Source organism: Callospermophilus lateralis, unplaced genomic scaffold (assembly GCF_048772815.1).
Source record: "Callospermophilus lateralis isolate mCalLat2 unplaced genomic scaffold, mCalLat2.hap1 Scaffold_103, whole genome shotgun sequence".
Classification (NCBI taxonomy): domain Eukaryota; kingdom Metazoa; phylum Chordata; class Mammalia; order Rodentia; family Sciuridae; genus Callospermophilus; species Callospermophilus lateralis.
Window position 1 is genome coordinate 1,802,547 of NW_027510486.1, and position 144,179 is coordinate 1,946,725.

At 33.3% G+C, this 144,179-nt stretch overlaps 1 protein-coding gene and 1 non-coding gene across 2 annotated transcripts; one reads left to right on the forward strand and one right to left on the reverse strand.

Annotated features, from left to right (window-relative positions):
• Positions 1-3,778: 3,778 nt before the first annotated feature.
• On the reverse strand, positions 3,779-106,360 carry LOC143639973 (DENN domain-containing protein 1B-like). Its single transcript, XM_077107978.1, has 15 exons — positions 106,310-106,360; positions 104,998-105,047; positions 102,854-102,973; positions 91,099-91,168; positions 90,325-90,405; positions 87,262-87,321; positions 85,747-85,800; positions 82,946-83,056; positions 65,250-65,350; positions 59,484-59,529; positions 54,052-54,153; positions 42,936-43,061; positions 31,146-31,247; positions 4,943-5,030; positions 3,779-4,017 (listed from the first exon to the last, which is right to left on the reverse strand). Exons 1-15 carry the CDS (start codon positions 106,358-106,360, stop codon positions 3,779-3,781), a joined length of 1,401 nt encoding a protein of 466 aa, XP_076964093.1.
• A 3,194-nt stretch (positions 106,361-109,554) lies between these two features.
• Positions 109,555-109,628, forward strand: Trnav-uac (transfer RNA valine (anticodon UAC)). The gene has a single exon. It is a non-coding gene; the product is annotated as a tRNA-Val (tRNA).
• The last annotated feature ends 34,551 nt before the right edge of the window (positions 109,629-144,179 follow it).

The window sequence follows — 144,179 nt, forward strand, 5'->3', positions numbered from 1 at the left end:
CCTTTTCTAAACTTGGAATCCATAAAATATTTTATCCTGATATGTCTTTGGAAGAAAAACTCAAAATACAATTGGAAGCACAGAAAATATCTTTTCCAGTCTTTTTCCATGGAAGATAGTGGACACTTGCTATTGTGACATTTTTTCCTGCATGGAGTAGGTGATCTCAAATTAGGGAAGTATATATAGTCTAGTGGGTCTATACTACTGAGTCCAATTTTAGAGAAAATGAACTCCAAAGATATTTGAACCTTTGTGGGTTTTTTTCCCAGTTTACTGGTTCATTTCAGAACCAGTAGTGAAATCTTGAATTTGTTATTCCATCTGGAAAATGAGAAAGTACAAATTCTGCCTCTTATGATGTTATTAAAAGAGTAAAATGCAATCATTTATGAAAAGACATTATGCTATTTGTAAAATAAGGTTCATGTGCACAGGATCAATTTAATTATAGTTATTTCCAAGACAACTCTTTAGGAAAATGTTACCATGGGAAAGAAGGATGGGTTTTGTATGGAAGAGACTTTACTTAAATGACAAAGAAACAGAAAGATGGAGACAAAAAAAAATGTAGGAATCAGATTCTTTGAGACTTACACCATGCAGTCACTGTTTTGACCTGGTTTCCCCAAATGTGTGCAAGGAAATTGCTATCTCTAGAGCAGAGGGAATTTAAAAGGAGAGCAAAGACCTCTCAGTGGGAATAAGGCAGCAAACTCCTGATTTTAATTACTACCCCAGCTAACAAAAGACATCTGATTGCTCTGTCTTGACGATATTCTTTTCTCACATACACTCAAAATCATACCGTTTCGAGTGTCTTTCTTCCTTTAGCCATGAATTCAAATAATAACACATACTCTGTTAACTCATTACATAGGAGCGAGGACCAAGAAGTCATGAACACAAGTGGATGTGCACTTACTGAGCTGAATTTAATATTTAAGAATTATACTATGTTTAGAGAAAACATAGGGAGGATGTGATTGATTTCAACAGGTCAGGATTTTGGAGAACTCTATGTAAGAACAGAGGTTGGAGCTAGACCTTGGAAAATAAGAAGACTTAGAGAATGCTTTGACATTGCAAACCAAAGGGGCAGTTTGCAGATGACAAAGGAGCCTGTGGTGATTGTAACCCACTGTATATATTCTCCAATTGACTTTACTACAGAAACTCTGTTTTGACCCAAAAGTAGTTGGACCTCAGCTGCCAGTGGATTACTGGCAGAGAAGCTGGAGAAGACTGAATGGGAAGAGGCTTTGTTGCAAACTGCCTGATAGAATGCAATTACTTGGGATGGAATCTGGCCAGGGCAATTGCTCTTAATATCACTATCCTTGCAGAAAGTTTCCAGGGAGCCTTAATGACTCTGAGTGGTCAGGACCTCAGTTTTATGTCTCAGTGAAAAGCTCACAAAACCCCAGCCAGAAATCATCAGCCCAGAGAAGCCACTTTTCTTGAATGTATCTGCAAACTCAACATCTGAGCTCAAAGTAAGGGCAACCAATAGGACCTTGGGGCTCTTGGGAGAGAGATGTAATCCAGAGTACCAATGCTTAGTCAATGAAACTGTTTATTGTATCTAAGTGCCACTTAAACAGAAGTTTACGTGTTTAAAAGAGGCAGCCTGGAATAGAAGACTGCTATTTGGTACGTTTCCAGACACAAACATCAGGAAGAGAAAGTTCTTTATCTGCTGTCTCCACAGTCCCCTAACTGATGGAATTCCTCTCCCTGCTTCTTTCCTTCCTGCCTCCTTTCTTCAAAGCAGACCCTTCTGTTAGCAGAAAAACCTTTTGATAGTGCCTTTGACCTACATTGCAGTACAATTTAAGTAGCTGTAGGAGTTACCTAAAGAGAACAATGAAAATGAAAGATAAAACTAGTTCGGTTCCCCCGCATTAATCTCATTGTACTAAATTGCGAAAAGAAGTCAGATGGTGAACATATGTGCTTTTCTCCCATGCCTTTATTGATATTCTGTTCAGGACTATGGGGATTAAAATACAATCTCAGCTTCACTTACAGAACAGTAGTGAGTGGGGCAGGATATTGGAAAGAGCCAAGCAATTGTCATGGGTAATAGAGAATGTAGCATTTCCCGCCTTTATTTGAAGGACTTTCTCTCTAATCAAATGGGCTTCAGTACCACAGGACTTAGGTTGCTTTCTGTTTTGTAGTTTTATACTATTCTGAATAGCATTATTCTGAATGGGGGTAAAAGTTGCTCTGTGAAGTATCCTTTTTTTCCTGTTTCTTTTAGATCATTGTGATTGGTGTGTGTGTGTGTGTGTGTGTGTGTGTGTGTGTGTGTCTGTGTGTGTCCAGAAAAAATAATAAGTGTCATTCCAGATGCTATGTGGGTGTATAAATCTGTTCCCTGTTGGCATGAGTTCAGGATTGGAAACTATGAATGGCAAGCCAGTCAACAGGCTGAGTGCCCTTGGGCAACATTTCTAATCTTCCTGGCATGTGGGAATAAAATACTTAGCATCATAGGATCTTTATTTAAATTAGTTAAATGGATAGTAACCTTAAGATCTCATATTAATGCCACCGGGTCCTTTCTACTTAACACATTCCAGTCCCTTTGATGCCTACTGCAATCTGCTCTCTTTACCTGACCTTTACTATGTAAAACTAAGTAGTAACTTGCAGCTGCTGGGTTGCTACATGGGAGCCTTGAAGGTAATAGATTCCAAGCTTTACAAGATCCAAGGTACCTTTTCAAGGAGTAAGTTAATCCCTTCAAATCTCCCTAGCTAGTTCTTTATCATCCTCATCAGGCTTTCTGATACTTGTTTGAAAATATCCTTTAATCTAACCGATTGATTTGTTATCTCTAAACACCATTTTAGTTTAATTTGCAGCTGTGATGTCTATTAGGAAGTGATTACAGTGAATGAACCTAAATGTTGCATATTGAGATAAAGTATCTTTTGAAGACCCTTGGACAGCTGGGGGAGTGATAAATCTGTAGTATTCAGAAGGCTTAAAAGGTTAAGACAATTGGATACTGATGTTGATACAAATAGTTTTGAAATTCAATTTCTTTTATCCATAGTTTGCATATAATCTTAAGGCATTCTTGAAAGGCTAGTCTGGATATAACTGAATATCCAGGAGCTAGATTGCAGAAGGAAATATAAATGAATACCCTTTTCTTAGTGCAGTTACATCCTACATAATGGCTTATCTATCTTTGGAAACAATGTCATTCTTTCCCACAGCACCTTCTTTAATTCTGAAAACACTTTATTGCTGGAGGTTGTTAGAATCCTCATTCATGAAGAGATCCATGTATTTCAGCATAACTTGTGGGTTTAACATGCTAATAGATTTCTGTGCACTAAGTACATTTTCTAAATAACTGAAGCTTATCTTTATTTTAAAATATTTCAAATAATATTCTTTACTTACTAAAGTATTCTATATCTGGCATTTCATTCATTGTGTGAATTCTAAATGATATTCTTTGGAAAGGTTGGTATATTTACTTCATTGATTGAACTTTAATTTTGTTATTATGGTGGTGGTGAACCTATTTTTCTTTCTTTGCTTTTGATCATCATGTTAAAGAATTTGTACTTGGCCAGCTACCTTCCTAGGGTCAGATTATGAACGATTTTATTTTGCTACTTTTAATAAAGAATTTTCACATCTGAAATAAGAAACCAATGAACATTATAGAAAGACTTAATGTGAAATGATTTTGAGTTGGTCTCAGATTAAAATGAAAAATTCTGTGGACATCTAAACTAGTGTGTCCTACATACTAATGGGCAGCATCACTGTAAGGAGGCCCATTCTTATTAAATGCCATACATTTCCCCTGCCTGACTCTTGATTCCCATCCTGTAATACTCTTGGATATTGAACTTCTTTCATCGCCTCTTGTCTGGTCCGTGTAATTCCAGCTTGATTCAGCCAAATTCCTAGAATGCAGCTTTGTTAGCGTGTTATCCCTGTTCAAAATTTCATATTGGATCTTCAGAGTAGATTCATCCAGTGTACCTGAAGCAGAGAAAAAAATGCATGCCTTCTCATTTCTGAAAAAAAAATGAGATAAGAAACATCTTTCATTGCCTACTTTCATGTCTCTGTTTACCTCCAATTGGATAACAGAGCCCCATAGAAATGGACCTTGCTTTTTCTATCAGTGTGGCAAGAGGGTCCAGTTGAAGAAGGACCAGGACCCCAGTCCAATCCTCCTTCTCCCTCTCCCCGTTTTACAATCAACAGGTGGCTTTGTTTGGTTTCCACTCTGAGGTAGTGGTGAAAAAACCTCAGGGCAATATCTAAAAAGGGGCTCCAAATTCTACCAAAGATCTTCAAATTGCATTCAGGCCACTGAACAATATTTGCCAAGGTTTTATGGTCAAATGGCCCCCAGTTTTGTCTCCAAGAAAGCTTCTGATTTTAGTTGATTCAACCAGTACTTATTGACCCTCAACTGTAGGAGGCAATATTCTAAATATGGGATGAGATGATCAGGTTACATCTTCTTTATAGTTTTCAAACTAGTGGAAAATATGTATGATAGAAGTAGCATTTCTTAAAAGCCTATAAGAAGAGTACTGGCCCAGTTTTTAAAGTAAGCAGAAAATCTTGGGAAAGGCATTGCAGAGGAAGTGGTCTCTAGGTGGGAGCAGAAGAATAAGAGGGGGATGAGAGGAAACAATAATGGGGAAGAGGATCCCCAGGGTCAGAGATATCTGATCTCACCAGGTTTTGTATAATATGCTGAGAAGTTTGAATATTATTCAGAAAGGAACAGGGATGCATTGGAAATTTTAAGCTGAAAATTGACAGGACCAGAAGTTTGTTTTGGAAAACTTAGAGGGTCAGGCGGGGAGGCCATGCAAATAGGAGTGCCTTCCATTTTTTCTTCCAGAAGGTGCCCAAGAAATGTGGGACTGGATCCAGGATATCAGTTTACCTGCAGATTTCTCTGCCTGCAGATTTCTCCTTCTCACCCAGCCTGTACAGATGTCTGAATTTGAGAACACAATCCCCCATTGTCTGTTCTGAAAAACAACATTTCGCTATAAATTTTCCCCAAGAGCAAGAGATTATTTCCATACACGGTTGTTAATTATATTTCCAAACTGCCAAATTTTTCCCCAAGCACACTGTCCTCTATTTTGATGAAGAAGAAGAGATTTTCTTCAATGCAATAGTTATGACACATAGTTTTTCACTCTTGTTCCTTTATCCGCTTGTTTAAATCATCTCTGCCTTGCTCAACTGACTTCTTTCTAATAAAACACTCAGGTTTTGAAATGCCTTTATTTTTAATGTTCTCCCACATATTGGCCCCATATCCTTCTCCAATTTAACTTGTAAGACAGACTGATTTTTAAATGGTTTCCTGTCAGTTTCACCAACAGGATTCATCTGTATGGTAGATGTTTGGAGATTTTGATGTGAAAAATATCCTTATGGAAGTCAACTGTAATAGGAAACTTCTCCAGCAGTTCTCTGCTGCAAGCCCAGACTGGGAGCTGGGAGCACAGTAATCTATCTCCTTCCATTTCTTGCTTATTCCGATCCTGGCTGCACTATATTCAGAACCTCTTTTATCAGTTGTTCATAACTTTTAGAGAATGTTCTATTCTTTCTACATTATTCACATCAATCAATAAACAATATACAAGCTGGAGAGAGGCCAAGATGTGTTATTGAGATAACAAGGCCTAAAGAGCGGATAGATGGGTGAGAGGAGATACTGAGCGTTACCAGTAACCAGAACAACTTGGCTTTTCACAACCTTCAGCCATGTTATCAGGAGGACAGAATCTAATCATTCAAATGCACAGAGGATTATGAGACTGAAAGCTAATTCCAGGCCTAAAGAAGATTTTGTATGTTTCTATGTGTGCATATATAGGTGAACAAATTTTTAATGTAAAATATACTTCTTTGGAAAGGCACAGATATTTAGAGGAGGGATTGTGTTATCATAAGTCTTTTTCACCGAGAACACTACCTTCATGCTGGGTGAGGTAGCATACATATTTACTCACACTACTCAGGAGACTGAGGCAGGAGGATCCCAAGTTCCAAGCCAGCATTTGTGACTTAGCAAGACCCTGTCTCAAAGAAAATAAATAAATAAAAATAAAATAGAAAAATGGAAGACAAGGGCTGGGACTGGGGCTCAGTGGTATACCACTTACTTGTGTGAGGCTCTGGGTTCAATCCCCAGTACTAAAAAGAAAAAAATGAAAGAAAAGCTCATTATTAAACCATGATAGTCATCTTGCAATCGGACTGATTCCACTTTGGTAGGCATGGAGGCATGGACCAAATGGTCTTTATTCTAGCTTGGCTTCAATGTATGCTGTAGACAGTGAAGGTATGAGGGTATTACCTGTGATCAGGTGGAGAGGGAAGTAGCCAACCCCCCCAGTCAGAAGGGATAAGATCATTCCTGTGTGAAACATGTGTCTTTTCTTCCTGTTATCACTTTCATCAAGCCAACATTTAGTATAGTTTTTCAAATAATTATTTATAAAATCAAATTTGCAAAGCATTTATTTCATCATACATACTTTACTCTATATTCAAATCTTCCTGAAGCCAAGCTCACCTTGTCTCCCCCATAGTAGCTTCTATGGCTGTGCTATCTTCAAACATTTCTTCTGACTCTGCACTTTTACAGTGTGCATGCCCTGTTTGGACTCTATACCTCAAGGTGCTTGCTTTCTGTTCTAGAAGAGATAGCATGTACTCAGTGAAGGAATCAACAACATAGGGCAAAGGCAAAGACAAGTATATGCCTCAAGTGCTTGACTAAGTGACTTGGAGCTTGTAAATGCACATGCTAAATAAATGCTTACAAATTTAAGTTGAGGAGATACCATAAATTTGGTAAGAACATTGAAACTGGAGCTAAACTGCCTACATAAAGTATTTATTTTGCCAACTTTTATCTGTGATATCTTGAACTGTAATATCTTGGATATGCAAAATTTCTGTGCCTCGGTGTATTAATCTGTAAAATGGTAATATTCATAGTATCTCCCAGATAAACCATTGGTGTATATAAATTAAAATATGTCAAGTATTACAATAGAACCTAGCATATGGTAAGGGCTAAGTCTTTGCTATTACTATGAATTAATAATAAACAAAAAGTATTGACTAATTTTGTTTAGTAAACTAAACACATATAGAGATTTTATTTAGTTCTGCAAACAAGGCTGTTTAGAGATTTGCTCCCTCTTTCTCATTCCTTTCTTCCTTAAAATCTTCCTTTTATCTTTCCTTCTCTCCTTATCCCTTCTTCTCTTCTTGAAATTATGAACAATAGTGCTTATATGTAATGTGATTAATATGGGAGTATGTAGTATTCTTATAAATGTTTAATGAGTTAATTTATGAATAAATTGTCATAAAATTTAAAAAATATTTTGTTATTATCCATTCAATCAACAAGCATTGATTAACAAATTAACTATTGTAGAAGGCACTAGAGGTAGTGAATGGTATTAATATTGCTATTAATATTCCAATCTGGTACAGGAGACATACAAGTAAAGAAGCAACAATGATCTAAAGTAATTGGTTTGTGGTTAGCATTACATCAGGGTGCTTTTGGAGGACAGAGGAGTATCCCCTCAACCCAAGCCGGTGAAGGCATGAGAGACTTTTCTGTTTCTCCTCAAGATTAATATAGATCATACATGCTTTTGGCCCCTCAGTCTCTGATGTTAATGTCTTTTGGTGAACTACAAAACATAGAGCAACACTGGTGTGTGGTTTTGTGTGCATTCCTAGAACCATTCTACAAAACAAAGATATTGGCTTTTGAAGAAGTGTGTGTTTTTATATTGGTTTTATGTAAGTACTACTTAGAGAATACTTTTTATTTTTCAACATGCTCCTTGCAAGTGATCAATTACTTTAAACGTAGTGTGAGTGCTTCAGTTACATTTAATTATTTATTAATAGAACATTATTTGTAGCTTTAGAGATTGGAACCATAGCTTAGAGCTAAAGTATTAGAAGACACCATTGACTACAGGTCAATCACAGTGAGACAATAGTTATATTGGTGTATCAAAATTACAAGCCCAGTCTCTCCACATTGAAGCAACATAAGGCAGGTGAGCAATTCTGATTCTAAAATAATTTTTGCCCCAAATGAAGTTGGTTCATGGTCATATCACTTTAATAACTCTGGAGCACCTCATAGCATGTAAAAGAGATAAAAATATTTTAATTTACTCAATGTAGGAATCATTCTGAATTATAAAAACATTTCTGTTGAAAAGCTATGACTATATGATGGGCTATAACATTGCTTAATTAATTGTTACCTATATCATTGTGCAAACATGCATCTTTAGGTAACTGGAAGACATAATTTTGGCAGAATTAGTTTGTTCTTTCAAGTAATGAGACATAACACTGTTAATAACATTGAGAGCAATACAGATATAACATAAAGTAGATTGTAGGTAGATTTTTAAGGGAATTTAAGAATTTTCTTTTAAATGATGGTTTTTACATAAACCAACATTTTGCTTTTATTTCAAAAGGAAATTTAAAACCTAGAAATTAGAATGATAAATAATCAAACCAAACATAATCAGAAATCTTACAAAAATTCATTAATGTAATTTCATAGTATAGATTATATGATTTTATTATAAATTATAAATTAATTTAAATAAAAATATATTTAAATAAGAATATTTTCATTATTCTCAAAAAACAAGAATATATATAATTCTCAGGATAAGTTAATTTTTCCCTTTAGTCATCAATTGCAAGAAAAACTAAATTTTGTTAATTCTTATGACATAATTATAAAGTAGCATAACAGTTTGCAAGATAAGTATTTCAAACAACAAAGTTGCTCCCTGCTGATCTTGACAGTGCTATCAATAAGGTTTCTCAAATTATTTTTATCTTCAAATACATATTTTTATAGAAAATTCATTTAAAGAAACTGTTTATTGCTTCAAATGTAAGCAGTACCATATTCATTAAAATAAAAATTAATCATATATATTAATTTTTAAAATACAATTAAATATAAAATGATTATTTATAAATGAAAAATAATATAGAGAATAGACTTGATGGCAAGTTTTCTTCCCCAAATTATAAAAATAACATTCTAATCAGTGTCGTGGATGAGAGTTAAACATATTAACCAGTTACATGGTAGGAATGTGTCTTTACTCTAAGGGGTAAATTGTATGCTTTCCTTTAATTATTCACCAGTCAATGCATTTACAGCACTTAATCTAAATATCTCTAGTTTCGTTATTATCAACATTCTAATGACCTTAGTGATCTACACATATGCTACACAAATATTTAATTACAATCACCCCATCAAAGCTCTGAAGATGTCATTAATTAAATTTTAGGATTCTGATTTTTTAAAAAATATTCGATTTTAAAGGTGGGGGAGAAGCTCATGATAAAGACTGTGCTGATGAAATGGGGCCAGCGGTGTTGCTCTAGCAAGCTGAGAAGAGGCAAGATGAAATACTATTCTTTCATGCTCACTCAGCAGTCCTGTTACTTAAGCAAATTAGCAGGCACTGATGCAAAACAATAAACAAATCTATAGACCTGAATTCCTTCTTTAGTCTGAAGGAGAAATTACCATATCTCCAAATTTATCTCACATTAGAAACTCTTCTTGATTACCAAGATAACAAATCTAATAAAATTAAGATCTTGAGAACTGGATAAAAATATAGTCTTTTAAATTAACCAAATTTAAACATAGTAAAATTACTTTTAAATGTGTTAATTTCTTGTGAATCTTTAAATTTTTTTAAATCTATATAATGCTTCAGGCTACAAGTTTAATAAGCAGGCTGATTTAAATATTTCTTTGTATAATTGTTCAGTAAACATTGACAGGTTAGTGAAACTACACTTTAGTGTTACAATAAATTAAATCAGCGGATATTTATAGACACCTGCTAAGTGCAAAGCATTCAGTTAGTAGCTATATTTAAGTACAGACTGCTATAGTATGTGGGTATGTTAGTTTGGAGCTCAAACCAAAAAAATCAAGTATGTGAAAGAGCAGAAATAAACTGTTATTTTTATGTCATTTCAAAATTTAGGTGATGAGATAACGTTAAGGTTCCAGTACACTAAATTAGATTACCATGCATAATGAAGAGGAAAACACCTTGAACAACATTCAATAAAATCCATTCAATAAAACTAATTACTAAAACTAATAATTTTAAATAGCAGTTAAGGGACACTAATACTATCCTCAAAGATGTTACCTGCAAGATAATAAGAATTTTCTCCAGAATTCAGTCTGTTTAATTATATAATCAGAGACACAAGAATCAATTTTTAATTCAATCATTTAATACATATTTACTCAAATGTTTACTGTATTACATTTTTAGATGCCTGACAGAGAAATAAATTCAATGGGCAAGATTAAAACCTTATTATCATAAAATATCTATGGAGTAGGGGATAGCAGGGCATAAGAAACATAATAAATTACATAGAATGATAGGAGGTGATGGATGTTAAGAGAATAAAATAGATTTGCAAAATAGGGTGGGGAACATGGGGCCAGAAACTTTTTTGTTTTCAAACAGTGTGGTCAGGACAGGTCTCATGAAGATGACATTTGAACCAAGACATGCCAGCAGTGAGGAGGCTTAATGGAAGAGCATTCTAAGCACAGGGTACAGCCAGAGTTAATAACTGCAGAGAAGTGGGAACAGCAGGTAACTCATTAGGCCTACATGAGGTGTCACGTGTCTAGACAATATCCAACCAACCACAACAACTATTATCACTCTCTACTTTTTCTCCAATCCATTCACTTTCTCAATCTGTTTTATGATTTTGTATCATAAAAAGTCTAACTACCTCCCCCATTCTCTCTCAGTTGTTGATATTGTTTCCTAATTTCATTGGGAAAAAAAGTGAAGCAATTTTTAGAGTAATTCTGCAAGCTTTTATTACCACCTTTATCTACCCTCTTACCCATGTTCCTGCTAGGAATTCCTGTGCTCCTCACAAACACTGACTTCTCTGACAATTCTTCTGCTTCTCCTCTGAATATAGTTTCTTTTTCTACTAGATCTTCTCAACATCCTACAAATATTTTATCTCTTGGCCCCATGTACTATATCCAGTTGTGTTCCTTTTTATATTAAATTAAAAAGAGCTGACAGTACTTTTTGTCTCCATGTCCTCTCCACTCAGGCTTTAATCACAACTTCTACCTCATTGCTTCAGCAAATTTGCTCTTGTTGAGTAATTTTGTGATCATATTTCCATTGTTACTAAATCCAGTAGTTAATTCTAAGTGTTTATTTTAAATTTACATGTCAAAAGTACTGCTTATGCCTCTGTGTTTGGTATTCTTTCTTCACTTGGCTGCTAAAATAAAGTGGTAGCTCCTGATTTCTGTCCTATCACTGGTCATTCACTCTTTCTTGGCCTCCTTTGCTACTTTCCAGTCCCCCTGAACCACTGTCATTTCTATTTATATTCACTCCTTTGGTAATCTCATCTGGTCACCTCTAAAGGCTTTACACAATCAATCTGATGATGATTCCCAAACTTATATCTCAAGTCAGATTTTCTCTCTTGCCTTCTTTATGCATTTGTCTAATCACTATCCCACTTGTATAAACAATAAACATAGTGAACTTAACATGTTTGAAACTAAACTTTTGTTTTTCTTGTCAAAATCTCTTTTTCCTATAATCCCATATCAATTAAATGACAACTACATCCTTCCAGTTTCTCTGATGAAGAATCATGGAATCACTCATGACTTTGCTTAATATTATATTCTTTATAATATCTATGAGAATTATCTTCAAAATAGATCCATAAACTGATCAGGTCTCATCATAACTTCCATCAATCAGTTTCAAATTGACATCTATTTCTCATCTACATTACATAATATCCTTCTAAATTTTTGTCTCTGGTCTACCTTTGCCATCCCCCCGCCCCCTGGGTTATTGCTCAAATGTCTTATTCTCCATGAAATATACACTTAAAATACTATTTTAAATTATATATACCCTTGTCTCTTATACCCCTCATTTCCCTTATCCTGTTGTATTTATTTTTCCATAGTACTTATACCTTTGAACTTTTTTGGTGGGCAGGGAAGGGACTGGTACTGGGGATCAATCACAGAACCTTGTGCATTTTAGCAAGAGCTCTGCTGCAGAGTCATACCCCCAGCCCTTTTAAATTTTTATTTTGAGAGACTCTAAGTTGACCAGATTGCCTTGTACTTGGAATACTCCTGCCTCAGCCTCCCCAGAATGATTACTGGCATGTGCCAATATACCCAGCTACCTCTAAATATCTACATGATTTATTTATTAAATTTATTTCCTGTCTTTGTTTCCCTGAGAGATAAAAGCATCATAAAGTAAAAAGTTCTTTTTCTGCTTTGTTATCTTACATGTTCCATTCAGAACACTGCTTAGTATTATAGGAGATACTCAAATTATACTGTTGAATGAAGAACATAACATAACTCTTGGATGACTATCTAACATTTCAGTGTGCTAATTTTCATAGTATCTTATTAACAATGTAGTTTCCTAGGCTTTAATCAAGCCATTATGAAACAATAATTTGAAGGTACGACTCAAGTATGTGCTCTCCAGGAACTCTGACACAGGGTATCTGAGAACACACTCTGAGAAACACTGTTTAAAGTGTTACCAGAATTACTTAACAAAGAAGGCTGAAAAATGTATCTTTTGTTCTGATAAATTGTATTCCCTTATACATTCCTTCTTTATGACACTATTTCCATATCTTCCCTATGTCACATTTTATTTTTACTTTTTTTACAATGTGAAATATGTGCTTGATGCAATTATCATTTCCCATCCATTTGTAATCAAATGATTCCTAATACTACAAAGCTGTTGCATCTTCAGTGCTAGCAATGCATGTGCTGATCTTAGCTACAGATCACATACCATGAGTGACTATCATAAAACAAGATTACTAGAAAAATATGAAAACTTATAGCAATTTATTATTTATGTTAAAATCTTTCAAAATATCTAGTTTACATAAAAGGGAAATATTTGCTTTTGACCCACTAGTTTTATTTAACCTCTTATGAAATCAGGGATGGTGGGTCATGGAACAAAATGTAGAATGAGCTCAGAGAATTTCCACTTCTATGCATTACACCATTATGTGATTCCGAGTTTAAAACTGCAGTCATCACTCAATTTAAAACACAGTATCACTTGACTCCTATAATTTTTGTCATTACTCTTAAATGAGATACATTACATTTAATTCATAAATTCTTCATCTACTAAAATTGCCAAAACATTTTTATGCCTATTCTTTATACTATGGAGTCACACCACAGCTTTTATTTCTTGATTTTCCAATATAAAATGCCTATTATATATTGGATATTAGGGATGTAAAAATACATGAAATATGTTATAGAGTCCATAAATCAAAAAATCAAACAAATATTGTATGGTGCAAATCCAAAATGCTAAAAGGAAGAGAATTTATAATAGCATAGGTAGTCAAGAGCAGGAAAAAGAAATGCCCAAACGGAGCCTTAAAAAAAGCCTGAGTTGGGCAAATGTGAACTAAGGAAAAGTTATTCAAAGCAAAGGAAACAAGAATAGGCATGACTATATTTTTTTCATTAATTTATTCCTAGAGGGAGAATAAATCTTAATGGCTTCCTAGAGCCAAAACCTGACTCTACTGTATACTGGCTGCTGTGCTAACTTTCAGCAAGTTATTTAGCCTCTCTACAATTTGGGTTTATAACCTGCAAAATGGCAAAAAATAAAGTATGTAATTATATGGTTATTTTGAAGATTAAACAAGATTATATAAATCACTTAACATTACTGAGAAAAGCCATCATTTGGCATATTATTTTTATTTATTCATAATTCACTGTAACTCATTCATTATTTTAAAGCCTCTATTACAACACAATTCCAGAAACATAAAGATATGAAACAGGTTTTGGAGAAATAATACCTAAAAAGTTCAGAATGGCTGGAACAAGGGTATTTGTAGAAATATGAGAGAGCTATAGGCAAGAAGATCAAGAATTTTGAGTGCCAGAATGGGTGCTTTAAACATTGGACTTGAACTATACTTGTAAACTATCCTTTAAACCAAAGAAACCTAACGAAAATATACAAAACATGCCATCAAGAAGCAGGAGAATCTACATTCTTCTCAAGCACAGATAACATTCTCTAGGCTAGATTATATGTTAGGCCATCAAAGAAGTCTTAACAAAATCATAAGTATAAAGTATAAAGCCATAAATCAGTATAAAGAAGTAAAAAGCTAGAAATAAGTAACAGTAAATAATACTGGAAAATTCAAATACCTATGAGTTAAATAACACACTCCTGAATAAATCAAAAAGTATCTTGAGAATACATAACATTGAAAACACAATATACCAAAACTTATGGGATGCAACAAAAGTAGTTCTATGAAGTAGGTTCTAGCAATAAGCACTTATGATAAAACAGAATAGGTATCTCAATAAACAACCTAAAGAACTAGAAAAGGAAGACAACTAAAGTGAGAAGAAGAATGAAATAAAGGTCAAAGTAGAAATAAATACACACAAGGAAAACAAAAAACCAATAAGGCTGAGAATTGATTTGTGAAAAAGTTAGTAGAATTTACAAACTTTTATTGGGTTAACTAAAAAAATAAATAAAAATTTAAAAATTAAATATTCAAATAAAAATAGAATGAAAGGTGAGAAATTACTACTGACACCACAGAAATACAAAGGATCATAAAAGACTACATAAACAAGTTTAAACTGATAAATTGGATAACAAAAGAAACAAATTTCTAAACAAATACAAAGGTGAAATTCACTGTCGTATATTCACATATATACCTAGCATAATTTGGTCAATTTTATTCCACTGGTCATCCCTTTTCCTGTCCCTCCTCCCTATCCTTCAATACACTTCCTGTGTTCTACTCATCTCCCTTCTATTTTCATGGGGTCCCTGCTTTTATTTTGGTTTAGCTTCCAAATATGAGAGAAAATATTTGATCCTTGACTTTGAATCTGGCTTACTTCACTTAGCATTATGTTCTCCAGTTTTATCCATTTACCAGAAATATGCCATAATTTCTTTCTTCTTTATGTGGAAGGGAGAAGAGAAAGAAAAGAGGAAGCACTGAGGAATTAAGTGGAGCAAATTATATTTCATGCATATATGTTTATGTCAAAATGAACCCCACTATTATGTAAAACTGTAATATACTAATAAAACAATAAAAAAGAGAAAATTATATCCAATAATCCTGATGAACACAGAATACAAAAACCCTCTATAAAATACTAACCAACCAAATTCAACAGCATATTAAAAGAATCGTTCACTATGATCAAGTGAGACTTATCCCTGGGATGCAAAGATAGTTTGACACACATATATCAATCATGCGCTATACTACACCAACAGAATGAAGGACAAAAACCATATGGGTATATCATCAGATACAGAAAAAGAAATTGACTAAATTCAATACCCTTTAATGATTAAAAAAATTCTTGACAAATTAGGACTAGAAGTAATATACCTCACCTTAAGAAAGGTTATGTATGAGAATTTCATAGCTAAAGTCATACTCACTGGTGAATAGTTGAAAATTTTTCCTCTAAGACAAAGATATTTCCTTTCACTACTTCTAGTCAACCTAGTACTTACTGGAAGTCCTAGCCAGAAAAATAAATAAAAGATACCACATAGGAAAAAGGAAGAAGTATACTTGTCTCTGTTTGCCGTTGACATTATCTAATGCATGAAATATCCTAAGGATTCAACCAAAAATCTGTTAGAACTAATAAATAAATTTAGTAAGCAGCGTGCAAAAATCAACCAACAAAACCCAGTGGCATTTCTATATACTAGTAACAGACTGCCTAGAAAAGAATCAAGAAAATGATCCCATTTATAATAGCATTAAAAAATAAAATGCTCAGCAATATATTTAACTAGAGGTAATAGATCTTTGTAAAACTAAAAAAAATATGAAATATGAGAAAAAATTGAAAAGACAAAAATAAATGTAAAAACTTCTCATGTTCATGGATCACAGAAATTAATACCAAAATATCCATACTACTAAAAACATTCTACTGACTCAATGTAATCCCTACCAAAATTGCAATGAAATTTTTCACAGAAATAGTAATACAATTGTAAAATTCACATTTATTCATAAAAGATCCCAAAAAGCGAAGGCAATCTTGAGCAAGAACACAGCTGATGGCAACACACTATCTGGTCTCAAAACCTGGTAAAACTACATGGTACTGGCAATAACAACCACCACCACCATCACAAGAAAAAAAAAGATTTTATACACACACACACACACACACACACACACACACAAATGAGACAGAACAGAAAGTTCAGAATTAAATCCACACATTTATTATCAATGGATCTTTAACAAAGGTGTCAAAATATACAGGGCAAGGACAACCTCTGTAATAAATGATGAGAACTAGATATCCACGTGCTGAAAAATGAAATTGGAACCTTATCTCAAAATCATTTACAAAAATCAAATCAAAATAGGTTAAATGTTTAAACGTAGGACCTGAAATTGTAAAAATACTTTAAAAAAGACAAATTTTTCTTGACAATGTTCTGAGAAATGATTTTCCAAATACTAACCCCCCCACAAGATCATAGGCAACAAAAACTAAAACAAACAGAATTACATTGAACTAAAAATCTTATTCACAGCAAAGGAAATAATAAATAAAGAAAACCTACAGAATAGGAGAAAATATGTTTAAAGAACATATTTGATAAGGGGCAATATCCATAATAACTCAATAGCAAGAAAATAACCCAATTAAAAATGGGTAATGTACCTGAAAAGAAATTTCTCAAAAGAAGACATATAAGTGACCAACAGTTATATAATAAAATGCTCAACATCAATAATTGGAAAACACAGATTAAAACTACAGTGAGGTAACTTCACACCTGTTAATATTTCTATTATCAAAAAGACGAGATGGCAGATATTGTTCAGGATGTGGAGAAAAGTGAATCCTTATACACTGTTAACGGGAATGTAGACTAATACAATCTTTATTAAAAACAGTACAGAGGTTTTTCAAAAATTTAAAGACAATCCATTATTTCTACTTATGGTTATACATCCAAAAGAAATGAAATAAATATGTCAAAGTGATACCTGCACTCCAATGTTCAGTACAGCATTATACACAATATCCAAAATATGGAATCAACCTACGAATGGATGAATAAATGTATCAAGGAAATGTTTTATATATGGGTGAGTGCATGTATAAAAACATATATAAAACATAGATTTAAATGTTTATATATGTCTTTATCATATATAAACATATATATGTTTTATAAGTAAGACATACATGTATGTATATATGTACATACACATGCACACATACAATGCAGCTTAAAAAAGAAGGCTATTCTGTCATTTATGGCAATATGAACCTGGAAGATACTATGCTAAATGAAATACAGCAGGCACAGAAAAACAAATAATGCATGATCTCACTAATATATACAATACAGAAAAAAAATCCAGAGAAACAAGAGTATAATAGTGGTCATCAGAGGCTGGTGAAGGTGGAGATGAAGAAATGTTGGTCAAAGCCTAAAAAATCTGAATTAGATAAGAGGAATAAGTGCTATGGACCTACTGTATAGCATAGTGATTATAGTTAATAACAAGGTACTATATATTTGGAAATTGATGAGATTAGATTTTAATTGTGCTCACCATAAAAAATTGTTAAGTGCAACATAACTTATATTTTAATTAGATGGTTGGCCATTCTATATTTCCAATGTAAAAACATCATATTATATACCATAAATACATAAAAATTTTAAGTAAATACTTTATTTTTTTTTACATTTTAGTTGAATACAATACCTTTATTTATTTATTTTTATGTGGTGCTGAGGATCAAACTCAGCAACTCACAGGTGCTAGGCAAGCACTCTACTGCTGAGTCACAACCCTAGCCCCAATACATAAAATTTTTGTCAAAAAAAAAATCAAGCAATATTAGTCACCGAATTCTTCTTATGTGTCGTAATAGTATGTTTCCAAGGAACTACCAAAGATTAGTTGAGAATTAAATCCTCTATGCAAAACTGCATGGGATTCATTTTATCAAATCATAAATTTTGGGGTGTTTGCTCAAACAAGGTCTGTTAATCTTTTCAAAATAAGTTTTAATTCTAATACCTGATAAGAATCTTAAGAAACTGGCATACAATTTTTTATATCTATCTCCAAAAAAGTATGCTCTTTACATAATAAAAATTGGATGGAATTGGTGGCATGTTTACAAAATGTGATTTTCATTTGAGGTGGATAGTCTTAAGGATTTTTACTAAAACATGATTATTTATGTACTACTTAAAGAATATACTCTGTTCTCTTAGTGTTCTCCTTTTGTCATAATGAAGTTTACTTTAATGAAACAAACCATTCTAATCAGATAGTCCCTATTTATCCTTTGCAGTTGTCATGACTATAGTACATAAATATTTCAGAATTCAGAATCATTATGTACATGTAATAATAAAAACATGCTATGGAGAAATTTTCCTAAGATTTACTTAGCATCTAGAATTGACAATATATTATGCAAGAAACTGCATGTACAAATATTAATTATATATGGTCATAATCCTAGTAAAACTCATAGTCTTATTGAGAAAATTGATGTATGAATAAATAATTATTAGAGTTGCCTATATAATAATGAATTCAGTCATTATCTTTGATTTTATATCTTTCATCAGTAAGTGTCAGAAATTTCACCCTGTTAACATAACCAAATGTCTGTTCTGCTTCACATAATCTTCTTTATCACCACCCTAGTCCACTTCTGTCCAGGACAACTGTGATGGCTTCATAATAGGAGCTTCAATACCTTCTCTCCTCTAATCCATTCTTATAGAATAATCTGGGTAATTTTTATAAAATAAAAATCAGACCCAGTTGTGTCCCAGCTAACACTTCCTCCTGGAATACTTTTAAACCCAGAATAAAATATAAACTTCTTATCCCTTTAAAGCCCCAGTTGATCTGTTCCTTTCCAACCCCATGTAGTCCAACTCTCCCCCTTGCTCACAGTTGATTAAATTCTGTTCCCAGGAAATGTTAACCTGTTTTCCTCACCTAGGATCTTTTCAACAGAAATTTCTTCCACCTGAAATGATAATTTTTAAAAAAAAAATCTTAGAATTGATTCATTATTTAGATTGAACTTAAATATTACCCTTTCAGTAATGCCTTTTCTAATCACTCAGTCTAAATTGGTCAACCAAATTTCTCCAAATTTTTCACTTACTGGTACTTTTCTTATTTATTGTTTGTCAGCCTATTCCCTTCATTAGAATTGACAACTCTGTGAAGGGTTACACAGTTCTGAATCTCAAGTGCTTGGAGTGACAGTGCTTGCCTCAAAACAAATCATCAATACATTATTGTTATAGTGGATAAACACAGGCACAGAGAAAGAGTGCAGATGTAGTAAGCCACAGTGAAGATTTTAGTGAGGTGAATATGAGTATGAAAATAGGGCAAATTACAACAACATGGAATAAATGCAAAACTCAGGCATGAACAAAGCTCTAAGGAAACAAAGGACAGAACTGATGGCAATAGGGTTAACATTTGAACAGGATATTGAAGAATGGCAGAAAATCAACATTGGTGGTTTGGTATTGCTAGCACATGCAAAGCATTATATTGTGAAAAATATATTTGAAGTAATTTCAATGTGATTGGATATTGCCTTAGTATAGAAAACTGGGCAAAGATTCGAAGCCCAGAAATAGACCAAGCAACTTACATAGTGAGATACTCTGGGAAAGTGGCAAAATCAGATCCAAACCCAGGTTTGTTGCATCCTGGGCCAAGTATTCTTAACAGTGCAATATGCACACAATCAATAACACACAGCAGTGTGATGAAGAACTCAAAGTCAAAGGATTAACATGGTATGTTTACTTAACTGCTAATTTTCCTTGAACATGGAGGTGACAGATGGTAATTTTACCAGTAATTTATGTAAAATACTTTCTCATGAAGATTAACATTGCCATATTGAGGTATAGAATGCAGGATATGCAGAGATGTTTTGGAAAAATACAGGAGGCTTCCTAAAATATACTTCTCAGCAGGCCTATATCCACTTCCCAATACTTTTTAAACACACATGTTCTCAGTTGAAAATGTGGCTCAGTGGTAGAGTACTTGCCTACTATGCTTAAGTCTCCAAGTATGATCCCCAGCACCACTAAATAAATAAATAAAAATATGCCTTTTCTTCTATCACGAGGAGTACTTTGTTCTATGGGAAAAAAACATATTAAAGGTTTTGGAGGAACACTAAAAGGGATTTTTCCAATTTGAATCTTCCCTATCATTTTCTTCCCCAATTGAGTTAGAATTTGAACAAGCAGAATTCTTTTTTTATTTTGGGGATGGGGGGAGCATTATATGAATATACTTGAACTCCTTCACTATTATACAAATTTCTTAACAGTTTTACAATTAAGAGGGTCTATATTCATGGAGATCCTTTAAATTTATAGTTCAAGTTAAGCTCCTGGATTGACGCACTAAATTCAACACAATTCTTAGCCATACAAAGTACGTAGCAAAACGAGTATAGAAGACCTTTCTTCCAGTAACTTTAATAACCCACAATAAATACAAGAAAATTATTTACTTTATTGTGTTAGTGTACTATGAAATGAAGGTAAGAGACCTAAAAATAGTGGCTTAAATCTTTATAAAACTGATAATTAAAAAAATACAGTGATGTCAGATTGTGGATTTAAGGAACTATTTCTGGGATTCCTTCCAAATCCATTATATAAAGAGCAATTTATCCAAATGGAACCTCCTATCATCTGTCTAAGCTATATGTTTATTTCATATTATAATGGAATGTTAGAGCCAAAAGGTATCTCAAATTTAGTGATCTTTAGAGTAACTCTTGTTAGAAATGAAGAAACTAAAGCTCAAAGAAGTTTAAAATAAATGAAAACACAGCTTTTAATTCCTAATCTAGAAAAATCAAAAAAGTTGTATATTTTCATAATCATTTAATTTAAATATTAATTGTTTAAATAATTATAGCTTAATAATAATAAAGTAAAGGCAGTTGGTGGCTGATGCTTTGTTATAGAAACTGCAGCCCAGGGATGAGGAGATGAGGAACAAGGAATACAAAGTTTTAGTGAGCCAACAGAAGATCTACTGTACAGAGTAGTTACCAGTACTGTTTGTTTCAATATTTCTGAAAGAGAAAATTTTTGCATGTCCTCACTAAAAAAATTACATTAGGTGAGTGATGTTAATTACCGTGATATGATTCCACGATGCATATGTACATATATGTGTTTGTATATCATTCACATTGTATTCCACAAACATGTAATTATTATTTGTCTATTAAATTTTTTTAAAAATAAAATTTAAACATTATACAATTTAAGGATATGATAATCTGGGAGAACACTGCCCTTCCTTAAAGGCATCTCTGTGTGCCCCTCCCTCCCTACAAAAAAACCTCCAGCTTATGCTTACTTTGTCTTTATGGTTTTTGATCACATAATTAGGTTTACATAAATAATGTATTATTTAGCTTTTATTGCATTTGAACATTATTTCCAAGAGTTCATCATATACATTCCTCACTGACACTTGTTTCACTTCCTTCATCTCAAGTTTTATTATAATCCATTCATTTCCCTGATAAAATCTTTTATTGTATGAATATAACAAATCCTTCATGCTAAAATTACTCACATGTTTTGTTGTTCTGAGCAATTTTGGTAAATAACTTTTGATGTGTATTAGAGTATAGTTGCTGGGTCATAGGAGATTTGCATGTTTAACTTAAATGGTAGAATCGAAGTGTTTTCTAAATAACTTGTATAAACTTATACCTAAATAATTAAAATTTAGTTTCTTGCTCTACACCTTTGCTCAAATTTGGGGTTTTCATGTTTTTAAAATTTGGCCAGTCTACTGAATGAGTAAACTGTGCTTTTTATTTGTAATTCTCTAGTAGAAATTATGGTTGAATATCTTTATAGGTCAGTATTAGTCATTTAGGTTTCTTCACCAGTATGTATCTATTCAAATATTTTACACAATTATATTGAATCATATGTGTCATGAGGAAGTTTGTGTTTTATAGTATAGAGATTCTAAGTGATTGGGTGGTTTATATCTATTGTGAATACACATGATGACCAAGGTTATGAATTTTAATGAAATCAAAGTATTAAGCCTTAAGAAGCATGTCTCCTTCTTCAAAGTAATGAGAATGTAATTTTAGTATCTTCCTCTTGAAATATTTTTACCTTCTTGGGGGAAAAATTGTGCATATAAGAAGGTTAAGTGAAAAATACTGGCATCTTTCCCCAAAAGAAACTATTAGTGTTTCAAAATTTTGAATGACACTTGTTGAAAAATATCTTTAATCATGCCTTTTTTTTCTACATTTTATCATAAATGGTTATTAAAGTCTATAGAATTTTTGGCATCTTTTGAGAATAATAATTTTTCTCCTATAATAAGTTAACATGGTAAATTAGACTCAAAAATTTATAAATTTATGTGTATTTGTTATTTAATTTCTTAGATAAATGCAATTTAGCCATGGAATAGTACCTTTTATTTTCAAACCACTAGAATGGTTTGAAAATAAACTTTGTTATAAATATTAACTCATATTAACTATGCAAGTTGGTGGGTTTCACTGGGATAGTTCCATACATGCACACATCCTCTCTTAACTGCATTTACCTATCTAGAACTATCTCTTACCCTACTTTCTTTCACCCTTACCCTGGACCCCCCTTCTCCCTCTTCCCTAATAGTTTCTATTCTACTTATAGGTTATTTCTTTCTTTGTTTCCATATATGAAAAAATACAACACTAGTATTTCTATATCTGGCTCATTTTGGTTAACATGTTTCATTTTCCTGCAAATGACATGATTTCAATCTTCATGGCTGAATAATATTCCAATGTGTATGTGTGTATAGTGTCCATTGACAGACACCTAGGCAGATCCCATAAATTGATTTTTGTGAATAGAGTCACAATTAAGATAGGTATACAGAGGTATGCATGTATCTCTTTCATATGCTGTCTTCATTTACTTCAGGTATACATCCATCTAGGAGTCTATAGGTGGATCATATGGTAGTTTTCTTTAGTTTTTTGAGGAGCCTCTATAGTGTTTTCCACAGTGGCTGTACTAGTCTACATTCCTAATAACAGTATATTATAAAGGTTCCTTTTCCTCCACATCCTTACCAGCTTTTCCTAACTTTTATGCTTTTTTTCTCTTTTGATAATAACCATTCCAACTGGGTTGAGGTGAAATCTCAAGGTAGCTTTGATTTGTATTTCCCTGATGGCTAAAGATGATGAACAATTTTTTTTTCATATATTTATTGGCCATTTGTTCTTCTGAGAAGCATCTATTCAGTTCATTTGCCCTTTTCTCGTTCTTTGATGCTGAATTCCTAACACATTCTGGATACTAATCTTCTGTAACAGCTAGCAAAGATGTCCCCCATTTTGTAAGTTGCCTCTTCACTCTGCTAATTGCTTCAAAGTTGCAAGCTTACATTGAGGTCTTTGATCTACTTTGAGTTGACTTTTGTACAAGGTGAAAGGATCTAGTTTCAGTCTTCTACTGGGAGACAGCCATTTTCCCAGCACACTTGTTAAAGAGGCTGCCTATATTTTTGGCAACTTTATTGAGAATCAGATGACTGTACAGGAGTGGGTTTATTTCTGGGTCCTCTATTCTATTCCATTGGTTTATATGTCAGTTTTTATGCTAATACCATGCTGTGTTTGTTATTATTCTATTCCATTGGTTTATATGTCAGTTTTTATGCTAATACCATGCTGTGTTTGTTATTATATCTCTAAGGAATATTTAAAATTAGGTACTATGATGACCCTAGCATTCTCATTTTGCTCAGGATTATTTTGACTATTCATGGTCTTTTGTGGTTCAAAATAAATTTTAGGATTTTTTTCTAGTTCTATGAAAAAATGACACTGGCATTTTGAGGGAATTGGCTTGATTCTGTAGATTACATTTGGCAGTATGGCCATTTAAACAATGTTAATTCTCCTAATCCACAAACATGGGAGATCTTTCCATCTTCTAGTATCTTCTTTTTCTTTCTTCTGTGTTTTATAATTATCATTGAAGAGGTCTTTTACCTTCTTGGTTATTTGTAGACTTTTTATAAGGCTATTGTGAACGGGAATGTTTTCCTGATTTTGTTTTCAGTGAGCTTATTGGTGTATTTTAAAAATACATTAATCTTTGCATATTGTATATCCCTGTTGTATTGCTGAATTTATTTATCAGTCTTTTGGTGGAGTTTTTAGGTTCTTGAAAGTATACAGCCATATCATCTTCAAACAGGGACAATTTGAATTCTTTCTTTTCTGTTTGTATCCCATTTCTTTCTTTCTCTTGGCTGATTGCTGTGGTAAAACCATATTAAATAGAAGTAGTGAGAATGAACTTGCCTCATTCATGAATCTAGAGGAAATACTTTTAGTTTTTCCCAGTTCAGTATGATATTGGCCATAAGTATGTCATGTAGAGACTTTATGTTGAGGTATGATCCTTCTACACTTATATTTTTCAGATTTTTATCATAAAAAGATGATGAATTTTACCAAAGGCTTTTCATGCATCCATTGAGATTATCATGTAATTTTTGTTTTTTATTCTTTTATGTGCTATATTCCATTTACTGATTTGCATGTTGAACCATCTCCTGCAGCCCTGGCATGAAACCAACTTGATAATGGTGTATGATCTTTTTAATGTGTTATCAAATTTGATTTGCATGTATTTTTACTGAGGAGTTGTGCATCTATTTTTATCAAAGATATTGGTCAATAGTTTCTTTGTTGTATCTATCAGGTTTGTTGTATCTATCAGTATTTCTATAGGAAATACTGGCTATGCATAATGTGTCTGGAAGAATTCCTTCTCTTTCTACATTATGGAATAATTTGAGGAACACTGGTGTTAGTTCTTCTTTAGATGTCTCATAAAGTTCATCAATGTACCTGTCTGGTCCTGGGCTTTTCTTTGTTGGGAGACTTTAATCTCACTGCTTATTAATGATCTATTCAGCTTTTGATATCATCTTAGTTCAATTTCTGTAGGTCATATGCGTCTACAGATTTATCCATTTCTTTTAGATTTTTAATTTTATTGGAGTACAAATTTTCGAAACAGTCCCTAATGATCATCTTTGGTTCAGTAGTATCTGTGATAATAACCCCTTTTCAGTTGTATTTATATTTTTTTTGTTCCCATCCCCTGGCCCTGCCCCCACCCTCTGGGTTAGTTTGGCTAAAGGTTTGTCAATCTTATTTATCTTTTCAAAGAACTAACTCTTTGTGTTTCATGATCCTTTGTATCATTATTTTAGTCTCTATTTTATTTAGCTCAGCTCCAATCTTTATTATTTCTTTCCTTCTACTGCTTTTGGGTTTGCTCTATTCTTGTTTTTCAGGACCTTGAGATGCATTATCAAATTACTTACTAGAGATCTCTCATTTGTTTAAAATGTGGGCACTCATAGCAATAAAATTACCTCTTAGAACTGCTTTTGCTGTATTGCACATATTGTTCTACGTTATGTTTCCATTTTCATTTGATTCTACAAATATCTTAATCCTCCCCCTGAGTTTTTGAATGTTTAGTGTTTTCTCTCCATATAACATAGTTCCTGTGGTTCCTCTTGCTGTTGATTTCTAGTTTCATTTTATTATGATCTGATGCAATGCAATAAATTATTTCCTTTTTCATTTTCTTTGACTTTCTTTATGTCCCAAAATATGGTCTATATTGAAAAAAGTTCTATTAGCTAATGAAAAGAATGTAATTCTGCAGATGTTGGACAGAATATTCTATAGATGTCTGTTAAGTCCATCTGATCTATACTGGAATTTAACTCTGATATTTCTCTGTTGATTTTTTTGATCTGGATGATCTATTGGTGAGAATCAGATATTAAAGTTTCCCACTATGTTATAAAACAAACATTACTATGTTCAGTAATGTTTGTTTTATAAATCTGAGGTTGTTCTAATATTTAGTGCATTTATATTTACAACATTATATCTTCCTGATGGACAGTTTGCTTTGTAAACATGGAGTAACCTTCTTTGTCTCTTATTTTGACTTGAAGTCTGTTTTGCCAAATATGAATATAACTAGTCTTTCTTGCTTTGTTTTCACTTATTTGAAACTTCACTTTCTATCACTTCTAGTATCTGTATGTCTGCCACTGAGGTGAGTTTCTTGCTTCCAGCAGATTGTCAGATTCTGTTTTTGTTTTTTTATTTTTATTTAAACTCAATTAGGCAGTGTGCCTCTTTTAATTGAAGAATTAAGGCCTTTTATATTCAGGATAATTATTGAATGGTATGGACAATTTCCTGTCATTTGTATTTGGGCCTATCTCTTTCTATGTTTTTCTTCTGGTTGTTTGGAACAATCTCCTTTATTCATCTTAGAAGTCTAATGATCTAATAAGGTAATAATATTTTATTCTTTCCTAATTCTTATTAGTTTTTCTACTCTTTTAAGGAGATGTATTCTTTCTCATGCTCTCATGATTGTGTTTATCTTGCTTCCTCTTTTGTGTGTAGAATTCCTTTAAGTATTTTCTGTAATTCTGGTTTAGTGGCCATAAATTCCTCTAGTTTATCTTGAAAAGACTTTATTTCTTCTTCAGTTGTGAAGGATAACATCACTGGATATAGTTATGTAGAATTGCATTTATTTCTTTTAGAGCTTGATATCTATCATTTCAGGCCCTCCAAATTTCTTTAGAGAAATCTGCTATTATTCTGATATGTTTGCCTTTGTAAGTATTTCTCTTCTGTAGCTTTCAATAGTTTTCCTTGTTCTATAATTTTGAAAGTTCAATAAATGTGGAGATGTTCTTTTCCAGTCATGTGTATTTGAAGTTCTAAATAACTCCTATACCTGGATGATCATACCTTTCCCAAGACTAGAGAATCTGCTATTATTTCACTAAATATCAAGGCTGTTCTTCTGTTCCTTCTTCTATATCATGATTTCACACCTTGCTTTTAATCATAAATAGGACTTGTAGGTTTTGTTTATTCTTACTTTTCTTTTTATTTTTTACTTTCTAAATATGATAACTCTTCACCCAAGTCTTGAAGGCTTGATTTCTTTCTACTTTTTGATCTACTCTTGGTGAGACTTTTCATTTGATCTATTGAGTTTGTCATCTATAAAATTTCTTTTTGGTTCTTTTTTTAGAAGCTCTCTCCTTTACTAAACTGCTCTTTTCTATCCTACATTGTTTCCCTTAAACCATCCACCTTTTAATTAGTTTTCTCTTTGAATTAAATGATCATTTTTAGTATAATTACTTATATTCTTTGTCTGGAATTTCATCCTGCTTTGGAATCAGATACTACTGAGTTGTGAACTTTTAAAGGAATCATGTTGCCTTGGTTTTTTTTTTATGTTTCTTGTATTTCTTATTGATATTTATGCATCTTTTAGGACACATACCTCTTCCAATTTTATATGAGTTCATTCTTAAGGAATAGCTTTCTCTCTTCTTTTCTCATGGACTCCTTATTCCTCTTTTTAATGACTTCCTAGTGATTCAGACTGATCCACCAGTCAGGTTATAACAATAATCTTTATTATTTACAGTCAAATGATTAGGGGTTTTAGTTATATCTATAATACTTCTTCATCACAAAACCTAAGTTAATGTATGAATAAAGTGGGGACAGTGGCCTACTCAAGTAGACATATCAACAAAACCAGCTCAAGGGGCAAACCTGGGTTTTGTTGAGAAATGCCTTCATATCCTTTGTGTAATTAAAAGGTGTTTAAACTGGTATCCGACTCTACATATTTTTTTTTCTAAACATGTTATAGATATCAGGCCAGGATCATCTATACTCATTGTTGTTGATTTAAAGTTAGTTTAGTCAGTACAGTTCTCCTTTGAAGGTAATCTTTTTTCTCCTATCATTTAAAAAAAATCCCTCTTTAATATTTTGTAACTGAATATATTAGATTTCTTTTTCTTTGCTTGGTGTGGATATGTTGGACTTTTTAAATCCATAAAATGGAGTGTTTCACTGGTTCTAGTGAAGTCATTTCATTTATTTTCTCCCTTCTGTTTTTAGTCTTTACCTATTAGAACTGATTATATGAATTACTCTAGACTCTCCATGTCTATTATCTCACTGTATCTTCTATTTCTTTGTCTCTACCATATTCTGGATAATTTCTATTTCAGATATATCTTCAACTCCTTAAATCTCTCTTCATTTAAGACAGATCTTCAATTAAACCTAACAATTTTCTTTAATTTCAATTATTATATGCTTCACTAATTATTTGCTGTATTCTTAAAATTGGTTTTATATCCTTTAAAGTTGTTTCTGAACAACTTTATTAAAGCTTGATTTTTTTTCTCTCAACATCTTAAACATGGCTATGTCATATTCTATTTCTTATAATTCCAGTATTTGAAGTCTTGGTCAGTTTCTCTTACTTTTAATATTACTCATGATTTGATTCCCTGTATGTTTAATGATTTTTAATAGTGAAATTTTTTTTGAAATTTTAGTCTCCTTTCAGATACCCAGGAAATAAGTGAAATGAAAAGGTACCTTTATTTCCTGTTTACTTTTACATGAAGTCCTCCCAGATTTTTGGAAGTAAGTTCTCCTATTATACTTCTTACCCAGAAAAAGTGACCCATGAGCTCTGTTTCCTGTGCCTCCTTTCGCCAAAATATTTTTCAACTCCTACATTTTAAATTGCTTGGGTAAAGAAGTTATTTCTCAACCTACTCTGACATATTACCAGAAATAAAAATTTACTCTAATTCTTTCTTTAAAACTGTATGTTGCTCTCCTGGGTTCAAATTCTATCAAACTGGAAGCATTAACATGCTAAAAGAGACACCGATTCTAGATCTACCATGGATCATAAAATCATTGTTATAGATAGTAATCACTTGTGCCTAGTAAATTTTTATATTCCTTCAGCCATTTCTAAGTATAATCTTTGAAGATCCATCTGTGTTGATAGATTTTTACCAACTGACTTTTCTTTTAAAAAAGTTTGTAAAACTCTGTCAACAAGACTCTTTTAAATACTTTCAGGGCTATCTTTAAGAATAACTTTCTTAAGATTCATAAAATGATATCAACTTCTAAAAATGGTACATTTGTCTATGCAAAACTATTCAAGTTGTCCACAAAATGGATTTTACTTTCATTGACAATTTTCATTTTTTTAGATTTAGCCTTTTCATTTTACTAATTTAAAAATAATCCCACATAGACTTGGATTATGTTATTGTATTTCCTCTAAGAATGAGAAGGACAATAAATCTTACTGAGCATCTGCAAGGTGTCACCACTATGCTGAGTGTATATATAAGCACACATAAATGTTATCACAACCCTGTTAGGTAGGTGGCAATATTTGTATTTTAAAGGAAAATAAACATGCACTTCTGCACAATCATCTGTTAAGTGAAAAGTATCTAACCCAATTCTTCATGATTCTTATAAATGCTTTTTAAAAATTACTATGCAATAAAATTTACCATGCTTTATTAACTTATTAAGTGGTAATAAACCAGTTACAGAATCTCTACTCAAAAGTAGCAAGTTATATATTCTACCCACCGATTCAATCCTTGACCCATTTAACAATTTGATCTTCACTACTCATTCTTGATAATAGAAAGTTGTATCTCTTCTTGATACAAAAATGGTACATTAATATTTAATTCAACAAGCCCATACTGGATGACTAACTTGGGAATACACTGTACTATATTCTTCAGCGCTTATAAAGCACTATTATTTGATCCTCCTTATAACCCTAGGAAGTAATTCACTATACGCTTGGATACATCTAGGTATAGGGAACTCCAAAGTATACAACTATATCTTTGGAAAATAACAAGACATCTCTGGTCCTGAAATACATGATCCTAAAAGTTTATATATAGAAAGCCTTTCCTTTATATATTAAAAGACAGTTATATTATCTAAATACTTTCAAATCTCAGATTATTTTTTAAAATTTCCATAGAATATAGATAATATATTAATTTGTTGCCATGCTGATTTCTTTACTGACTTATTTTGAAGAATATTTTAAGCTATAAGGAATTTTCCCCCAAGAGTCTAAATAAATTACTATTAGGGTCATCAGCTCCTCCAAGGCATTACATATTTTTATCCTGTTTGAGCAGTATTTGAAATACCACTGTTCTTCATTAACACTAAATTCACAACATCAACGTTACTCTTAAAATTGTCATTTCAAAGAAGAAATGCAAATTTTAAGGACTTAAATTATGTAAACCAAAACTAAGACAACAAAGCTTAAGATACTTGCTATGACTGTATAATGAGAGGAAAAAACTAGTATACCAAAATTTCTGAATTCCAATGTCAAGCTACAACTTTTTTGAAATGGAAATTATATTTTCTGAACTGAAAATCAGGACATATGGTATAACCATAATTTCCCCCTAAATTTTAAATTCATAATTATGAAAAGTCTTTTACAAAGCTTAAGAGGTTAGTTAAATATTCATTTTGTAAATTATTTTATAAACTAGATAACACTGAGACTATCCTAGTTATTTTTTACCATATCAATCTACCATTCCAAAATAACTCCTCCTCACATTCCCTGCTTAAAAACTACTCATGTTGTGTTTTCTTTTGTGGATATATGCCCTTCCTCAGTGAAACCTGGAGCTTAGCAATTTTTTCATTAGTTCCTTTTAATAGCAAAGTTATTACATAATATTTCTGCACTGCTAGGTCATAGCTAGCTACTGAGTTTAAAAAAAAATTATAAAATGCTAGAAAAAGACTTTACTCAGGATTAGGACACAGTTTCAGGATGATGAAAACGTGCAAAAATGACAATGTTCTGTTACAGACTAAAAATGTGTAGATCCACTCTTACCTGCTTAAAAAGTTGAAGGTTAACAGCAGTTTCCAAGAGCTGTTTCATCATACTTGAGTGATGCTTTACAAAACTTTCCTCACAGAAAGTGACAGGCTCACCCTAAATAGAAATGAAGATTTTCAGGGCATCAATATAAAGACAGTTAAAGAACCAGTCTCTTTTAGGAGGTACATGGAGAGTCATAGAGTATATGACAAGGAATCAACAAATAGACCTTGATACATAATAGCTGGATTTCAGGCTATCTGAAATGTTCCAGTACTAAAAATCTTCTAAAATACATAATAATATGTATACTTATTATAATATGTATACTTATATAATAATATGACAATTATTAAATGATTTTGCTGTTTCCATTAGTTGTTATAAAATTAATTTGTTTTGAAATCAATGAAATGCTTACAATCACCTTATCTTCATAATTGCAAATATAATTCTGATTGGATATATTTTATGATAAATTCCACTTGGCATCTGATTTTACTTATCCTAAGTGCTAAGTAATCATATCTCTAGAACCATCTTGTGATAGCTGTACCAGATGCTCCCTCTTCAAATGAACAAGGACTTAAATTTCAAGTCCTACAGATTCCACTTGTTCCACTTATTCTTATTTGACTGCAAAATATCTGTCATCATTCAGTGGCTGATCCCTACCACCTGCTATTTCCCTCATCAACCTAAATGCCACCCTCTGCCCACTCAACACAAATAAACATAAGTGACTGAACTTTATGATCAAAATAAAAACAGAGACTAAGGACAATGACTCATTCATTACAATGAATCGTGTTAGCAATTCTCATGTTGTCCTTAATAACTTGAAAGAATAAAAGGATGTTCAGAAACAAAAGCCTGGGAAATAATTCTACACCAGAATAGGTGAGATTTCTAATTGAGGGTAATAAAATGGTATCATTTATCAAACACTACAAATACAGAAAGAAAATGTATTTAATGAAAAGTTGTTGAAATAAATTTGGATGTGCATCTTAAATCGTATTCTCAGCTGAGGCCCAGATAGGGATTGTTGTTCAAATAACTTGTTGGAGAATTAATATGAGAAAAGATACTAGAGGAAATAAGGAAAGGAGAAAAAAAGCCAAGCAAGAATGGGATCAGATTCATAGATCAGCTTCTACCTAACTACACAGGGGAAAGCACTAATTATAACACAGAATTGATCCCAACTTGTAATACTGCATGTATCATTGGCTTGCTCTCCCCTTGTGGAGGGGAGTAATAAGGGAAAGCACATTCTCTCCCTGTAAAGGCACCTCCTATTTATCCAAAGCAATTTTTCACTGAAAGGATCACCAGCCAGTACAGGAGGTCTAGGCAGTGAACCAGCAGTGTCTACTATAGCATGGTGAATGCAAAGTGCTCAAGAAGAACATGGAAATGTCTGTAATTTGATATACTTAAGAATTATCTATACAGAAATGCATATTAAAGTTAGGCTTACCACCCAGTATAGAAAATGGTTCATGCAATTAAGAAATTTCTATCTGCTATCTAATCTGTTGTTTAATGCTATATTGTTCATTCACAGAAACAGTAAATAAACATATGATTCTGTGGCAACAAAGAGTAATGAGATAGAAACATAAAAACAAAAGGAAAACTCTTCATGTGACAATTTCAACATAATAACAAAAATAACTGAATTTTGCTCTTTAGGACAGTGATGAGGCAATAGAAAGGAACCCAAACTAGAATCATTTTGATGGAAATGTCAAATGAAGGAGCATAAATAAAAGTATATCAGGAAAACATAAAATGAACTAGAACAAGAATGACATTCATATTACAGAGAGGAGAACAAACTTTCTAGAAAGGAAGTACCAACATTACTTGCCACTATATTTAAAGAAAAAAACAATAATATATTAGATACTATTTTAAGAAGCTTTCTAGGTAGTTTGTTACTGATAATAGTAAAAACATCAATGTTTATACTTGATTCACTTTTAAAACATAATCAGAGCAGATTCAAGATTATTCAGTATAATGTGACTGAGTCATTTGCATAGTGACTAATGAATAGGAAGGAAAAAGGTATCATTAGAGCCATATGCTATGAAGTACATGCCCTCCTTACCTGATCTTATCTAAACTTGACCTATCAACTACTTGTTGCAGAAAAAATTATTTAGAACTGCCCCCTGGAGGCATAAATCTTCTCCATATGGAACACATGATTTATCTCACTAAGTGTTGAATTTTCTTCAATAGAAAAAAGTAACTTTTCCTTCTTCTGAATAATCACTGCCTTTTTACAGCATCTCTTTGGTGATTCTTCTCTGTTTTGAAAAGTTATCCTTAAGTCTTACCTATAAACTCTGGAAATCTGAAACGAAATTCTGGAACTAAACTCTGGAGAAGAAATTTTCACAAGATGATATCTTTTGCCATAAGATGTGCAGGACTTAGTAGGAGTTTGCAGTGAAGGTGTCAGGAAAAAAATCATACTGTACAAAAATGTGAAATGTAATCTAAAATATCAGTATTTTACTCATGAAGTTCCTTAATGCAATGGGACCTAATATGTAATGTCACCATTATATAAGGAGAATAAACAAACTAAGCAAAAATGTCTGCATACTGATAGTTTATTTAAATTTAATAATCTCTGAAAGATTCTGCTAGGTCTCTCCTGGGAATATTCAAATATGTGCAGGTTCTCAGAGGAAATGATAATAAATGATTTTCAGATTATATAGCATTTTCCTTTCAAGAATCCCAATGTTATTTTTATGTAAGGAATAGCAAGTTTACTTTCAGAATTTATTAACCATGAAAAAATAAATTTCCCCCAGTGCTAATATATCAGCACACAAATCAACAAAAAAAGAAGCCTTATATTCAAACTGTAACATTTTAATCATTAATAGTAAAATCTTCTTTTTGTATATATTATACCAGTTTATTCCAAGGCCACTGACAGGATGTGTCTTGAAAAAATAACACCTACCTACCAATGTTTCATTTGGCTATGATTCAGCAACTTAAAATGGAAAGAGACACTGATTTTTCTAAATTAGATTTAGCATTTTGGTTAAATTTGAAAAGTTAGATAATATTAATAGATTATGCATTAATTTGCTACATATTGCAAAAATAAATTTTTCTATACCACAATTTAAGAAACTAACAAGATAATCACCAATCTTATGAAATATTTTACAAGTGATATAAAAATGGAAACTTTATTATCAAAAGCAAAGTCTTACCTGTCCCATAGTAGTTGGAGAAAATTTTTACATTTTTGCTGAAGCAATTAATAGAAATTTCCTCCACATTTAGTAAAAGAAAGCAGAAAGAAAATGCTAGATACAATCCAAACATTTCTTTAGCAGAAACCATCTCTAAAGTCAAAAGGTCCATCAATACTCAAACATGGTTAATGAGATGAATGAATACCTAAACATGTTTTAGGAACCACAAAACTGTGAGGGATGAGTAAATGGTACTTTTCAACCAAGATTAGAAAAACCAGAAGAGTTCACTATTACAAATTTCATAAATGGAAATCTTAAAGCAAAGATTTAATAAGTAGCATCTTAAATTATAGATGCTAGCCCTGGGTATAAATGGCTTATTCTGAATCACTAAATTCAACAACTTTACTAAGTGATAATGTTTTAAAGGAATATAATCCAAAAAATATTTGAATGGCAACTCTTCCAACTAATCAAAGTAAGGCCCAGGTTCCTAAGCAATCTTCATTTTAAAAGTAATTTACTTTTGATACATTAGCAATGCTTAAGGCAACTCAGAAAAGCTTGATTAACTTTTAACAAATGACAGAACCTTACATATTCAAAGGAATAAACTATGTTCTTAGGATAATCAGGTATTTTCCCCTTAATTTACTAAGCAAACATTTCTTCAGCATTAGCTGTTAGTCAAAATTGTGACTTTGATTTTTAACAGTTTTTGACACAGTGACATACAAAGGTACAATTAAAGACCCTTTATTGTTATCTAAAACAGAAACTATAAATACTGTCATGTTTATGACAATGTTTTCCTTTTGGAGATTAAAGATGAGTACTTTTCCTTGATTAAAGGAATTTTTATCATATATTACTTCTAAAATTTAATTTTTAGTAATAGCTAGCTGCTATGTTCTGGATCTTAAGTATCTTCCAAAGGTCCATATTTTAAAAGCTTGCTCCCTAGAGTTGTGCTATTGGCAAATGGTGCAGCCTTGAGGAGGTTAGATCTTGGAGGGATTAATAGGTCATTAGAAGCATGACCTCAAAGGGGACTGTGGGACCTTGGTCCCTTCCTGTGTCCCACTTTCAATTCCTGGCTCTGATGCAAGGTGGTTTACTCTGTCAAGTACCTAATTCATACAATAAGTTAGCACATGCATTTGGTATTTACATGGATATACACAAATCATCCGGGAGGGCTTTCCTTCCCAATTACATCTGACTGGTTCTTCAGTACTACTGCCTTCTTCAAAGTCACTCAGTTCTGAGCCTTCTGGCCAACCTTGATGCTCCTCACTGAGTCCTTTCTTCTCTGTGAAGAAACAGCCTTATTTGCCTCCCTACCTTCAGGTTTATAATACACAATTCTGAGCACTTCATTCCCATGATTAAAAAAATATTTAAACACTGTATGTTAACTATGTAATAGAGATAATAACTATGTAATAGAGATAAGACTCTCCATGTTGATTTAGAAAAGTAATTTATGACTGGTTTTACCAATTCTACATGAGTGAATCTTAACCTGTTTGGGTTTATTTGTTTTTTGAGGAGATGGTAAAAGCTATTATTTTACCTAGAAAAATGATGCATATATTCAATAGGTGTCTTACACATTTCTTCTGTTTCCTATAGATTCATTTCCATAATTCTCTTTTATAATTTTCTTTATACTACTGTAGAAGAAATGTTCAATATAATATTTTCTAAATGTATAAATTGTATTTATAATAAATCTGAATAAACAGAATAAGAAGTATATTCTTATACTGTGATGTTTTCCATCACTGCTTTCTACTTTATATTATTTGCTATTGAAAAGAAAAAAAAGAGAAAAATCAAAATTTCCTTTCAGTACAATATACTCAGTCCTGCTTATAGAAATACCAAGATAAAGATGAGAAAAGAAGAATTAAAAGATTGGAGAGAAGAGGATAAAGCTATTTGAGTAGAGGCAGTTATCTAAGATTAAAATAAACAAAAACAACTATTATTTGGAAAACATAGCTTAGATAGCAAGTAGTTTCCCCAATTAATATACACACAATGCAATGATATACAACCTGATCTCTTTGAGAAAATTCTAAGATTTTTGCATTCAATCTAATCTTTTTGTAAGTGTAAATTGTACATCTTTGTAGGGGTAAAGCTAATTTTCTCAAATACTTTGAAATTTGGCATGACAACTTTCAAATTAAATGACAATAGACAGATTAAAGGCAGAAACAGCATGCAAAGTTATTTAATGTGGATATATGCAGGGGACTGACACAAATTTTTTGCAACTCAGAGGGTCTGATGATAATCCAGCATGGTGGCAGTCTGTAATCCTAGAGACTTGGGAGGCAGAGACAGGAGGATTGCCCTCAAAACCAGCCTGGGCAACTCAGTGAAGCCCATAATCAACTCAGGGAGACCCTGTCTCACAAACAAACAAACAAACATGAAAAAAAAAACAACACCCAAAGAAAGGGCTGGGAGTGCAGCTCAGAGGGAAAACACTCCTGGGTTCAATGCCTAGTACCAAAAAAAGTGGGGGGTATGTCAGATAGTTGAAGATTAAATACCTCTCTCATGGGGAGAAGGAAATTAAGCCTAGAAAACAGAAAATAGACTGAGACAAATTTTTTTTCTACTTTGAAGGGGAGGTGAGGGGTTGAACTTCACTGTGAACAAAGGCTGGTTGTCTCATTATTTAGATAAAGTTTCCCAGGTAATCTCTCATAGCATTCCTGAGAAGAATAGGTAAAAACCCTCTGGAGAAAGTTATAAGACAGCTGAAGAGATGGCCTGGCATTCAACTCCAGCACAGGGATAAACAGGGCAACAAACAAAGGGCTGCATCACAAGGAATGTGACTAAGGCAGAACTGAAATTCAGCACAGGAGTAACAGGAACCCTAAATAGCATGGAAACACAGAATGGCAGCACAGAGAAGAACAAAGCGTACTGCAACTGTGACCCTTGCTCCTCAGCCAGAAGGAACTTCACAATGTCAGGAAAAAGTTATGGGGAAAAGTGACCACCATCATCACAGCGTGTCAGCAGTTCTAAGTAGAGGAGAGTTCCACAGCCTCACAGGCTTAATCCAGTTGAAGGAGCTGCCTAGGGTCCATGTAACTGCTTGGACCCAGAGAAGGAACTCACAATGAGCCCCTCCCAACCCCTAATTCAATTTTCAACCCCAGAAATCAAGTCACTGCAGCACAGCACCATCTTTAGAACAGAATCACTGCTAGACTCTATGCCTCAGGGTTCCATGAGCATCCCAATATATTGACTGATATTACTAAAAGTCCTCAGAACCAACACCTACCTCACAGAGCAAAGAGCAGGCCCCTCTGTATCCCAATACTCTGGGACTGGGACTGGACTGCTGCTGCGAAAAACTCCAGTATTACCCATGCTCACCTAGCAAGCCATAGAGATAGTCCTGTGAATGTCCTGTGATACTGGGAATGTTTGTTGCTATTGCCACCACAAACCATAGGATCACTTATATTTGACTCCTGGGATCTACAGAAAGTCCCCTCTGCATCCCATGGCTCTAGGATTGTGGTCGCAGCTGCTGAAAGCTACACCACTGTTAACACTCAACTCTGTAGGGCCTGAGGACATACATATTTGATAATCCACATCCACTGCAAAATTGTACCACTCTCTCCAAAAACAGCAGCAGTCTAGACTACTGGGTACTTGTAGACATGGATAATACTGCTTACAGCTAAAGAAATAACATAGAAGCAACAAGTCATTCACTGTAAAACTGTACTACTACCTACCTTTACACACACACACACACACACACACACACACACACACACCCCAAAATGCTGCTGTCTAGACTACAGAGGCATATGTAGACATGGCTAACATTGATCACAGTTAAAGAAATCACATGAAGGCTATACTGTGCTCACTTAGACCCAAAGCCAAAGCATCTACCTACCCAACATCCTACACTACACACCTGAACAAAAAATTCCTTTCCTATGAAAGCTACTCCTTACAACTTGAAAAGATTCCTGTTACACTGGAAATGCAGACATATAAGTAAAATCACCAAAAGCAAGAAAGAATGATACTGCCAAAGCAACACAATAATTATCCATAAACAGATACCCATGAGAAAGAAGGACATCTATGAAATACCTGGAAAGGAATTCAAAATAACAATTCTAAGTAAAAACTCAGTGATATGCAAGAGAATACAGATAAACAAATGAACAAAGTGAAGACAATAATTCATGATATAAATGAGAGATTTGACCAAGAAAAATAATAAAAAGGAGGCAAACAGTATTTCAGTAGCCCAAAACTTTAATCAATGAAATAAATGCAATTGAGAACTTCAACAAAAAATAGAACCAAGCAGAACAAAGACTTATAAACTTTAGGACAGATATTTTGAAATAACCCATTCAGACAAAAAGAAAAAAATAAATAAGAAGAATGAAAAAATTCTTAAAAGCATAAAGGACAATGTTGAACAAAGAAATATTCATCTTATGAGTGTTCTGAAAGGAGAAAAGAAAAGATATTAAATACAGGAAAATCCAAGTTAATAAAATAATTGAAAATAAGTCTTGAAAGACATATGGATATCCAGATTCAGGAATTTCAAATGATCCTAAGTATACTCAATCAATAAAGACCTCCAGGGCATATTACAGTCAAAGTGAAAAATCAAAGATAAAGATAGAATTCTAAAAACAACAAGAGAAAAGTGACAAGTCATGACTACAGCAATCTCATTAGACAAAATCAGATTTCCCATCAGAAACCTTAGAGGCCAAAAGATATTGGGATGATATATTTAAAGTCCTAAAAGAAAACAAAAACTGATTAAGAAGAAATAAAGTCTTGGGTTTAATAATGAGCATCAAAATACTTTTAGGAGAAATTACTTCTGGTGTTCTATAGTCTAGAAGGGAAACTACAGTCTCAAACAATCTATGATATACTTAAAAACAGCTAGAAAAGTTTGAAGTTTCTCAACAAATAGGAATAATAAATGTTTGAGGAGATGGAAATGCTAATTACTCTGATTTCCATCATTATACACTAGATACATATACAGACTTACCCATGCCCATAGGGTAAGTTAAAGTTACCATACTTTAATTTACCCTATGGCCATGGCAATGGTATTGTCTCTGACAGTTAATGTTTCTGGTTATATGATAAGATTTCATAACAACTGCCTTCCTTCTGGGAAGGCAATCTCAGAGAAAGTCGTCCTGTGCTTTTGGGAAGAAAGGACCAAAGACATTGAGGGACACAGCAGGTATAGGGTAAAGAAGGCAAGAAGGTCAGAGAAACCTTAGTTCTGAGACTTCCTCTGGATCAGCACGTCAAAGCACAGCTTGGGGTATCATTTTTCTGAGGCCCAACACATTCATTTAAGAAGACATACAGCTTTAGGAAATGTACCTTCATGAGTCTATGATAACAGGCAAGATTGAACAGGAACATGTTACACTGGAGAGAGGGACTGTGGAAAGAACAATCTAATCCAGGTCCTACTGTTCACTAGCTAGGGAAACACAGTGAGGTTTTTCTAACTCTATGATTATCATTGTGTTTAACTTTAAAATAAAAAGGTAATGTTTTGAAGGCTTGTAAAAATTAAATGGAAGTGTTTATCTCTAGGGCCTATCAATGTCTGGCATCTAATGGGTGCCCAGCAATCAAAAATTACAAGTATAAGTAAAAATAACAAGAAAATAATCAGTGAACATTGGAGAAGTAGTATATTAAGGAAAATTAATATACAGTTCACAGAAAGAAAGGATCAGGCATGAAGTATGGAGTCAAGAATCAGGAAGTAATTTGGCTGAACATTAAAATCAAAGGAAATTAAAGAACTGCCAGAAAGAAAGAAAATTATAAATAAAGGTTTGGGAGCCTGAGAAGTTTGAGATTACTAGTGCCTCAGGCAGAATTATATAAACTGAGGTCAAAGTTATAGAAAGAAAGTAAAAGGGAGACAGATTACTTGCTCAGCATCAGGTGAAGAGATAGCTTGACACCCTGGTTAGTCTGGGCCTAAACACATTTTAAGTGTTGTCAGTAAAGGAAATAATGACTCATTTTTATACCCATGAACAATCATAAAACTTTAAAAAGTTAGGCCTAATGAAAGAATTTATATCCACCTTAAAGGTATTTAGTAGGTTTTTCCTTTAAAGTTATACTCTACTAGTAAGAAGATTCTACTAAAATATATTCATGAATAGGCAAAACCATGAAATATTGTAATTTCAACACTTGATCCATCTTTATTTATATCTATCAAAAATATATAAAGTACATATAACTATTACACAAATGACCAAAAATAATCTTGAAAAAAAGCAATCATTTTAATAAATTATGACACAATCAATTTGTAAAGAAAATGGCTTAAAACACATTTTAAACATAATAAAGATATGAATAGTTTCCCTTGAATACTGTTACTTTTGAAAAACAAATTTTTAAAAAACCTGAATGTTTTCAATAACTTTAAAAACTTTTCAAAGTCAATAAAAATGCATACAAAATGAAAATACTATTCCCCAGCTCCCTAAAAGAACTAGCAATAAAAAAGAGAAAATATCAAAAATTAAAAGGAAAAAATTAGAAAAATTAACAAATAGGATCAATAAAAACAAAGATATTCTATGATAAAATTATGTATTTCTAACAGGTACTGAGATTATGGCTTTCAAGATTGTTTTGAAAAAACTGAAAATCATGGAAATCTTATATTCCTGTCTGCTCAATGAAGCTCAAAATGTTAAAAACATGCTATTTTAATCATTCCACACTGTACCCAACATATTGACAATTTAAATCTATTAAAAAATGTTTCTCTTCTCACTTCAGTTTACTTCTCTCCTCAAATCTGTAGTTTTTCACAAATTTTAGAAGGAAAACAAAAAGAAAAAGTTAGTTTATAAAGATGAATAAGTATTTAAATGTGGTAAAATTATGCAAAATTATATTTTAACCTTCTTTCCTATACTATAAACTCAAAATCAATTCCTATTACAAAAAAATCCTATAATCATAATAAATCATTAATTTTGTCTTTCAAACTATTCTTTCTGTTTTAAGTTGAATAAATTGAATATGTATATGCCTTATTAGAAAGTAGATAACTCTTTTCTAGTCTTGCAAAGAGTGAGATCCTAACAACAATATTTAAGGCTCTCCCATATGAGCTCTGTATGTTATGTATGGTACTATGAGTTCTATAAATGCATACATTTAAAGCATTAGCATGTGCTATGGTTTAGATAAGTGTCCCTGAAAGCCCCACATGTTAAGGCTTAGTCTTTCAGCCAGTGGAGCTATTGGGAGATGGTGATATCTTTTAAGACACAGTCTAAGGAGAGGTCTTCCATTTGTTGAGTATGTACCCCTGAAGAGGATATTAAGATCCTGGACCCTTTCTCCTTAATTTTTGTGTCCCAGCCATGAAGTAAGGATAAGGAGCTTTGCACGTGCTCCCTGCAAAAGCGAGCTGACTTCCCAAAGCTCAAAAACAATGAGGCCAATGGACCATGGACTGAAACATCCAAAACTGTGAGTTAAAAATAAAGCCTTCCCTTTTATAAGTTGATTACCACAGGTATTTTGTTATAGCTAACATAAAGCTAACAGAGCATGTAAAATGGACATACACATTTACTTAGAGACAGCAGCCAATATGCTCATGCATTTAAGACTCTTCCAATAACTCAATAACCCTTAAACACATCCACATATGTTTAATACTTCCTACTTTACAATAGGGATTTACAAACCAACCCTGAAAGATAGAGAAACTATAAGAATTCTCATTCTACAAATAAGATCAAAGTCTAGTGACTAAGGGTACTACAGTTTAGTAAACTTCCTAATAAACAGCAGGTCTTTGTATTACTTTTACTAGTTCTATGCTTTTATCCTTTGAAATATATTTCTCTGGTCATGGAACAGTAGTATAATCATTTTTATAAATCAACTTAACATACCTTAATCAATAATGCAGATTAGACCACATAAAAACTTGGCTATAATTCTACACAATAACCATTTTTAGAAGGTGAAATTAACAGCAAAATGAGTCAAAATACACTAAATAGATAAGCCCACTTTAGAAAAGTGTTACACATTAGGCAAACAATTAAGTTTCCAAATATTGCAAAAATTTTCAGTTTTAACTTCTTAAACTTTCACATTGTACTTGTCATATTTAAATTCATTAAATAAGTTTGATTGATGAATTTCTTAATAATTTTAACAAGATCAGATAAGTGCTTTATGTTTGAACACAATTAATTAGTTAAAAGGTAAGTGTTCCATTTTTAGAATTTTAATAAGGTGATATGCAAAAGAATGTGGGAAGTATTAACTAAAGTTTACCAAAAAACTTAACACAGAAAGCCAAGGAATTGGAGATGTTTTATAGTATACTATGTTGGATTTTATAAGATAGTCATGATGCTTTTTTAAGGTGTGATATTAAAATGATGTTTCTTTCTTTTGCCTCATTCCAAAAAACTATACAATAGTCATGAAATAAAATGCTTACAGGTTTGTATCTCAGAGCATCTCTGTAGGATCCAAACAAAGCAGCTTGTGCCCTAAGAAAGGCCCTAGCTAGTCCATCACCGGTAGCTGTAGACTGTTTCTTCAGTTTATTTTTCAAGTCCAAGACCTGCATGACAGAGAAGAACAGTTAAATTAACACCTCAGAAATTGGTACAGCGAGGTACGAACCCAATCAGCAGGCAAACCACAGTGTCTGCAGGTCAGCCAAAAATTCATCCTTCTTCCTGATAGCTTATCTTTTTAACTGCAGTGAGCACCTGCTGGTCTGTTAATTGAAACCAAAGCAGGAGTGAATAGTAACGTGCTAATGCAAATTGGTTTATGCTCTCTTTTTTTTTTCCCAAGCCCTCTTGACATAAATAAGCTTTAATTATTTTACAGTAAACTGCTTGTGAGCCACTTTTCGGCAGATTTTTAGCAATTACAACATGTGTCCACTTGTTTTGAGGTGAAGCTCATTGAATATAGCTCATTTCTGCTATGTAAGGTTATTTGTTGTGGGTTCTTCAGGATGACTTAGAATTTTATTTTACTTTTGGAAGCTTCATTTGCATATGTAATTTTCCAGTCATTTGTTGATATGTTTTGTCATTATTAGAAAAAAAAGAGGGAAGAAGAGATAAACTTATTGAGACCGTACCATGAGTGGAAAATTATGTTCTGCAAATGTTACACATTGTCTCATTTAATATTCACAATAGTCTTCTAATAAAAGAATTCATATACCATTTATGAATGAAGAGATAAGAGGTGCAAAGATATGAATTAACCTGCCCTCACTATGTAGCTAATAAGAGGAAAATATATGATATACACTTTCTTTCTAGTTTTCAGACTACCACATGCTGGCCTTAAGTTCAATATCACTATATTATAATCCAGTAATCAAAAAAGTACTAATGTTTTTAAATTAAGAAAGATTCATCTAGGAATTTGTATGATTTTAAAAGTCACCTAAATGTGTTATCATTTTTCAGACATATTCCATCCTTTAATTTCAAGTGCTACGTACTTTAGAGAACAATATTATCAAATTAATGTTTAAGTGAGTTCTACTCCTGATGTAAACTGATTTTTTTGGGAGAAGATATATAACATGCTCCTATGCATCAAATTCACTTCATTAATTTCTTTCACATAAAACGGAAAACTATAGTATTTATATTTAAAAATATTGATCCTCATATACAACCCCCATCAATGCTTAAAACAGAAGTGTGAAACTATGTAACAATTCTGTTTTCTTAATAAAAACTGAGACAAATTCCAATTGGATTCCTCCCTTAACCGAGCATGTTCTTACTGTATGAAACTACCAGATAATAAAATAATGTCATTTATCCTTTACACATATATGCAAAAAGGAATATTTTTATTTCCTTATACAAGTAGTCCTGACTAGTCTTGTAGATGATAATTGTAATTGAAGTGTCAACCTAATTAACAACTAAACTTTGAATAATGCTAATTAGAAATGAGCACAGCATCAGAGGAAAGAGCAGCTCTACAGGTGATAAACCTGCACAGTGGTGACATTTTCCAGTGTGAAGTCACAGTTGCTGTGATCTGATCAAAGAAACAGACCCCCAATGGGTCCAGTTATAACCATAGTTTTGAAAAAATTATTGAGTTATGATGTTCATAATCTATGCAGAAAGGCCTTTGCGGTATAGGTCTTCTCCCCATAGCTGTGATCTTTTCAATTTACATCGAAGCTCCATAGATTCAGATAAAAGTTTAGAGCCTAATTCATTTAGCCCACAAAGTGCATATACCAGGATTCATTTAAGAGGGAACTTTTAATATTAAAATCTAACCTCAATAAATGAACATTTTTAGGTAATCCACATATCCAAATAATAATACAGTTGAAGGATACAAAAATAAATCTTCTGTCTTAATGCTCTTTATTCTAGTTTGAATAATATTATTTTTTTCTAAGTTTCAAACGGTTTTAAAATATAAAACTGTAGAAATGAATATCAGGGTACATATTTAATTACTATCCCCAAAATATATTACGATGGAAGGAAAAGAAAATGTTCTCAATTTTTAGAAATATTATTTAACCTAAATGGGTTGGGGAATTTTTAATTTTTGCTTTTAAAAATTAAAAACAAATAAGTCATGCTTTATATGTGTGCAAAAAAGTGTACTTTTTAATAAAATAGGAAATTGATAAATTAGCTCTCTATAAATTAAGCACACATTATTCTTTGAATAAGCATAATACTTTTGTGCACAGGCAATGGAATCAAGTGTACCCACTCCTCTGGTTTTACTCCATTATGCCCTTGACTGCATGACTGTTGCTTGAGCTATCCAGGAGTATCAATCTCACAATCCCTTCCTGACCAAATCATAAACTTTAAACCTTTACTTCTAGTTACCCAGTCATAGTTTCTGAGCTTTGTATGAATGTATAGAAAATGAAAATATGTGTTCTAGAACTGCACTGTCCAAATGAAATGTCATTCATCCAAACTGAGATTTACTCTAAGTGTAAAATAGAAACTATTTCATGAATAATTTTTATATTGATTATATTTTGAAACAGTATTGTAAGTATGGGATAAATAAAATATATCACTAAAATTAATTTCATCAAATTCTTTGGAATTTTAATGAGATTAAAAATTTTAAATTACATATGTGGCTCACATTATATTTCTATTGGATTTCTATTGGACAGTGTTTATTCTTCATGAGCATACCATCTAATTTCCTACAAATATGTGGGATTGAAAATAGCAATAAATATGGTTCCCTTTTTTCCTGTGCTATTTATATATTATTTCAACTTTTACAAACTACATCAACATAAAGTAGAAGATTTCAACTGTTAGTACCTGTAGATCTGAGGTTGTTCCTGTTTTTCAGAGACCAGAAAAGCAGCTGAATTAACTGCTTTTATATGAGACAATGAATGCTCAAAAATAGTCTGTAAAACTGAAATTGTTTTTAAAAATCAATTTTAGATACAAGGATATCAATCTCACATAAAATGATTATGTCAACTTTACTGTTTTCTCTTCCTTTAGGTCACTGGAGTAAATTATCACCCGTTACCATTGCCCTTTGCAGCACTAATTAGCTTTTAGCAGTTTTTATCTATTAAACGATGGTGTTTCTTCTGCATTTTTTCAATATGTGGTCTGAGAAATGACATTTTATGATTTAATTTCCAAACTTGTACATTAAGTTGGGAAAAAAATTGTGTATGTTCCCAGGAATTCTATATACTTGAATATAACTCAGAATTTAGAAAAACATTTGAAATCTTAGTCATATGGCTATTATCACATAATCCTATTAATTAGGAAAAAGTATCAAATGTCTTGTTTTCTTATTTTTGAAGTTAAGTCACTTGGGGCATGCACTTGAAAGATACTCAGGCTCTGGCCTTTTCCTGACTCTTCATTATAAAGCTACCATGAGGGAAGCCAATTCCTCTGCCACTTGCTCCTATCAAGACTGAAACTTCTGAAATCATGAGCTAAAATAAACATTTCCTCTTATAAGTTGTTTATCTCAGGTATTTTGTTATAGTGCTGGAGCTAACTAACACTCCACTTCAAACTCAAGGTCATAACAGTGTCAATTTCATTTATTCTGTTGTTCTCAAAGGAACTTTTTAGGTCCTCCTCAGCATTTTACCCTTTCTCATCCCCATATGCAATACTTCACCAAGGCTTTTCAATTCTACCTCTGATATACTTTTCAAATCTGTCCACTTTTCTCTAAATCCTTGTATTACCAGATTCAAGAAACTATTATCATGTTTCACCCTGACCACTGCAAATAGTTTTCACAGATCTGCTTTATTTCTTAAACTCACAGTGACCTTCCAGACACAGAACCCAAAATGATATTTTTTAACAGATGACACTACTCCTCTGTTAAAAACTGTCACTGAATTTTCAATAAAGTCCAAAGGCCTATTAAAGAACCATAGTCCCTTTTGATCACTCCTGCCTAACTCTCCCATAACTCTATTACTCATCACACAACCTAGAGGACTTCTTTCCATTTCTTGAATTTTTCCAACCTATTCACCATAGCCCAACTTTTGTAAATGCTTTTCCTCTTCCTCCTTTGCTTGTCTGTCTGACTCATACCCACCATTCAGGCTACTTCTGAAGAAAGACAATCCTGACACACTGAGCTTAGCTGTACCACAAACACTGTGGACTAGTAAGAATAATATGTCAGTCCAGCTAAATTATTTTCACTTTAGTTTGCTGGTAGCAAAATGGGGCTGTCAGTCCACAAACATTTACTCTTCTTTTCTTTGGTAATGAAAGTTTTAAATATTACATTAAACCCAGCTATTTATCAACATCCCTTGTGACCTGGTATGGCCATATGGCTGGATTCTAACAAAAGGGATGTGAACTGAGGAATGTGACACTTTCAGGCTATGCCTAAAAGGGGTATGAGTGCCCTTCCCTGGATTTCCCCTGTTATTTGAGGGCAAAGATTAGTGGAACAGCTACCTTAACCCTGGAGATGAATGCCATGTGTGAAGGATAGCAGACACCCCACAGCTCTGAACAACTTTCCTCTTAATTATTACACAACAAAGAAAAAAAAACTTCTATTTTTATCTAGAAAAGGGTGTTTAGAGGTCTCTATTACAGCAGCTTAGTCTGTACCCTAATAAATATGTCATCTAAAGAAGAGACAAAGAGTACAAAAGGATATGTGACAGATATGAAATAAGAATATATACCAAGCTTCTGACTGCTTACATAGTTTCTCAAACAGGTGCTGCTGAAATCCCACCCTCAATGCAACTGGTACAGCATCAGGGGGTTGTCATGCTTTAACAAAAAAACAAACTTTGGGCTTACAGTCTTTACTGCTGTGGTACACAAGGAGAACATCTGAGCTCTCAAGAACCTGTACATTACCACAAAAGACAATTACTTGCTACACAACAACTGCAAACGATTTTCTCTGTATCAATGAGCCTAGAACAGATCCAGTCTACCAATCTCATCCTTAATCTAAATTAGAATCTCCTTGTTTTTCTCTTCTACTGCATTTTTTCCTTTCTTTTACAACATTTGACCCAACTTGTAATACTAGATAAGTGTTTGTTAACACAATGTAAACAGCATAAAACTGGGGTATATATTTTTTTGTTCACCACTATATCCCCAGCTCTTAGCAAAATATGGGCAGATAGCAGATGCTTGACAAATACTTGTTGAATCAGTGAAGACTGAAAAAGTAACTAAATTAGCATATCAACAATCTGTTTCAGGCATAGTTTTACATTTATTCCTCTTGTTTACTCGAGCAGAATATCTGTGATGGACACCAGGATCATAATTCATTTAAAAGTTAACCAAGTCATGATATAAGAAAGACTGGGGAGTAACTATGGTGACAGTGCTCTCAATATCACATACAAAAGAGTTTCTTGAATACGGAAAAGTCAACAATTTAAAGGACTAGAATAAATTGGAAATTCTTTTAATAGTCAAAAATCAAAGTTTACATTTTTAAAAAATAGCTTTAGAACAGAGAGAGACATGCTATTAAGGTAATATGGGAGGCAGAGGGTGTGGGCAACAGAAGAAGATGGGATAATTTAAAATGAAATACAAAGTCATGAGGAAGCCAAAGACTTCATGGGCATTTAAAAATCACTAAAAATAACAAACAATAAATCAACTTTATAAATGGCAAAAGTACAGAGACATAAAAGGGGGGATTACTAAAGTCTGGTGGGAGGGACAGCTTGCCACATTCATTTAAGAGAAAATAACAAAGATCTTTGAAATGTTTGGAAGCATATTTAAGGCTTCAGCAATTTTTTATTTTGTTTTTGCACTTAAGACTTATGTTCTTAAAATATACACCAGGAGAACAGTTGGAAAATAGTTATATATATACACTATTTTACCTACAAACATACAAGCAAAAAGTCTATTTTTAAATATCACATCTCTGAAAATAATCACTTATAAAAGAATAGTGACTTTCCAGAGACACTCAATTAGTGTACAGAAATACAATCATATCCTTACAAGATGGCCTCCTTTTCCAAATACAGGAAATAGAATGCTATACTCTTAGACAAAAAAGTATATTTCAAATATGCTTATATGTTTCTTCTTTTATTTATTATGAAAGTCAAATGAAAATATCCTTACAAAATTTTCCAGGAGATGACTGTATACAGGGACTTTAAAAGCAAGCTTTTAAGAAGAGCAATTATGTTTCCTTTCAACATAATTGCTTAATATAATTCATTTATTGAATACCTACTATGTACAAAGTACTGTGTCAAGGATGTGTGGTGGGGGAAACACATAACTAGATGCCTGGATTGTAAAGCTAAGAACTCAGACCATGCGCATGAACACACTTCAGAGACACACTGAAAGCAGTATTTTCCCTGAAATCTACTCTAAACCAAATAAAATGTTCTCCAAATTCTGCAATAAGCTGAATAAAACTGTATACTTTCTCACATGGCCATCCCAGAAATTTGTTAGGGGCTTCACTTACCATCAGACACAATAAGGATTATAGCAGAGCTGAGGCAAACCTGGAACTAATATAATATTCTCTGGGGCCTTTTTTTTCTTTATAATGTATATTATGACATTTAACATGTTAAACCTTCATGTTAGATTAGAAGAAATATTCAATGAATTAAACATATCTATCGACAATTTGCATGGCCTAAGAGGTCACTATACAATGGTTTTAGGAAAGGTGATTTAAAAATTCTCTAAGATAATTCTTTTTCCAACTTATTCCCAAATAAGGGTAGATATCCAAAAATGTTATTTAAAGTCAAAGTTTTAGGTGTTTTCTCATGTTTTTTAGGCTTTTAGTGATTCTGGGTGACTTAGAGTAATTTATGTCTTTTCTTTTCCTATCACATTAAATCATTAACACATTTCTTCAGATAATACTTAAAGGCTTTACTGTAACATGCACGGTATTTTAGATAAGATCATTTTATATAATAGGATTTTTTTTTAATTTTAATATTTATTTTTTAGTTATCGGTGGATACAACATCTTTGGTTGTATGTGGTGCTGAGGATCGAACCCGGGCCGCATGCATGCCAGGTGAGCACGCTACCACTTGAGCCACATCCCCAGCCCTATAATAGGATCTTTCTAATATTTTAGTTATCAAAAATTCTTTTTACTAATCATAGCTATTTTATCACATACTGGGGTCTACAGTGAATTGTACAATAACTCCTAAATGCACTATATTTTCTATACACTCTTACAGTAGAAAACAGAAACAAATTTTCCAATAGTATAATATACAATATGAGAATAACATTTTTAGAACAATCCTGAAAATCTTAAATCAAATAGATTATTTTGATATTTCTTTAACAATATGACCATGGTAAATAAACTTTGATATTGAATTTCAAATGATTAATTATTACACTGTGTATCACATTTATCTGAGCAGATCATGGTCTAGTACTTGGTGCATATGACTGATGATCAACCTATCTGCACTAAATGAGATACACCATGCTTTGTGTGACTTGATTTTCTTATCTAAAATAGGGATAAGAATTTAAAAAAATTAGTTGTAAATGGACACAATATCTTTATTATTTATTTTTATGTGGTACTGAGTATGGAACTCAGTGCCTCTTATGTGTGAGGCAAGCAATCTGCCACTGAGCCACAATCCCAGCCCAGGGATAAGCATTTTGATCTACCTCAGAATACATTATATTTTAAAACCGAATGAGACAAAATTATTTACAGATAGTTAAGAAATACAGGCAAATTAATTGCCTGTTGTAATGAATATCCTAATGCACAAAACTTTTTCAAATGTCAATTCTAACCTACTTCTGTCTATGGGAGTTAGTTTACAATTGTTTACCTTAATTTTTTTGAGTCTGGATTTCCTGAATCTTATTATAATTCTAATCATTAGCTTAATTTTCCAAAGAGTGGGTTATGCTATTTGTTATTTTTGAAATAGCAGCAATCTCCAAAATACTTTTAAAAATGAAGAGTAATACCTTAGAAACATATCATTTTAAACTGTTAGGTAATTAAAACTAAATTTGTATAAATGTTTGGAATGGGAGGTTTCAACAGTATATTTTCTTAAATTAAAATGGATTCATTTGAGATTTAAATGCTATATTTAATTCAACTAGCTTTTTCCCACTTATAAAAACATTCAACAATAAGCCTAACTATGATTGATAGTTAAAATTTCCTTTTTTATTTCAAAACATTCAGACTATATATGTTCAAAGATTTCTATATGATACTACCACCAAAAATTTAGTCATGTGTTCACAGACAGAAAACACATAAACCACGTTTTAATTTATCTAATGGCTTTAAAAGGAATTCCATGTAATAATCAGTATCACTAAAATCACTGCCCATAAAATATTTGGGTGTGTATGTGTGTGTATTAATGATACAAATCTATAGTGAAATGATGAAATAAAAAAACAAGTGTTCTTTTCAGAAGACATGAAGAGAGTTTTTTCCCCTCCCTCAAGAAAACAAAGGATTCCTGGAAGCTTTGCCCTGGTTTATTTTTCCAATTTTAAATACCTTAAGAGTAGCGGAACTGCTACTGGCATGGTAGTATTTCTAACAGTCAATAAATCTAAAATATTATGTGTGAATATTGGAATGAAGCCATTAAGAAGATTACAACATGCAACAGAGCAGAGGGTCCACAGGAAAAAAGACCTAGTAATTCAGGACAACTGTGACCACTGACCTTTGAACAGCCAAGACCACTGGCCAATCTGACACAATAATAGAGTGCACATGCATAGAAAATCATCTAGCCTGTAAGTATAATTTAAATGCTTTGGTGGATGATTTTAAAACACCTTCCACCTAAATCTCAGTCAACTTATTAAACAATCAAACCATTACAAATACTAATATTCTTTAGGCTTCAAATATGTACTATTAATTTAAATTACACACAAAAATTCAGTAAAATCATTTGTGATTTTAACACATCTCATTTAAAACATTTGCCATTTAAAAAATATGTTGTGATACTTCATCATTTTCCTATGGAGCTAAAAAAGACAGGTTAAACAATCACCTTAAATATTTTTAAAAAGTTACTATAACTTTAAAAATATTCATATTTTCAACAAATGATCCTTGCTCTATCTCAGAAGCATTTTCATTTATGTAGCCTTCAAATTATCTGTAATTCTGTGGCCTTCAGTTTCAAGCTTCTATATAATCAATCCACCACACCTGGCAGTGTTCCTTTTTACCTATTTTAAATATTTCAGTTTTGTTTAGTTATAATGTTGTTTATGAGTAGACTACACGATGACCTATCATCTTTTATATTTAAAACTCATATTTGTACATTTTGTGAATACTACTTATCATCCCCATCTATTTAAATAAGTGTCTTAATTATCAACTAATTCTAGTACTTCTCAATTTTAAAAAAGCAGAGTTCTTCTCAAAGAATCATCTCACTAAAGCTGACAATAAAATTTTTAATATCATATACAGAAAAGCTGAATTTCTTTCTTTCTCTTTCTTTAATAAACAATCCTTCCTCAATTGAGCATTAACAGTATGAGATATATGCACACAGGAAAACATTCTTAAAAGTTGGAATTCTATTTTTATAATTATTTCTCCATCCATTGAAGAATACTTTGATGGAATTCTAAATGAATAACTAATCATTTCTAGTAGTTTCTGCAAAAGTTTATAATGAGGCAATCTAGTTATAATGAGCTGTAAAGATAATTGTTCATTGGCCTGAGTGTGGACGTGTTCAAACAGCATGAATTTTTACTAGAGTTAAGATAAAAGAGTTCAGAGTAATGTGCCTCAAGGTCAGCAAGCATTTTAGGTTATTTATAGTCATAAATAATCTGATTTGGACTTTGAAATAATATTTTTCCTATCACTAACCGTAAGAACAATCAAGGATCATGTGGCTGTATATTTGGAATTTGGAATTTTTAAATCCTTAATAATGTATTTCAAAGCAATTGTAATTTACACAAAAATGTATTATGATTTTTAATTGCCAATTTTTAATGTCCTTGAAAAGATGCTTTGCTTTTTGAAAAAGGGGAGTTAGTTTAACTTAGAACTAAATCACAGGATGTTTTTAACTAACCCATTAAATATAATATATACAGAAATAGTACTCGTTTGCATTTTTGCCCTATACTAAGGAATACGAAGGCCAGAAAAATGTACTTTTTGAGACTATTTAACATGAAATACAGAATATGTCCCATTATAAGCTGCAGACACAAACGCACATGCACACAAACCCTCTGCAAGATCAAAGACCAGAAAAGAACTGGCACTTAATTTATCAGCCTTTACAGACAAAAGACAGTTTTCGTCATTTCAAAAAGATCAGATGTCTTTTATGACAAACTGCGTTTGCAGTTTAATTTACAAATAGAATTCTAAGTAAGCAGTCTTTGTTCTGCCAAAGCAAATGACAAACAGTGTAGGTTTTCATTCTTGCGGTACTCAGCAGGATAGAAAAGATTAAAATAAAACTGAAATAATTTACAGAAAACAAATAAATGTTTCAGAAAGTTGAGGGAGATCAAAGCCAGAATTTTTTGACCCCAACTGTACAAGCATTTCTTATTATATTGACCAGTGCCATCAGATCATTAATTAAAAGGAAAAGCGCTGGCAGGTGACAGGGAAGCAAAAGCCGATAATCGGCCCCCTTTTTCTTCTTGCCTTCAAAAACTCTCTCATTCTTTTGCAAGACATGCCACTAGGCAGACAGAAATGCCTACTTTGTAATATAATGATTAAGATGAGATGAAGAGACTTACATTTAAAGAAACTCTGCCTAATGAATGCATCTAGCTTTTTAATTATGATGGTACTTTTACAATAAGGAATATGATGTCCCATTCTACATCTCCTCAACTGCCAAAAGGTAAAAATGCTAAAAATAGAATTACATCAATTCCTCTCACACCACTTGTACACACCAACCCTTTTATTTAAGATAAAAAGTGAGAATATAACTCTTAACTCAAGGGTCCAGGAGAAAACATATACATTCCCCACAAAATATCCTTCAGACTTACCACATCACTTGGCAGGTTGTTCAAGTCATTAAATGGTGTTTCTAGAGTATTTGTGTCAACATTTAACATAACCACATCTTCCAATGATTTGTTTTTCACTCTCTGTTTAAAAAACACATATATGAAAAAGACAAAATATTTTCTATGCAAACTATATGTTTTTTGGTGTTTTTTTAAACACCAAAACATTATCTTAATGCAATAGGCTTGAAAATTTCAACAAAAAAATTCTACATTACAAAAGGATATAAACAACTTTGTAATCTTAGGAAGGAAATTTGATCATAATCCATTCAAAACATTTGGTAGAAATGCTTAAAATGCAGTATTTGCTCATACAATACTAATTAATTTAACTACCAAAGAGATAATGCAACAAAAAACTATTATAAAATTGGCACACTTGCATCATAAAAACCTGTAGTCTTTAAAAATTCATCAAATGAATATCAACCCAATAATACAGTAATTTGTACCCAGCTCCTCACCTATCTTTAGCATAAATCATACTGTAGTGACAACATAAAATAATAACTATGACCACAGTATTGATCTGCATTTTAAAATGAATAAATATTTTCTCTACATTTCCATACCAGTAGATATAACTTGATGATGAGGACTGAAAGTGGTCTAAGAGATAGTAACAGAGAGGAGAGTAAGCTGAAACTTATAGTTAGCAATATTCCTTACATCAATTTCATGGTAAACAATGAAATTTAATAGCCTATCAGAATGACCATTTTATTTGTCTTATTTACTTAAAAGCTTTAAAATAGTCAACATACCTCAATATGTTCACAAATTATACTAAATTACAATTTTATCAAAGTTTTTGACCTAATAAAGAAAATAGTTATGGTTATTTTGTCCTATTTAAATTATCATATATACTTTTAAAAAAGCATTGATTTCTATTTGTTTGATTTAAATTATAGCAAATGGTGATAAGTAATGTGTTCATTATGAAATAAATCCATGAATTTATAATTCCATAATTTTATAGGTCAACTAGTAATAGATCAATAAATAATTTCAGTGTGATATTTTCAAAAACTATCATTGCAGAATAAAAGCCATTTTTGAAACTTATTATTTAAATATCTCAAATTTTAAATTGGCTAAGTCAATCATTTTTTAAACTGATTATGACTGAAATTTCTCTGATCTATTTAAGAATTTCAAATCTCTGCACATTTGGTAGAATGTTACATCTGCTAGTGAACTAACAGCCTAAAGTAGGGAATTCATTTTTTAAGAGAGGTATATTATCTATGTATGATATGAATTCTTGGGAGATACACTATTTTAAACATCTACCTTGTAAAAACACATTGTATTATAAAATAAGACCTTAAAGATAGTCACTTCTAAGACACAGAGAACCATTTCTGGTGACACTAATGATACTATTTCAAAAAACATTTATAAATATACTCATTTCTTTTTCTTCCTATACACACTAAGAGAGGTTTAAATACATAAATATGTGTTTACTTATAAATTAACTATAGTATAAATATAATAATCCATTTAATATTGTAAGCAAATATATATTATATTGGTGTACTTGTAGTAATGGTATTTGGACAAACTATGTTATAACTATAATATACATCTTCATTTTTAAGTTAGCTTTATACCAGAAAATATGTAAATAATCTGGGAGCTAGACACATATTTTAAGAAGTAAAATGAGTTTTTAAAAATAGCACAGGATAGATGGGCACAGTGGCGCAAGCCTATATAATCCCAGCAGCTCAGAAGGCTGAGGCAGGAGGATCACAAGTTCAAAGCCAGCCCCAGCACTGGTGAGGCACTAAGTAATTCAGTGAGACTCTGTCTCTAGATTAAATACAAAATAGGGCTGGGGATATAGCTCAGTGTTTGAGTGCCCCTGAGTTCAATCCCCAGTATCAAAAAAAAAAAAAAAAAGCACAGGATAGTGCCAATGTGCCCCCAGATGTTTTGTGATAACACACTAAAGTCTGAATAATTAATATGAAATGTTCACTTTTTTCAAAATTACTTTTAGTTTTATAAAGTCAGATAATAGTGCCCACGGAATTTTTTCAAAGAATTAATCAATAAGAATAACAACATGAAGCAGGGTGTGGCAATACAGGCTACTCTCAAGGCTAAGGCAGGAGGATCATGAGTTTCAGGCCAGTCTGGGAAATAGGGTCTGAGAAAGACCCTATTTCAAAAAGAGAAAAAAAAAGAATATAAAAATGTATTGAGTTTTAATTAAGAAACTGAGAGGCCCTAATATTGAAATAATTTTAAGAATGAAAGAAAGAGACGAAGGAAGGAAGGAAAGAAGGCAGGAAGGAGGGAAGGAAGGAGGCAAACCAGTATTTTTGAAAGAAAATCTGGAATAGCATCAGTATTTTAACTATTTTTTCTCTTCGAATCAAGCTTAAGCAATTTTTTTTTTCTAAATAGGTATGTAAAGATCAAATGTTACCTTTTTTTCTGTCTCATATTTTTATACTTTATAAAGTTATGATATATAAAAATAAGAGTGGGAAAACATGAGAAAAGGATTCCTTTTCCTTCAAAAATAAGAAAATAATAACTGGACATAGACTAAAAGGCTTATTAAGAAAACAGTAAGGTGTTAAAGTAGGTTAAGTCTTTTCATGCCCTCTATTCAACCCTTCTGCAAATGTGACTACAGATGTACATTATACACATTAATTCAAAGAAATGACACCATAGCAGCAATCATATGACCTTATAAAACTGAACAACATGTCACTTATAGTCCTTTGTAAAATGAACCAAATAAGACAATTCTCATATTTATAGCTTTTACTCATTTACTCTTAATCACTTTTACATGCTTTAGTCTGCTTTGAGATCATCCCTGAAGTTTAGTTTTCAGGAAGAACAAAATATGTTTTTCCTTTATTTTAGAAGCATTTTTTTATTTTAAAAAGAGACTTTTTGCCATTCTTTACTTAATGATTACGTAAAAAATAATTGAAAAAATTCAAATATCATTAATATGATTTAGAATATCTATGGAAGTTTTTATAAACTGATAATATATGTGGAAACTGTCTTGAACAAAAAAGAGGAAAAAGACTATTTTGACTCTTCCTTGAAAAATTTCATTGTAATTGCTAAAAAACTGCAAAAACTTACTCATCTCAGTTTAACATATAAACTATGTAAGTAGTTACATCCTCATTTTAATTATAAATTACTTATTATAAAATAAATAAGCACAAAATAAATTTTAGTTGAAAAGTCCAATAATGAAATAGTAAGAATAAAATTGCAATACATAATATTATTGTGTAATACATTAAGAAGAAAGTTACTAAATAACACCCAACTGTTTTAAAAGAATTCTTGAAGGCCCAAGTATATTTTTTCATTCACTATTAAACCAGATAAACCAAATATAGCTGACTATCAAAACACTTGAATAAACCCAGTGAATAAAAATTATAGAAACTTCAACTAACCTAACTGTGGCTCTAAATATTCTTGTTTAATAACAAAAGCTTATTTAAAGTTAGAATGCACTTTTTTTAAAGACAATAATTTCAAAACATGAAAAATTCTTAAGTTTGCTCCTTAAAAAATATTTTCTTTACATATGGCCAATAAATATATGATAAATGAAACTGAACACTTAAAACATGTATAATTTCTATATTAATTTTGGAAAGCCAATTTTAAAAATTGATATAGAATATTATATAAAAAAATAACCTATCAATAGGTAGTATCAACAACTTTAAATATTTTGCATCTGTATAAATATACAGAAAAATTATCATCTTACATTCATTAAATACAGAAATTCACTAATGTGAAAATGCATAATAATATGCACAATAATATGAAAGTCAAATTTGATGATTTCCTTAGGAAAAAAAAGCCTAACCATGTTGAGATGCGTTATCAAGTCAAGCTACTGGTCAGGGCTTGGGATGCAGCTCAGTGGTAGAGAACTTGCTTTCCATGTGTAAAGCCCTGGGTTCAATCCCTAGCACTTCAAAAACAAAAACAAACAAAAAACTGATCAATAAAATGCTAGTGAGGTGCTGAGGCTGTGGCTCAATGGTAGAGCAATTGCCTGGCATGTGTGAGACACTGAGTTCGATTCTCAGCACCACATACAAATAAATGAATAAAACAAATGTCCATACATCTAAAAAAATATTTTTAAAAATGCTACAAAATATTCCATGATCTAATACCAACTGAATACCTAAATTCATCTATTCTACATTTCATATACTTTGTTTTTTCACTGAAAATGCCTGAGCTTATAGGAAAACTTTTATAAAAATGAATAAAATATAAGAAATCATAAAGTTATCCAACCCAAATTTCAATATAAAAAACAATTCAAGCCTATTAAAAATTCATTAAGATTTACTTTCTATTAATGATGAAGCAAATAAAAAATACTGCCTACCATTTTGCAAAAAAAAAAAAAAATGCCCCAAACTAGAGCTCAGGTGTAATTCTATAATTCAGGCCTTTTGCAGGAACATGACTCTCTCATATGATCTTTGAGAATTTTAAAATACATCAAAAGAATCTTCTTTGATCAAAGGGAAGGACTGATGTATATAGTAACAGCAACTAAGAAAACCACATTTAACTCATTATTTTGTTAATTAAAAATTAGGTTAAATTGTTAATCTGTACAATCATCCAAAAGAGAAAAGTATTCAAAGAAAACTGAAATCACCCATCATAATGTTTCCACTCAACTGACTCAAATTTTCTGCTTTCATACAAAGCTTTGTTTATTTTTTCCACAGGCTAATCTTCCAAAAAGTCTACTCTGGAAGTATCACAGATTCAGATTCAAGAACTTTGAAGTTTAAGTAGTTTCACTACAAGGATAATTTAAGTAAAAAAAAATCATTTTGGAATGATCTGATGACAGCTAAAAAAAAATCCCAAATTTTCATCCCCAACAGGACTGAAAATTAAAATATAAAAAGAAGCTATATTCTAATTTCAAAGTTTGTCATTAGCATATTAAAACCACATAGAAATAAACTTTAAAAAATGAAGTTTTCAAAATATAAACATTTCATTTTATGAGCCACAAGTACGTAAATTTTAATTATCAAAATATAGTTCTGAGAAAAAGTTATGTAAAATATATCAAGTTACCATCAAGAGAAGTAGTTTATTAAGGATTAAAGTTTTCAGTATTCAAAACTTGCCATATGACTTCTATAAAATATAACCTATTTTCATGGGTTTCATGCCACTAAAAATGCTCATTTAGTACACTAATCTAAATGAAATCATTTCAATGCTAACTTTTTTAAATGATCATTTAATTAGCTCCTAAATATGAAGTTAGTCACTGCTTGGTATTATTCATTTGCTATTCTTTCAAACAAAACTGTTTTAAATATTATTTTTAATGAGTAAATTTAGATACTCACCTCTATGAGGCTGGAGTGAATTCCAATCAGGTATGGCATTGGGGCACTAAATATATATATATATATATATATATATATATATATATATATATATATATATAGAGAGAGAGAGAGAGAGAGAGAGAGAGAGAGAGAGATTCATAGTTTGTTAAAACTGAAACAATAATAGAATTCAAGTGCTTAAAAAAATTAAATTTACTAAATGCTCAGTTCCAGAACAGCACATTCTACATTCAAAATTATTCAATATATAAAACTCAAATTTAATCCTAGAGGTCATTAATATTTAAATTAAGGTTGGCTTATATAAAAATCACAAAATCATTTGTAATTAAATTAAGAGTTATAATACCTATAAAGCATTTTTTTTTATTTAAGACTCTCAAGGCCTAGGCCATATTCTGAGTTGAATCTTTTCCATATACCTCACAGCAAATAGATCCTAAATAATCATCAAATTTATTACATTTTTGCACATATTTTCTCATTCTTATTTCTGTGATTTTTTAATATGTCTTCATTATTTCATACCTACTATGTCTCCAAATATTTAGTCAGTCAGTCAGTCAGTTACATAGTCACAGAGTCATCAAATATTTACTGAGACTTAATGTGTACCAGGCAGTATTCTAGAAGTAGAGTTGCAAAAAAATAAACAAGTTCCTCCCATAGTGTGCTTTCTCTTCCCTCGTGTATATCACCTTTAATTTAAGTTTTATAAATTCAGATTTATTCCACTTTCAGTGTAATGATTAAAATAATTTTAATAAATTAAAAATACTCAAATACAACAAGGATTTTGTATTAATTAATTCAATGACTGATATTGGAGGTGCCAGGCTCTGAGGTAGGGGCTTGGGAATAATAATAAACAATATGACTGAAATGTGTTTCCTTGTGAATCTTGTATCCTAGCAGAAATGTAAACATTAAAAAACTTTTAATATACAAAATATATGCTACTAGTAATTTTAGAAATATTTCTTAGGAAATACAAGAAGAAAATTATTCAACTTGACATTTCAAACAAAATTATTATCTAACAGGAAAACTTAAGAATGTACAGATGTCTACAAAAGTGATAGAAGATATGTGAACAAATAGCTATATAAAAATAAAATATTTTAGCAATTCTTTTATGGGCATCTTCGTGCTTTATTAATGCAAACAGATAATCCTCTGTCTCAAAGGATTTGCATAATTTTCTAACCATCACTGCCATTATTAAAACAGTGCTGTCCAAACTCTGTGTTCACTTTTCTACTGAGAACTAATAATAGATAAAAATAACAGGCACCTTGACAGATTCAGGTATTTCAAAGTAACCTCAGAAAGTTCCAAGTTTATTTAAGGATGAATAATCTGTAACCTATACTTCAAGAATTCACACACACACACACACACACACACACACACACACACACACACACACAATGGATGAAGTACTTTGCTTCTCAGTAGCCTGTATGTTCTAGTTCATTACTTATTATTGTACTACATTCTAATTCCCAGTTGTCTTTGCCTTTTGTAGCTTTGTTCCTTCCTATTCTTTTTTAATTTTTATGCAACAGACCATCTGGAATTGATCTGATATTCTGGATACTTCATTTGACTGAAAGTTGAGAACTATTTATAGGTCTCAATATCCTTAAGACCCAATAGATTTTCTTCCGTCAAAAAGAAAAAGGAAGAACAAATGTGGACTGCTCCACTTTTACTTAAATAAGGGAAGGCCAGTTACTCCCTAGTTCATGTTTTCATCCCTTGGACTCTACAGATAACAAACAAAGTATAGATCACTATTCTGGGCCCCCAGAATCAGGCTTGGGTCACTGTCACTAAATAAGGTAGGCAACTCTCAAGATTTTAAGTATGTGAAGCCCTCCAAACATCCAAAATAGTATAAAATTATTAGTTACCACAAAACCTTCCAATTCACCCCAGTTAGGATATCCTAACCACAAGATGTATAATACAGAAAGTCTATTATGGTATCTTAAATTCCAAAACACATTTTAATAGAAACTCTTCTTGCCAAAATATTCAAGGCTTTAAAACATAGTATGTTCCTCTTATACATGTTGAAGGGATACTGGATGGACAACAGTTTTATTAAATGAGAGTTCAAACTGCTAAGTAATCTACTAAAATTCTAGGAAATACATCTAGAAAAATACTTGTTAAAGATTATAAAGACTACTTATCTTTTGAGATACAAACAATGTTTATATAAATTGTAAAGATAGAATGAAAAATTCAGTAAAAAGCATCTATGCAGAGTAATAAATAATAAAATAATAAACTAAAAACTTTTTATAATAATAATAAAGTAATTCAAAATTTGTTTATAAGATAGCTAATTATGTATCCATAAGTTTTTTCCTCACTAATTTTTAAAAAATCCAAAAATAGAGCTATTTGAGGCACAAGCATTATTAATCTACAACACAGATTTTCTAAAGTAATTATATTTTTCAGAATATGGGATTAATTGAATAGGTGTTTCCTTCCCACCTTTTCATAATTTTCCCACCAATACAAAATAAGCCAAGTCTCGTGGAAAGAAATTTTGCGAACCCTAGCTGAAATTTCCTAATTAAATTAGGGTGTTAATAAGTCAGGAAGAGATCCTTGGCAACACAGATGTTAACATCCATGTGCAAAACTGTCCTAGATCTTTCCATCAGTGAAGTTATTTTGAAAAGACAGAATATAGAAGGCTCTATTATGAATGCTGTTTCTTTTTGGTAGAAACTAACCTTCACTCAAAATATTGCCTTTCTTTTCTTTTTAGGTTTTCTTAACAAACAGACTACCTATAACTATAACAGCGATCTATTGGGGGTAGTATTAAGATTGTAATCTTCCATTAAAAAAAAACTGTTCCCTTAGAAGCTAAATTGATCATTTCATAGCAGAATCAGATAGATGAGCTAAATGAAAAGATTGACTAATCATTCCCTGACCAAACAACAATTTACTTTTACTACTTGTAGTTCACAACACCTCTTAAACATTTATGAACTCAGATGGTTTATCAGTGTCATAAACTTGCCACATTAAAATACTCTTATTTTGGCTGATTAAGGGGAAAATACAGATTGTATAACTTTCTTCTAAGAATCATCCCTAACCTTCCAAGAAGGTGGGCTGTTTCTTCAATTTCCATGCATGGTTCTTTTGTATGTCTCTACAGTAGGACTTACAATATCTGAGCTTTATATGTGTATGTGTGTGCACATATAAGTTTATGTTAGTATATGTGTATGTCTTCCTATCTGTGAAGCTCCCAAGGGCAAAAACTTAATCTTATTCATCACATTACATACACACATCTTGGCAAATAGTTACTCACTAGATGTTTGATGAACAAATGTATGGATGAATGAACAGACCAACAAAGTAGTTAGGTTTTATCAATAAACCAAGATGCAATATTCACCCATGGTCACAAGATGGCATTATGGTTCTCCACAACCCATTCTATGCCAGAGCTATCAGATACAAAAACAGAAATACTTTGAGGAGCTAGAATTACTTCAGGATTTGGAAAGCTCTTATCACTCTAAAGAGTTAACAATAATACATCTACTCCAATCAAACCTTCATGGTGTTATTTTGAACTGGAATATTAAAATCATTTATTCAAAGAGAATGAAGGGATAATATGAAATATTTTCCCCATGTGCAGCTAGATTAATATGATTTTAACTTGAAGGATTCAAAGGGAAGAAAAAACATTTTTCTTAGAAAATTGTTTATTCCACAAAATTTTCTAATAATGGAAGAGAGCCAGAATCTCAAATGGCTATTTCTAGAAAAAAAATCATAGTTCTCAGTTCCTAGAGTAGAAATTAACCTATCACTGTGTCTGTAAAGTTCAGAAAGTTTCAGATAAACTCCTTGCGTGGGTATCACTGCTCTGTTATAAAAGCTGTTAGAACCTGTCCTAACAGCTACTTCAGACATTAGAAAGAAAATTCCAGGGTTGAAATATAGAACAAGCTTCTTTCATTATAATGGAAGCTGCAAAAAAATAGGATTTGATGTCAGGTATGGAAAGTATCAGAAAGGTAGCTTTGGAAAGAATTAGTAAAAATTTCCCTGAGTCTTTGAACAGTTTCTAAATAATATTAAATGTGTAATTCATTATAGACAAATGAGCTTAGAGGTATGTTACCTCTAAGAGGTCAGATTATTTTAATAGAAAAAATTAAGATGACATGAGCATTATAATCTGATAAAATATAATTCTAAACTTCATAATTAGAAGTGTTAGTTCTTGAAACACTCAATTAACCTATATTTTAAAACTGTTCATCAATACAGTAAATTTTAATTACAGAAAACCGTGTGCAAAGAACTATTGCAAATGTTGACATGAATGAACTCCAATCTCTGCCTTCAAGGATGGTTAAGATATTGTAGGTGTGCTGGTCAAAAGAAAACTCTAAAATACATGTCATAAGAGACTATTTATAGGTTTAGCTTTTCAGTTAATCCTGTGAATATGATACTTCACAATATAATTAATTGCATTCCTATAATCTGCGAAACATTTCTTCAAGGGCAGAAGAGCAGTGGTAGGTCACTGGTACCTACTTCACAGCATTATCAATACTACTGCCATGCTGTGGAAACCAATAGAGCAGTATAATCAAAATATGTGTCCAAGTACATATACTGTTATTATCATTACTTATTAAAAGCAGATTAGTCACAAAAAACTTAATTTAAAAACTTTAATGTATGAACTTATATAATTTTAATCCTTAAATACTTTAATTTGTTCTTCAAGAAATAAAAAGCTAAATAAATGTTATTTTTAAAGGAACTGATTTTTACTAATATTAGTTAGGATTTAAACAAACACATTAAAGCTGAAATGATTTCCTCCTGTGCATGAATGTGTATGATTTAAAGGGGAAAAATTCCCATCAAATTTCTTACAAATTAAGGTATGCCTCCAGAAAATGATTATGCAGTAAAGATAACATCCCCAGTCCTAAAGAAGGTCCCAAAGCTGCTTTTTAGTAGTCTGCTCCCTGCTATCCTCACTCTAAGTATGTAGACTCTTCTAGGGAGTAGAACAAGGGGGTCATTGGTCATTGTTCTCATAATTAGAAATTCAGACTGGTGAAATCACTGGGAGTTCTTTCTAAGGCAAGCAAACCCTTTATTATTAATCCCAAAACTGTTTTTTCTTTTTATTTTTATAGCAGGTTTAGGCTGAAATTTTGACTTAAACCAATATTATGTTTTAATATAATTCTTATATTAAAAGCAACCCTTTTGTCAATACAAGGTATTTAGTGTGCTATTAGGGAAAGCAGAGGTAAAAGAAAGTGTATCCTGGGGTAAAGGAAACAAAAGTGTGCCCTGAAAGAGACAATGTGGTAACTGGCAGACTTTCCAGACAAGTTTTGACACCTGGAACACTGGGTTTTCTAATTAATACCATACTTCTGTCCAATTTTCCCAGCCACAAACAAAAATTTTGTTTCTATTTATGTACTGAATTATCTAAATGACTACAGAATAAATTCACAAAATTTAAACATCTTTGTTTGCCAAGGGCAAATTTTCTGTGGAAAGAACTACTCTGGCCTCCATAAAAGTATTCTAGTATGTATTACTAACACAAAAGTCAAGTTCCTGTGATTTTTTTTTCACATATACAGGAGGTTTACCTAATCTACAAATAAGCTGATCTGTTTTCTAATCAGGAAACCTGGATTTAAAGCAGTCTGGCAAAAGCCAGCTTACCAGCAGTAGTCCAGCAGGTGTGGAGGAAGCACTGGGATGTATATATGCTGCCAATACATTGGGTAGAGCAGAGCAGCCAATCCATGGAGACAGGCAGTTAACTAAAATTTACAAAAGGACAACAATAATAAGTAGCTGCTGACCCTCCAAACAAAAAGCCATGTCCAAGGTATCAAAGATGAATGATAATCATAGAAAAAATTTACACAATGACATAACTCACAATGCCTTTATCAGTTATATAAATAAAGTCTTTATGTCTCAGGGACTCCTGTAAAAATATATATAAAAAGCAAGAGTAGCTTCATGGGAATCATATGTAGATAGTTATAACCACATAAAAATACACTTTGGAGTTAAAATTTAGAAAATAAATAAAGTTAAAACTGAAAAATCATGTAAGCATCTCAGAATATATTGTAGGAAATTTCAATTTGTGCAGCACAGTTTGCGCATCACTCAGATTAATACAGAACGATTAAATATGGAAAAGAAGAGAGGCTGAAAGCTCCTGAGGGATATCATTAGGGCAAATTGACAAAGAATGAAACATGTGCCAGTCAGGAGAGTCTGGAAGCTGCAATAATACCAGGGGACTTGAATGTTCGACAGTTGGAGCTTCAGTAATGTGTGAACTGTGGGTTATGGTATCAAGAGACTCTGTTCACTGACACATAGAATGTCACTATTGACCAGCAAACTGCCAAAGCTTGACAGCTGTACTACAGGAAGCCAAGTATATCATAATTTCATATTTAAACTGTTCATTCTAGATTAACATTTTGTTTCCTAGCTTTATATCAAACTGCCCAAGCTTGACAGCTGTACTACAGGAAGCCAAGTATATCATAATTTCAAATTTAAACTGTTCATTCTAGATTAACATTTTGTTTCCTAGCTTTATATCACATCAGCTGCAATTACATTGTTGCTATTTTAAAGGTAATTGCCATTTTAATTGTTTTGTTTTGGCAAGCAGTTAATTGAACATTTTTAATGCTTAACAAAGAGATATCATTTTTTTCTCCTTTTTACTGACCCTCATAACAATTCTTTCCATTTGACTTTGTTTCATTTTAATTATGTTTGTATAGAGGTAAAGTACATTTTTAGTGTCTAGTAATTAAATCAGCATTCTTCTTTTGTCATTTTAAAGATTTTCTGTAGCCTATAGTTCAAGGTTACTAATAAAATAATTTTGATAAAACTGGGAATCAAATTTTTTTTAAAAAACTATCTGAAAATGGACCACAGACTTTCTATAAACCATTTTCTCTATTTCATTGTTATGCAAAGAAATTAAAACATATACATGAGAATCACAATTACCTTAAAGAATAAATGTAACCAAAGCAATCCCAATCATATTGGAAGCTAATTTGTTTATCTTTAAGTGAAAAATTGAAAAAACAATTTAAATAATGTCATTCAAACCAAAAACATGAAAAAATTTCATTGAAATGTACTTATTTTTGTCATATGTGTGATATTTTTCCAGATTTTTGGTTAATTTTGTACAAAAGATAATGTATCTAATTCCACATCATACTTTCATTAAAGGGTTTTAATGCCTTGAATTTGCTATCTTTATTAATTTATGAGTATTCTTTCAATTAATATTATTTTTTAAAAAATGTAATCAGAGCATATCAGATTCCACTAGGAGGCACTCAAATACTTCTATTTAACAATTATAGATCATGGATTTATTTATGTTACAAAATTGAACTAGAAGGAAATGAAAACGGGGTTGCTCTAACTCATTGTGTCAAATTCTCTTAGAGCTTTTAGGTACTTCCTGGTCATAAATTAGGCATCTTTAAAGCTGTCCTAACTCTCTCCATCCCTTTGGCATAACCTGATGGGTCAGGAAAGTAGCTTTGAAAGTCAGCTAATTACTCAATTTCTCCATCTGCACACAGATGACTTTCAAAACAGCTCATTTTAAATCTTAAAAGAAAAAGGGAGGGGTACTATTCCTTTTTATTTTTGAGAAAATAATAATAGTGAAGCAGGAGGCAAAACAAATTCTCAAAATGATCTATAATGAGGCTTACTTATTTCACTGGCCACACCCAAAGTTCAGAATACCCTTCTAAATGCTACACAGAATACTTCCTCTATCCGTCAATAGTCACCCTTAAATGAAGTTATTCATTATTCACTAACAAGGCACAATTGTATCTGACTGTATTTTTTTAAGAGGATAGTTTCAGTGATCATAAGCAGAGTCAAATAATTTCTGTTATGTCCAACATCTTGCAGGGGGTCATCCCTGATAATCAAGATCTATCAGGAGAGATCAGGAGAGAATAAAGCTTCACAGGACGTGACAACTTTCTAGATATGGAAAATAAATGGCAAGGAGAGGTAGGAATATACAACAACCTCTCCCCAGCCCCAGTGTTTAGCCTAAGCAATGAGAATGAATTATTAAGACTAATATAACAAAAATGCCAGGCTTAGGTTGAATCATAAAGAACTTGAGTTTGCAAGTTCTGTTGACCAGGAGACATCCAAGTGGATATTTACAAAGTAGAATCATATCAAAGGATTGGGGTGTGGCTCACTGGTAGAGCAGTTGCCTCACCTGTGTAAGGCCATAGGTTCACCCCCAACACTGGCCAAAAAGAAAAAAAAATCCCCTATATGCCTCCAGTTGCATGCAAGAACAACATCATTTTAACAACTACTTTGTAGAAAGCATAACAAAGTTGTAAGTAAATTATAAGAAAGTAAAAATAAATTTACTAGAAAATCAAACACATTCATATATGATATATAAAATTATAATCGAGTATAAGAGCCAGGCTTGGTGGCACATGCCTGTAATCCTAGCAGTTTGGGAGGCTGAGACAAGAGGATCAACTTCAAGTTCAAAGCCAGCCTTAGCAACTTAGCAAGCAACTCATTGAGACTCTACCTCTAAAAAAATATTAAAAAAAAAGGATTGGAAATGTGGCTCAGTGGTGAAATGTGCCATGGGTTCAATTCCTGGTACAAAAAAAAATTATATGTCAAAAAAATTAGGGCTCTAACATTAATAAGCTGTGTGGCCTCTGGCACATCTAACATAATAAGTTGTGAATTTCTTAATCTTTAAAATAAGAATTATGCTAGATGATATGCAAGCATTGCCTTTCACAAGTCAAACATTCTTTAAATAAGATAAATTCAATTCTTACTTTTTTTAGATACTTAGTAATACATATTTTCCCATTAAGGGTTAACAGCATATTTTAACTATAATTCAGATCTACCTTTAAAATACATCTAAAGATTACTTCTCAGTGCTTGACAGTGCATTAGGTTAACTATGCAATTGGAAATATATTAATTCATTTGCTCAGTTCAATAAAAATTTTAAGGGCCTGCTTTGTGTTTTCATAAATCTTTCCTAGGTAAAAGGAACACAATATTGAACAAAACAAAGTCCCTTTTTGTATGTGTTATGAAGAAGACAAATAATAAACAAGCAAAACATACATTTTAGGTTGAGCATACCTATTCCAAAAATCCAAAATCTGTTAATTCCCCCACATTCAAAAAGTTTTGAATGTTAACATGACACCACAAATGGAAAATCCCTTAACTGAGCTCATGTGATGGACTGCAGTCAAATATAGATGCACTAAAATATTGCATAAAACAACCTCCAGGCTATGTAAAAAGGGTATAGATGAAATATGAATGAACTTTGTATTTAGACATATGACTAAAGGTTTAAGGGGAAAAAATCTTAGCTTTAAGTAGCATACGTATATTTTAAAACACATTCACTTTCATAAAGTATACTCAAAATATTGAACTGATATTGTCCCAAAGGGCAAATGAAAACATTGAGATCTAAATTTCTTATAGATTCCAATTTTAAAATAAGTATATATGAGAACCATGTGATAACAAGACATATTCCATGCTTTCATAATTATCAAAATAGATTTTACCATCATGTATAACTAAAAAGAACCAATGGGGGGAAAAAAGATTCAAAACCTGGGGCCTATAAAATCTTCAGATTAAAAACCTTGAAAACTAAGGTCAGCAATAGTGAATTTAGTTACAGAATAAAATGCCCTTACAAATTTCAATTCTAGGCCACTTGGTTTAATAGCAGACTGACATTCATAATTACTGAAAATATTAATAATAATTTCAAATATTTATATATTGTTTACCATATGCCAGGCCATATTTTGACTATTTGAAGTATACAGATCTAATCCTCACAAAAATCTAATGAAATAAGTACAACTATCTTTAATCCCATTTTACAGGTCAGGACATGGACGCAAAGTTAAAACAACTTCCGGAGATGATATATCCTGTAAGGAGTAAAGTACAATTAAGTTTGAATCCAAAGTTCTCCTCTTTTGTAATATTCTGGTGTGATCTGTTCCTTTTTCTTGAAGTTAAACTCCACATATTAGAGTCAATTAGCCTAATAACAAAAAACTAAGCAGTGTTTTAAACATTAAGTAGGCATGTGCTTTGTGGAGGCAAAAAACACATTCATCAGATTCCCAGGGAGACAGCAGAAAAATGACTCATCAAATGTAATGACCACAATGGAAAATATAAAAATTTCTAACTGACACACTTGAGAGGGAAACATTTCATATTGACACATTGCCAGTCCCATTTTTCTAGTCTTTGTATCATGTGGCCAGATTGTACCTTATTCTTAGGTAGAAATCCTACTCATTACATCTAGAATTCTATGTGAGTTACTGAGAGGCATATTTATATTGCCCCCAAATGTATTTATGCATAAAAGAAGAAATACATATGTTAGAGATGTCATTTGACTTTTAACTGAAGCAATAGTTCATTTATAACTTTAAGCACTATAAATAACTATAAGTATACAGATTAAACTGCTAGAGATAGTAATGTGATAAATTCCACCTGGAATGAAAAGAAAAATTCTAGAAACCATAAAGAAGGCATCTGTTGAAACACAATTAATTTATATTCACATTTTAAAGTTTAGGCCAAAAAAAAGTGTCAGTTCAATATCTGAAAAACTACAATGTTATCCCAATTATAAAGTATTCTCATTTGAACAAAACTTTAATACTCAAATTAAGTGATAGTTATATTAAAGAAACAGCAACTTTAACAGTGAAAAAAATCAGCATTTGGTTGTGAATTTTTTAAATTTTATTTTAGAACTGTTTCAGGTTCAAAGAAAATCTGAGCAAAATGTTCAGATATTGACCATATATACTCCCCTACTCTCACTGTTGCATATCTTTCCCAATTATCAATATTCCTCACTCGGGTGGCACACCGTATAGTTGATAAACCTACACTGATACATCATTAATACCTAAGTCCACAGTTTACACTTGAATTCTCTCTTGTATTACTTAATCTGTTTACATGTAGTTATTTATAGAGCTTAAATTTCTGTCAGTGGGTATAAACAAATTTATAATGATATGCATCTACCATAATACTATCAATAAAATCCTTCGTGAACTATTTTGAGTATAAAAGTAACAAAACAGGTACAAGAACTATGCAAGAAAAACTGCAAAACTCTTTTTTTAAAAAATGAAATAACTAAGTCAAAGGAGAGAGAGTAAATGTTCATGGATAGGAAGACCCAATATTTCAAGATCTTAGTTCTTCCCAAATTCATCTATAAACTCAATGCAATTTCAATCAAAATTTCAGGAAGTAATTATGTAGATACATATAAGCTAATTCTAGAGTTTATATGGAAAGGCAAAGGACACAGAATAGCCAAAAGAATTCTGAAGAACAGAGCTGGAGATGGACACTGACTTCAAAACTTACCATAAAGCTACAGTAATTAAGTCAGTGTTGTGTTTGTTTAAAGAAAAAAAAATAGACAAGTAGATCTATTAAACAGAACAGAGAGTTCAGAAATAGTCACATGTAAATATAATCAACTGATCTTTGACAAAGAAGCAAATACAATACAATAGAGAAAAGACAGTCTTGTCAACAAATTGTGTGAGGAAAAACTAAATATTCACAAGGCCAAAAAAAAAATGTAGATATAGACCTTATACCCCTAACAAAAATCTAATTCAATATCGATCACAGATTTAAAATGTAAAATTATTAAATGCAAGAAGATAACATAGATATATAATGTATCATAATGAATCCTATTATCATGCATAATTATAATATATATACCAATTGAAAATCCAGAAGATATAACATTTTGAGGAAAATCGATATGAACTAGATATGATCTAGGGTCTGACTTTTTAGTTATGACACCAAAGGCATGTTCCATAAAAGAAAGAATTGATAAGCTAGATTTCATTAAATTAAAATTTTTAGTCAAGGACACAATCAATGCAACAAAATCAGAGGGCTCAGACTGAGGAAAAACACTTGCAAAAGACATATCTAATAAAGGATGTTATCCTAAGTAAACAAAGTATTCTTAAAATTCAGCACTGGGCTGGGGATGTGGCTCAAGCGGTAGCGCGCTCACCTGGCATGTGTGCTACCCAGGTTCGATCCTCAGCACCACATACAAAAAAAGATGTGTCTGCCTAGAACTAAAAAAATAAATCTCTCTCTCTCTCTCTCTCTCTCTCTCTCTCTCTCTCTCTCTCTCTCAAAATAAATAAATAAATAAATAAATAAATAAATAAATTGGCTATAGTAGCATAGTCATTAAAGTTATTAAAAAAAAATTCAGCACTAAGAAAACAACTCAAAAAAAAATAGGCTGAAAACCTTACCACACACCTCATCAAATAAGATATACATATGACAAATAAGTATATGAAAAGATATCACATGTCATATGTCATCAGGGAAATACAAATTAAAACAATGAGATACCACTATTTACCCATTAGAATGGTCCCAACCCAAAACACTGATGAGGATTTGGACCGACATTAACTCTCATTCATTTCTGATGGGAACGCAAAATAGCACAGCCACTTTGGAAGACAGTATGGTGATTTTTTTTTACAATTTTTAAAAATAAAATGTTATTTTCTGTTTCATTATTTTCCTTTATTTTATTAGATCGTACTTTAGTCCATTTAGACAGCTTTCACAATCTACCTGAGACTGGGTAATTTATAAGTAATAGAAATTTATTTTTCTTTGTTTTAGAGGTGGGAAAGTCTAAGATCAAGGTGCTGGTGGAATCATTGTCCAGTGAGGGCTCATTGTCTGCTCCACAGATGACACCTTGTTACTGTGTCCTCACATGGTAGGAGGAGGCAAGAGCTTCCTTGTACCTCTTTTATAAGGTCATTATTCCCGTTCATGATGGCTCTGCCCTCAATTTAGTCACTTCCTAATAGTCTCATCTCTTAATACTATTGTATTGGCAATTACATTTCAACATAAGAATTGGAGGGGTGAGATATTTAGGCCACAGTAGATAGTAAATTTAGATACTTCATTCCTAAAAATCCATTCCTTTTTCCATCATATCCAAATCCTTTGGAAAGTTCTAATAATCACATATTTGGTCTTTGGCTTATTCTAGCCAAATGATTTGAAATTTTTCTTGTTTGCTTTCTTCCTTCATATATTTCATTAATTATAGAGATAGAGAAATTGAGGCAAGGCTGGATTAACTGCCATTTATCACACAGCTAGTAAGTGAGGCACCAAATGTTACTGGTACTGGGGACAGGGTAATGAACAAAATAAACAAACCTCTCTATAGCCATTACTGTCACATGAAACTCTTCTTATCTCATTGTATTTCCATAGCTCTCACAATACACATAAGTGCCAACACCATCAAACACATTCCCTCTCCTATATGAATTTTCCTTATTACTAATATGTTCTTTCTAGTTCCTACTTACAATCGATTCAACAGAAGTTTTGTTTTTCTTGTGGAAAGCCCACTTACTTCTTCACCAAAATTAATAAGTCTAACACTACAACATTCCTTAAATATACCTCACAACTACCTAGGCTACATTCTTATTGAATTTCTTCATTTTTTAGAGAAGAAAGTTTATGATATAAGAAACTAAATGGCTTATATGTGGTTACCTGGTATGTTGTTCATGAAATAAGAAATTAAATGGCTTATATGAGGTCACCAGGATCAAAACAAAAATCTGATTTTAGAAGATAATCACATTATTACCATATTTGCAGACAACATTTCAAATAACCAAAAAATAAAATAAAACTAACTGAAGCTACTTTTTAACCATTACACGTATCCCGAAACCACAATTTAAAATATCTCTTGTCAGAAACAAAACAAAACTGACTACAAGCTACAAGGAACTGAAAAAAAGATAAGCACAAAGGTGAATAATTCCAAAGGAACTTCCAAATCTTTATTAATGGGGTTAATAAATCTAATAATTTATAAATAACATTTAAGAATGATTATATATAATTTACTATATTAACATTTAAATGTTGTTATAAAATTCCCTTATATATGCTTAATATACATATTTAACATGTATATCATATATATGTAAGTATATACATCAACCTATAAACACATATATGTAGGTATATGTGTGTTTACAATGCACAGATACACAGGTCTAAATTCACAGGTAGCAAATGACATTAATTCCTGTCCCCTTATAAAGCAGATACTAAATACTTGGTAAAGAATAGTCCTTCTGCATGTCATTCTACACATTTCCTTTCCTGAGTGACAGCAGCTTTCCTTGTTTGCTTTGTTAGGGCACTGAGACAAGTCCTGTGAACAGCTTCTATTCAGGTCTATGAACAGCTTCCCCAGCATTCCTCATGTGACTTTCCAGTAAGGCTTGAAAACATGGCATCTCTCTGTGGGCAGGTCTCCTTGGCACCCTAAAGGACAGGTTTTCAGCAAATTCTGCCAGAATATCACCATAGAAACTATCTACTATCTAATGAGGCATGGTAAGAACACTTCATCAGGGCCTCTGGATCTCAGATGCTATTTCTGGGGAGCCATTTCACAGTTTTAAAACTAATAACTGCTTTAAATCTGCTATTCTTATATTTTTTAGCGTTATCTATTTCTTATCAGCTCATCCCTCTTTACTGAATCCCACATTATAATAGTTTTTAATTCTTTATGCTAAACTTTCTATGTTCATATTACCACATAGTATCTGTCTCCTGATTAGACCCAGAATGATGCACAGGTGGAGACTTCATCATCTTACCTGTAGAATGCTACCTGGCATGAGTTCAGTGACCCATAATGAGGAAGATCCAATGAATAAACAAATGAACTTTCCACAGGGAAAAAGCAGTTAATTTTATACTTAGTACTATATAAAGACCAAAAAATGTCAAAACAAGTTCTGAACAAGAATCAATATTGCAACAGAAATTCATGAAAATAAAAAACAAGTGTACATGCACTGATAACTTCTACCCCCAAGGCATTCTGATTTTAGCATACACCTTAAATTGAAATTCTCTGCAGAAAAGATAAGCACAAATCTTTAAAATTGAAATTCTCAGTAGAAAACATAAATGTAAATCTGTTTTATAAAAATAAAAGTCCAAACCTTCGTGAAAATTAGTCTCCAACTTAAAAACGATAGTCTTTAACTTTTTAAAAGATTAAGATCTAATAGGAGATCAACATGTGATGGTCATCATTATACAAAATACATGTATGAAGGCTTGAATTGGGTGTCAACATACCTATATACAAACAGAGATATGAAAAATTGTGGTATATATGTATATTAAGAATTATGGGCTGGAGATGTGGCTCAAGCGGTAGCACGCTTGCCTGGCATGCGCGGGAAGCTGGGTTCCATCCTCAGCACCACATAAAAATAAAATAAAGATGTTGTGTCCACTGAAAACTAAAAAATAAATATTAAAAATTTCTCTCTCTTTCTCACTCTCTTTTTTTAAAAAAAGAAAAAGAATTATAATGCAAAAAAGTACATGCATAATGGCATAAATTGACAGGAACATACTTTATATAGAGATACGAAAAACTGTGCTAAAAAATAATAATAATAAAATCAATAAAAAAGAGATCAACAAATTCACTAATGATTTCAATTTGAGAAAGCTATAGTAGTTCATAGATGCAAGATTTAATAAGAGTTACTTATAACTACTAGGCTTCTACAAAGAAATTTGTATTTTGAAAAAATTTCAAAGGCATGGAGTTAGGAGCATTCAAAATACACTTAAGCAAAGGAAAAACTGCTATTTTATGGATTTGCTCAAAAATTTCTTTGTTAAAAGTCAGTTATGTATCATCACTGTCCTAAGAGCTAAATATATTGTAGTGACTGAATCTGATAAAAAATCTGCCCTGAGGAGTTTATTATCTAGAGATCATAGTAGACTATAATAAATAGTGAAAGAATTTAGGAGAAAAGTCTGGGGTCAGAGAACAGATAGTTTTTAATGCCAGATTAAGAAGTATTAAATAAATAGGAGGGGTTTTTAATTCTGAAGTATTAAGTAATTACAAATAGAATTAATTTAATAGGTGATAAAATGGGAGATACAAATAGAAGATAAGTGCCACTACTAAAAAAGCAGTGTTAAAATGGGAGAACTGTAAAGATTTAAAAACAGCACACTACAGTAATGCAGCCACTTAAATGTTTCTGGCAGCACAATTAACAATTGCTAAACTGTGGAAGCAACCTAGATGCTGTTCAATAGAGGAATGGATAAAGAAACTATGGTACATATACACAATGGAATATTACTCAGCATTAAAAGAGAATAAAATTATGGCATTTGCAGATAAATGGATGGAGTTAGAGAATATCATGCTAAGTGAAATAAGCCAATCTCAAAAAACCAATGGCTGAATGTTTTCTCTGATAAGTGAATTGTAATCCACATGGGGTGGGGTGGGGTGCATGGGATAAGTGGAGAAACTTTAGATGGGGCAATGGGAAGCGGGGAAGGGGGAAGAGGTAGAAAAGACAATGGAATGAGATGGACATCATTACCCTAGGAACATGTATGATTACATGAATGGTGTGACTTTACTTCATGCACAACCAGAGCAGTGAAAAGCTCTGCTCCATTTGTGTACAATGAACTGAAGAGATTTCTGTTGTCATGTATAACTGATTAGAATAAATAAATAGATAGATAGATGATAGATAGATAGATAAATAGATAGATAGATAGATAGATAGATAGATAGATAGATAGATAGATAGAGCAAGCAATACTGAAATACTAAAAAAAAGAGGGGAAAAGGTAGCAATGTAAGATATTAATGGACAGGTAACTAAACTGGCAAAGACAAACTGAAGCTTGTTATGCAGAGGGATGCAATATAGGTATAGAAGGTAAATATGCATTTGGTTTTATTAGACAGTCAATGTAAAAGGAAAAATTACATAAAGGATAAAAATATATATTTTGACATTAGAACTGGCTTAGCCACATGTGGGGCTTGAGCAGCTTATTATCTATAAATTTCAAAATCCTCATGTTTACCTGTCTATTGTGGATAACAACAGTATTTATTACACAGTTAGTGATAATTATGTTTGTTTAAATAAATTCTCATAAGGGTGACAGATAGTATACACTGTCACATATAGACAATACTTATGACTATAATCATTGTCATAATTTTATGTAAATTGAGATAATGCTAGTATTCAGTATATATGATCTAAAAAGATATTCAAAGAAAGTGATAGTTGCCTAAACTAAGACAGTGGACAACTGTAATGGAGAACAGGGATCAGAGAAGAAATCTTTAAGAATATAATCTATAGGACTTGGGCAGGGAAGATAGAAGAGAAGGAGGAGCCCCCCCAAATTATCACTGTATAGTAGGAGAAAGAGATGGCGGAAAAAAATGATGAGCTTCTTTTCTCAATGTTGATTGAAATAACTATGATGAGTTAAACTATAGCTCAAATCTAAGGCTGCTCATCAGAAGCAGAAAAAAAACACTTGCAGAACTGCAAAATGAAAAGAATCTATAGTGTGTAAAAATATATAAAATAGAAGATACATTTTTTAAAAAGAAATAACCTGTCTTCAACAGTTTTATCAAAGAAACAAAACAATACATACAAATTTTCTCTTATTTAATGTTGATAATCACTAATAGCACAAAATTAAGTCATTGTTCTTTATAGAAAATTCTTCAGTAAGCTGAAATTGTCCAAGGCCACTCTGGTGATTTGTTATGAGAACAAAACTTATAGAACCTAGGGGAGCAACAATTTAATACACCGCTGAGACAATTCTATAATTGTTTTACTAAAAATTCTTCTTTGTGAATTAAAAGCAAATTTTTCACTTTTAAAAGACAAATGGACTAAACTCTAAGCCAGAAACATATGTTATTAATTCCAAGAAAAACAGAGCGTTTAGCTCCAAGAGAACTGCAAGTTAGAAATACTTGTAGTTTTCATTTGAGACCTCCTCCAAATAACCTCCACATATCCCTACCTAAAAGGCATTTCATGATGACATCAACATGCCCATTTCAACACTGCAGTCAGCCATACCATAATGTTCACAGCAGCAGTGTACATGTCAGACAATGCAATGATAAGCAGAATTATTACCTAGAGTTTCAGCTGATATAATTGGGTAGAATTCACGATCTAAAAATTGTTCCTAAAATATCTTTCCCTAAAAGGTTCTGATAATAATTTTTTAAAAATATTAACTTTTTAGTTATAGTAGGACACAATACATTTATTCCACTTATTTATTTTTATATGGTGCTGAGGATCGAACCCAGGGTCTCACACATGCAAGGCGATCACTCTACCACTAAGCCACAACCTCAGCCCAATAACAATTTTTAACTGCACCACTCCTTAAAGCCTTAAGAACATAAAGGTCAAAAGCACTCTTCAAGAACCTTAAGAAACAAGTAGGCCTGCATACTCTTTGTTCTTCTGCTAACTGTTCAATTCTTAATCTCCAGGAAGAATCTCTGAGGTTCAGGTTTCAGATTAAATGCTGATACAGGTGGTACCATTAATAGACAAATCAAGAATATGAACAATCCAGATGGAGAGGTTGAAATCCTCTGGACTCCTCTTTAGTCAAACTAAACATATAAAATCTATGTTTTAAGAGCTGATTTTCTGGGGAATCACAAGATTTCCTTTTGGGTATGCCCTTGATAGAATTAATGAGAAAGGGAGAGAAAAGCATATGCTTAAATGCCTGGGGGCAACTATAACAAAGGAAGAAATTACAGTTTATTAATGCAATTCCAAAACTCACAGCATATTGCTTGCTCTAAATACTCTAGAAAGAAAAGGCCCTGCACAATCAAATCTCTGTAACTAATATGCTTACAGACTTTAAAATGGTAATATTTACCAACTAAATATTGGTCCAAATAGTAGCTAACACTTAGACATCTGCTTTAAAGAGAAGCATCCCTTCCACTTGCTTCTACAAGCCACAAAGATACACTCTAGTTAACATATTACTGACAGGATGATGAGAAAGCTCCTGTCAGATGCTGGCCAGCCGGGTGTTTGAGACAAAATGCACAGCCCCAGCTGACTAGTTAGAGAAAGTCTGGTGTGGTACAATTATAGAGGCATATGACAAGGCTTCATGCCTGACTGATTTGAGAATGGATGACATGACTTTAAACAGCAGTCCTCCCTACCTATGGTCACAAAAGAGCAATAAGTCAACTGATACAACCTTGTAATACCATGATTTATTCCTTTGCTTTGAATATATGAGAGTCTGAGAGGATATTCTGCTAGTCTACCAAGATTCACTTGGGGCTTAAACATCTAAGGCCTGTCTACAGCATGCATAAAATCAATTTTCTAGTTCAGGATTATTGTAAACCATTTCATGTATACTTATTAATGTATAAATCAAAGAATAAAAACAAAATTGATGATGTCCCTGTTTATTAAACTCAAACATGTAAAAATATAATAATTAATCCTAACACAATACACACTTGAATAAATGGGAGGAATACCTGGTAAAATCTTCAAGACATAATAACAGTCTTGTTATTTTTGCTTATACATCTTAAAACTAAATATTTTTATTTTATTTTTTATCTTTCTCAAAAGTTAAAACTAATCATTCTTAATTACAAATAGCATCTGAAGAAAGGGTCCCCTTAAGTTAATTGATTCCCTACCACTGTATTGCCATGAAAAAAAAAAAACTAAGCAAGCTATATTTTGACAAACATCACTTTAACATAATCAGAAAAATATTATGGTTTTCAAGAGTAAACAACCAAGGCAAACAAACTGCTAAAATAATAGAATTGTGAATGTTAAGACACTTTAACTTATATGGGTTCTTATAATACTTGAGATTTTGGCTATATATATTTAAAAGATGATCAAGGGGTGAAAAAATGTTTACATTAATATTAAGTAAGTTATAGTTCCTATGGTATGTAAAAATACAAGAATGTAAAAATCTTAAAATCAAGTCAATTCTTTAGTGATAATTCTTTGGATATTTCAGCGATTTCATTAAGTTTTTCTTAAAAAATACTTTATCCCTAATTTATATTATGATATTAATCCTTCATCTTAAATTTTACTATCCATGGAAGTTATAGCACACATATTTATAGGTACTATATATATCAGATAATTGGTCAAGATAGATCCAAGTAAAGCAGCTTCTCCCACATTACAAGGGTAAGAAGATTATGAAAAGCAAATTGAATTATATTTATTTTATCAGTTCAACTGCCCCAGAGAATGATCCAAAACAGAGCTGATACTTACAGGTGAAATCACCCAAAAGTTTTTAAGAACTGTCATAAACTGCTGATATTAAGTTGACCTTGAACATAGGAAACAACTCCCTACATAATACCAACCTTTAAAACAATACGTTTTAGTAAAATATTACATTATAGGATAGGCATGTTAATTTTTGCTCTAAACTACAAATCTAGGCTATTATAAAACTACAGTTAAGAGCTGGGGATGTGTCTCAAGTGGTAGTGCGCTCTCCTGGCATGGGTGCGGCCCGGGTTTGATCCTCAGCACCACATACAAAACAAAGATGTTGTGTCTGCCAAAAACTAAAAAATAAAAATTAAAATTCTCTCTGTCTCTCTCTCTCTCTCTCTCTCTCTCTCTCTCTCTCTCTCTCTCTTTATAAAAATACCTAAACATTGAACATTTATCCTACATAGACACAATCTTAAGCACTTCAATTATGTGTTTGTGTCCATTAATTCTTATAGCAACCCTATGAGATTAGATTGCAATTACTCTTGAAGAAACCAAGTCAGAAAGGTTACACATCCTCTAAGAGAAGGATAAAAATTAAAATAAAACCAAATATTTTTCAAAAACACGTGTTCAGATTTATTCCTACTGTGTTCTAAACTCAGCAGCTTACACTCCATTCACATAGCTTATTTTCCTCAGATCTCTGCCTAAATTCTATCTCACTGGAGAGGCATTCCCTCCCACAATTACCTTACATAAAACCAAAACCTGGCTCTTGCCTTATCCTCTGTACACACACACTCACTTTATCCTTTAACAAATAGTACTCAGCATTGTATGACATAACAACTATTTATTTGTTCATTTGTTTATCTATTTCACAATAGTTGGATATAAGCACCAAGACTGCTTGAACTTTGTTTTGCTTTCTGTTGAATTCTTAGTATGTAGGAAAAAAACTGATGCATAATATGTGCCTAATAAATATTTGTTGCATGAATTAATCCTACTAAAAATTAGTTCTTATAAAGTTAATCCTATAAAACAATTTGTACAATTATTTTAATCTTCATAAAATCAATATAACAATATCCTTTATAATATTAATATCATGTTTAAAAATTAAGGAGGAAGAGGTGGACAGAGAATAAAGAATGGGTTTACTTCAGTGATAAGTTAAAAACAGTAGAAACTCAAATATATAAAATGTTATGGTTTAGATATGAAATAACCCCTGAATGCTCAAGTGTGAACCAATAAAGGAATGTTCAGAAGTCAAATAATTAGATTATGAGAGCTGAAACTTAATCAGTCAATTAATCCATTTGATGGGTTAATAATTTGAATGGATTCATGGTTGGACAGAGAGGGCATGAGTAGAGGAAGTAGGTCACTGCTGGTATGCTTTTGGGGATTATATTAGCCATGATTTCTTGTTCTCAAGCACTTTCTCACATACCTGCATTCATTCTCATTCTCATTCTCTCTCCCTCTCTCTCATTAATATTCTCTCTCTCCCTCTCTCTCTCTCTCTCTCTCTCTCTCTCCCCCTTTCTCTCTCTCTTTCTCTTTCTCTCTCTCTTTCTCTTTCTCTCTCTCTCTCTCTCTCTCTCTCTCTCTCTCTCTCTCTCTCTCTCTCTCTCTCCTTCCTGGCTTCATGAATTGAGCATCTTTCCTCTACCATGCCCTCTTCCATGATGTTCTGCCTTACCTCAGGCCCTGAACTATGGAATCAGCAGCCAACCATGGACTGAACCTCTGAAGCAGTAAGTCAAAGTACCATGTGACTCAGACTGAACATCTCAACATGTTTTAAAGAAGTATAAGAAAAATATAACCTACATTACTGACCAGTACTTACTCTCTGATACTACCTCATCACTTTTTCACATTTACTCCTTTATATGCTTACATTTTTCAACATGTACAATGTATTTCAATTTGGGGAAAAGTGAGTTCATCAATATTAAATATTTAAAATCTCAAAATTTTACTTTTTCAGTTGTAAAGCAAAAGAAATAAGCCAAGACAGAATTAGGAAACCTAGTTTCTCATTAATTATTTCTAGTTTTTTGGCCTTGGGATGACCATTTAATGTCTCTGAAAATACCTTGCTCATTATTAAATACTAAACAGATATCCCAAAGAAATAAAGAAATCCTAACCCTCATTCTACTTTTAGGTGCTAAAGTATTAATTTTTTATTTCTACTCTAGGAAAATAAAATATTAAAATTATAGTTTTATTTATTATCAAGTAAACACATATGTGGAGAAGCAAACTCATGCAGTATTGAATAATGGTTTTTAATATCTTACAGATTACTCAAAACTTTAAGTTTGTATTAACTAAAAAGTTGAAAAAAAAACATATTTTTATGCTTAATGCAGAATAAATTATGAAAACTAGTAAAATACATTTAAAATTTTTTCTGTAACCCAAGAAATTCCTCCTATTCTCACAGCCTTTACCACAGTAATGAAGACCTTCCAAAAGAACATTTTAGTGAGTGTCATAAAACCTGTGATTTATAAAAAATGCTACTTTGACTTTTAAGTTATTATCAGTCTGAAGAGCTCCTCCAAACCAGAACTACTATAGAACCTACTCCCAAACCACTACTTGGCAACAAAGATGAATCTACCTATTACCAGGTTAGGGTAGCAGCTATTATCATGGCCCCTTGATTTCTTTCAAGTAGCTCCAATGGAAAAAGCCATAAGTGAATAATAAAGATCTCATAATAGCACTTAAGAATTCTTTATGTGGTAGAAGGTACTAAAATGAACTGTGGAGAGTTAAAAAGAGGGAAAAACCTCTCATCTCCTGATAAGAAAAAAATAATTAACCTGATTTAATGCATCTGAAAAAGCCTTCTATAAATCAGAATTTTGTACTTCAAGAGCCAGATTAAAACCATATATAAAAAAATATGTAGATATTGTCTTATAAGTACACATAACACATTTCTAAATCTGCAGAGGTTTTTAGGTCTGTTTGTGAAACACTCAATACATGCTATTTAAAAGGAAAGTGTGAAGCACTTACAGTGCTTAATTTGCTAAAGGTAATAATGATGCACCTTTCGTGCAGCATACTGGCATACAGTTGCAGCAGATTGTTCACATCCACAGCAACAAAATATTCTGTAAGATTTCTCTGTACAAGTGAAAAATAATTCTCAAGTTACAGCTTATGGTGAAAATGAAGAAAAACATTTTATACTTTTATAAAAAGCCTTAAAGTTCAAAGGATGTTGTTATTAAAAGTGGCATTCATTAAAATAATCAAATTTAATACTATTCTGCTGCTACATGAAGCATGCAATATTCCATTATTATTGGAAGTATAACCCTCTCCACAAAAGTGTTTCTCAGAGGGTGATCAGAGGGTTGCATATTTCCCAGCCTCCCTCCCCCAACACCAAGTATTTGAAAAGAAGCTGATTTCCTGGGCCCCCACTAAACTACTGAATTATTATCTTTAGAGCATGGTCCCAAGAAACTGCTGTTTAAACATATTCTCCTGATGATTCTTACAGACAGTGATTTTTGAAAAACCACTGTTCCAGAATTCTCTGAGTCTTCTCATGTTTGTCATTCACTCTGCAGGCAAAAATTATTGTCCAATACACAAGACAACCAAAGGATAAGATGGATTTATAAGAAGTCCTTGATTCTTTATTAAGGAATATCCTTTGTTTATACCACATGTCAGGCTTGCTTTATACCACTATAACCAAATGTATTTGGTGATATCCTAAATTGATTCCTTGATTTAACAACTCTTATAAGATGTATCTTACATAAGAATGAAATTGGGATGAATTACATTGATTTTCAGATTCTCTCTTTGAAATTACTAATTTTTAGCTTTCTGTAATCAAATTTAAGCACAACAGAAAGCAATAAAGTAATGAAGAAACTGATTAAGATATGATAATAAATTGAACTGTACTACCAGGTGAACTATGACCTGGAAGGATGAAACTTAGTTGGGCAAAAAAAAAAGAAATCCTGCTTTTTTTTCAATTTTGAAAAGACAGAAACTTTATCAGAATAAACTGGTAGTCAGAGAAGAACATATCAGTACAGACTATATATCAGTCAGTGATGTTGAATTGATGGGAAGAGATCCATTTCCTGTTTTAATTAAGGCCCACTTCACCTTCCACTTCAACATTGCATATACAAAGTTACATTCACAACATTAAATATTAATTTTTCCTATAATTTTAAAGATAGATAATTTTTAGATAGGGAATTATTTCACAACACAGAATGCTTCTTGATATTTGTGTCCTTTGTTTGTTTGTTTGTTTCCCCCTAAACAAGACTTTTTTGCTAAATAAAATGCGTTAAGGGAGATTTTTAGAACTTTTATTCTCAGTGGTATTTCATTAGAATGTTTATTTCTCTAAAACTTTAAAATTAATAGTCTTTAAAAATCCATGGTATTTGTTAATTAAAGCAATTAGTTGTCTGTTGGTAAATGTAAGAGAAAGGTGGAGAGGATAGAAGGTAGAAGAGAGTTACTTTGACTTTGTATTAGAAACTCTGCTGTGAATGGGCCATAACCACATAAGCCAAGATATGGTCAGTTGTCCATGAGGTAAATATAGGAGGATGTCCTGCACACAAGGTGCAGAGGTCAAGACCCCCCTATCTGTGATGGGCCTTGACACTTGAGGATCTATCTCAGGCCCATAGTAAGAGAAATAATGCTAAGTCTTTTCACAGGGGTTGTCTAAAATAATCCTTTTAAATAGGGTTTCCCAGGATTCACCTCTACTAGAAACAGTTTTGATTAGATATTCTATTTTGAGTATTAGAATATTTACACTTGCCTTCTTTATTTTCACTCAGTAGGTTTGAAAACATTTGAAAAAAGAGTAGAATTCTTAGGTAAATAATAAGTGTATTTGAACATATTTTTTCCAATTGATTTTCCCTTGACTTTTGATTGAATTATTTAGATTCAGTTCAACTTTCCAAGAGAAACTGAAGAAAAAATATATAAGGGAATATTTTATTTTCATAGTTATTTAAAAAAGCAAAAAATATTTGTTATTTCCACTTACCCATGTAAACTTTTCCATAAAATATTAATTTGTGACATTATAGAAACACAGACTATTTCTACTATTTAAGAGGCTCTTAAATGAATTTTTTCACACAAGAAGTTAAGGCCAAAAAGAGTACATTACCAAAGATTTTTTACACATATACACACACCTCAACTTGATTCAGGGAAGCTCAGGACCTAACTGAATATGTAAGACCCTACCTAAGTGTTCTAAATGACGAAATACTTTCCCTCATATCATTTTTCTTAATTTTCTTTATCAACAATAGATTAATTTGAACTCTAATTAAAATGCAAAATTAATTCATTTTTTTCAATTTCTTATAATACTCTTTAAGCTTCATGAAATATATATTACTTTAAAATAAAACCAGGAAATCAAGTATAGGACACTTAGATTAGGACAGAGTCATAGACAAGAAATCTAAAATGCAGTGGTCAGTTCATTAAAGTAGTCATCTCCTGAGACACGTTCTCAGCTTTGTATAGGGAAGCAGAACCTAACAGAATGTTAATAACTAACTATTTTTCAGATAATTTTTCCCAATTTTCTTTATCAACAACATATTAAGAAAGGTATAACAGGGCAGATGCATAAAGAGGAAAAGAATACAACACCATTATTGTTTCTCTCTTCATTATTTCTCAAAAATACAGACAGTTATAATGTATCTTATTTCTCTATGCAGGAATCCATAAAAGTGAGACCAAAATAAATAAAATTTGTAATATAAGTAATAAAAGTAAAAAAACAGAAAACTTACACTATTAGGTATTGTTGGGAGTCCAGTTACATCAGGGGCAATGAAGTAGGAATGCTAATCAGTAAAAATAAATCATGTAAGAAAAGAATTAAATTTGGGGATTAAAAATAAGAAAATAGTTTAATTAATAAATGTCATGGGCTGACACTCAAGATTTGTTGAATTTAAGAAACTCTTAAATGAAAGAGCAGGTTTACATAAATTTAACAATGACTTTTCAGTTAAGGCCAAAAAGAGTATATTACCAAAGATTTTATACACATATACACATACCTCAACTTGATTAAGGGAAACTCAGGACCTAACTGAATGTGTAAGATCCTACCTACATGTTCTAAATGAAGAAATACTTTCCCTTATATCATTTTTCTTAATTTCTTTATCAACAACATATTAAGAAATGTATAACAGAAGAAATAAAAAGGAAAAAGACATAACACCATTATTCCTTATTTCTTCATTACATTTCTCACAAATGCAGATATACTCATAATTATACTATTCTTCTATGCAGTAATCCGTAATGTAAGTAAAAAAGTAGAGAACAAAAAAATTATACACACACAAACACATATATACACCTGTATGTATGTGTGTGTGTGTGTATATATATATATATATATATATATATATATATATATATATATATATATATATATATAACACTGTGAGTATATATTCTTAAAACATATCTAATTTAGGTAGACTAGAGAAATAAAGCTTCTCCTCCAAAGAATATGCCAAAATATATTAAAATTCCAGAGTTTATAAGCTAAGTCACAATAAATCTCTTTGTAAAACACAGTTATTAAATGCTTAAATCTTAAAAATATAGTTGCTCATCAAAAAATGACCTTCACACACCAAGTGAACAAGGATCAAATGCTACAATGTACCCAACAATACAATAGCTCACTGAAATATTTACATACAAAACATAGTGTATATGCCTTCATATTTCCCACAATATTTACAAATATTTATAAAATCAAAGTGCAACTTAATCATCAAAAACTGTTTTATTTTCTGTTCATATTAAGCTCCAAATTATTTTAATATCTTTATTTAGTATCATCTTTGTAATTAAAGACTCAGACAGAAACTTTTCTAGGCAGTATTAGAGCACAATTAAACTAGAGAGAACAAGGCTGGTTAACACAGTCATAATGTATAATTTTTCATGGTGGAAAAATAATCTGAGATAAACCACAAGATAATCTTGTGACAAAAATTTCATGCTGTGAATGTGCTTCACAACTGCTTTTTCTGAAGATGGGGAACATGCATATTTGGTCTCTATTAATTTAATTTGGATAATTTTTCAATAACTATATTTGATAAGACCATGGTTTAAAAGATAGTATAAACAGAAAATATATTCGAAATGATTATTTTTTTAAAGAGTTAGTCTATCATTTCCCATAGGACTGAGGTGAATTTTAAAGGCAGAGAAAAAGAAGCAACTTTTTTCCCAATTTCATAATGATTTTTAGAAGCCAGTGTCTTTCAACTCACCGGTATTAGTGAGAGCTGATCTTTCAATACTTGTTCACTGGCAATAAATATTTCTTGATTCTTATAATACATAAGAAAAAATGAATATAGGGGAAACTTATGTAAAAGTGTTTTTGAGAGAAACTCATGCAGCTACATTATCCTTTGATTATTAGTGTTATTTTAAATGCTGATTTGGTAATTCAATGCTAGAAAAAATCCTAAAGAAAGTATTTTTACATTGTGAGAGTAGAGAACACTATGGTTATTTAATGATTTTGAAACACAATTTCAAAAAAATCAATTTTTAGACTTTTAATATCTCATAAAATCTGATATTCTAGTGACCAGTAACCCACTTTCAAGAAAACTTCCATGATCATAAATTTTTAATCTGGCAACATAAAACTAAAATCTCTACTAGTAGTTGAAGATAAATGTTCTAATCCCAAAATTGTCCCTCATTAGCAGTGTGTAACACTGGGTACATTCTGTTATTAGAAGCAAATGAAATTTAAACATAGGTAACAAGTTATTTTACCAAACACTTTTGACTAGGTGTAGAAAATGTGAAAGATATCATGGGCTATTCAAAGGCCTAACTTACCAAAATATATACAGAAAAAAATCTCAACAAAAATAGCTATCAAGAAAATGCAAATCAAAATCAAAATGTGTTATCACCTCACCCCAGTTACAATGCTATTATCCAAAAGACAAAAAATAATAAGAGTTATGGAGGGTATAAAGGGGAACTTTTATACATTGTTAGTGGAAACGTAAATTAGCACAACCATTATGGAAAACAGTATAGAGGTTCTTCAAAAAATTAAAAATAGAAATGCCATATGATTCAGTATCCCCACTACTAGGTGTCTGGCCATAAGAAGGGAAACCAGAATGTCTTCACTCCCAGGTTCAATGCATCATTGTTCATAACAGACCAGACATGGCATTAACCTCCCCATCTGACAATGAATGCATAGGTATTTTTAAATGATACATATATACAACAGAATATTCAGCAATAAGAAATGAAATTATGTCATTTGTGGCAACATGCATGAAAATAGAGCTTATCATCTTAAATGAAACAAGTCAGACACAGTAGGATATATAAGTGATTTAACTCATATTTGAAATCTAAAAATTTGTCATAGAAGCAGAGATTCCAAGTATAACTAACTGATTCTGATTTCATTGTCAAATAATCTACACATACACAACACTGCATCCTATAAATAGGTAACATTATTATATGTCAATTAAAGGGAAATAAATTTTCATAACTCTTTAGCAAAGTGTCAGAATCACTACAAACAATACTTTCCAAGAAAGAGGAATTCTTTTTGGAAAACCAATGATTATTCTTTGTTTTGCTTGCACTTTCTGCTGCCTTTCTGCTGTATTGCCATTAACCATACACACTGCATTCTTTTGGTTTTCATGACCTATGAGTGTGAATTTCTCCATATCTGCTCTTTCCTCTATTTTTTCCTCTATTTTTGAATTTCTTTTCTTTGTCCTCAGAGTCTAATTGGGCAATTAGACCTTAGCATCTTCTCCATATTCTCTACAGTATATTCTTCACAAAGCTACAACTATCTCTGCTGATGACTCTCAAATTTGATTAAAAATATCCAGGGTCTTCTTGGCTTTCCATCCCCAGTCTCTTTCCACTTTGGCGGTATCCAACAAAAGATGATGCAGACACAAGGCAGCAGAGATCAGAGGAAAGAAAGAACACCTTGAGGTGTGTGGCAAGAGCTTCACAAAGGTTGGACCTGAGCTAGTCTAAATATAGACAGTCTATAAATAAGATTCAGTGCAAAAGGAAAGCAAAATGTTCATTCAAGAAACTGGGCTAAACAATGTGACCACTGTATGGAATGATTTAAGAAAAAAATGTGAAACAGAACATGAAAAGTTAGAGTAAAATTAGGAATTGGATGGTCCGGAAAGCCTGGCCAAAAGTTCAAACAAATTCTGTATATAAAATGAGGAGTTGTTTTTCAGTAGTGGACTTACAAGTTTTAAGGTAGTTTAATTTGAAGAAAGAACTGGAAGGAAAGATTCTAGACTAAGGACAATCTGAAGTGCTTAGCACCTGAATGAGGGTGTGACAGTGAAAATGTAAAGAATGGAGTTAAGTAAGAAAAAAACTATTATTAAATTATAATATAAATATAATTTTATCAGGCAAGGAGAAATTTGTTACCAAAGAAAGAATAATAATAATGATTTCCTTATCTTGCAAAAACACAAAATACCTATTACTATCTATACTTCAAGTTACTTATCCTAGCAATTTTTCTTGCCTGGTAAAATTTTTTCTTGTTTGTTAATATGGAAGTTTACTATCATTGTGAAAGAAACAAATCAATATAAATAAAATTCAACCTTCAGTTTCACATGCCAAAGTAATGGAGAATATTAATGAATATATCCACATTTTACTACCATAAACTTTGTTTTTAGTCTATTTTTAGATATAGATGGCACAGTTCATTAAAAAGTTTCAATAGTAAACAGGCTTGCTGTTTTGACACACTCTAATGATACATTATTTTTTAATTATATCAGAAGACATATTTCAGACTAAGGAAAGAACAAGAACTCTTCATCCAGTATTTTCATCCTGCATGTCATTTGTGGCAATGTCATTTTCTATTCTTATTAACAATTGTTTTCATTTTAGGGGGACTAGTGATTTTATATACACATATACACACATACATTTTGTATGTACTCCTTTATTTATAAATGACTTTCACCTGAAGTATGAATGATCATCACAACCATTCAGTTCATCAGATCATCACAACCTCACAGTTATTTTCAGTTCAAAATATTTTTTTAGTTCTTCAGTTTAATAACTACTAAAATACACAACTCAAATATATCAAGTTATGACAAGTATAGCTCATCAAAAGGCTCAAAATTATCACCTACTAATCTTAGTCCTATCGCTAAAGCTTCTCCAGAAGCAGAAACATAGGTGACATGGTAAATAATTTTTTAAAGTAACATTGTTCTTTAATGACAAACTGCTAAGATTTCTTAGAGCATTTAGTGATTACTTACCACACTCAAAGTGACGGGAGTGTTTGCCTTTGGTACTGGGTGGTTATAGAGTGATCTGAGTGTTTCAATCAAATCATTTTCCTAGAACAGAAAAAAAAATCAATTAATAAATGAAATATAGCAAGCAAATACAATCAAAATTACTCTAGTACATTACTAGTGGGAATGTTAAATGATGTAGCCACTGTGGAAAATGGTAGAATGGATCCTCAAAAACTGAAATACAGAATTATTGGATTACCCAGCATTAACCCCTCTAGGTATACACCAAGAAAAACTGAGTATAAGATTGAAAGATGTGTATTTGTACAAGTGTCTTCATAAAAGCAAAGCCAAAAGGCAGATACAATCTGTGTCCACCAACAGTTGAATAAAATAACAGACTTCAGCATATATAGATATAATGGAAAGCCACCTTCAGTCTTTAAGAAGAAAGGAAATTCTGACACATGGTACAACATGGGTATCTTGAATATAAGGATAAATAATGTGTGATTCCACTTACATGAAGTACATAGAATCATAGTGGCAGATATAGTACAATGGTCATTTTCAGGAAAGAGGATAGAAGGATATGGGTAGTTAAAGTCTAACGGGTATTAAGTTTCAGATTGTCAATATAAAAACTTCTAGAGATTTCTAGAATTGATGGATGTAGAATAATGTGGATATATTTAATGCCACAAAACTATATACTTACAATGGTTAAAATGGTAACATTTTATGTTATGTATATTTTAACACAATAAAAATAAAATTAAAAATATAGCTTACCAGTTCCTTAGCCAAGTAATCTGCCAGAGTATTTAGAAGCTTGTAATATATTTCAAACCATGGCAAGTAACTATGACAAAACAAATCATTTTAAATGTGCATTTGTAGATACACGTCCACATAAATATTTAAAATTTATAATCAAAAAAGGCAGATTAAATAATCATTAAATTTATAATGTTTTGAGCAGACTGATCCTAAAGAACAGAAAAGAACTATACGTACATTCTATTCTCTTTACTGCTTCAGAAAAATTTTACATATTATCCACTACTGGTTCTCATAAAACAAATCACAAATCAAAGATCTATTTGAAAAATTGCCCATTACATACTTTTTAAAATATCAACAGCATCTAAAATTAATCCTAGTTCATAGTAATAACTAAAAACACAGGATAAAAATTAACCATCCTAAAGATAATATTATATAAAAACTAAAGTTAAAAAGCTTTAAAAATAATATATAATTACAGTCATGTGTCATTTAATTACAGAAATACATTCTGAGATATGTGACTTTAGTCAATTTCCTTATGTGAGCACCAAGGAATGTACTTATACTTGCTTGTCCTTATACAAGCAAGGAGGCTTCCATGTCACTACTGTCACAATCTTATGGGATCACCATTGTACAGGTGGTCTGCCATTGACCTTCACATCATTATGCATCACATCACTATATTTCTTTTTAAATATTACAAAGAAAAAATAATAGAATTATATGCTTACTTACTTAAGAAATGATGTTTAAGTAGGATGATAAATTTCAAAATAAATATTAATACAAATATCAGAAAGACTAATTTAAAAATTTCAAAAAGTAATAATTGTTTTTAGATATCAAAATCAAAAATGATTTAAAGTCATTCTAATTCATTTTACTAGATCAAAGTGTAATTTTTTATGAAAGTTAAATACTAAATCCAAAAATCATCTGTATGCAATAAAATCTATATTATTATTAACAAATAAAAATACCAGTATATTTAAAATTGGTCCAGTTATTAATTTAACATTTATTACCATGTTTCATTTCTATATGGAAAAATAGTAAATCACAACAGTTTTGTTAATTATGAATTAACAAATACCCATTTTTTTCTTCAAAGCATTAGTATAGTAAGCTACTTTTAAAGAGAAAACACTGTTATACTTCTACCAAACAATGGTCAGAGAAGAGAACATGCATAAAGCATATTAAAGATAAAATAATCAATGAACTAAGCTTAGACAAACAGTATTCTATTAGAATTTCCTCATAGAATATCTGCTTTACTAGTGATGATGAATGATGCTTTTTGAACCATGAATAACCGAATGTCATAACAAAAGAGTAACAGTTAGGCAAACTATAGTACTTTTACTCAGCAGAATAATACAAAATTCTTTAAGATAATTACAAATAGTAACTAAAAAAATGGAAAGTGCCAATAATGTTTAAATATATTTACACAACTTCTTAAAACTAACAAACTTAATAATGCATTTATCTGTGCCATTTGGAAATACTATTAAAATAGCAATAAATGAGTAAAAGGGTATGAATTGATATGTACAAGGGAAACTTAAAAACCAGCAAGACAGTAGATGTTAAACCCACCTCTGCACATAGTATATTTCCAATTCACTTTACTACCATCTTCTTGAATGTAAATGAACAGTCCAACCACCCAATACTTGAAGAAATACAGACACAAATGCATTTTTGTAATGAACAAATGTAAAAGGATCTCCAAATAAATATAGACTATAAAAACAGCAGAAGAGAATTTCAAAACTTTCCCTAATATCCTTAGGAGCAGAATAAAGAACAAGATCTTATTAAACAAAACTAGATTTAAATTAAAAAGAAATGGAGAAAGAAATTATTATAGAACAAAAATAGAATTCTTGTTGGAAGTACTAAAAGCGCAAGAATTTTAAATCAATGGGAAGGTAGAAAGTACCATAAGAAAATCTCCCAGAAACTATAATAAAGAGACAGATAGATAATAATGTTAAAACATCAGGGCATTATTAGACTCATATATCATGTAGTTGACAAGTAGCAGCTATTAAAAAAAAAGAAAGGAAAAAAGGGAAGAAGTGAAAGTTTCTTTTTTGAAAATGAATGAAAAATTTCGTAGAACTTCAGATCCAAGTTTCCTGATTAAAAGGGTGACTGAATAGCAAAACAAATGAGCCAAACCAGAGCATCACCATGAAATTAAAGAAAAGGGATAGAAAAGTGACTAAGAGTTCCCAGTGACACAAAACAGGTAACATACAAAGGAGTCACTTTCAAACTGTCACTGTACCTCTCAAAAGCAATGTCTTCAAATGCGAAGTTAAATTTCATGTTCAGAGAAACTATCTGCAAAGAATGACCATAGAATAATAACATTCTCAATTGTGTAAGGACTCAAAAATTCTCCTAAGCCATCTTCAACAAAATAAGGGCAATTAAGAGGGAAGAATGCAGGCAGATACAGAAAACAAGAACTCCAAGACTATGGGAATATAGAGAAGTCCAAGGATAAGAATTGTCCAAAAGCCTAGAAAGCAACCACTCCAGACTGAAATGAAAACAAAAGCTTACTAAAGAAATGCTGGAATAGGTGTTTGCAACAAGCATGCTGACAGCTTTGTGTGAGAATCTGAAAAAATTTGGAAAGGGATGTGACAAATCTGTGAAAGCTTTTGGGGAATCTGAAAATCAGAAATTAGTATTGACAACTGCAATTTTCCTATTACTCAAGTCTTTAAGTCCTACTCTATTATATCTTTCATTTATTAAAAAAACAAAATATTATTAAGTTATCAACTCAATAAAATGCAAATGAGTACATCAGTTTCTGAAAGAAATAATTTAATGGAGCTATCCTATCAAGACATACTATACTGTTAGAATGTAATTCTTTCATTTAAATTCATTTCATATTCACATTTCAACTTTTGTTCGCCTGAAGAAGTGACTAGTTCAAGAAAATTTCAATGTCATGTATTTCATACCTATAAATTTAAATAAGACAAGCTCTAATTCTAATATACTCAAGAATCAGTCAGTTTGTTCCTATCCTGTTCTCAATGAGTTTTAGAAAAAGAATTTATTAATTTTAGGCAGTTACATATCTTACATTGTCATTTTTCATCTTATGTAAATAGTGTGAAACTTTATTTAACCTTATTCTTTTTTCTTAGTCCACTATAAAAGTGAAAAATATAATATAGATCCCATATAAACTATTAAAAAGTAAGATGATCTTTTTCTCTCTAGACCATATACCTTAATGTTCTTTTAAATGTTCTGGTTTTCTCATCTACATACTTATTTTTCATTTGTTATGATTTCCTTTTAATATGTGAAGCTTAATTAGAGCTCAATTTTTAATTAAGCAACTAATTGATACAGAAAAATATAATTTATGTGTAGGATTATTTATTTACTTGTTTTTGAAAGTGATAAATCCAGATAATAAAAAATATTTAAAATATCCATATTTAGTTTTACTTTTAAACATTTTTAAATTCTCACGCTAGGCCTTCAATAGCTATATAATTATTATTGTTTTATAAATGTCTAAGAATACTTTTGCTGAATTTCGTCCTGGCACCATACTATGATTTGATCTAAAAATCAGACTATTTAAAAACCAGCTTTACCTTTATGGGATATTTTTCACAATCATCTTTTTTAACCCCAATATGCTTTATTATTTCTATTTAGGGTGCATTACTCAATAGTCAGTTATATATCCATCTGGGAATAGAGGCAGAAGCTAAGAATCACAGAATTTATGTGTTTATAAGAATCACAGAATTTATAGTTGAAAGGGAATAAAATTCTGAAAAAAAATAGTGTAACAGTGCAATATTTCTGTGTTACCTTGTCTAATTCTTATACTACTACTTTAATATCTATTATTTGACTAAAATAATACAAAGCAACTTATCCACAATTACAAGGATGCCAAATGGCAATCTTGGGATTAGAGTTCTAGTCAACCTGCATCCAGCTCATCATCCAATGTAGACAAGTATTTCTAAAATAAATATCCAGCCCTTGAATAAATATATCCAATGACTGAATGTTTTTTACATGGCTAAATAAACTGGACTAATTCTGGTATAATATTAAATCAGCTAACTCATAATTCCTAAATTTGTGTATCTCTATTAATGTTCAGAGCATTTCCTTTATATTTTTAAACTTTCATTTGTTTTGATGTGCTAATGTCTCGGATTTATTTAATTTGGCTTTTTCTTCCAATGTTTTGGTAACTAAACCAATTTAAATTTTTATACTGCTTTTGTTTTCACTGCTGTAGCTAAAAAGTTTGGGGGAAAAAACAGTCTAAAACAATGTAGAAGATGCCTTCCCAAATAAATTAAATCTATTTAACACTCTAATGCTTAGACCTCATCACAAGATTCATAACTGCATTAGCTAGCCAGCATTTTTCTGTACACATAATTTGTGAAAGAGTGAGACAGAATCAAACTTCTGTTTAAGCATGTCCTGATATGCCAGTACATAGTATCACTATAAAGAACAGAGTGTAGTCACAGATAATGTGCTCATTATGCATATACACTGGTTCTCAGTGATATTATCTCCTTTGAAAGAGTATACATCATTCACAGCTTTTAATAAAAGCATAACTTATATTAAAGTGAAATTAATCCGAAACCCAGCTACATGTTCCTGAAGCATCAAGAAAGCAAGAACATTTTCCTTTGCAAATATGCAAGCATCTAGAACACAGATTGTAAACTGGCTATCTGCACACTGCAACCAGCCAGCCCATGGCCATATTCTGTGTGATCATCACAGTCCTGGAGTAGTGGCTGTTGTCAAATTGAGTAAGTTGTCAATTTCTAAATCTCAGATAATTCACTTCAAAATCTCAATTTCTGTTGCTATAAAAATCAAAAGAACTGGCACTACTAGACACTCATTTTTCATTCTGTTACAAATGCCTAAAACTGAATATTGACTTCTGTCTTTGTATGTGTCGTATGTTATTCAGATCACAAAACTTACGTCCATAGTTAGGAACCTAACCTACTTTTCTCATTTGAGTCACCAACCTGGTCCTTGCAGGTAACTGAATTCACAATGCCTGATACAAAGTAACCACTCAACAAGAAATCCTACTGTTCAATTTCCTTACTGATAAGAAAAACAGTCTAGGGTATATAAAGTAGTATAATAATGCCAATACTTTGAGTAGATTCCATTTCACACTTTAAATCAAAATATGTGGAGAAAAATAACATTCTTTTTTAAAAAGGAAACTATGCCCAAAACTTTTGATCTGAATATAATACACACATATACAGAAAATGAATACTGTAAATTATAAACTTACATTGCGAGAGTTAAGAAATGTTATTCCCATATCTTTATTTTTGTGGTTTCTGAGGAAATTCTCAAATAATATATGTTCAAAGAAATAATTTTAACTAATCTATTAGCTCTTAAACTGATTATCATTAATATTTTTCATTAAATCTTATACATCCAAAGATATTCAAAATCTGTTTTTCACAATCAACCTAAAAATCCTAGAATTTAAAAAAATTACTCAACATATTATAAAGACTAAATATTTAAAAACAGATCATGTAATTTCTTTAATATTAGTCAATGTGACTTTCATAGTATTGCAAATATATACAAAATGGAAAACAAATACATTAAAACTAATTATTTTAAAACAAAAGACAGGAGGAATTTAAAGTTTAATTGTAAGATTATTAATTTTCTTTAAGACTTATGACAAAAGATATGATTTTGTGTGTGCCTGTGGTGTATGTATTTATGTGTGTGTGTGTGTGTGTGTGTGTGTGTGTGTGTGTGTGTGTGTGAGAGAGAGAGAGAGAGAGAGAGAGAGAGAGAGAGAGAGAGAGAGGTGGGGGAGGGAGAGAGAGAGAGAAAGAGAGATCCATTTTGTGGCACAGGAGGACTCCCACCATAGAGCTGATAAAACTTTTACATTCCAAAGTCAAAGGTTAAATAAAGGAAAGAAAATGTTTTTTTGTCAAATAGTCAGGTAACCACTAACGGTCTGAGTGATCAGCAGGAACCTAACTTATAGTAATCAAATAAAACTAAGGAAACTGCCTTTCCATAGAAAAACATCTAATGACTAGAGGCTGTTTTTCTGTCTGGAAAATTGACACAAAATGTGTAAAATTGAAACATTCTGCTTCTAAGGGATTTTCCCAAAGGAAGAGTGTGAAAGCTTGGAGTTTGGTATGAGTTAAAGGGGACAAGGGGAACTACAAAGGTCCTAAACATAAATCTTTCTTCCTTATTAAGAGTTCATTTTGAACTCTTATTAAGAGTTCATTTTGAACCCTTGGCAACAATTTTATAGTCATAAAATTATGTTAATCAAATCAAGAAAAAAGTTATTTCTTGCATTTTTGCTAGCCTATTAAAACAATTCTAAATAAAAATAATGGTAAGATTTAAATTATTAATATGTCAGGAAAATAACTAAAGCATATTACAGTGGCTCAAAATTAAATATCAACTTTTATATTACATAGGCCTAAATTCTAATTTTTCTTCTAAAATGTGAACAAAATGAGTACAATTTAAAAAATACTAACTTCTAAGTTTTATAATAGTGTATGTCTAGGAGGAAAAGAGTACATGGTTTTTTTAATAGCACTGTGTACAAATTATCCCACTTAGAACTTGAACATAAATCTAAATTATTTTAAATCTCATAATAGCAAGATCCAGGAGAAAAGTAGCTTTAATGTATTGGATATAAATTTCTAACTTAAACTCCAAGAATTATTTTTTAAAATAATGCATATAAATCACTTAGCAGAGAATGTGGCTACAGCAAACAAACACTACATGATGCTGCTAATTCACTGTCATCATGAAAATTATCATTAATTTAAGAGTCCCTGCTATTCAAAAAGTCAACCATTAAAGTTGTTTTCTGCTTGTGCTAATGAAAATTTTCTATCAATTTGCAGTGGTTTATTTTACTTTGCAATAAAGTATCTTAAAATTCCTTATATAGGTAGGTCGGTAGATAGGTAGATAGATGTATCATTTTATTATAACTACTTTAAAGGTTCTAAAACATTTCTAACTGTTCAATATCAACAACATCTCAAGAGTCATTTATAAATATTTTTCTTATAAAATTTTTAGATCACTGAAACACAAATTTACACATTATGGGCTAACAACATAAATGAGAATATGGGGGAGACATATTTGATAACAAAAGAAAAATTCAGAGTTCATGTTATTGTAGAAACAACAAGAAAAACAACAATTAATTCTACCCAACAATCTTAATTCATTTGCTACTGAGTATGAATAATAATAAATGAATAATAAAACCAATGTCTCTCACAATATAATACTTAAAAATGCAGTATGATTCAATATAAATGCATTAATACTGTACCAAATGACAGCTTCAAGGACAAGGTATTAAATTCAAAAGTCATACTTCAAGTAAAGATATAAGTAACTGATTAAAAATAACCTGTAATCAGAAGGAAAAAAAAGTGTGTGAAATTTTACCCTCTAAGGAAATAAAAGAGAAAAATAACCAAATGTCAGATTAAGTATGTGTGAAAAATTTTCTGCACTAATGGATGATATTATAAAAGTCACTGGAACTTTCTGGATTCATGGACTACTTTAGATACATTCATGTATTTTAGTAATTATGAATAAAGACTACAGTTAATTATTTAGTTTGATTTACTGTATAAAAGTCTGTAAATGCACATTAACAAGTCTTATGGCAATAAGACTAGAACTAAATACCAAATGTAAGTATTGATTATGTGGCACAAATGTAAGTGACTTATTTTCTTTTTTAACCTTCTCTGAATCTTCTTAGTTTTCATGATAAAATATAACATGTTTTTATCAAAAAATCTAGTTAAAAATATTTATGTAACTTCCTCACATAAGTATTTTGTCAAAATCTTCAATAAATTTTAGCCCTATTAACTACATGAGTTAATACATGAGTTCAAGACAGTCCTACAAAACTGACTGCAAACATTACTCTGAGGCTTTGACTAGCCACTAGTAAATTCTCAGAAGAGCAACATAATTGATCTTCTTTCAAACACCATTGGAAGCAACATAGCCTGTTATAAAGAAAACTGGTCTATAAATTAGGGGGTCTTCCCCAAAATAATTCTGAGTAGTTTATAAGATATTACTGTATTTCAGTAATAGTTCTGAAATACAGTAATATCTTTCTTCCCCTATTCCTTCTAAAAATTTACTATTTATTCTATATTTTGGTTTGATACATCGTGTGTGTGTGTGTGTGTGTGTGTGTGTTAAACAAACTCTTTTGCTATACATCTTAAGCATACTGTCAAATGAGCATTGTTAAAAGGGAGAAAATAGGAAATAAAATTTAGTATTTTATATTAGCATTTATCTAATCATCTCATAAAATATATTATATGTTTTAAATTGAAATTACTGAAAAGCACTAATATCTGACTCTAAGATTGTCATAGTCACAGCATCAGCAATAGTTTTTTCTTTCCAAGGTTATTCTTTCACATCTTTACATTTCTAGAGTATAGAAAAAAATCTCCCCCTTCCCATTTAAATTCTGTTACAGTGCCATGATCAACTTACTGACTATACTGAAATACATTAATAAGATAGTTATTTTATCAGGGAAAAGATGATTTTTAAAAAAGATAATTTTTAACATACTATCTATAGTTTCATACTTATAGTTTATTATTTGTAAAATGTTGGAAACACAGATTTTTCAGAAAAAAACAATTGAAATGATTTTTTCATATTGCAAAAAAGGACAAATGCTAAAGTGTTTAATAAACAAGGAAGAAGATATCCTTCTAGACTTTTTGATAAGAATATGCACTCATAGACTAATATACTATAATTTGTCATGAGATTAGCTACTTCTTAAAATACATATTCAAATGCACACATGACATGTTCTTTATAAACATAGAACATACAGTCTCATAAACATTACTTTGAAAATTTTCATCATTTTGCAATCAATCTCCAAGAAATGTTCATGAACATTTCTCCAAGTCAGGATGTATATTTGTGTTTAATTTTGCCTAGGAATTAAATAACATTCCTTGTATTAAGCTATTCACTCATTTCTTCTACAAGTATCTATTATATCTACTAAGCATTCATATATGCCAGGCACTACTGCCAACAGTGGGAGTATGTCAAAACTTTTGACATATGCTTTTGGAGGTAGCATAAGAAATTCTGGCATAGAATGGAGGCTGGGAAATGCACCATAAAGTACTTAATCAAGTTCTGTTGAAGAATATTCATCAATGTGGTCATTAAATGTTTTATTTTCATTATTATTTAAATTTGATATAAATGATATATGTTAATAATGTAAATATCATGTTTTTTATAAAGAGAGAGAGTGATAGAAAGAGAAAGGCGGGGGGAAATTTTTTTTTAATATTTGTTTTTTAGTTTTCAGTGGACACAACATCTTTGTATGTGGTGCTGAGGATCGAACCCGGGCCGCATACATGCCCGGAAGTGCGCTACCGCTTGAGCCACATCCCAGCCCCTAAATATCATGTTTTGAAGTATACAAGTATTGCGGAATGACAAGATCCAACTAATTAGTACATAAGATGTATGTTCACTCAAGCTTATTAAGAATCTATTTTTTCAATTCTGTTGATCTAAATATGCTCTTTTTTAACTTTCAGTATGTCTAAGCAGCATTCATAAGTGTACTAGTCACATTTACTCTGAATTATTCAGATACTTATTTCTCTACTGATTTCTTTTTCTTATTAATTTTTAAGTATTTAATATATTATGACTATTAAACCCATGTTATAATGATTATAAATTTATTTCTACCAGTTTATTACTTATATTTTAAGTTTTCTTATTATATTTGTCACCAAACAAAAATATTCATCATCATCACATGGGCAACTGCACCAATTTTTCAGGTTTCAGCAATCCATGTTAGGTACATAAAAGCTCTCACCATCACAGTAATATTTTTAAAGTCAGCAATAATTTTTCTAGTATATTTATAGTTTCATCATTCCTTTCAACAATTATAAAGTGGTAGAGGATGATCCAACCAGGTAGACAAACCAAAACCAAGAACACTATTAGTCCTTTAGCTATATAGCACTTAAAGAGATTTGCCAAAATTATTTTCCAAGAGACAATGCTGACTACTTATAGATAGATATTTACCCATCCACAACAACTTTCTGAATAATTTGCTTAATTCTACTATAGTTGAATTCCCTATTTACTGTTAAAACTAAATTATTAACTTACTACTCTAAATAACTGTTCTCAAAGGATGTTCTAGGCCCGCTAACTTTCAGACAGATTAAGATATGCCATTAAAATGTCAAACAGGAAATATTTTCCTAATTTACAAAGAAAAAATAAGGAGGATAGAATTTTCACAATTTAAAATTTTTCTCTGTGATTATTTTCAGAGAGCTTTTACATGTATTTCACATCTACCAAAAAGCACTGTCAAATGACCTAAAAAAGTCATCACATATAAAAGGAATAATTTTAATAAAAGATAAAATATGAATAATGCTTATGTGACAGGTTATCTTGATTGACAAATACGATTTAACTTTTAATATTTTATTGTATTTATGTAAACATTTTTTTGGAGATAACACTTCTCCTAATACTTAAAGAATACTTCAACATTCAGGTGTTCTTTGCATAAACAAGTTTGAGAACCACATACACACACACACACAAAAAAAAAAAACTTGATTACTGTGTTTTAGAATCTGTTCCTAAAAATGAATGGATACTGGAATGCAGATATGCAGACTGTACTCATGTTATAGTCATTTAACAAATAGTCAGTTTATATTTTATGTAAATATTCTGAAGTAACGATGGCTTTACTAAATTTAAATGCTAAATGAAAATTTATTTCTCATTCATGAGGACACACTACAGGAATGCTTGCCTTTAAAACCCCTCCTCCTCGATAGTCAGCAACTCAGATTTGAGGTCCACAGGCCAGAGACACAGTCTACCTACTAACTCTAGGCCCATCAGGAAAGTTATTGAGACAGAACAGGTGAGAACTATGGAAACTAGCAAGATAATATCAGAACTAAAAATCTGATATGTAGTTTCAGCTTATTGCTGCCATTGGGGAGTAAAGGACTGTAATTAGCAGATATTCCCATTTCTCAAAAGGAATTAGAAATATGAATTTTATACAAAGCATTCTAAAATTTATAAAGTTAACAACATCTTTTAAAATTTTTAAAACACCCAGTGGCAGAACAAAAACCTTTAACTTCTGCCCCATCACAATTTTGCAACCTTTGCTTTAAAACAGTAATTCATCTCAAATACTCTGAAGTTGTGGTTCAATGACAGAAAAGGGCACACATTAGTTTACTTGAATTTTTTGTATCCTCTTTAATATGTGAATCTCACATATTATTTGAACTCATATCTTAATATTAAATTTTTAAAAATAAGTCCACAAAATCTTATGTTTAAAAAAGTAAAGGTCTTTAAAGAAAAATTCGACTATGGTATTAGTAAATCTTTACACATAACTGATTTTGTATGTAGGAAGTAAGAAAAATTATTGTTCCACTTATTCAGATTTAGAAAAAAAGAGTTAAGAAAAACAAGAGGTTTATTGTTTTTGCTTTGGTGTAACAAAATAAAGAATAACACAGTCTATCCTGCAATCAATTTTTCTACTACAATTACTTACCTAAGGATGCATAAACAAATTTTGCATCCTGATGTGAGTCTGCAGAACCCAAATCTTTGTTTACTTTCAATGTCTGTCAGTACAAAGGTAAAGTGCTGTCCAACTTGATTTTGGGATACCCTAAAATATAGTAAAAGTATGAAACAGTAATCCCAGTATTTTCATTTTCCAAAAGAAAGACAAAGGCAAGAATATATCTATATGTGGCATTGGTTTCATCTATCCCATCAGTTGGTTATTTTTATTATTTTTTTAAACTTATATATGAGAGTAGAATGCATTACAATTCTTATTAAGATGTAGAGCACAATTTTTCATATCTCCCATCAGTTGGTTCTTAAAGCTGGAACTGTCTTCTATAACTAGAATGAGTGTGAAATGTGTAAACTCACTCATGAGTCAAACATCAAGATAAATTGTAATACCTCATAGACTGAACAAATTGAGCATATGCTAATCCCTTACCAGGAAATCATAAGACAATTTGTTCTAATTTGTCATAAGACTAGAAGTCCTCAGAAAATATTTGTAAATTATGAAATAACTGTTGCTGAAACTGTAGAAGAAGCTACATGTGATGACTGAGTTCTTGTGTTCAACTCTATTTTCCCAGTCTGCTGTATCCAATATTAATTGCTTATATAGCAAATCACACTGCTCCAAAATCTAAGGGCAACCACCGCCCACTCTTTAAAAATTGCTTCTTTTGTTAACATTCTCAACCAATAAACTACATAACAAACAGTGTTTTAGAGCTATCAATGTACCAAGGAATAAATTTTCAGGTAAAAAATAAGAAATATGGCATCTCCAAAGGAGCATACTGCTAAGCTGTAAATAATTTTAACTAATTACTATCATAACACTATAATATGAGTTACACTGGGGTTTAAGTAACAGTATAAACCATTAGATAAAATCCTTACTACTAAAATATATGAATATACTTCAGATACTAGATATAACCTTAACATTACATGACTAATTGAACATTTGATGCTCTATCCCAAATTTAAAAATCCATTATTTTTTAACTTTGGTTCTAAAACAGCCATAGTGATTGTAGAAAAGAAAATAAATTATTACCAATGGACCAATACTATAAACTATTTTGTCAGAAAATACTGAATTTCAAGTGCTGGATATTTAAGAAGCATACATTAAAGTGGGCAATTTTTTTAATTTATATTCTTCAAATAAAACTTCCACTGACTAATGTGTCCTCTAGTGCTCAAAGTTTATGATATCCATTCACAACTTTTCTTTCTTTTTTTTAATTCTTCCTATTGATTGAAAATTTAACTTTGGGGAAGTGAGGGAGGACAACTGAGTCCCCAGGTGTGAGGTAAAACAAGGAGTAGCATTCATCAATAATACTCATTATTATCAATTATTCCACCATCAGAAGGGCTTTATCTTTAATATAGTAAAATTTCAGTCTCACTCATCCTTAGCAAAATATTTTCCTTAAATAAATTTTTCTTAAAACTTTTCACATCACATACTTAAGAAAACTGATAATAGGGTGTGAAAGGCACATAAAAAACAATAAATGATCGGTTATCATGCTCAAAGGGATATAACTCTGTTAAATTCCCACTACATACAAGTAGTTCATTCAATATTTGTTCAGTAAAATACAAACAAAAGATTTCAAAAAATGCTAGAAAAGTTTTTGGAGTCTTCCATAACATTGTACTGTTTCAATGAAGCTACACTTGGGATACAACTAGCCATGAGTATTACAACATCATACAGATGGTCTTTTCAATTAGGATGAAGTGAGATAGAAACGAGAACATACACACCTAATTTGAAAAGACACAATTCAAAGGCTCTGATCAAGACATTTCTTTTATTCTGCTAGTGCTTACAATGTATACCTGAAGAATAAATGGAAGAAATACAACCTATTGGCAATACTGCTTTAAGATTTCTCCTAACTCACCACAATGGAGAAAGTAAAAGATATAATAATCAAGCTTCTTCGTTCCAATATTATTTAACTTTGAATTTCTAGTCTCCACTGTTTCTCTAGAAACAATGAAAACATGTTTCATTTTATCAAAAAAAGCACATGAAATCATTTTAAAGTATGCAATAAGATGAGCTAAAATTATTTTAAGTAGTGGCTAATACCGTACCTTTCAACGTCAAAGGGGAAACAGAACTTTGGCACGCTCTGTAGTACTTCCTACAAATGCAAATTAAAAGAAGAAACAAGAAGCTTTAGAATGTTTTTTAAAGGTGCAGTTAAAATGCTGAGACATTTTGTAGGGGATGAAAAAGTTTGCTGGTTTTTTTTCCCCCTGAAGAAAAATAGCAGAGGTTCCTAGACTAAAATAATTGATTATTAAAAAGGAATTAAGTTTTTGCTTTGGCAGATTCCACTGACAATGCCACGGAAACCCCAGGAGGGAAAGGCCTGGCCTGAAGGGAATTAATACCCTTCACATCCCGCTGGGATTCCCTTCAACAAGGCCATATGGATTTTACAGGAAGCACCGCACCATATGGGTAAGCTGTCTGTTGCTACTTGTACCACAGAATAGCCATAGGGACTTCTGACAGATCCTGGCTCAAAAATATAAATGTTGTTTCAATTAAAATGCAGGCAGAGAAAAGGGAATGAAGTTGGCAGCTGAATGAATCACTGAGAGGTGTTACAATTCTACATGTCCCATACTCAAATGGTTTAACAATGAAAAAATTTTCTATAGGAAAAAATCATAACACTTGGAACTAAGTTTTATCTTAAATAATGAATGTATATCTATTAAGCAAATCTTTACATTAAACTATAACATATATTCTGGGAACTTTTATTTAAAAATTGCTTCATATTAAAATCAATGTTTTATGTAGCATAGAAATAATCTGATTTTGAAACCTTCAATGATTTTGTACTAAAAATAATTTTTAAAAATTTCAGAAATCACAAGTTTTAACAATTATGAATAGAATGCAAAACATTGTCAAGTATTCAGAAAGAAAGAAAGAATAAATCTCACTAGATCTGAAAATTTACTTCAAATTAACTGACTCAAAAGCTAAACTTCAGAATTGAAGACAATATCATACAAGTTCAAAGCCCTGGTGATTTTAGAAAACAAAGCAAAGACATATGAAGCTATTTCCTATTAAAAAGGGGGAGAAAAGCAAATATCTTCATCATCCCCAATAAAAATACTTTAACAACCACCTCTTTAGCAATAAAACTAATATCCTGTGAAATCATCAATATCAAATTTTTAAACCCAACGTATAAATATAGTGCTGAGTAGAATGTCTTGAATTCTCTCAAAGTGAACACTGCAATAGAATAACAATAATAAAACATTGTAGAATTCCTATATCAAGATCTAAGAAAGCTCCAAGAGCCTTAACTCACGGAAGCAAAAAGGAAAAGCCTGGTGTAAAAAAAACAGCACACTTCTACCCTTAAGGGCATAGTACCCAGGCTTCCTTATGAGCATGGACCTTTAAATGCAAGAGCACAGGCCCCATATCTGGAGAAAGCTATTTTAATACCGATAATATATTGTCAATTTTAATTATAGGAGTCACCAAACTGGAAGTAAATTACTAAAAAATAGTTCATCACAAATAAGAATAGTTTATTTTTATTTGACTATTGCTTAATCTTTAACTTGTGCTGCATCAAGTGAAGCCATTCAATTTACTACGGACATGAACATTATTCAGATATCCTCCTACAAAACTGCATATGTAATTTCTATAATAGTCTAAATCCAGTGTCCACCTTTAAAAATATCCAAATTAGTCATATATGTCACATCAATGTTAAGACTCAAATTAAGAAGGAAGCTTCTCAGTTAGTTGCTCAGTCTTTCACACCACCCCCCTCCTTTTTTCCAAAAGCAACACACATGCACACACTTCTGCAAAACAGCCTCAGTTCACTTCCCAACTGGCAGAAGCATCCCTCAGGGGACAAGTCTTTAAACCTCCGCACTCTTTAAAATTCAACCAGCCAGCAGGTCTATAGACTAGTGTATAAACAGTATGGACAAAAAAATCCTCTCTCAGCTTATGTCAGTGACAAAGCAGCTCAGCAGTTGACTGTTTCTCCCCTGACAGTATAAGCAGGGTTTACACCGATCAATAGCTGGAAGTCCTACCTAGCTCCCAGGGCTTGGTTTTCTTCCTTAATTACAGGTGCTATTCAAACTGAAGTTGTAAAATAAAAGAAAGAGAGTTGGAGGGAGGAATAAATATTCAAACAGTTTTTTCAACGCTTTTAACAATAACGCTAATTGAAAATTTTATTTCTACATTTATTGGGGAAAATGCTCATAAATGACTGATACTTCCACCACACAGTTTTTAATGTGACACATATTCATGCACACACAATTCTAGATTTGCATTCACAGATTAAATGAAAGGTTTAAGGCAATGCTTTCTAGAAGTTATCAGTTTCCTGTTTCTATAGGCTTTCATTTTTTAAAAAAAATTTCCTTAGCCAATTTCCTTATTTAGAAGTTCCAGAACTCCTAACTCTCCTGAATATATTATTCTTATATAAAAGAACATATCAGCTAACACATATCAAATGATAAAAACAGAAATAACAAAAGGAATAGAACAGAATACAAAAATATGCATAAATACAAGCAGCAATAATAAATGTCTGTATAAATCTTAAAAACAAGACATCTATTATCATATTAATGACTTTAGACAAGGATTAATGAAAATTTATGTATTTCTTGGCCCTATATCAATCTTATAAAAGAGAAGAGAATTAACTGATAGTGCTAGGTTTTCATTCTATGAGGTTACCATTTAACATTACAAATTGATCAAGTAAAAACAAGCATTTCAGAAAGAATTCATCTTTTTTAAAAAACAGTAAGTTCCATAACTACAAAGGTATCAGAATTTCTCTGGGGAAAAAAAAGAAAAAGAAAAACTAACACGAAATGAGATTTTTCATTGTGGATATCAGTAATCATTTTTTCTTCCTCCTCAACCACTTCGACTCCTACTCTATATTGAAATACTAGTGTTCTCTGAAGTTCCATATTTTTTTCTCCCTACTCATTAAGGAGTATCTGCACCTTATCTATACCTAGGGTTTCAAAACTACAACTATTCTTCATCTTATACTTTGGACATATCATTGAACTCCCGGACTATATGCCTACCAACTTTCTGGTATCACTTTCCAGATAGTCCCAGATACCTCACATTATGTACAAAACAATTTGTTCTTTGAGTTACATAGTGCTTTTTATCTAGAATGACAGCACCATCTATCCAGTTACCTAAGCCTAAAACATGGTAGTCATCTAGACACCTCTTTTTTTCTTGGCCTCTCCATATAAACGATCATTCACCAAATCCTTTAATTCAGTTTCATAACTTATTGCAAAAGTTCTCAATGCAGGGGAAAGGATTAGAAGGAAGATGAGAACAGAATCACTTATGTTTTTCAAAACACATTTGATTACTTATACTGCAATCCCCCAAGGATCCTGAGTTTTTTGCTTCAGTTTGAATAGCATCTACAGTTAAGGAGTAGAAATAACTTTATCAGCTAAGAGTATTTAACACATATATAAACAGAGAGACAAGGCGGACTTGTTCAAGGACTGTTTAATTCAACATCATCCTCAAGGACTCCTTCTGCTATGCTGTGCTGAGTCTCCTAGCTTTGTCCTCAACTACCTCTCTACTCATGGTCACTGAACAAGCTAGCAAAGTTCAGAACATCACACTAAGACACAACGGCAATATAGCACTATGCAGTGTTTAATATCAGTGAGGAAATCTTTCCCCACCCCTGACTTTCCCATTGTATCTAATTAGCCACAGGGTTACCAATCACCCTAAACTAATCACTGACAAGAGCACTAGCTACCTATGATCAGTTTTGCCTTAGACTGGTTAGAGAAAATGTCAGAATTCAGACCCACTCACATTCTAACAACTATGACACATGTAATTATAAAGAAGTTTGGGTGAAGCAACATTTTTTTTCCAAAGAATCCTGAAAATCAAATTAATCAGATAATAAAATTTTCACTAAAGTTCTCAAGAAAAATATATCACAATGTTATAAAAGGACAGTTTTCAAATATCCATGATTTTATTTACATGAATAACACTTTCAGAATAATTTTGCAAAAACAAAAGTTTCACTTGTCATATTCATTACATTTTTCACAAAGGCCATAGATTTCTAAAAAGATGACTGCTTAATTTTAAGTACTATCTTTCCATATAAATGAGAATTAACACCATGTATTCCTTCAATCTATATGTGTTTTATATAAGAGAGTAATAAGGTTGTGTTTTTTTTTTCTTAAAGGAAACATTTACTGAGTGACACAGCCATGAGCAGGTTGCATAATGCAGAATTGAAATTCCCAAACTGTGCATTTAAATGTTTCAGGGCATAATAGCAAACTATCAGGGACACTAACAGATATTTAAATTTTCCAGGAAAACATTCACACACAGTTTTAATAAAAAGGTGATTATTTACTTTTTTTTCTTTTTCTTTGTAGTGTTAGGGATCAAACCCAGCACCCTGTATAAAATGAGCAAGTGCTCTACCACTGAGCTACATATACCCTCAGCCTTCTAACAGAGTGATTAAATTAGAAATGCATTTATCAAAACTTTTTGATAAATTTTATTATTAAAAAAAATTAAAATAACTGTCATTGGACTGAGGATGTAGCTCAGTTGGTAGAGTGCTTGCCTTACAAGTACAAGGCCCTGGGTTCAATCCCCAGCACCACAAAAACAAAACAAAAAAATATTTGCCCAAATACAATTATTTTTAAAACTGCTAAGAAATACAAATTTCAAAAATTTTAATTCTATATGTATCAGTCTTAGGTGATAAGATCTACTCAGTCTGCTATAACTTCAGTTTGATCTAATGCTAATGAAATAGCCCAGATGCAATGCAATGCAGGAGACTGGGTGTGGTGGTACACACCTGTAATTCCAGTGATACGCTAAAAATGAGACAGGAGCATCACAAGTTGGAGGTCAGCCTCAGCAATTTAGCAAGATTCTCAGTAACTTGGAGAGACCATGTCTCAAAATAAAAAAAAAATTAAAAGGGCTGGAGATGTAATTAAGAAGTAAAGCACCCCTGGGTTCTATCCCCAGTTCCCCCACCCAAAAGGCAGTGCACAATGACAATACAAAATGTACCTATACACACATACACACATACACACACACACACACACACACAAAAAAAGTTTACTTTTGCTAATTTAATAAAAAGAAACATTTTAAAAGCATGAAAGGATACGTAAAACAAATGGGTTTCAGAGTTATCTTGTAATAAATTCCACTACAAACTGCCTTTAACCCATTACAAACCATTTTTCCTATACAGAATTGAAAACTTGAGACTTAATGAGTTAAATTTTTATCCCTCATTTTTTTTCCCTTTTTTTAATTGGTTGTTCAAAACATTGCAAAGCTCATGATATATCATCTTTCATATATTTGACTCAATTGGGTTATGAAATCCCATTTTTACCCCAAATACAAATTGCAGAATCACATTGGTTAAACACTCACATTTTTACATAATGGCATATTAGTGACTGTTGTATTCTGCTCCCTTTCCTATCCCCTACTATCTTCCCTCCCCTCCCCTCCCATCTTCCCTCTACCTCATCTGCTGTTGTTCAGTTCTCTCCCTTGTTTCCCCCGCTTTCTCCTCACAACCTCTTATATGTACTTTTGTGTAACATTGAGGGTCTCCTACCAGTTCCATATGGTTTCCCTTCTCTCTCCCTTTCTCTCCCCCCACTCGTCTTTGTTTAATGTTAATCTTTTCCTCATGCTCTTCCTCCCTGTTCTGTTCTTAGTTGCTCTCTTTATATCAAAGAAGACATTTGGCATTTGTTTTTTAAGGATTGGCTAGCTTCGCTTAGCATAATCTGCTCTAATGTCATCCATTTCCCTGCAAATTCTATGATTTTGTCATTTTTAGTGCTGTGTAATACTCCATTGTGTATAGATGCCACATTTTTTTTTTATCCATTCATCTATTGAAGGGCATCTAGGTTGGTTCCACAGTCTAGCTATTGTGAATTGTGCCACTATGATCATTGATGTGGCAGTATCCCTATAGTACGCTCTTTTAAGATCCTCAGGGAATAGTCCGAGAAGGGCGATAGCTGGGTCAAATGGTAGATCCATTCCCAGCTTTCCCAGGAATCTCCATACTGCTTTCCAAATTGGCCTCACCAATTTGCAGTCCCACTAGCAGTGTACAAGTGTACCCTTGTCCCCACATCCTGGCCAACACTTACTGTTGTTTGACTTCCTAATGGCTGCCAATCTTACTGGAGTGAGATGGTATCTTAGGGTGGTTTTGATTTGCATTTCTCTGACTGCTAGAGATGGTGAGCATTTTTTCATGTACTTGTTGATGGATTGTATGTCCTCCTCTGAGAAGTGTCTGTTCAGGTCCTTGGCCCATTTGTTGGGTTATTTGTTATCTTATTGTTTAATTTTTTGAGTTCTTTGTATACTCTGGATATTAGGGCTCTATCTGAAGAGTGAGGGGTAAAGATTTGTTCCCAGGATGTAGGCTCCCTATTTACCTCTCTTATTGTTTCTCTTGCTGAGAAAAAACTTTTTAGTTTAAATAAGTCCCATTTGTTTATTCTTGCTATTAACTCTTGTGCTATGGGCGTCCTATTAAGGAATTTGGAGCCCAACCGCACAGTATGTAGATCGTAGCCGACTTTTTCTTCTATCAGAAGCCGTGTCTCTGATTTGATATCAAGCTCCTTGATCCATTTTGAGTTAACTTTTGTGCATGGCGAGAGAAAGGGATTCAGTTTCATTTTGTTGCATATGGATTTCCAATTTTCCCAGCACCATTTGTTGAATATGCTATCCTTCCTCCATTGCATGTTCTTAGCCCCTTTATCAAAAATAAGAAAGTTGTAATTTTGTGGATTGGTTTCTGTGTCCTCTATTCTGTACCATTGGTCCACCTGCCTGTTTTGGTACCAGTACCATGCTGTTTTTGTTACTATTGCTTTGTAGTACAATTTGAACTCTGGTATTGCTATACCTCCAGATTCACACTTCCTGCTTAGAATTGCTTTTACTATTCTGGGTCTATTGTTTTTCCATATGAATTTCATTATTGCTTTATCTATTTCTAAAAGAAATGCCGTTGGGAATTTGATTGGCATCACATTAAACCTGTAGAGAACTTTGGGTAATATCGCCATTTTGATGATATTAGTTCTGCCTATCCATGAACAGGGTACATTTTTTCATCTTCTAAGATGATCTTCTCTCTCTCTCTTTAGGGTTCTGTAGTTTTCATTGTATAAATCTTTCACATCTTTTGTTAGGTTGATTCCCAAGTATCTTATTTTCTTTGAGGATACTGTGAATGGAGTGGTTTTCCTCATTTCCATTTCAGAAGTTTTGTTGCTGATATACAGGAATGCCTTTAATTTATGTGTGTTGATTTTATATCCTGCCACTTTGCTGAATTCATTTATTAACTATACCAGTTTCTTTGTAGACTCTTTTGGGTCTGTTAAATATATTATCATGTCATCCACAAATAGCGATAATGTAAGTTCTTCTTTTCCTATTTTTATGCCTTTAATTTCTTTTATCCAATTGCTCTGGCTAGTATTTCAAGAACTAAATTGAATAGAAGTGGTGATAGAGGGCATCCCTGTCTTGTTCCAGATTTTAGAGGGAATGCCTTCAGTTTTTCTCCATTTAGGATGATGCTAGCCTGAGGTTTAGCATTTATAGCTTTTACAATGTTGAGGTAAGTTCCTGTTATCCCTAGTTTTTCTAGTGTTTTGAACATAAAGCGATGCTGTACTTTGTCAAATGCTTTTTCTGCATCTATCGAGATGATCATATGGTTCTTGTCTTTAAGTCTATTGATGTGGTGAATAGCATTTATTGATTTCCGTATATTGAACCAGCCTTGCTATCCCTCACTTTTAAGCAAGGATTTGAACAGCATTACCCAACTCTATGAAAAAGCCATTTAGGAAGGTTTCCTTTCTTTTTCCATAATGACAATGGAACTTCACATCCTCTCAGACTAATGTAACTACTCTTTGCTTCATTCATTTCTATTGTAACTAGTAACATCTTTAGATTGAGTGAAATAAGTTTTAAAAAAATAGATATTTCCCATAATATTTAAATGCATTTGTAGATACTAGGGTATTTTAAAGTGAGTATCAGACTAGATCAGGCGCGTTCAAGGAGGTATGGCCGTAGACTTAAAGTGAGTATCAACCAATTATTTAGGTCAAGACAAGTTGGAGTAATGTAAGTTTGAAGATGCTTCAAGTTTTCTAAACAAACGAGTTTTATATCAGTCAATTTATCAGCTATCAGGATATACACCCAGAAATCAATGCTGTGATGGGTAAAAAAAAATACGATTCATGATTTTCAGAAGTGGGAAAACTCAAGATTAGATTATGAGATAAAACAGGCATGCACACCTGTATATATACAAGGTGACTTATTTTCGTTTTTTTTTTTTTTTTTATGGTGCTGGGGATTGAACTCAGGGCCTTGTGTGTACAAAACAAGCACTCTACCAACTGAGCTCCCCAAGGTGACTTGTTAGAGTGATTCAATGGACACTGCTTTGGAGTCAAACAGTTAACATCTAAACGCTGGCTATGTAATCTACTGGCTAGGTACTTCAGTTACCTCATTTAAGAAATGGACAAAAATTAGTACCTATATTACAGGATTAAATGTGTATTTATTTAAGGATTTATGTGAGGTCCAAGTAAATCCACATAAAATGATTAGGACAATGCCCAGCATATAAAATGCACCAAAGCCATTTTGATGATATTAATTCTGCCTATACAAGAACATGGAAGGTCTTTTCAACTTCTAAGGTCTTCTTCAATTTCTTTTTTTTCCCCCAGTGGTTCTACAATTTTCATTGTAGAGGTCCTTCATGTCCTTTGTCAAATTAATTCCTCTCTTTCTCTTTCTCTCTCTCTCTCTCTCTCTCTCTCTCTCTCTCTCTCCTTTCTCGACCCCCTTATCTTTTGTGATTGGCCACTATGGTCCCACTAATAAAATCTTGGACAGGTAAAAAAAAATTAATCCCTAGGCTTTTTTTTTTTTTTTAGGTTATTGTGAATGGGATAGTTTTCACAACTTCTTTTTCAGCAGATTCAGTACTGGAGTGTAGAAAAGCAATTGATTTGTGTATACTGATTTTGTATCATGCTCCATTACTAAATTTGTTTATCAGCTCTAGAAGTCTTCTGGTAGAACTTAGGTCTTCTAAATATAGGATCATGTCATCAGCAAACAGGGATAATTTTACCTCGACTTTTCCTATTTGTATTCCTTTAATTTCCTTCTTTTGTCTGATTGCTCTGGCTAGATTTTAAAAGACTATATTGAATAGGAGTGGTGAAAGTGGGCATCCTTGTCTTGTTTCTGCTTTTAGAGGAAATTCTTTGTTTTCCTCTGTTTAGTCTGACATTTTCCTTGGGTTTGTCATATATAGCTTTTAGAAGGTTGAGTAAGTTCCTTCTCTGCCTTCTTTCTCTAGTGTCTTAAACATAAATGACTGATTTTTACTTTGACAAATGCCAACCTAAGTGTCCTTCAACAGATGAATGAATAATGAAATTTTGGTATATATATATATATATATATATATATATATATATATATATACACAATGAAATGTTATTCAGCCATAAAAAAGAATGAAATTATGTCATTTCATTATGGACACTATAATACTAAGTGATGAAATAAGTCAGATTCAGTAAGTTAAGGTTCAAATGTTTTCTCTGATATGAGGAAACTAATCTAAAATTAGGCTATAGAAGAGAGAGAAAAAAGAAATTGGGGAGGGGGGAATATTATTTGCATTGATGAACTCAATACCAAAAAAAGATCAGGGGAGAAGAAAAAGGGGATTGAGATAGACAAGATAAGGGGAAAACAATGGGATGAATCTGACTATATATATGAATAAACTCCAGTAAATCTTCCCATTATGTATACCCAACAAGACACTAATTCTTTTAAAAAGTATAAATAAACCAATCAGTACAATATTGGAAAGGGAACAGGGAGAGGGAGGTGGGAGACAGTAAGGGTAAGTACTGGGAACTTAATTGGAGCAAACTATATGCCATGCATTTAAAATTATGTCAAAATATATCCTAATGTAATATTATAACTATGATGAACCAATAGCAAAAATAATATTCTCCAAACAACAGTTATCTTTATTAGCTACATGTTACTAAATTAAATAAAGAAAGATATTTATATTAATAAGTATTTACTGAGTTAATTATAACATTAAAGGTCCTGTGTTCTGTTGCCAAAACTTTAACATAGTGAGATTATAAAATAATAAAGTGTTTATTGAATAATTCATCTACCTCCCTTTAAGATTTTTCATATATTTTATATAGGTGTATATGGATATAGACATAGATGCACATATGGACATATACTTGGGAATATCCAACCACTTCTTTTTAACCAACACAATAGACGCAAACACTGTCATACAATGGGCATATCTGATGATTTCCATATGTTCAGGAAGCTTACTTCCTTCGAATCGGCTGCTTTCTTCAAATTAAACATTTTTTTCAAAAAGGTATGTCAGCAGATATTTTTTCATTTAAGGGGAGATTAATAAAATTCCTTTTTGATTCATGTACTTATTCCTCAATCCACTTAACAAAAATCAAATACTAAACTTATGTAAAGCAGTGACCAATTTAAGTAATAGCAGTATTTTTCACTCTTTTCTACAATCTCAAGTTAGGACTTTCCATTAACTGTCTTGGCAAAAGGTATTCCTGAAGGTCCACTTTGAAAACATCCTCTTTCTACCACTTCCTCTATTCCAGAATCATGTTTTTTATTGTCTTGAATTGTGAGGTAATTTCTTTTTGTTCTTTGTTAACATATTTTTAATTTTTCCTCAGTCTTAATGATCATATTATTTCTCTACTTTTCATATCTGGACCCTTTATATTTTTTCCCTCTTCATATTCTTTCCTTCTTCATATTCATGCAAATATTCTCCCTTCATTTCCCAACACTTATATTAGAAAACTGATTTTTGTGCAACAGATGGCACAGAGATACATATTTCAGAAGAGCAATTTACAATTATCCCCCCACCTTTTTTTTTTGTTGAGGTTCTGCCTGGAACCTTATGAAGAACCATCCCTAAACTGCTTCAATAGTGGCTCTTATGATAAATCATGCAGGAATCTTGTCTTGTTTGTCTGAGGTGTTTTAAGAAATAATAAGACCTTTGTTGCTGAGATTAAATCAGGGTGTCTATGAATCAAGGTGTGAAAAAGTATCTTTAAAGGGCTCATATTCTAGGAGCAATGACACATTTATTATATCTCTGAGCCATAAAGAGCCTACAAGCCTGAAAAATCACCCACAGATATGAGAATTATTATTTATTTTGAGTGTTTGGAAAAACATAAATGATTGTCCATTCAGTTATTCGAAGGCCTTGTCTACAGCACATAAATTATAATTACAAAATTACAAAAGTCAATTGTTCTATAAAGACTATTAAGTATAAAATCTAATCAGTACTAATTCATACGTTCACAAACTCAATGTGAACCTATTTATATAAGTAATGTTTTTATGTTGATTTTATAAATATACCGTGTGTGAATAGCAATCATAGCTAAGCAATGCGCAGGGTAGTAAGAGCAACAGGGATAAAAAGAGAAAAACACCAGGGAGTCCAGAAGAAGTTAAACAAACCAAATTTGGGAGGGAAGTTCCTGGTGAAGCATAGTCAGAAGTTCCAAGGAAAGAGATCACATGTAAGTAACAAAATGAAAAGTGAGAAGTTGGCAGAGCTACAGCAGGAAGGAAGGGAGAAGGAAGTGCACAGGTTGGGGGGTTCATCCACTTCTGGTATAGTAGTCACAATATGTGATTGATGAGCCAGCAGCCAGATGGATGAAATTAGTAGTTAGCCAGAAAGTTCTAGTTATTATAACTGGCATAATCAATTGGAACAAATGTATCTCCAAAATCTTCAAGTGCTCGTTCTACTTGGAGTTTCCTTAAAGCCTAACCAGTGCTGACACACCACTCAGGCTGAGAGAAAATAAAATTGAGCTCATGAAATGACACTGTTTAGTACCATCATAATCAATTTCCTGACAGCCATTTTAAAGAAATGTAATTTAAAACAGTCTTCAAGCTTTCTTTTCTATCCTCTTATTAGATAAAATACAATAAAATAATTGCTTACTATGTGCCAAGTTCTGACCTAAGCACTTAACATATATTAACTAGTTTAATCCTTACAACACTCTGTGTTTCATAATCTTTTAAATGTGAAAAATACTAAATTGAGGAACAGAGAGGTTAAAACTTGAGAAAAGTCATACAGCTAGCAAATGGTAAAGTCAGCATTTCCATATTTCACAGCATAATCATCACAATGGTGTTAATATATATTCATAATGATTCCATGCATCCTAATCTTGAATCAAAGACAATTTAGTAAATAATGATTTTTATGTAATACTGGAACATTTTTTTTTAAAAAAAGCTTCCAATTTTTTTGTAAAAATTGGGATAAACTGGGCATAAAATCTTTGATAATAATGTAATGAAATATGATAGACCCACAACCTGAAGCTGAAAGCCATTATGCCCCACCCTATGCATTTTGCTTTGCTCTTTTTCCCCCCAACCAGATTGTAATCTATAATTAGCAGATCCATATATCTGATGCCTACTTCGTCTCTATGATAGGCATTATTCATATATATGAAAAGTTAAGATACTTCAATTAATACTTCAGAATCAAACTTCAACCAGTTATATTTATGGAAAATAAAATGGCAGAGAATCAACAAATGGTAAAAGTCGAGAGGTGGGACAATATGTAATCACAAATATGAGTTTTACTTGCCCTAGACTGTTCTTTTCCCTTAAAAGTAAGCTCTGGGGGGGAAAAAAAGATACTGCTCATATCTATGCTGTTTGTTACTACTGAAGATATAAGATTTGTGTCAAAAAATATACCTAACTTCTTTCAAGTAAGGGACTTGTAAATAAGAACTTAAAATGATTCTCAGTTGAACAAAATGATAAATGAATTTGAAGTATTTTATTTAAAATCTGTGTTGCATTTAGAAAAAGGTTATATAAGATCAAGTAAAAAATACTAGAGTAACACAGGCAGGATAAGATTAAATGAGGTCCATAAAAATGGACAAAGAATTGAGAAGGTATTTCATTAGCTTATGTTCTGAGAATCTGTAGATGGATCAAAGCTGTCTACATCTTGCGGCCAAACAGAAAACTTTAGCTCAGATGGCAAACACACTGGGGTCAGTTATTATACTTTTAGCAACTTTATTCAATAAATTTTATTGGACTTTTTAAGTCCTTCAATTTAAAGCAGGAACTAAGTACTTAGTAATTAAAATAAAGACTGACTCAGGTTTCATTTAGCCAGAAAGCTGAACTAAAAAAACTCAATAATCCAGGATATCCAATTTCTCTTCTGTATTTTTAGGTGATATTAAATTATGCAAGATTTTTCTTATAAAATATGCACATGCCCATAATTTTTAATTTGAAGTCATAAGTGGTTTAAGTAAGTATTTCTAAATAGAAATACTGTGAGCTATCATGTTGCAAACTTATTCTGCTGCACCCATTACAGAACACCCACCTCTTGAAATAAAAATTTAGTTCACACTCCCTGCTGATCTAATCTTTGGCCTCTTGCTGAGACTCTAAGTGAAGGTGCCAATTTTGTTCATCTTTTTTATAATGGAGCACCCTTTCTATGAGAAACTGAAAAATGAATACTGCTTCTTTTTACGTAGAGAAAGCCATCAAACAGCCCTTACCAAACAGCAAAAAGCTTTGCTCAGCCCTAATCTAGGCCACTTTGGCACAAGTGACCTTAAAGAGAAAGCACAATTTCCTGTGTCTCTTTTAAAGGATTTTAATCAATGTATGAGAGAAGTCCTAAAACATTTCTAAACATTTTACTTGATATGCTTTCACAGTTACATTAATTATTATATTTCTCCTGAATAAATTATCTCAAATCTTTTTATTTATTCTTTACAAAACACTACTTTATTTGGGATATAGGGAAAATAAGGAGTAATATAAAAACAAGAGCACCTTACTTACAAAAGCAGATTAAGACAGATTATATAAAGTTTGATTTGACCTTTCATGAGCTAAAAGTAAAATAGCTTATTACACCGTAAATGTCCTGAAAGCATACTTTCAAGACACTCAACACATTTCTAACCCCCTTTTGTTTTTTAGTCTTTTCAAGCTACTGCTGCCAGTGATCTTGGATATCTACATGAACTAGTCTATTCTCCATCCTCTATCATATTTTAATTTTGTAATATTGAGCATCCATTTAATGAACATCATTTAATATGAGTATCTACTATATATAAAACACTTGGGATTCACAGATGAAAGTGTTCCGCCCCTCGATCTGAGAAAACCAATGCTTCTGACTAATCTCATCCAGCTCAAAAGTATCTTCCCCAGATGTCCACATTCTCTTTTTCTACCTCTCCGTCCATCTTGGTCACTTCTTTTTATACTACCACACAACTCCTTCTCTATAAGCCTCCCTATTGGTGTTTTCCAGGGTCTCAGTGAGGAATCTACTCTCACTGTCATATAATGGATAAAAACTTGGGCTTGCTGGACTGAATGCTAGGTTTAGAGTCCAGTATGGCTACTTCACGGCTATATAAAATCATGTACATAATTGTTCCTCATCTATGAAATAACAAGGGCATGCTGAAGATTAGATAAGTTAATTCACATAGTAAAGAAAAGTTTCAACACAATGAAACTTTAAGCATACTAGGAAATACATGCCTTTATTATTCAGAGGCAGAATAGCATAACAGTTAAGTGTATAAATGCTGAGTTCAGATTGCCTTGTTTGAAAGCAATGTTCCGCAACTTTATTAACTCTAGAGCCTTGAGCAAGTGATTGAACTCTCTGTGCCTCAGTTTCCTTATTTATAAAAGGATATAATTTCTAATATCTATTTTGTAGACTTAAGTAAAAATTACATGAATTAACAAGTGTAAAGTACTGGGAAAGCATTTTTCTTAATATTATCAATGCCCCATGTCTTCCCAAGGGTGCACATTTTTTTTTACATTTGCAACTATTAATATTTTAAGAATATAGAAATAAGTGAAACACACTGTTTCAAAGACTTATCTAATCGTTCTCCTCAAAACTTCTTTGTCTTTAATTAATAGCATCATCATTTAAGTTTTAAAACTAGAAACTTCAGCCCTCTTTTATTCACTTTCTTATAGAACTTCCAAAAGATGCAGAAAAAGCATTTGACAAAATTCAATACCATTTTTAAGATTTTTTTAAAATCTCAAGATAGTAAGAAGAAAAGGAAATTACCTCAAAATAATGAAAGCTACATATGAAAAATTCACAGTTAACATCATACTTACAGGCGGAAACCTAAAAGCTTTTCCTCTAAGATCAGAAACAAAGCAATAATGCTAACTTTTGCCACTGCCATTCACTATAATAATAGAAGTCCCAGTCAGAGGAACTAATCAAGGAAAATAAACAAAAGGCATTTAAATTGAAAATAAGGAAATTTATTTCTGCACAGATGACATATCTTATATGTAAAAAGCCCAAAAGAGACCATCAAAAAGTAACAGAACAAACTAATTTAGCAAAAGTTACTGGATGCAAAAATCAGTGTCCAAAAATTAGTTGTGTTTCTATAAACTAACAACAAACTATCTGAAACAGATATTGAAAAAATAATCCCATTTACAAATAGCAACAAAAAGAAGAAAATACTTATGAATAAATTTAACCTAGGAAGTAAAAGGTTTATACACTAAAACCTATAAAATACTAATGAAAGAAATTTTAAAACATATAAATAAATGGAAGGGCATCTTGAGTTTATGGATGGGAAGACTTAACATTGTTAAAATATCCATATAACATAAAGTGATCTACAGATTCAATGAAATCCCTAAACTTTCAGTGACATTTTTTATAGGACTAAAAAAAGATCCTATAATTGATTTGGAATTAAGAGGACTCAAATATGCAAACGAATCTTGACAAAGAACAGAGCTGGAGACATCACATATCATGATTTCAAAAACTATCACAAAGCTATAGTAATTAAAACAGTATGATACTGGCATAAACACACAGATGAATGGAACAGAATAAAGCCCAGAAATAATCCCATTTATGTATGGTCAAATGATTTTAACAAAGGTTTCAAGAATAGCTAATGTAGATAACACAAGTCCCTTTAACAAATGGTATTTGGAAAACTGTATTTTCATATGGCAAAGAATAAAATTGGACTTTTATCTTACACTATACAAAAACATTGACTCAAAATTGAAGGCTTAAAAGGACTGGAAAGTTTAAAAGTCCTAGAAGAAAACATAGGCGGAAAGATTTATGTTCTTGGGCTTGGCAATGATCTCCTGAATGTACCACCAATATATGTGATATAGATGTGCATGGATAACTGTAGAGACTAGAAGGCAAACACAGAAAAATGGACTACATAAAATTCCAAAGTTTCTAAGCACCAAAAAAAATGACCAATAGTGAAAAGACAAACCATACAGAATGGGAGAAAATATCTGTAAACCATATATATATGTTAAGGAGTTAATATCAAAAATATATAAGGGACTCCTATAACCCAACAGCAAGATGATGGAAAAACCTGATTAAAAAATGGGCAAAGGATTGATCAGACATGTCTCTAAATAAGACACTCAAATGTCTAACATGTACATGAAAAAAGATGCTCAACATCACGAATTGTGAGGAAAATACAAATTGAAACCACAATGAGATACTCACTACTAATAGAATGCCCACTATCAAAAAAAAAAAAAAAACAAAATAAAAAGAACCAAAAGAGAAGTGTTTGAAAGAATATAGAGAATATGGAACCCCTATATACACTGTTGGTAGGTAGAGAATGTACGACAGTATGCATGGGAAAAAGTTCCTTATGCAACTACCATATAATCCAGAAATTCCCCTTCTGGGTATTTATCAAAATAAGCAATATAGGGATTTCAAAGGGATATATGACCTCCTATGTTCATTGCATCATTTTTAACAATTGAGATAATGTATCTGCACTGATAGATTAATGGATAAAGGATATATGACATATACATACAGTGAAATGGTATTCAGTCTTAAAAAGAAGGAAATCTGGCTATAGGTATAGCTCCCTGATAGAGCACATGCCTAGCATGTGTAAGGCCCTGGATTCAATCTCCAGCATAGCAAAAAAGGAAAAAAAAAAACCAAAGAACAAGAAGAAGAGAAAGTAGGAGGAGGATGAAATCCTACCATTTGCAAAAAGGTGGATGACTCTTGAGGACAACTTGCTAAGTGAAATAAATATTTATTAGAAAGATTCTACTTATGTGAAGTATATAAAATAGTTAAACTCCTAGAAACAAAGTCAAATGGTAATTGCCACGGGGTGGGAAGAGGGGGACACTTTATGAAGAGGGTAGATCTCATGTATCTATTCCTCCAATACAAAAATAATAATAATCTCAAATTCATTCCCTTTTCCACTTTATCTTTGATTCCTTAGTTTAGACTCTCAACAGTTCTTTTCAACATTTGCAATGGACTTCCACTTAGTTTCCATATCTCAAACAAACTCCTGTTCTCCTTTCCAAAGCAATTACCCTAAAATTATCCTCCTAAAATACAGATGAAATATCTGGAAATCTGCTTACCTACATACCCTTCATGGTTATCACTTAGTTCCTATAGGTCACCACCAAAGAACATAAACCAAAGCTCTTAATCTGAACCCAATAATGTTTATACTCAACATCAAGCCCCAGCCATTCCAGTCACACTAAATTAGTGCCTATCTTAACAAGTTCTTGTGCTTAATTTCATATGCTGTCCTTCTACACCCGAAGGCTGTAAACTTAGAATTTATTTAATATTATTCTCCCTCCTTCATATTCCATATCCTAGAAGTAATCAAGTCACACTTTTTTACTTGATTTAACTCCGTGGATAACCAATAAAATTTTTGAACCACTGATATTTGCAATGCAAAATATTAAATGATCCTACCTGGCCAGCTGGAATCTATCAGATTTGAAAGAGAAAGTCAGATATACTATCCATCTCTTTCAAAACAAAATATTTATGTAAAAGTCACAGAGTATGATTATCAAACTAAACTTATCATTATAAGTTTAAAATAAGGCTGAGATGTATAGAAGCATCAGATAGAGATGCTACATCTTAGCTTTTTAAGTTCATTTACACAAGTAAAGTCCATATAATCATTCTCTCCTTAACTTCAGTCAAAGGTTTCCTACAACTTAAAAAAATATTCTTCTGGAATACTTTATATAAATCGAAAACACCAATCTCTTTTAAAATATGACCCTCTTCCCAAAAGCCTTACTTTTATACTCTCATGCTAAATTTCTCCTAGTCTAACTTTTCCCAAACTGTAGAATCAGGAAACAATCTTTGTATACGAAGATGTCAGAAACAATTTCAAGCCACATGTACTTAGCATCTGTATTTTGCAAAAAATGACAACTAGATAGCATTGTTATCTGACAAACAGCTGGATATTATCACTCAGTACTAATGAAGATAAGTTGCAATATTATCACTTATCCAAAAAATACGTATGGATAAACATTTAGCTATCTATTTGAATAATTAAGTTAAAAAGTAATTCATATTCTCAATAAAACAGTCACATTTAATAAAAATGATATTATAACATGAGGTCAATTTTTGAAATAGGTTTATGTAAAGAAGGCCAAACATTATGCAAGACGTAAAACATTTCTATGAAATATCTCTAACATTATAGCCTTAATACTTAAAATGCCTTAACATATGCAAAGTCTATTTAAATGCACATAATTTACCTGAATCAAAATGAAAATATATCTAATAAATAATACTATTCATCTGGCCTCTTTTAGCTTTCCCTTAATACACAAATGCATTCCTTTTCTGCAAAACACAGCAGCTGGGAATGAAAGAAAAGATTTCAAATGATCATTTTCACATCATATTCCATCATCTTTTCATTAGTTTCTTCTAGCTTTTCTTGGAGCCCCATTCTTTTACCAGAGGTCTCTTCTTAGATCAATCCATATTCCATAATCCACATTGCAGTTTCCTCTTCTTCTCCCCAGGGTGAACTAACTCCCACATCCAGAACTATGGCTTACAACTGTCATTAAGCCTTATAACAATAACAAGATAACAAAAGAACTGGTGGAGATGAGGCTAGCTGGTACCATATGTTGATCAAGTTCAATACTTTTGGCTGACACAGAATATTTTTAAACTTAAAAATTTTCAATAGTTGAGTGTCTTCATGTTTATTTGTTTCCCAAGTTGTATTTCAGGCCAAAAATTTAAACACTGATGAGCAATTTGGCAATACTTTCTTTAAAAAGATTATCATCTAATATCATAGTTAAAAGGGGAAGAAAAGATAGAAAACATTAAATATAAAAGTAAAATGGCAATTTATGGATAATTACTATTTTACCTCTGAAATCCCATTCAACTGAAATCTATTCTTAAAAATAAAATTCCCTAAAAGTCATTTTTAAGGCAGTATAGTTAAAATAGACAAAATTATTTCAAAGTATCATGGTGAATGAACTGTAGCTTTATGTGAGTTTTAAGAGACCTCATTTTCCATCAAGTAACATCTAAATATGTTATTCTTGTTGTTTCCATACTTTGTTTCATACCCAAGTTTAATTTCTTTTTAAAATAAAGGTAAATAAAAATTTTAAGAATAAAATTTTGAACTATAAGAGAGACTTTCATGTTCCCATAATATTATGTTCAATTTGTTTTCCTATGACTTTGGTAGAATTTATTGTGATTCATCAGCCTGTGTTACACTGAAAAACCATTTCTCTATTCTGCTTCTCTCAAAGACTCAGAACCCTTTAATAGAACTAAACTCTAATTTTACTTTTGTCAAATGCTTAAGTAATTTTCTGCAAAACCACATTGATTTACTTTAATCTATATTATATATTATTTAATTTCTAAAAGTTGCTTAAAAATATTGGATATTCCAGTTAAAATATAATATTTTTACTGTCATAAAATAGATATGAAAACCTTACCTCTAAGAACTCATTAAAATAAAATCTTTAATCCTTCAGCAGAAAACTAAGATGATTGTTATAGGAGATTTCAAATAAAATTTAAAATCAATTAAAAATATTTTATTCAATAGGAATTTGTTAAATCACATAGTTTTGTTATACAGAAAATACTCAGATCATTCATAAAGCAAAATTTCTAAGATATCACCATTTTTTTCCCAAATTAGTTTCCTTCTTTGGAAAAAATTTTAAATTGTAGCAGCACAAAATATAAAATGAGCATTTATGTAAAATAAGAATGTGATCATGTTTTGCCTTGAGCTTCCCAACACTGCACCTCCAAAACAAACAAAACTGGTCTACATAAGCTTCATTAGATAGAAAAATATAATTACAACTGATCTGATCTTTGATTTATTTTTTTATGTATTTTCCCCCAGGCTTGTCATCTTATAGTGTTTCTTTTAGATTTTCTTCTTTTAGACATAGCAATGTACCAAAAATACAATAAGTATATCTACTACAAAGTAAACTGATGAGAAGAAATTGATATTTTAAGGTGATTAAAACAGATCACTTACAAAATTTTTGGACTGAAAGAAAGAAACAAGTTATGATATAATTCCCTTACAATTGCCCATTATCACCTTTATGAAATTTTATTTTGATAAAAATGAAGAAATCATTTGTCTCAGAAGTGTGTTCTTATATAATATGTATATATATTCAGTAAGGAATGAAATAAAAATTTATTCTCTCACATTAAAAACCAGTTTAAGTCATTCCATTTTTTCCATTTAGAAAATGATAACAGATTTCAAATTATACTACAGAGCAATAATAACAAAAACAGCATGGTACTGGTACCAAAACAGGTGGGTGGACCAATGGTACAAAATAGAGGACACAGAGACTAATCCACAAAGTTACAACTATCTTATATTCGATAAAAGGGCTAAAAGCATGCAATGGAGGAAGGATAGCATCTTCAACAAATGGTGCTGGGAAAACTGGAAATCCATATGCAACAAAATGAAACTGAATCCCTTTCTCTCGCCATGCACAAAAGTTAACTCAAAATGGATCAAGGAGCTTGATATCAAAAAAGAGACATGGCGTCTGATAGAAAAATATTTGGCTCCAACCTACAGATTGTGGGGTCGGGCTCCAAATTTCTCAATAGGACACCCATAGAACAAGAGTTAATAACAAGAATCAACAAATGGGACTTACTTAAACTAAAAAGTTTTTTTCTCAGAAAGAGAAACAATAAGAGAGGTAAATAGGGAGCCTACATCTTGGGAACAAATTTTTACTCCTCACACTTCAGATAGAGCCCTAATATCCAGAGTATACAAAGAACTCAAAAAATTAAACAATAAGATAACAAATAACCCAACAAATGGGCCAAGGACCTGAACAGACACTTCTCAGAGGAGGACATACAATCCATCAACAAGGACATGAAAAAATGCTCACCATCTCTAGCAGTCAGAGAAATGCAAATCAAAACCACCCTAAGATACCATCTCACTCCAGTGAGATTGGCAGCCATTATGAAGTCAAACAACAAGTGCTGGAGAGGATGTGGGGACAAGGGTACATTTGTACATTGCTGGTGGGACTGCAAATTGGTGCGGCCAATTTGGAAAGCAGTATGGAGACTCCTTGGAAAGCTGGGAATGGAACCACCATTTGACCTGTGATAAGTGGCTTGACACCTCTCCACCTCCATCTCCTTATCTCTTCTACAAATATTTGGAAACAAATGCTTCTCCAAATAGGGGTTCGTAAACAGCTGATCTCTTAGTGTCACCCATGCATAAATGGGCAGCGGATCCTCCTGGGAGATCTGTCCACTGCCATTGCTTAATGCTGCCACACTGTGGCGCTGCTTAAAGATGCTGCATAGAGTGGACTCAAGGGGGCCTCCCTGGGACAGGTACCCGTCCAGGTCCCATACAGGCTATGATATAAGGCTTCACTTGCAAAATGCTAAGCTCATGGAAGATGGCCAGCACCTGGGGGCTTCTGATATTCTCATGGCTTTCTTTGTTTTAACCCTACAAATGGCCACCTCCTATGACCAGTCTCGGGAGCATGGAGGATGGGGTGGCTCTGGAACCGTCTCTGCAAAACCTCATTGGTTCTTCCTCAAAGATAAGGACCTATGTGGTTTTCTTAGCCTGACTACACCCCTTCCAGGGCACCCTCCGAGGAATGCTTCCAAGTTGAAGTGATTCTGGAATCTCCTAGTAGAGAAGGGAAAATGCAACTCCGATTAAGCAACACCTTTTGCAGAACCTCATCTTCAAAACGTAAGTGTGAACTAGGCTCAGCGTCCTGATGGACAACTGGAGGGACCATGAGATTTCAGTCCATAGATACCACCGTAGATTGGAGAATCAAGCAGATGTTTTCTGAGGAAACAGCACATGATCTGAGATGTGAAGGGTGGACCGGAACTACCCAGGAGTACTGCAGGCAAACACTCTGGGTAATGCAGAGAAGAACTCAGTTATGTTTGAGGAACTAAATAAAAAATGTGTTTTCCCAGCAGAGGGCAAAAGGAGAGTAAGAAGATGAATCTGGAGGATTGGATCCTATGGAGATTGGAGGACACACTCCCCAAGACCCTTCCAGGGTACCATCTTGAGGACTCAATGTCATGGTTTAGATATGAGGTGTCCTCTAAAAGCCTGTGTGTGAGACAACGCAGGGAAGTTGGGAGGTGAAATGATTAGATGATGTTGGGAGTCGCCCAGGCTCCAAAGACTAACCTCCCCATCTACCAAAAGGAGACATCCAATGGTGAGCCTGCTAAGTCACATGATCCTTACCCACCAATCAGAACTCCCCATCCCCTGAAAACAGCCATCCAATGGTGAGCCTGCTAACTCACATGATCCCTACCCACCAATCAGAACTTCCTCATCACCGTCCAATGGTGAGTCCTGCTGACTCACATGATCCTTACCCACCAATCAGAAAGCACCCCATGCCAGCTGCCAAAACTGTTAAATTGTTAAACTGTTTCAACCATCAGACCACCCCTGCTCTATATATATGCAGAGCTGCTTCAATAAAGGAGCATTTTCACCAAAAGCTTTGATTCTTCTTTCAGATGATGTGAGTTGTAACTTAATCACTGGATTAATCCACTGATGGAGGTTAACTGGGTGGTGACTGTAGGCAAGTAGAAGGTGGCTAGAAAAGGCAGATTACTGAGTGCACTTGGGGGTTTATATCTGTCCCTCCTCAGTGGAGCGCTCTCTCTGCTTCCCAATCACCATATCCTGAGCTGCTCTCCTTCTCCACTGTCACCTGCCATGATGTCCTATCTCACCTTGGGCCCAGATGGAGTCTGCCACCTATGGATTGAGACCTCTGGAACCGTGAACACCAAATAAACTCTTCCTTCTCTAAAACGGCTCTTGGTCACGGTGGCAAAGAAGCTAACTACAGCCCCCAGGGACAAGCTAAACTAATCAAATTCACTTAAAAATAGTTTTCAGTGAAATCAGGGAGGAAAGAGAGGGGGGTCCTGTAACACAGACATGGTGGGGTACCCTCTGTTCTAATCACCTGTGTAGCTGCACCTCGGGGACCCCAATGTCTCTGCTCTTGTAGTCGTTTCCTTGGTGCAGATCATGTGTTTGCATGTCCTGTGGCACCTCCAAAATCAGTAGCTCACGGGTCAAGCCATTGAGACTTCTTCATGGCCACCCAGGAAGGAATGAATGCAGACAGGTCAGCCTTGGAATAAGAGAGATGGGGAGCTCAGGTTTATACCGAGCTTCCTGCACGTAATGGGAAGATGATGGGTAAAAGCTTACCGCCTTTGAATCCCCATCTTTTTCTAGAAACAAACATTTCAGGGGGAAAAATAGTTAAATAAGAATGAGCGGCAGGATATCTGAGTCAAAGACACAAAAACACTTAACCAGTTTTGAAGAGGTATCTGAACCCACAGGGAGAGAGAGGGTGTCAGTTGGTTTTATTACTGTCAATTGGGGACATTGGTTTTCTTTGTTTCTTTTCTTTTCTCTTTTTACTTTTTTTTTTCTCTTTGCCATCTATCAAACCCATTTACCATGAGCGGGACTGTTCTTCTTTGGACAGTCCCATATAGATAGCAAGAGATTCTAGTGATTGTATTTCCTCTGTATTCCTGGCCCTTTCAGGGATCACACAGAGGATGACTAAATGGCTTTTCTGTATTGTTGGTTAAATTTGACTCTTCCCACGAAATGGGGAGGCGGGGGGTTCCCATGGGAACCTCTGGACGTGGTGTAAGAGCAAAACAGATCACAGACAACCCTTCGGGTTGGCAAAACACTGTCGCTGCCACTTGGAGAAGTAATTCTCTCTCATGCATGTGAATCCAGGACCCAGGGAAGGAAAAACTCAGCTCTGTTGCTAGGGCTTCATATACATCCCAAGCAGAGACCACGGAATATTTTCCACTCAAAAAATAAAAATAAAATTTAAAATAAAAAAAGTTATTCTGCACACAGACTCAGGCACAGTCATTATGCCAGAAAAATATCTCTAGGGACATGGAAGTACCTTAGGCCAGTGGAGTTGAACAGAAACGGAAGGAAAGAAAGAGAAAAATGATCCTACCTACATTTTCCATCAACCACAGCAATTACTGTGTGGAAGAATGGCAGGATGCAAAACATTCCACCCTATCGCCTCCAAGAGTCAGGATTTACATAACAGCTGGAGAGAAGTTATAAAAATAATTATTTTTCAGGCACATGGGCTATTTTCCTTGGATCCCCACAACTTTTTTAAAAATTTTTTTAAAGTTCTCTAAGTGAAAGCTTCCCTCGACTCCCCAACACGACTCCATAACATTTCTGCATGACTTTCGTCTCCTCCTGCCCCGCGTGCCCTGAAGGTGCCAACATCATTTCTCACCTAGGAGACAGAAATAGCTTTCACTCCAGACCTTTCTCTGTGCAGCAGCTGGAGTGATATCTACAAGAGACAAACAGATCCCTACTGAAACACTTCAACCACCTCCCCCGTCACTCCAAATAAAGGATGCCCCCTCACCGTGGTTTACAATCCCTGTGTCATGGAGACCACGGTTTGATCTCCTGGTTCTCCTGCTTCCAAACTCCTCAGGAAGTTATTTGGCTACCCATCTGCAATGCCCTGGTAGCCACATTCTTGTTTAAACTCTTTCTGATAAAGCTTTCACCTCCCATACTCCTATGAGATGCCGTATGTCAAGGTCAACCATGGACCTCCTCCAGGTTCTCCCATCCCATGGCCCATCTCAGTGGCTGACTCTGACAGGGTTTACTGCTTCCTTCCTTCTCAGCCAAGATGTGTTTGTTCACCTTGTGCTCAGGGCAGGAGACTCCCTTTACTGCTTGCTCTTTTTTACCAGATCTCCTAATAATGCCGAAATGTAACCCTCCCCTACCTTCCCTACTGTGTTCACTCCATGGCCACCTCAGTTTACCCTGAGGTTTAAAATACCCACCCAGCGAGGCATGGTGATGGTGCAGACCTGTCATCCCAGCTGGTTCGGGAGGCTGAGGCAGGAGGATCCCGAGTTCAAAGCCAGCCTTAGCAATTTAGCGAGGCCTTAAGCAACTCAGTGAGACCCTGACTCTAAATAAAATATTTTAAAAAAAGGGCTGGGGATGTGACTCAGTGGTTAAGTGCTCCCTGGGTTCAATCCCTGGCACCGAAAGTAAATAAATAAATATATAAAATAAAAATTAAAAAGTAAGCCAGGCATGGTAGCATATGCCTGTAATCCAGTGGCTCAGGAGGCTGAGGCAGGAGGATTGCAAATTCAAAGCCACCTCAGCAAAAGCAAGGCCCTAAGCAATTCAGTGAGACCCTGTCTCTGAATAAAATACAAAATAGGACTGGGAATGGGTCTCAGTGGACGAATGCCCCTGAGCTCAATCCCTGGTGCTTCCTCCTCAAAAGTTACAAAGTTAAAGAAAATACTTTGCATATATAGATAACTTCCAAATTTACTTCCATAGCCCAGCCTTCTTCTCATTCCAGAGACTGACATCTAGTTGACTCTCTCTCTTTCCTGCTGAGATGCTCAATCCATGGGCTATTGCCACAAAATTTCTGCATAAATGACCACCCCAAGATTCAGAGAGGCCTTGTGAACTCAGGTGGGCTCAGTGGGCAGCCTGGCTTCACACCGCATGACTGGCTAATGCTTAACTGGGGTAACTGTGCTTGACCTGCTTTCATGTAGGGACCAGGGTGAGAGGACATCTTCTCATGATGAGCCTGGGCCCAACCTGGGAGTCAGTTCCACCCCTTATCTTAGTCTTACCCCTCCTGAGTCTGAGGCCAAAACCATTCCTGTCCCATGTCTGCAACAAGATAGGGGTGGGGGAATGGCAAGCCCGTGGACCCCGGGAACGGTGACACTTCCCACTCTGTGTATCCCAACCTCGCCCCTTCCCATCCTGCTCCACCCACATCTTTCCCATCTCCACCTTCTAGAAGGACAAGACACCTAGAGTCATCTTGGACTCTTCTTTCTCTCAATCCTAGTACAAATGCCTTCAAAACACATTCCAAATCTGACGAAGTCCCCATACTCTTGAACATGCCCACAGTGTCTCCTGCTGACTCCTCTATTCTGCTAACATGGGTCTGGCTTCTAGCCAACACCCTCTGCCCAGTCAATGCCCCTCTAACACAAGCACCATATGGCACCCCATTTCAGAGTCACTCCGAAGTCCTGACAGTGGTTCACAAAGCCCTGTGTGACATCTACTCGCACCACCCTTCTCTGGTTACAGGGGCGTCCTGCAGACTCTCTGAGCGAGACAGACCAAGTGCTACCTACAGGTTCTGCACTCGCTGTGGGTCGTGCTTAATTGCCATCATCAACATGATTGGATTAAGAGATGCCAAAGATTGAGAAGCTTTGGGGTAGGTCTTTCAGGGCATGTCCAGGAATGACTGGCATGTGGGAGAGCCAACTGAAATGGAGACCCTCCCTAAGCCTGGGCAGCACTGTCCAATAGGATGATGGCTTAGATAGAATAAAATTTGGGAGAAGAGGAATCAGCAGCAGATGCAACCTCCATTCTTCTTGAAGGGGTTCTTGATTGCTGCTGGGATCCTCTGAGGACATCTGACTCTTGTTCCACCATCTTTCCAAACAGACTCTGCTAGTAATTCTCCAGAAACCTTTTAGTCTCGAACTAGGTTAGCACCACTGACCCCTCTTGTTCTAGGGCTTCAGCCACTTGGACTGTGCAGCTGCTGGTTCCTCCAGCTCTGCAGCCTGCAGACAGCCACTGTGGACCCTCCAGCTTCAGTCACCTAAGCCAACCTAATAAGTCCCCTTTTTATAACCGTACCCCCTGTTGATTCAGAACCCAGACTAACACACTGTGACACAGGCTTGGTAATTCCTTCTCCTCGACACCTACATGGCAAACTGGCTTCCCATCTTTAATATATGGATTGAGCATCTCTTGCTCTATGGGACCTACCTGGAGCTCACCATTTTCTACTATAATCCCCTTACACTTGCTCTATTCCTCCTGACATTTTTTTTTCATAACACTGATCAGCAAGTATCAACCCTATAATTAAATAGGGCAGTGAGGAGGGATGGGTGTGGGGATGGTATGCTCCAAGCACCTGAAACAGAAAAGACCACAAAACTGCATTCCATAATCCATTTCCCTTCTGACCCAGGTCCAGCCCAGTGATGGCTCAGACCCTGGCTTACCCTGTCCTTCTATCTGGCCAATGCTGTGCCCCGATACACCCTCAGCTGCACCCCTCACAGGATTCTAGTCCCCACCACATACCACTTCCTCAAGGAGGACCTCTGCTTGCCTCTTGGATCCTTCCTTTACCAACACTCTCAGGAAGACACGATTTACTCATTGGCTACCACTGCCTGCCCCGTCCCTCCAGGGTGAATTCTCCATCAGAACAAGTAGTCTGCACACCCTGCTCACCATGGTATGCTCACCTCACCTGCAGCCATGCTTCAGGGGCCAGAAGGAACTCCATAAGTATTTGCTAAATAAATTGGTGTGAATATACTTTGTATACAACCAGAGATATGAAAAAAAATTGTATTCTATATGTGTAATATGAATTGTTATGCATTCCACTGTCATATATAAATAATAAATTAATAAAAATAAAAAAATAAATAAAGATCCTCCCCCCACAAAGACAAGGCAAAACAAATCATGCCCCCTCCAATGGGGAGGGTACAGAATGTTAACTGCACTGAAAGGGAGGGTAAGCCTTAAGATTAACAGGGGGAACATGAGTTTTGTGGTTAAACAGAATGTTCCCAGGCTCAGTCATTCTTAAGAGCTGCAGGAGAGTGCCCTCTCTTCCAAGATAAACATGTTTGAGAACTGTGTTAAGAGGGAAAGCAAGAAAAATAAGCATCTGGTGTTCACTTTAGGTTGACTAATGTCCTCAATAAGAAAACATGCATAAAATAAACAGGCTAGTTAATTGATGTTTCAAATGATTAATTACAAGCTGAGGTATCTGTGAAGGAGCTATAATCACCAAGGGAGGCTCTGTAGACAGATAACCAGGCCATTCCTTGCAAATAGGACTCTCCAACCAAGGGTGGGGGGAGAAGAAGGTGAAGAAAAGCTATGAAAACACAGGTCCTGCACCTGGGTAGAGCTACCTATCACTTCAAATATGCAAAGAAAGTAAGGAAAAGAATAGATACCAATTTTCCAGCAATGTTAAGTATTACTTTGTGTCTGCATTAATAACAATGTACTACATGTTTTACAAAGCTAGAAGAACTGGGCATGGTGGTATGTATCTGTAATTCCAGCTACTAGGGAGGCCAAGGCAGGAGGATCCCAAGTTCAATGCCAGCCTTCCCAACTTAGTGAGACCCTAAAGCAACTTAGTGAAAACCTGTATGAAACTAAAACATAGAAAGGGCTGGGAAGGGGCTTCGTGGTAAAGCAACCCTGGTTCAATCCCCAGTTTGGCTAGATAAATAAATAGCTAGAAGGAAGGACTTTGAAAATCTTCACCAAAAAGACAAGACAAATGTGTGAGGAAACAGCAGCATTTAACCTGATACAAACATTGCACAGTGAGTACATGTAACTGACACATCACATGTCACCCACTCATATGTATGATCCTGATGGTTCCATGCATTGGCTAAAGCACACATTTACTTGAAACTCAATCGTTGTAAAATACATAAATAACAAAAAGTTAACATGTCATCGAAATTTTCATATGATTATTAAAAATAAGCATTAAATTAAAAATATGTAATGCATTGAACGGCAAAATTTCAGGTAAATGATCTGTCTCAGAATTGCAGACAGGGCAACAGGCAGAGATAGTTTAGGCAACTTGTTTGCAGACACTTGGCTTAAACGTGGAGTTTTGTTCCAGAGGGGATACTTCTAACTTCCACGTTAAATGCTTCCAAAAGGATAAAGTCACTTTTTTGAGCCCTTGCAATGTGTCAAGTCTGGCGCTGAACATTTTGTAGATTATTAGCTTGTAAATGCATAGGAATATGTCTAAGCATTATTTTTTAAGACTCTTACATATGTCCATCTACAATACAACATGAGAGGGAGGGAGGGAGGGAAGGAGGGAGGAAGCAGTCAGGGAAGGAACCAGGTAAAGACAGAGAAAGCAACCGTATCTACCTCCTTCTCTCTCCAATTTGCCCTGAAACCCTTAGGTCTGCCTGACAGCCTTATGGAGATCTTTTGAGTTGTCTGACTAGCACAGGTCAGGCCTCTGGTCACGTTCTCCCACCCAAGTCAACAACAAAACCTGCGAGGTGTCTGGTGTTTGCATTTGTAAATGAACAGTAGATTAATTTTAGATCACAGGTAAAAATGCCTGCACCCACTTATGTAAGTGGAAATACAGATCACCCCTATAGGCGTCCACGTACATAGCCTGCTGATTGAAAAACATCAAATAAGGTTACAGGATCACGAGCCACATTTCTAGGGCCTAAGGGAATGCTATTTTTTTTAACTCTGAAAGTCTCTGTCCTCAGTGTGAAAACTTGAAGGGGCTTTTAGGGTCCAGCAATAACCAGGAGCCAGTGGGGGTTGTGTCACGTGTGTGAGTCTCAAGGGGACGACATATGGTCAGTGACCCTGTTCTCAATGCCTCTCTGCACAGACCAGAAGCAGACATTCAACCTGCCCACCTATGAATTCTGTGCTCTGCCTTCAAACAGCCCGATCAAAGTGTGCACCCGCAAGAAGTAAACCACTGCCTGTGGGCGTGGGATTTCCACAACATTTGTACTCTGCACCTGTCCAGTGCTTAACCAAACTTGAAGGCCACCAGAAGGCGGGCAGAACATTTCCAAAATAATAAAATAATCTAATAGCTGACCCAAGAGCTTCATGCACTGTAAAATTCACCTCATTTGCTCTCAGCCACCAAACAAATCTCTCAGATTATAGCAGAATCAATAAAATATACAAGACTCAATTCAATTAAAGAAAAATCTGCAATGCTTTGGTAATAGAGAATGCAATAAGAGGATTAACTGCTTTATTCGATAGACACACCACACACATACACAGGATCCTGGGAGGAAGGGAGATAATGCTTAAATGACACCCAAAGGTAATTCAGCGAAATGTTAAAAATGTATTAAATGTACGTTGTCACAGAAATTTCCATTTGTCCTTGACTTCTACTCGTCTCTGATGCAGGTTATTCACATATCACAATACGATATAAATACCACATATTGGAACTGTCCCAAGGTGTCTAGTGATATGGAAGGAGACATGCATTAGGATTCACGGACTCATTGAATTTCACCACCATTGGATAATGATTAAGTTTATTTATCAAGCCTCATAAGATTTATACAAACTGGGTAATTTTGCTCAATTGCCAAAGTCCAGGAATCAGAGTATGTTGGAGTCTCAACGTTATAAAATTACAAAAATTACTAAATAACCTTTTTTTTCTTATTAGAGCTTATACTCAGTTATACACAGTAGTTGGGTCTATCCCAATAAAGACTTGGATGCATAGAAACCCATCTCAGTTCATGATCTCAGCTTCTCTCTCCCCTTATCCCTCCCCTCTCCCATTCTCCTTCCTTGATTCTATTGGATTTCCTTTGGCTAATCTATTTATTTATATTTGATGGACACTTTTTACTTATTCACAAAAGTGAATTTCCCTGTGGTAGTTATACATGCAATGCCATCATTTCATTCTTCTCCATGTCTGAGTGGGATTCTAAGGTGTGTATAGACCACGGCTTCTTAATCCACTCATATCCGGGTGGGCATCGGGGTTGATTCCAGGATTCAGCTATTCAGGATTGTGTGGTTCTAAATATGCACATGGCGGTCTGACTTGCAGCATTCTAATTTTAGATGTTTTGGGAGAAAATACCACACAGTGGGATTGCTGGTGGTTCCCTCTAGTTTTTTAAGGAACCTCCATACAGCTTTCCAGAGTGGTTGTACTAGTCCTCAGTCCCACCAAAAATGCACAAATGTACCTTCCCCCCCACCACCACACACACAGCCTACCAGCATTAATTAGTGTCTGTATTCTGGATCATTGCCACTCTAACTGCAGTAAGGTGAAATCTTAGTTTCTGATCTGCATTTCCCTGATGGCTATAGACGTCGAACATTTTTTCATGTACTTGTTGGCCATGTGTGTTTCTTTTTTTGAGAATTCTCATTTAATTCTTTGGACCATTGATTGACGGGCATATTTGGGTATTTTTTTCTTGGTGTTCATTTTTGGGCATTCTATATAAATTGTCAATATTAGTCACTTATCAAAAGAGAAGGTGGCAAAGGATTTCTCCCATTCTGCGGGCTCCCTCTTCACACTCTTAATCATTTCCTCTGCTGTGCACACGTTTTTTTTTTTTTTTAATTCAATGGCATCCCACTTACTGATTCTTGGTTTTACTTCTTGTGCTTTAGGGGTCTTGTCAAGGAAGTTGGTGCCAGCACCAATAGGATGGAATATTGAGCCTATATTTTATTCTAGCAGTTGCAAGGGCTCTGGTCTAATTCCTAAACCTTTGATTCATTTCGATTTGACTTTTGTGCAGGGTGAGAGATAGGGCTCTCATTTTGGTTTTTCTATAGATAGCTACCCAGTTTTGCCAGCACTGTGTTTTTAAAAGACTCTCTTTGGGCTAGGGTTGGGGCTCAGTGGTAGAGCACTTGCCTAGCATGTGTGAGGCACTGACTTCGATTCTCAGCACCGTATATAAACAAATCAATAATAAAAGTCCATCATCAGTAACTAATAAATAATTAAACAAAAATAAATATAAAGGCTCTCTTTCCTCCTCTTTTTTTTGGGGGGTACCACAGATTGAACCCAGGGGTGCTTTACCACTGAGCCATATCCCCAGCCTTTTCTACATTTTTATCTAGAGGTTGGGTATCACTGAGTTGCTTAGGGCCTCACTAAGTTGCTGAGGCTGGCTTTGAACTCATGATCCTCCTGCCTCAGACTCTGGAGCTGCTGGGATTACAGGTGTATGCCACCCGGGTCCAGCTCCAAAATATATTTTTCCCACCTTCATCAAATATCATGCAGATTTTTCTGTGTGTCTCCTACTCTATTCCATTGGTCTCTGTATCTATTTTGATGCCAATACCAAGCTGTTTTTGTGATGACATCTCTGTAGTATAATTTCAGGTCAGGTATTGTGATGCCTCCTGTGTTGTTTTTCTTGCTCAGTATTGCTTTGACTACACTGGGTCTCTTATTCTTCCATATGAATTTAGGAAGTTCACTGGCGTGTCGATGGGGATTGCACTGACTCTGTATATGGCTTTTGGTGATGTGGCCATTTAGACCATATGAATGTTGACTACCTGATAGCATCAGAAGTCTTTCCATGCACTAAGGTCTTCTTCAACGTCTTTCTTCAGAAGGAGGATGTGGCTGGGGGGTTGGGGGCTTTCCCCCTGACCCTTTCACCCCAGAGACCAATGGGGTTTGTTTGCATTGAGCTGCTTCCCCACCAATTCTGTGTCCCCCAAAATCAGTCCTCCTCTGCAGATCCCGGCTTTCCCCGGGTCAATTTTTCTTTCTGTTTTGACTTCTTCCTCCTCTGTCCTGCATCTATTATCCACGCTCCTCACTCTGGTGGCAGCTGCAGCTGGTGACTCCGAGGTGTTGTTTCTTATGCTCAGGTGACTGAGTCTCTGTGGCTCTATGAACTTTTTCAAAAATTGTTTTATGCTTCATCATTAATGAAGCGAGGCTCCTTGAACACTCACGTCACTGAGAAACTGTCTTCACGCTTTACAAGTCTGGGACTGAGGGGAGCCCAGGCCTTGTTCCTCTCTACCCTCCCATCTTGTCCCCTGTTCTGAGTCATCTTGAAGTTTCATACAAACTGGCTGCATTTATCCAATCACCCCAGTCCCCCCAAACATCCTATGCTTCAGGCTAAAGCTACACCAGGGGAAATCGGTCCTGGTACGATGATTCTGAACTACCCCCAGGATAAAGTCCCCACTGCCAATGAATTGGATCGGGGGAGTCATAAAATATTCTCACATTGAAACAGGCCATACATGCCTTCTGGTCGGGAGAGAGAGAAAGACTGAGCGGGGAGCTTCCGATAAGTCAGAGTCCACAGAAGTCAAGCAGGAGGGGAAGGGGGTCAACTCGAAGGGGGACCCTAAGAGGGGCGTTCAGTGTGAGATGGGGGAGCAGAGAGCCCCCCCCGTAGGGAGAAGACACCACCCAAGACAGAGACACAGAGACTATGAGAATCAGCAGAGGAAACATGTCACCCTGGTTGATGGGAGTAGTGAGTATCAAGTACAGAGAGGGTAGTGGAAGAGAAAGAAGAGAGTCAAAAGGTGGCCAAAAGGTAGACTGGACTTGCATCACGAAGGCCTGGAGCCCCCTGGCCCTCCACCAAACAACCCACTGGGAGGTGACATGTGTTAGAAAATGTGCCCGTCATCCAACAATCATTAAAAGTAAAAGTAGTCCCTTCCGTTTATAACCCATAAAAGTTAATGAGCCCTGGGGAACACACTGGCTTCTGGAGGACTTAATGTTGACAGGTTAAAAGGACTCCAAGATGTTTGGTTGCTTATTTTCATTGTTTTTTTTTTAAGCCTAAAATTGGAAGAATACACATAGTTAAAAAAATCCCACTCCTGGAATGCTCAGGTGACTGGGCATTTCTGACAATACTCTGGAATGAAAGGTGAAGCTCCAAAAATAGAGGTGACTGACATTTCCCCCAATTATCTCCTGGGTCCTAGGCCTCACAAGCTCGTGGGAAAGTCCTGAATGCCCTTGTTGTGCAAGTAAGGTGACATATAACACATAGATATAGGTAAGGGACACCAAAATCAAGTTTGTCTGATGGAAAAGCCATCTGGTCTTTTCCCACCACCCGCTACTTGAACAATCAACAAACCACTGCAGAGTGGGGTGGTCAGTACTATGGGTCAGGACCAGGATGTGTTCTGCAGAGAGATCAAAATACAATATATCAAAGAGCAGCGACCTTAATAGAGGTATCTGTTACTTTACAAAATATCCATTTTATATACATGCTTTCTTACAGGCTTGTAGTTACCAGGACAGGATGTGAAAACTATTTCTTATTTTAAGTAATAGCAAACTAAGCTGGCAAATACTGCTCGACAAAATGTAGATCCTTGTTACTTATGGCTTACGGCTAGGAGTAAAATAAATGCTAATGTAAAATTCTAACAGCAATGACTGAGGCTTTTCAGGTGATGACCAAATTAATAGAATAGTTAATTAAATGATTCCCCAAAACTGTAGTACACAGAATCAATAAGATGAAAAAGTAATAAAGTCTAGATTCTGAGACACTCCTCAAATTCAGATAAAAATTAAATATCATAAATTAATAACATGTTCCAAAGACTTCTAAATGTATGATATAACTCTTAAAAGGGTTATCAACTCCCAAATAAAACTATCAAAGGTTAAAAAAATTAACTAAACATCATTTAAAAAAAATAAGAATTGTCCTAGCATGGTAATTAGAGGACCTGGGTCTTTGTCACAGTCTAATCTAGCAGGCTATAAGGCCTGGGTCACAATACTCAAAACTTTCTGACCCTCCCAAATATTCTTGCATCAAAAGAGCAAATGATAATATTTACCACATTTTTGTAAGGAAGATAATGAGAAACTCTATGTGACGTGCTGAGACAGAATGCCAAGCTTTTGGAGAAGGTTAAGCAAATCTGATTGACGTGTCATTTCATGTTGAATGGTCAGAAGGATTTTATTTTTTATTTTTATTTATTTATTTATTTTTTTGCAGAGCTGGAGATCAAACCCAGGACCTCATGCATGAAGTTCCAAACCCGAAGGTGACTGACATCTCCCCAGTTCTCTCCTGGGTCCCAGGCCTCACAAGCTCATTGGGAAGTCCTGAGTGCTCACCCCTGTCCTGCAAACCCTCTACCACTGAGCCACACCCTCAGCCTGGAAAGATTCATTTGGGCCAAAAGCCAGTGGTCGCTTGCATTACATTCCACAATAATTAAAACTGAGAGAGAAGCAAAGGAATCAGACAAGCTAAACTTTTGTGGCTTTTTTAAAAAAACTGATTCTTTTTAGTTATCTGTAACATTAGGATATATTCTGACAAAGTCACAAAAGCATGGAATATAATTGGCTCTAATTCAGTCCCCAGAACCATCTCCCCTTCCCCTCCTCTCTCTCCCCTCCCTCGACTTTACTGATTTTTCTGTAATTTATGTATAGTTTTTTTAAACTATGATCTTGTGGATATACTTGACGTGGAGAATCACCGTGGCATATCTGTGCATGCATTTAGGAAAGTTTGGTCAGATTCATTGCTGCTCTTTATTTCAATAAAATTCTTTATCACTTTTTTCCTCTTTCTGTCTCTTGAGACTGCTTGGCCATTGTCCCCCATTGCAGCCTGCTCACCTGCCCTGTCTGCCTTCCCGCCTTCCGTGAGCACGATACCAAGGCTCCATCTCACCTGAGCACACCTCCTGGGTTCTATGTCATGGTTTCCAATGCTTCAAAGCCTCAATCCTTGGCTCGAAAGGATCAACAGGAGCAGAAAGAAAGACACACTCAATGTGACCAGGTCGGCAGAGCCAGCCCCGCAATGTCACCAACTGCAACGCCCGGAAGAGGTTCAGATCACTGTGGTCTGATAAATGCGCTTTATGCGTTATGAACAATCACTCAGGAGTGATCGATGGTTGGAAGGACAAAAAATTCCAATCAGAATTATTTGAAGAAGCAACCAGGGAACACAGATTTGAGTTGTGGGTCACAACTTTCTTTGTCCTTCTGATAGATTTCCCAAAGAGTGAAGAGATGGTGGGGTTGGAAAGGTCTCTCTGGTGGGAGAACGGTATGAAGAAGCCCAGAGGTCACCTGCCCCTGCACACCCACCCTCGTGGGACCCTCAACACAACTGTGTCCATCAGTACTGCTTCTCCGGAGGAGGGCAGAGATATGCATGATGTCCAAAGCTTTATTTATTGTGGCATGTCCCCTCCCCCTGCATCTCCATTCCCGTTTGTATAAGGAAAATCAAAGTGGTACGAACAAGGTGGGACCCATGTTGAGAAGCCTCTCCAGGGAAATCCTGAGCAGATGTTTGACTTCACAAGAGATGACCCCCCACCGGATGAGAATGGGTGTGCCTTGGACACATACAATTCTGATCATTCTGTTTTTAACTCCAAAGACTTAACAGTGGGCTTGCTGATTGTCAGGCAATGCTTTATCTTCAAGTTCCTGGGTTCAAAAGTAACCATTTAGCATTAGGATCTGGGGCCAGAAAGATGAGCACAACACCAGGCAGATCCTCAGCATCCTCTCTGTGGCCAGGCAAAGGCCAGCCCCCCACCATACTCCTTTGCCCTTGAACTTGATCGGTGAGCCCATGCAGGGCTGCTGAGCTTTGCATCCTAAGAAGGGTTCTGCACTCAAGTGTTTGCCTTCCCCTGCTAGTGCCTCTTGGAAACCCAGAAGGTGGACGTGGACGGACACTCTAAGATGCCACCAGTTTGAGGAATGGTCATGACCACTGTGTGGGAGGAGAGTTTTCAGGGGAGAGAAACAATCTTTCAGAGATGTACATGTGCAAGAAAGATCCTCAGGGCTGAACACCAGAATCCCCAGGGCCCCAAAAAAACCCAGTGTTGTGGCCAAGGAAAAGAGACCACAGGCCACATGGAAATCGTGAACTTCATGGGGACGGCGTCACAAACAGCTCTTGACAGCTGTTCTGAGGAGGAGTCCATGGCTTCCCCGCCCCCCCACCTTCCAACTCTCCTTCCACACACCGACTGAGGGAGGGAGCCAGGTTGTTTTCACCTGGGATCCTACTTGGTCTTCTCACTTCAAAGGAAGAGTTGCGGGTCCCTGATCCAAAATTGCTCAGGAGGCATTTCCAATTTGGGAGTTGTCAGGATTTTGTATTATTGGCATATGGTTTGCTCATGGAGTATCCAAAATCCAAAAATCTGAAATCTGAAATGCTCCCCCCCCGCAACATCAACTGGGTTATTGCTTTGGTATCAAATGCTGAAGAGGCCCCTGAGCCGAGAGCACATTTCTCTGAGCTGGGTACACACCTGCAACCCCAGAGACTTGGGAGGCTGAGGCAGGAGGATCACAAGTTCAAGGCCAGCCTCAGCAATTTAGCAAGCCCCTGTCTCAAAGTCAGGAAAGTATAAATAAATAAAAGGACTGGAGAGGTAGCTCTATGGTAAAAGGCCCCTGAGTTCAATTCCTAGTACCAAAGTCTGGGGGCAGGGGTGGAGGGTGGGCAGGGAAGAACACATTTCCTGGCTTCTACCTTCCAAGCAAATTTAGAGACCAGTCTGGCTGCATCAGTGAAGCCCTTAGCTACCGCACCCCAACACCTCCTAACATAACCTAGCAACCTGGAACCCAGAGCACTCCACGAGCCCTTCTAGTTGCGCAGAAGAGAAACAACCTTGCACAGATACGTAACAGGATCTGTGACAAAGCTTTCTAAATCCTGCTGCTGTTGATGTGTTATGGAAAGAATTCTATTAATCACTAAGGAGCAACCGTATCAATGCTAAGGACGACCTTAGCTTATATACGGTAAGAAGGTCATTGCGGGATAATGTAGAAATAACCATAAAAGTTAACAATGCAAAAAAATAAAAAAATCACTACTTTTTGACTGAGAGATCCCTATTCCTCTTTCAGGAATTCATGCTAGGACACATCCTTCGTTGCCTTTGTCTAAAGAGGATCTTCCTATATTAATCTCCATATCAACCCCGCCTACTTCCTTCAGAAGACCTATATAGTTTATGATCATTTAAGGTTCTTTTTTTTCTATTTTAGCTTGGAGGAGAGTGGTATTTCCTAACAAACTCCTTGACAGCAGGTTCCATGTTGATTTTTTTTTTCCCACACACAGGACTCTCCTCTGCCTCGGCACTTAGTAACTATAGGCTAAATGGAAGAATTCAGTGAATTCTAGGAGATTCTATTCACATTTCTCTAAATTATCTCATGTGGACTAGAAGATACATGTCTGCAAAAATATCATTTGTAGTAGCAAAGGTCTGTAAAGATCATAAGAGATGATAAGGGGAAGGATGTGGTATCATGACCTTGGTCCAAGGGAACAGACCCTCTGATCTGATATCGAAGATTTCTGGTAGATGAAGAATGGATATCCCACAATTTTTAATCAGCCTTTGTTTTAAAAAATCAATGTGATCTAAAGACCTGACAAGAGCAACTTAGGGGAAGAAAAGTTTATTTTGGCTCACAACTTCAGAGGTTCAGTCCATGGTGGGAAGCTCCATGGCTTTGAACCTGATGTGAAGTAAAAAACAACATGGCGGAAGGGCATGGAGCTCAGGACATGGCCACCAGGAAGCAGAGAGAGAATTCTCCTCATCATGGAGAAAATACATCCCAAATCACATGCCCTCAGTAACCTATTTCCTCCACCCACACCCTACCTGCCTATAGTCAGCACCAAGTTGTTCTATATCAGTGAATTAATCCACTTGATTCATTTATGCCTCTCATAACCAAT

Excerpts from the sequence above, each read along its gene's own strand:
- LOC143639973 (XM_077107978.1), bottom strand. The coding sequence starts at position 106,360 with ATGGGGCCTGTGCTCTTGCATTTAAAGGTCCATGCTCATAAGGAAGCC. Across the intron at positions 87,322-90,324 it reads CTCCCGTCACTTTGAGTGTG|AATCAAGAAATATTTATTGC; the intron begins GTAAGTAATCAC and ends ATGTATTATAAG. Across the intron at positions 83,057-85,746 it reads TCCCAACAATACCTAATAGT|AGAAATCTTACAGAATATTT; the intron begins GTAAGTTTTCTG and ends TCACTTGTACAG.